Source organism: Centruroides vittatus, unplaced genomic scaffold, assembly GCF_030686945.1.
Source record: "Centruroides vittatus isolate TY-2023 unplaced genomic scaffold, ASM3068694v2 contig_1168, whole genome shotgun sequence".
Classification (NCBI taxonomy): Eukaryota; Metazoa; Arthropoda; class Arachnida; order Scorpiones; family Buthidae; genus Centruroides; species Centruroides vittatus.
Window position 1 is genome coordinate 505871 of NW_027120749.1, and position 114706 is coordinate 620576.

Consider the following 114706-nt stretch of genomic DNA (forward strand, 5'->3'; position numbering starts at 1 on the left):
TTTAAACAAAGATGGAAAATATGAAAATAACTTACAAAGGTACAATCTGCGACAGAGTTTACACCGATATTTTGGGCCTGTCGCGATCGCGTAATATTGTTCTTTTATTTTTATATATGACGTCATCTATTAAGGAATTTGGTATTGAAAAGTTATAATTTCTGTTGGTGAATTGTAATGTTGTATTAATTGTAACTGTAGTAAGATATTATTTCTAACTGAAGTCTTGTAATATACATTGGCTTGATAATATGTTAATAAGTCACACATAATTAATCAAACGTCTTGTATAAATGATTTACTGTTCATGCGCAGTTCTTTTGCGCGAGTTACTTTGTAATATGGTTTCGTTTTTTAGTTCACCTTTTTTTTTCTTCGTCTTTTGTATGCATTGATAAAGGTGTATATCAGTGGCGTGGGTGTCAGCCTCCCCATTATTTAGGTATTTTTACGAGATATTATTATTTATTGTAAAATTTTGCCGCCCCCTAAAAGTGCCGCTCGGGGCGGGCCGCTCCTGCCGCCCCCACTACGCTACGCCACTGGTGTATATGGTCAAGTTTTTGTATTTATAAAGTATTCTAACAAAAATCTTAGGAGTTTTTCAATTGTCTTCTGTCTTAGATATCCGGTTACTCCAATTGTGATCCAGACTGAATTATTAATTAGTATGATTGAAAAGTCCTAGTGCCTTTAAGACGCAAACAGAAATCATAAATTGCAATTTTTTTACCATTTATAATTTATGCTTTTAGCAGGAATAAAAGATGTTGGTTCCGGATTTTCGCCTAATTGATAGAAACATGTGATTTTTCCGGATTTTTTCCTCTCCTATGTCTGTCATCTAAATAGTGCCCGCCAGTGGCCAAGCGGTCTTCGTACTTTGAATACTGGGAGTTCGGTCGTGGATTCGCGCCTCGCTCGGACGGGCTGGCCACGTGGAGTTTTCCGGGTTTTCTCCACGTCTGTAACGCCTAAATAGGGGCCAGTTTCCCTTAAAAGACCTCTCGGAAGGCATCTCCCCTAGGCAGATCGCTCAAGTGACGCGTTACCATAACTTAATTAGCAAAACAAACAAACAAACTGCCACCTAATTAGTCAGATATTTTTTTTATAGAAAGTCTTCGCGGGAGGCATCTTCTCTTGACAGATTTTTCATTACTTTATTCCATTAAAGAAACGAACAATAAAAGATGGAATAATCCATTCAAGGGTCTTTCCTTCATATGAGTACCAAAAGAGCCTTTTTTATATCCATTGAGGGTACGCCGGATGACCGAACAAGGAAGCAGTATATTGTTCTGGGGAAACCGGAATCTAATTAGGATAGATCGGAAAACATCATGAATTTTTCGGCGTGGTCCTTCCGGTTATGTTAGATCGTGTTCCTCCGGCCGCTTCATTGTGGGCCTGACCGAACGAATTTGTCGGCATATGTTATAGAATAATCTTACAATTTTTTCTCTTCCTAAATTGAAATTATTATTTTCTTAGTGACGTTTTTCTTTAAAAAATTATTAAAAAATTAAAAATATTTATTAAAATACAGTATTACACATTATGGAGGGAATGAAATATATTTGGCTAATTTTGTTGTAATCTGGCATCTCTAATAATAAGACTATCTGTGTTTTTATCAGGTGTGACATCACAAACAAAATGGCTTCTTTCTCATATGAGAAGATGCTAGTTGGTTATGGATAATATCTATCTGACTAAATGGTGGAGTGCAGTAAAATGCCTCCCGATGATAAGAAAAGGATGCTGAAGAGCATAAAAGAGACGATTCATTCGGGCCATTTTATGGTGTCCGAGATTGACGATAATGAGGTGACAGAAGAAATTCACTCTCCTTCCGTAGTTCACGAATCAGATTGTGATCAAGAAGCTTCCAATGACTTTCAATTTAAAGATATACCAAAAGAAACAAAGAAGGAAATATACACTTTCGGGCCAAGAAGTTCCCATTCTATTTCCATTGAAGTCTCCTTAACTCAGCTGTTCCAGTGCATGTCGCTAGCTTACAGGTCTGTTGAAAATTTATGTAAACATTTCTAATATATAAACATTTTCTTTACACAAACATTTCAAAAATATTCTTACTAAACGGTCATTTTAATTAGTTATTTAATGTTATTTTGTGGGTACAAATAAATTGCGTCACTAAAAAGTGTACAGATATAATATTTTAATCGTCATTTAAAGTGCCACAGTTAATAATAAACAAATCAAATATTCCAGATTATATAAAAATTATAATCAATTATTTTTCTTTGCATTAATTTGGCAGTTTTAATTTAATAATCTGTTTGTTTACTTATATTAGAATTAATAGGAATTTGAAGATTATTTTTATTTTGAAATTAAATACCAGCTACTTGCAAAAGAATTTAATATTAAAGATAAAAATGAAAGATTATAGCCATATATTATTGTGATAGTCTTGTGTTACAGATTTAATCTGAATAAGTTGTTAATTACGTGCTATTAAAAAATTTATTATGTATTGTTAAGATACATCTAAGCTTGATGATGTGGAAATTTCATTAAATTTATTCTTAAATGCATATTTACATATTTATTCTTAAATGCATATTTACATATTTATTCTTAAAATGTACATATTTATTCTAAATTTATATTTTTTTATGGAATTAATTATAAAAATTTTATAAATTCAAAAAATACAGAAAATGAAGGATTTAAAATTTTATTTTACTATCATTGTCTTTTTACTAGTAAGAAGTGAACAAATAAATATAAAATATAATTATTTTGGTTGTATACATTATACATATTTTTATATGCATAATAAATATTTAAATACTTAATACGTTCACTCATTTTTGATGCAAATTACTATACGAAATTAAGGTTATATTTAGTTATTAAATTGCAATTCTGTATAATTATTATTATTTTTTTTAATAAATTATTCAAAAGTTACATTATAAATGTTTGAAAATTGTGCAAAAGATTTGTTGTTTAGCTTTAGAAAGTTTCAATTTATTCAATATAAATCTGTAAACTATAGCTTAAGGGGTGTCCATAAATGATATCCCCCCAGTGGGAGGTTATGACAGATCCAATAAAATCAGACAAGGGGAGGGGAGGATTGAACTTCAATGGACGTCTGTTTTATTTCGTTAAATTTTATACATGCATTAATGCATGGTTTATGCATTTTATTATTCATAAAGTGATAGATTTTGAGGGCGGTTTAGTTTTGTTGGATGTTCGAAGAGGGGAGGGGGTTATGAAAACTTGGGTAAACTGGGTCAAGAGGAGGAGGGGGAATAAAAATTTCCAGAAAAATGAAGATGTAGTTTATGAATTAATGTTTTATTAACTATATCTTAATTTTTAATAATAAATTTTTTAACTCTTAGATATACACAATATTAAAATTGATGTAATACAGGGTGAAGCAGAAAGGACAGACATTTTTTAAAAAATCATAACATCTGTAATTATTACTACAAAAGATATTTGTTGGAAGATGTGAGTTCATATTGAAATAGCATTTTACAGAATCAAGTGTGAAAACAACATTTCCTATATGGTGTCCGTTATCAGTGATGCATTTCTGGAGCGATTTTGGTGACTTCCACGCAAATAGCTTCCTTCAGTTCTTGCAAAGAATGGGCTTATGCTTGTATACATCTGCCTTGAGGTGTCCCACAAGAAATAATTGCACATGGATAGGTTGGGCAAACGAGGAGGCCAACAAATGTCACCCGACCTGGAAATGAGACAACCAGGGAAGGGATGACAAATAACGTCAATTGATGCTCTAGCTGTATGGGCCATTGTCTCATTGTGTGATGAGAATACATTTCCATTGTATGCAAGGATGTGGGAACGTATTCCTATCAGATGTACACGACTGAGCGATCCCCTTTGCGTACGACTGTTTCCTCAGTCGTATGCAAACACACCATATTCTACTGTCCATGGCTCCGTGTCTTCAACTGAAAAAACAAAGCTAAGAAAGACCTCACTACTTTTATGCTACCTGTCACTCCACCTGGTGGTGAGTTGTAGCCATTTCAAAAACGTCTGTCCTTTCTGCCCCACCCTGTAGATGCATTTTTTTTTGTAGTTTTTAAGACAAATAAGTTTTACTGATTATCATAATTCAAAATGTTAGTTTTTAGTTAGAAACATTTAATAATAATCTGTAACAGGGGTGGGCAAGCAAGAATTCAGTGGGAGCCAAAATGTAGGTTTTGCAAAATACATGGGAGCCGCAGTTCTGTACTGTCATGGCAGGTAGTATGGTAAGGCACGCGATTTTATTATATAATATAAATATAATATAAAACAAATCTTGAATTTTTTTAATAAACATATTTTCACAAAATTATAAATATAAAATTGTAAAAATAATAGTAAAAAACAGAAATTAACACTTTCAGCAAGAGCCGCTTGTAACTCAAAAAGAGCCGCATTTGTCATGTCTGATCTATAATATAGCTAATCCTGTGTAAAATCAGAATCATATACTGCTGAATTTTATTTTGCATTTTGCAAGTTTTTATTTTGAATATGTTTTAGTATTGTTTTTTAAATACTTAAACTATATTAGATAAATCTCACACAGTTATGTTCATTTTTATAGTAAAATCACTTCTGCATTCACTAAAAAAGAAGTGTTATTAGTAGCCTTAATTTAATTAATCCAGTGTATTTGATCCATGATTCCATGAGTGTATTTGAATGCAAGAATTGTGAACTATTTGGTTCTAAAGTGTTCTTGAGAATTAGTGCTAGGTATGTAAATACTGAGTTCTCAGATGCAATCTTTATGAGTTCATGCCAGTGAACAAGCTAATTTGAGTACTGAGAACTAGTGTCTTCCTTTTCTATTGGAAATTTTAATTGCTTTACAGTAATACAGAGACTATGTCTGACTTCTCAAGGAGTTTTAATACCCTAATTAAGTTGTTAACTGTAATTATCAACAATGTTAGGTAACTTGTTCTTGAATACTTAGGTTGGTTAGTTACTAATTAATTCTGTAAGAAAAATTGGTAGTGCTGTGTTATGTTATTCTTGTTATCAACAAATTACATTTATTGCTTGTTCTCAAGAACTAGTTTTGTGGTAACTCATTTATTTCTTAAGAGTTCTTGATTTTGCCCCTGGTTAATTCCAACAAAGACTAATATTAACAGAGACTTTAGATCCATTTGTTTTGTATTCTTATGACCTATTCAAAGTGTACACAAATTATGTAATCAGTGCAGAAATTTATCACGTGCAAATGAACAGAACAGTCTGTCTACTCAACTTGCACATGCATAATGAGGTTAAATTTTTTAAAATTATTCCAATTTAAAAAATAAAACACCTTATAGCACACAAATAAAATTACATCAAAATATATCATTATAAATATAAAAGTTTGATCCATCACTAATTTCATTGACCATTTGGTCAACATATTTTTGATGTCTTGCAGTTTTATCATTTCACTGCATGAAAATACCATGTGCATGTGTGGCCCATGTCCATATGTGTCTGAGTTGTTGTCTGGTGAATACCTAAGTATAGTTAACTTTATCTTTGTTCAACTGTTCTCAACCAACAAGGTTATAGCTCAGAGCACTTGGGATAAAGAATAGATGACAGTTAAATTAGACTAAGTAGCTATCAATGAAATAGACTGAATGTAAAGAAGAAATATTTGTAAATGTGCAAGTTGGAGAAATGGCATCCTGTGTGCAACAAGCAGTAGGATCAACAAGTTGAGTGAGAATAACTATAGAAGTTAAAAGTTTAATATAAAGATGATATTAATACAGTTCAAGTATCAAGGTACCACTGTATTTGGTTTGTCATTTTTATGAATGGTTACTTATCTGTGTTGAAAAAAGGTTAATAACACTTAGCTAAAAATATTTAAATAAACTTTACTAAATATGAAGATTAAGCTATAAAAACAAAACACAGTGACAGTCTTAAAGGCTAAAGTCTGAAAGCGATGACGACACTGGTTGACAGGAAAGCTAGAACAAGGAAGAAAAAAGTTGCACTATCAGTTTTCATTAAACCCGACCAAAAAAAAATTTTTTTTTAATTTCAATATTTTAAAATCTGTGGGCAAATTTGAGATAACATGCATGCTTACTTGAATAAAGGAATATCAGAAAAAGGAGTTTGCACTTAAAAGTTGTGAAATTCTGTACAGAGGATTTCTCAGATTCTTAAACTGTGTTAGAGCAAAACTGAAAACCATGTTGTACAGGGGATTACCCCAGTTTTCAAGCCATGTTGTAGAAGTTCTGTGTTGTATGAGGGATACCTGTATTTTATCAAGTAGTATTTTTGTATGTGGAAGAAGAAAGAATTTCATTGTAATTTTATTAGAAATTCAATATGTTTGAATTGTTCATGTTTGCTAATGATTTTAAGAAATTCTGACCAACTTAAAATCAGAATCTTGACATAAAATTAAAATTTATTTTAATTTTAAATAAGTTCCATTCTCATTTCTATTTCTTGCATTACTCAAAGTATAATCATGAATTATAAAAGAAATAAAAATCCTGTTGACAAAAGCATTGCTTATTTTTACTGAACAGTTTGTCTTTTTAGTAAAAGTAAGCAATACACAACTGCATAAAACAGACATGAAATTAAACGTTTTTGTGTAAAATATGATAAAAATTGTAGAAGTCCCTAACAAGTGGCATTATTTTATTTCTTAAAAATTAGATTTTAAATAATCTTAAAAAATGATAACTAAACTTCAAGCCTGGAGAGTAAATTTAGTCTCAGAATCAAAACTGAAGAAGTGATAGCTTTACTACTATGTCAATAATTAGTCACTGTTGAGTACCTGATACATTCATTTAGTGCACTGGTTCTTAAACTTATTTCAACCACCACCCACTTTGAGATTAAAAAAATTCCTAGTGCCCCCATATTTTTTAACTTGCCTTTTTACATTACCATCTGTTGCATATCTTAAAAACAGTTACAAATATGTTTAAACATGCATTATTATATGGATAGGATAGATAGGGTGTGATCCATATCCTATTTCTGAGATCAAAGAATGTTTCAATGAGAGGAAATAAAACTCATACTTAATCATATTTAGAAGTATTTTTATTAACATTAAAAGAAGGCTTTGAATTTAAAACTTATCTAATGTGAAGGATGAATCTGATGCATTTTGACGAGTTTGTTAATATCAGGCACGAATTCACTTAAAATCAGCTGTAAGTTGCCGCGTTCAGTAACTTGCAGCCGATTTCTGTTTTTAGTTAGCAACGTTGCTACAGCACTAAATCCACATTCACACAAATACAATGATGGGAATGCTATCAGAAATTGTTGAACAACTGACCATAACTCAGGGTACAGTTGGGAGATTTGCTTCTGCAGCCAAAATTCTTGGCAGCCATTCTTGAATTTAATTTTTAGTTCTTTGTTTGTTGTCACTTCTATAAGTTGTTCTAACTGGGATGATCCTGCTGTGTTGACATTTGAAAAAGGATCCAACACCCAGTCTGGTATGTCCATGTTTAAAACGTCCTAGAATCGTTCCTTAAAATCATTGTGGAGGTTCTCCAAATGCTTGACAGTAAATGAGCAAGTCATCGTTACTGGAGGATACTGCTGATAAATTGCAGAAGTTATTAAATTTATGTCTGCCAATATTCCTTTTGTAGAGTAGCAGTTTAGCTACGAAAGCAGCAACAATATTTTTTGTTTTAATTAAGTTTAAGTCGTTGCCTTGAAACTGGAGATTCACATCATTAAACAATTTAATTTCATTTTTAGCATATTTATGCAATAATATTACTATAATAAGTTCATTCATGCTATAATAATAAGTCAATGTATTAGAAACATTCAGGTTGTGACCTTCAATAAAAAATAAAAAATATATAAAATTTCAGCATTTTATATATATTCTGTCAGATTTTTATAGATAGACTTTGTCTGTCATTGCCTCTCTAGATTTCTTTAATGCCCCCTAATTTTCTTTGAGCCTTCTACTGCCCCCCTGAAAGCATCCAGTACCCACAAGGGAGTGTTATCACCCACTTTGAGAAACGCTGATTTAGTGCAAACAAGTATTGATATTCTCCATATTTCATCTTTGACACAAATTTCTTTAGAACTTTCGTAGGCCTATAATTTCTTTTTTTTTAAATACTTTATATTTATTGTCATCTGAATTAAAAATACATTTATTATGAATATAATTGTAATAAGATTCCATTGATATATTTTATAAATTTTTAGTAAATTATAAATTTTCATTTTTATAAGACTAATTGCAGTTGGTTTTACATACTGTAACCACATTAACCAACTTTTCACAAAAAGTTTATTATTATTTAAGCTGAAATATTCGTTTCATTAAAAATAAACTTTATAAGAATTTTTGGGTCAGCAAACTTTGGTTCTTTACTTCCTGTAAAATTGATTGAACTCAGTTAACTTCCTTAGATATATTTACATAGGAGTACAAAAACAAAACAGGTATAGTCTTTGTTTCATATTATCAGTCAATAATGCTGATTTACATAATTTTATCAATTTCTAGTAATCTGGTTCCTATTTCTGTAGGAAAGACAAGTTTTGTTGATTAATTGTAATCAGTGCTAACTCAAGCAGGTATGATGCATAGATCACTCATATCCCAAGGCACTGAAATCATACAAGGATTTGCAACTTTTATATCAAAATATGGGCTTTATTCACAGCAGTACAGTTAAATTTGTTTTAACTACTATTATGGGGATCACCATTGCTTCACTGGCAAGGTACGCCAACTGCATGTACTGATAATCCTTGATACATGTGGTTAATTTGTTTTACGAGTATATCACATATGCTTATATTGAAACTATACAAATCAAAGTTACAAATAAATGAGAAATGAATTAATTTATGAATTAGGTTATTAAGAAGTCATCTGAAATAATAATTTTCACATCTTTTCACACAAAAATCACAAATATTTTAAAAATCAAGCAAAATATTTATCAAGCATCACTTGTATAGTTGCTGCTTTCTTTTTTCTTCTTAGAGTTTTCTGTAAAAACTAAAGAATTAAAGCAAAATGTTTACAGAAATTATACTAAATGTGAAAATAGAAATTAAACTATCTAAATAAGATCACTGCACTAGAATACTAAAGTTTACTTTTCCCTACTAATTAATTGTGTACAGGATTGGGAAAAAGGGATTGGTTTAGTATTGCTAGCTCTGAGCTCTTTAGAGCTGGCAATGTTGAACTTCCCTCAGAACAGACCCACATTAACTGAAACCCACACTGATCAAAACTGTGTATATTAAGGGTTATTTGCCTGCATAAGCTTATGTCTATATGTATGGACAGAATTAGCCATGATTAAGAACATAGATGACAGGGATGAAGTGAGAAGAAACAATAGTGATTAACGTAGTTTCAAAACTTCCAACATATTTACATAATATACAAAAGATATTTATATAATATAGAGAAAACTTGATTAATAACTACATTATATAGATTGTTTCATTAACTGGTATCTTATATGTAGTAATCTGCTGAGTTTAGTAAGATGATGATAACTTGAAAAACCAAAATAATTTTGTAATTTTCTAAAAAAACTTGCAGGATCTTGTTTTAAATTTGTGCCAGATATTTGTTGTTTGCTTTTAATCAAAAATTTTTTTCTTAAAGGTAACAATTCTTCAGGCTTTTTTTTTCCCAGAAGATGCAAATTATTGTTCACACATACACAAAGTTTAACTACAGCAAGCTCTGATTATAACATCTTGATATATGACTGAAAGTTTGACAATATTAAATAGTTTTAAAATTAAATAACTCACTAACAATTAAAATCAAGGAGTCTAGAGAATTTTTTGGTTAAACATTTTTCAGAATAATTATGGTCTGAAGATAGAACATAATGAATGGTTTTGAAAATTTTAACCAAACACAAAACTTTCCTGTGTTTGATTTGGATTACTAGTGAGTTATTTAATTTTAAACTATTAATAGATGTGTATATTCTTTTAGTAGGAATAATGAATATGCATAAAAAGAAGATAATTACAATAACTGAATTAATGTGATTGTCTTCCAGTAGTTTAGGAGTATAGAAGTTGTTTTATAAAAAGTTATATATAAGTATATATAATGAAATTTTAAAATATATTTGTAATAAAGTTGATGTACTAAAATAATTATAAGGAAAACTATTTAATGTTGAGCATCAAACACAAGACCATGTTATTTATTAAACACTTGGCACTTTTCCACTTCTATTAGTTGAGTCCATACTATTGCACTCGTTCGGGCATTTCGCCCGCATTCAGTATGGACTCAACTAATAGAAGTGGAAAAGTGCCAAGTGTTTAATAAATAACATGGTCTTGTGTTTGATGCTCAACATATAAGAAAACACGGTTTCAAGAATACCTAAATTATAAAACTATTTAAGGTAAAACTTGATAACTTTCATATCTGAGAGAACTTAAATATATTGCTTCCATGGTAGCATTTAGCTTTTGCAATGCTTTAATTTACATAAAGCATTTTAATAACTAATAGAGTTTATTTTACATTGCTTTCCAGTTCCTTATCACTCTTGAATGAAGTTAAGAAAGATCAGTTGGGTGTTTTACAAGGAATTATTCTCTCATTATACTGTTTGTCAATTCTATTAACTTTAAATTAATAAGGCAACAGTTAACTTTAAACTTGTTTTATGAACAAAATAGCACAAAAATTATAGCTGTTTAATATAATTTTGTCTTGATTGTTGAAAAATATTTTTTCTTGATTTTTAGGAAAGTTGCAGAATTGCAACACATGGCCTTAATGATTTTTTTTGATCATGTTTGCTATCTTGTATTCTCATCAGGTTTTAAATTCAGAACATTTACCACATAAATGTATAAAGACTAGATTGCATAAATGGACTGATACAAATTGAAGAAAAATAGAATAATCACTAAATTATATACCTACTGTTTTTATTCCTTAAAATAAAATAAAGATTCTTTCTCAAATATTTGTTTTTGTGCTTTATATATTTATGATATTGTACTTATTCATGTTCGTTGTGCAAGAAAAACATTAGAAGAGACAAATTTTGTATATTTTTCATATTTTATAAAAAAAATAAGTTAAATTTCTATTAGTATTCTATCATTAAAAAAATTTACTGGGCCAAGTACAATTTCCATTCCCAAAGGCTATGCTCTAACAGTTTCCATTATTTTAGTAATCTTGAAACTGTGTCGGTAATTATTTTTGTCCCTTGAACGTTGTAGTACAAACACTCGATCACTAGGCAATTTTCATCATTAACTAAATCAAATAAACTTAATTATGAAAATTGCCTAGTGTTCAAGTTTTTGTACTACAGTGTTTCCATTATGTTTATATGGTTTAAGTGTTGATTCAAAGTAATACACAACAGACTTTAATGTGTATTGTGTGTTTCATTTGTGAAACACATTGCCTGGGTGAATTGCTGAGCTTATTAAGTGGCACTTAATGTGTTAAGTAGAAATTTGGATATGTAAAACATTTTAAATGTAGAAATATGTTCAAATTTACTGTATTTGCTAAAATACATCCTGTGGATTGCCACTTAATATGTTTGTAAACAAATATTTGTGCACGCAGATGATTTAGGATGTTTTGCATAATCCATTGTCTTATTTTTCAGTAACTTTTCTTCTTGTATTTTCCATTGTAAATATTTTTATATTTTGTAGTGTAACACATTTCTAGTTATCATCACACTTTCTTTAAGTAACAATAATAAGTAATACTATACTTGGTGCAGTGCTATAACTATCTATGAGTGGGCTTCTTTGTAACATTTTCAAAATAGACTCTCATTGGATGTTCTGTAATTTTTTCCACAACAGCCTGATACATTTAAAATTATAAAATTATAAGTAGTTTAGAATAATTGTAAATTTTTCTTTTATCATTATACAGTATAATTTGAAAATCTGGTGCAAACTCTTTAAAAATACAGGGTTACTTTATGTAGGTCTTTATTATAATCTTATGTTTTCATTTAAAATTTTATTTTGTTTAATAAAAAGAAATGTCCATTTTTTGGGTTTTGGGATTAGATGTCATCTCAAATGCAAGTGTTGTCATTATTAGCAAAGTGATAGGAACAAATCTGTCTGGGCCAGACATGCCAGATTGCTCAGGTGCTATTGCTTTTTGCTACAACACTGTCAGATTGAACTGATAGATTTTTCTGTAGAAGGAAAAGGTTATTCCTAAAGTATGCTTTGCTTATGCTTTCTTCCTCCCAACAACACACATATCTCTACCCAGGGAGATTTAGAAATGAGAAAAGTTGAAATAACTAGATATTGAAACTGAAATTTTTATCAAAAAAACTAGGTGACCATGGCCATAATCATTGCAACCATTCTCTGTTTTTGGGCCTGATCACTGATCACTTTTTTGGGAGACCAGAGCACTTTTCCCTTCCTATTGCATGTTTAGTAAGATTTTGTGCCATCTTTTTGTATTAATAAATAAAACAGTGTACTAAGAAAGAATTGTTTTATCAAAAGCAGAGAAAGGTGTAATTTTAGATGCTATTTGTAAATGTAAATCTGACGCTATTTGTAATGACCATCAAGAATATGCCTATTTAACCATGAGCACCTGAAACAGGCTCTTATTTCAGAAATATAAATAAAAAAGGAACTTATAAATTTAATGTTTTGTCTCTAGTTAACATCCATTCTCCTTTTTTTAAATTTTATCTTTTGTTCTTTGTTATTTTAACTTGTTTGGTGTGAAAGTATATGTTGGTCTTAAGCCTTTCAGGCAAACTACTTATTAATTGCAAGTATCTTTCATATGCCAAATGTCAAATTTCAACTTTTCTCCTTGTGTTGTATATTCATGTGAATGGTTTTACCTGTTTATAAAGGGCACTGAGATTTACATGACAATAGTTACATGATAAACTTCTGATTTTATTGAAAAGTAGCACATAGCAACTTCTGGTCTTCCCTTGCCACACTAATTTTTATAGGCTAAAAGTAAAAATTTTTTAAATTAATTATTTCATTTGAGAATATTTGAGCATAGGCTGACCATAATTTTTTTGATACCAAAATGGGATGGAGAAAGCTACAGCTAATAAATACAAGCCTTCTCTTATTAAAATTTTATCAAGAAATATAGACCTATATGGACATTACTAACAATTTGTTAGCACATTATTAGTGACAAAACAAAATGTGATTTTTTTTTTATTACAATAATATGAAAATTTAATAGTTAGGTAGGTAGTTAATGTAGAAGGTTTCCTAGAGTCAAACCAAGAATATTTTTCAGATAAATTAATTTTCTTTAAGTTTTGATCACTTGCAATTTTATCATAAAATGTAACTCATTATAAATGGTAGTTTTGCTTTATAATTAGCATTGCTTTCATGGTTTCAATATTTAATTTTGACTTTTCTTTTGACCACAGGGAATTCACAAGTGAAAATATTTTTTATACAGAAGTTGTAGTTCCTGAAAAACAAAGGAATAATTTTATTATTTAAAATCTTAGAATTCAATATCATTTTTGTACATTTCATTAAATACTTTGACTTATTTGTGAGATACATTGATTTTTTTTCTGTTCAACTTGATCTTTGTTCAATTTCTTTAAGTGTTTTTTATTATTGCTTTTATTAGCTCCTTTGATTGAACTGTCAAATTTCATTGGTTTCTGTTCATATATGTTTCGTAAATTTTCTGAAACTATTCTGTTAGCTGTATTTCATGGCATTTCTTCCTCAGTAGTATCTATTTAAATTTATTAATATTATTAATGTAGAATAAACATTTTCTAACAAATCATGAGTTCAGAATACAACATACAAATGTGTTTAATATACAAATTAGAGAAGTAAATTTGATCTTCAAAAAAGGGACAAAAGTGAAAATTTTACTAAAATAGCAGGATTGCTAGAACAGAACAAAACAAAAAAGAAAAAAATACTGTCTTGTTCAAAACATTGTGTGTTCAGCCTACATACAAACCTCTCATAATGAGAAGGATTTCATATTAAATCATTAAAAAGGAATATACAAATTATTAGAAAACAATTTTTGTATTAAAAAATAATAATTAAATGTAACTACAGGTACTCCTCACTTTACAACCGAGTTCTGTTCCAACGACTACACCATTAAGCGAATTGGTCAATAAGTGAGGAGCTTGCACCGGGAATATAGGATCATCGTAAAATTATACAAATTATGCAACAAACTTCAAATTTATTCATCAAAAGACTATTATAGTATGCTATTAGCCTATTATAGTACGCTTGGTGCACATGTTACCATTTGCCACTGACCGGCACTTAAGCTGAGAAATGGGATTCCCCGAATTGCAGGTTGAAACTCGATTAGTTGTAAGTGCGAGTGGTTGTTAAGTAGATAGGTTGTAAAGTGAGGAGTACCTGTATTGCAAAAATATAATGCTTATGAAATGAGTAAGTTAGACAGCTGCTCAGTTGAGGAAACCAAATGCTTTTAATATTGAAATGTCTCGATTCTTTAAGAGTTATTATCAGCAGATTGAACTTTACAGGCTTGAATACAAATTGTTCCAATTCCAATTTGTAAAAGGTTGCATAAGAGTCCAATTGCACAAGATTGTACAATGGTAGATATGTCACTGCTTGGTATTTCTGTACAATTGTTCATGAAGCTGTCAACTGTGAATTTTAAATTATCAAAGTGTCTTATTCTAGTTTTTAGAGTAACCTGTTTTGCTGCCAACAAAGGCTTTTGTTTGAATTTTGAATATCCACTATGCAGTTTATATTCACTGTAAACTTTTAATTTGAGTAGCTTGAATAACAAAAATAGTTATTATATAATAAATTAGTTTAACTAGAAATTCAAATATACAATCTTTAAACTTACCATATTGAATAATTCATTATTTATATATTGTATTGAAATTATGCCATGAATTCAAAAACTACTCTATTTGGAGTAAACAAATTCATTCACCCTAAATAAACTCATTTTTGAATTCCTGGAATAATTTTATTATTGCAATTGTTCTACATGATAATGACAAAAATTTCTAAAAAAGAAGGAAAATTAGGCCTGTGGGACAAAAAAATTATTTTTATTGGTTATGGTTAATGTGTTAACCTTTCAGCAGTGGGAGAGTCAGGTATGGTTCTACCCCTTAGTAGTGGAGAATATACCCGAAAAATTTTTAAAGTATTTTTTCACGCAATTTTTCTCATTTCCGTTTTAGAAAAAGTATTTGTAAACAGTTATGTCTAGTAAAGAAAAGTCTTTTTTTATTGTTACATAATTCATTTTTTATGTGAATTTTTTTTTGCGGTAGTTTTTGGCTAGATTCTGGTGATACCCCCAAAAGAATTTAACGTATATATACGTCCCTCACCACTGCCACACGATCGCCCTCGACGTATATATACGTCCCTCACTGCTGAGTGGTTAAAATGCAAATAACATTCTGAATGGAATCATTCTTCATGTAATTTGCAAAACAGAAAAATTTACAGAAAAGGATATCACTGCCAACAGAGTATTTGTTCATCTTTTCTCTTTTTTTTCTACAGATTCATCCTCTGTGTGAACTAAGCCTAAAATTAAGACATTAAAATTATTTTTATTTAATTTTGTTTTTAGTTTATTTTCATATTTATTATTATTATTATTATGTTGGGTTAAGTGAGATATACTCGGTTAACACCGGTGGCTGTGTACTATGCCGGACCAAAGTCAAGGCATAGTAACCAAAACAGAAATTAAAGAAGTGTATCAGTGTGTGTGTCTGTATTCAGGAACTTTCTCACAATATGACATGTATTCAATATAGTGGCCTTCTGTAGTGTGATGTATGTGTTTCTATTCAATTCTAATGTGCCCAGGCTTTTGTGTAGTGTGTGTGGTATGACACCTGTAGAGGAGAGAACAACAGGTACAATAAGCACCCTATCCATCCTCCACAGATGCCTTATTTCCTGGGCGAGTTCTGTGTACTTGCTAATTTTTTCAGTGCATGCGTTTTGTATATTGTGAGTGTTTGGAATGGATATGTCTATAATGTATGTGATTTTATTGTGTTTGTCAATGAGTGTGATGTCTGGTCTGTTGTGGTATATTGTTTTATCTGTGATTATAGCTCTGTCGTAGTACATTTTGTGCGTGTTGTTTTCCAATACTGTCTGTGGAATGTATTTGTAGTATGGTTCGTGGATGTCTACTAATTTGTGTTTCTTTGCAAGCTCTTGGTGTATTATATTTGCTACTTGATTATGTCTGTGTAAATAATCTGTCTGTGCCAAGAGCTTGCAACCAGAAGTGATGTGTTGTATAGTTTCTGGCATGATGTGACATTTTCTGCACATGTCATTCGTGAGTGTTGCATCTTTGAGTATGTGTTTTCTGTAGTTTTTAGTATTTATGACCTGATCCTGTATGGCAATCATGAATCCTTCTGTCTCCCCAAAGAGGCATCCCCGAGCTAACCAGCTGTTTGACGCAGTTTTGTCAACAAAATCCTGGGCCAGATCATAAGGATGCCTGCCATGGAGTGCCTTTTGAGCCCACGATTGCTTAATGGTGTCTATGCTTTTTATATGTTGTGTTGTGTCCATATGATGTGAGTGTAAGTTTAATGGTGTGTTATTTGAGTCTGCTAGAGTTAGTGCTTTATGTAATTGTGATGTTTCTTGTTTTTTGTAGAAAAACTCTCGCAGTGACTGTATTTGTTTGTAGTGAAGGTTAACTATGTCAATCAGGCCACGTCCGCCATCTTTACGTGGAAGGGTTAATCTTTCTGTGGCGGATTTAGGATGATGTTGTTTATGCTTAGTAAGTGTTGTTCTTGTTTTCCTTTGGAGTTGCTCAAGATCTGTGTGAGTCCAATGTATAACTCCAAAAGAATATGTGAGTACTGGGATGACATATGTGTTTATTGCTTTAACTGTGTGTTTTGCATTTAACTGTGTTCTGAGAATAGCATTTAACCTACTTTGGTATTCTTTAATTAATCTTTGCTTTATTTGTGTATGTTCTGTTAGTTTGGCCTGTTGGAATCCTAAATACTTGTAGAACTCGCCTTCTTCCATGGATTCAATAACGTCTCCATTTCCAAGTGCAAAATCTTCTTTCTTCAGGATTCCTTTTTCTATGTGAACAGTTTTGCATTTATCTAGGCCAAATTCCATTTGTATGTCCTTGGTGTATGAATGTGTGATTTGTAGGAGTTGATGAAGTTGTTTTTGTGTGGATGCATAAAGTTTTATGTCATCCATGTACATAAGATGTGACAGTGTAAACTGTGTTGTTTTTTTGTGTCTGATATTGTAACCATATTGCGTGTTGTTTAACATGTTGGATAATGGGTTCAGGGCTAAGCAGAACCAGAGAGGACTCAAGGAGTCTCATTGAAAAATTCCTCGCCTAATAAAAATTTCGTTTGTTTGTATGGAAGTGTTATGGGCCCTGAGATGTAGTGTTGTTCTCCAGTGCTGCATAGTGTTTTGAAAGAATGCAATGAGTGATGGATGTATTTTGTACATGTGTAGGATATGTAGCAGCCAACTGTGTGGAACACTGTCGAATGCTTTTCTGTAGTCTATATATGCCATGTGTATGTTTCTGTGTTGTCTGTGTGCTTGCCGTAGAATGACTGAATCTATGAGTAACTGTTCTTTGCATCCCCTGTGGTTTCTACGACAACCTTTTTGTTGTTCTGTTAGAATGTCGTGTTCTTCAACATGTTTGTATATTTTGTTTGCAATACAGGATGTCAGTAATTTGTAGAGTGTTGGAAGACATGTAATTGGTCTATATTGTGTGGGGTCTGTGGTATTGTTGTTTTTAGGTTTCATGTAGGTGATGCCCTGAGTAAGAAAATTTGGCATGTCTTGTGGATTGATGATGATGTGTGTTAGATGTTTAGCTAGTTCCTGGTGCAGTGATGTAAACTTTTTGTACCAGAAATTGTGAATGTTGTCTACACCAGGTGTCTTCCAGTTGTGTGTTCTGTTAACAGTGTATTGGAAATCATGTATGTTTATTTCAACACAGGGCATAGTTGGTATGTTGTGCAAGTTTCTGTTCTCCTCCTCGATCCAGCCTGCTTCAGCATTGTGCGTGACAGCACTGGACCAAAGAGAAGACCAATATGTTGTGAGTTGTTCTTCTGTTGGTGTGCCACTGTGCTGTGTATCAGTGTTTGCTTTGTTATTAATTTGTCTGTAAAAGAGTTTTTCATTGTTTGTAAATAATTTATTTTGTTGTTTTCGTAGTGTACATGTTTTGTATCGTTTGAGTCTACGTGCTTTGGCAGCAAGTTTTTGTTTTAGTGTATCAATGTATTCTGTAATGCGTGTGTTGTGATGTTCATGTTTTGTGTGTGTTTTTATTTTCTTGAAAATGTTTTTGAGCTGTATCCTTAATTTGGGTGTTATGTTGTTTTTAGTGTATTGTGTCAGCCTGCCTAATTGCTGTCTAATGTCATTTCTATTCTTCTCTGCCAGGCAGGCTTGTGATAGAATTGTGTTTTCTGTGTATTTGTCTGTGATTGTACTTTCAGTCCATGGTGTGTCACTACTGTGACTGCCCCAGCATAAACTAATGTATGAATGTCTGCGAGTGTAGAAATTGAATGAATGTAGTGTGGTAGTAAGTGAGTGTTTACATAATTTAGTGTTTTTCCTACTTCCTTCGACGTGTTGATTTTTGGTATTCGTGGTCTTTGTGTGGGATCTGTGCCTGTATATTTAGTGAGTGTTTCCTGAAATATAAGTGAGAGCGTATTAACTAAATCCATGTCTATGTTATCAGTGATGGATGAGGAAGTGTCTGTAGTATCATTAGTGGTAATTGTTGTATGTGTGTTATTATCAATGCTTGTTGCTGGATTATCCTGACAGGTTACATGATCTTCATTAATGTTAGATGTTTCTGTCTGTTGATGTATTTGATCAGCAACCTGTTGTTTGATAAGTTCAAGTGTTGTTTTTGGAATAAGGTTGTTGTGTATAATTGTTCTTTTTTGATCAACAACCCTTTGTTCGGTGACAGTGAGGTGAGGATACTGTTGTGTGAATCTATGGTGTAGTTGTTGTCTGTATGCTGTCATGTTTGTTTCGAGTTTTGTGATGGTGTAATAAGTACGGATGATAAACTCATTCATTTCTACCGTTCATTTCATCCGTGGCGTGGTTTTCCAGCCTTTGTGGTCTGTGGATGCATTGCCACAGAAACACCAAGGCTGGGTTGGTTCCTCACATCTGTTGAGGGCATTGCAGTAGCCATGCTTGGGCCGGTGCTGCTTTCGCCACCGGTAACCAGGGGAGACTGTGGCTTATTTTTCGAACGTGAGCCTCTGCCTAACCCACGAACGCAGACCTTGTTAACCCGGGCGACGTCCGAGCCGGTATCACACTTTGATCTAGTTATCACCATAATAAATATCTTCACAGAATGTGGGTGTGGTCACTCTTAGCTTCATTTCTCCCCATAGACCTTACTGGCATGGGTGTACCTACCAGGAGCTTGTGCTCCAGCCTGCATTGCCCTATGGATCAGTAAAATTACTGGGCTTTCCCACCACGACCAGGTGGTGACCATGGGAGAGTTATTATTATTATTATTATTATTATATATTTTATTAATATTACTTGATAAATAAACTAGAAATGAATAAATGTGATAAAAAGTTATTCTTCGGCAGCCAATGTATTTAAAGGCAAGACATACTTTATGTGATAAAGACTTGACGGATTGTACAGGTCAGACCATCTAATAGGAATCTGAAATTTATTTCATTTATCCACTTACTATTAGAAAATGTTATGTGAAGATTTACATTACTATAGTCTTTTAACTTAAATTGGTAACAAAACAAACACTGATACACAGCACAGTGGCACACCAACAGAAGAACAACTCACAACCTATTGGTCTTCTCTTTGGTCCAGTGCTGTCACACACAATGCTGATGCAGGCTGGATCGAGGCAGAGAACAGAAACTTGCACAACATACCAACTATGCGCTGTGCTGAAATAAACATACGTGACATCCACTATGCTATTAACAGAACGTACAACTGGAAGACACTTGGTGTAGACAATTTCACAATTTCTGGTACAAAAAGTTCACATCACTGCACCAGGAACTAGCTAAACACCTAACACACATCATCATCAATCCACAAGACATGCCAAAATTTCTTACTCAAGGCCCTACATGAAACCTAAAACACAATACCACTGACCCCACACAATACAGACCAATTACATGTCTTCCAACACTCTACAAATTATTGACATCCTGTATTGCAAACAAAATATACAAACATATTGAAGAACACGACATTCTAACGGAACAACAAAAAGGTTACCGTAGAAATCACAGGGGATGCAAAGAACAGTTACTCATAGATTCAGTCATTCTACGGCAAGCACACAGACAACACAGAAACATACACATGGCATATATAGACTACAGAAAAGCATTCGACAGTGTTCCACACAGTTGGCTGCTACATATTCTACACATGTACAAAATACATCCATCATTCATTGCATTCTTCCAAAACACTATGCAGCACTGGAGAACAACACTACATCTCAGGGTTCATAACACCTCTATACAAACAAACCAATATTTATTAGGTTAGGAATTTTTCAAGGAGATTCCGTGAGTCCTCTCTGGTTCTGCCTAGCCTTGAACCCATTATACATGTTAAACAACACTCAGTATGGCTACAATATCAGACATGAAAAAACAACATAGTTTGCACTATCACATCTCATGTACATGGATGACATAAAACCTTATGCATCCACACAAAAACAGCTTCATCAACTTTTACAAATTACACATTTATACACCAAGGACATACAAATGGAGTTTGGCCTAGACAAATGCAAAACACTTCACATAGAAAAAGGAGTCCTGAAGAAAGAAGATTTTGCACTTGGAAATGGAGATGTTATTGAATTCATGGAAAAGGGCAAGTTCTACAAGTATTTAACATACTAACAGAGCATATATAAATAAAGCAAAGATTAATTAAAGAATATCAAAGTAGGTTAAATGCTATTCTCACACAGACCTTGAGCAACTCTAAAGGAAAACAAGGACAACACTTACTAAGCATAAACAACATTATCCTAAATCTGCCATAGAAATATTAACCCTTCCATGTAAAGATGGTGGACGTGGCCTGATTGACATAGTTAACCTTCACTATAAACAAATACAGTCACTATGAGAGTTTTTCTATAAAAAAACAAGAAACATCACAATTACATAAAGCACTAACTCTAGCAGACTTAAATAACACACCATTAAACTTACACTCACATCATACGGACACAACACAACATATAAAAAGCATAGACACCATTAAGCAATCGTGGGCTCGAAAGGCACTCCATGGCAGGCATCCTTATGATCTGGCCTAGGATTTTGTTGACAAAACTGTGTCAAACTACTGGATAGCTCGGGGATGCCTCTTTGGGGAGACGGAAGGATTCATGATTGCCATACAGGATCAGGTCATAAATACTAAAAACTACAGAAAACACATACTCAAAGATGCAACACTCACAAATGACACATGCAGAAAATGTCACATCATGCCAGAAACTATACAACACATCACCTCTGGTTGCAAGCTCTTGGCACAGACAGATTATCTACACAGACATAATCAAGTAGCAAATATAATACACCAAGAGCTTGCAAAGAAACACAAATTATTAGACATCCACGAGCCATACTACAAATACATTCCACAGACAGTATTGGAAAACAACACGCACAAAATGTACTACGACAGAGCCATAATCACAGATAAAACAATTTACCACAACAGACCAGACATCACACTCATTGACAAACACAATAAAATCACATACATTATAGACATTCGTTTCAAACACTCACAATACACAAAACACATTCACTGAAAAAGTCAGCAAGTATACAGAACTCACCCAGGAAATAAGGCATCTGTGGAGGATGGATAGGGTGCTTATTGTACCTGTTGTTCTCTCCTCCACAGGTGTCATACCACACACACTACACAAAAGCCTGGGAACATTACAATTGAATAGAAATACATACATTACACTACAGAAGGTTACTACATTGAATATACTGTCATAATGACATATATGACATATGTCATATATGTCATTATTGTTAGGAAATTCCTAAATACAGACACACACTGACACACTTAATTTTTGTTTTGTTTTGGTTGCTGTGCTTTGACTCTGGTCTGGCATAGTACATAGCCACCTGTGTCAACTGAGTATAACCCCTAAACCCAACATAATAATAATAATAATATTGCTAAAATAAGTTTGGAAAAATAAATAGAAAAATAGAATGGAAGAATAGAATAGAATAAATAAATTTTAAATAGAAAAATATATTAAAATGGATAATTTTTGTAGTATATTTGATGTTTGAAGGGTTCCCTAGTGTTGAGATAACTTTCAGGTGGCAATGTAGTCAGAATGGTTATTAGTGGGAAAGATAGTCCTACCAGATAGAAATAAGAACTTAAGCACTAAATAAAGTAATTGACATTAATGATTTTGCTAACAGAGTTTTATATAAACCTTTAATATTGGATATTGAAAGTCTATATAAAACTTTGTATAAAATCAATTGCTTAGCTCTTATTCACTGTAGAGAATTATCATATGCCAAAATTACTAGTCAGCTTCTAAATAATTCTCTAAACAGCCATTATAGAAAAGAAGAATTACTAGAAATGTATTGGCTTTCAAGATAAAAATTTAAGTAGGAATGTGGATATTGAGGTGGGACAACGAGGTCAGACCTCTGTCTAATTTTGGCTAACAAGTCGGAGGGACTTGCCTACATGTCAGAGAAGGCTTATTTGTCGGTAGGGATCCCGTAGGGACGGGACTACTTTTCATCCGGTCGAGTGTAGGAGGGAAGGTGGAGTCGTGGTAAGGCGATAAGCGAATATTCGAGCAAACAAGACACCATATAACAGGATAACAACGATTTAATGGAAAACAAAATATACGTTACAAAAATCCGACAAAAAAGGTGGACCTATAAAAAGCTATAAATCCCTACCACGCGAGGAGAGAGAGAGAGAGCTCACAGAAATAGATTTCATGCCTCTTGGACAATCAGTATTTCAAATATGCTGTTGGTCACGATGATCAAATATTCCTTAAAAGGGAAGGGTCAGTGGCACTTGAGGCACAAAAATCAAATATATTCCGTAGGCACAAAGGGTAAGATTGCGACTCGATCTAAATCGATGATTGACTCTTCTGGAGGGGGGGAAGGAAGTATCTTATATAGCTTTTTGCTGGGAAAGTTGGTCACGTGAATGTGCTTAGGCCATAGGTGTTCCCGGCATTGGAAACAATACGGCGAATTCGGGCACTAACTATAAACTTAAGTTGCAAGATGATCTGTACTCAGCGTAAGAACAATGGATAGTTGACAGTTATGCGACCGGTCCGTTTTAGGCAGGATGTTTATAATAGGAAAAATTTCAATTCAAAATAGGGAACAATTATTATAATTTTACATTCAGGGGGATTTCCAGATCTCACAGGAATGATTAATATTGTCAATTAATTCTTGAGTTGATGTACAAAACTCAAGAGACAACTAAAGGTGAGACATATATATATGTAATTTCCTTAAAAATCATGATGACAAATAAATGTGTTCTGCATGTAAAGGCTTTTTCAGATTTTTGTAAATATATTTAGGAAGTTTAGACAAAGGAAAAGTTGTTGGATAAGCTCAAAATTGCAGTTAAAATTGATAACTTGCATTTCTTTTAAATTGACTAAGACACATCTGACTTGTTGGTTATTCATAAGAAACAATAGTTTGGATTGATGAGAGTGCATTACAGTTATTTAATTGAATAAATAAAATAGCATTTTAAAGTTAACACTAGGGTGTAAGAATACAGGTGATACCATTCTCCATTCAAGGACATTAGCGAAATTGAGCTTACCAAGTATCCACCAGATGTTGCGACGATGTAGAAGTCCAATTTTTACCATTGATTACTACTAGCAACAATTACTAATTGAACTATAATTTGTGTTAATACCAATAAAATTGGTATAATTTACATATAACAATCTAAAAGTAATAGAATAAGTATATAATTTTAAAAAAATCTTCATTAAACTGACATGTTTTTACTCTAAAAAGGTTTAAAATATAACTTACTTTTAATAGCCAAAGTAATATAAGCTCATAAAACATTGAAAGCTTTTTAATTTTGTCCCTGTAAAAGTTTTGTGATGTATTATAACCTCTTAATTACAGACATTGATTGGAAGTGATGAGTTTGTCTTTATTTCAATGTTTTTAATGTTTCTCAATATTATAAATCATTACATACTAGGCAATAAGAATAAATGTCTTTTATTCCTGCTGAAAATATTAAAATGCTCATTTTATGTAGTTAAAATGGTCGTAAAATGTAAATAAAGGTGTCCATTATTTAGAAGTGTCTTTTATGAATGGTTTTATTCTGTATGCACTTGACAACAGTTTTGGGTTTGGCATATAAGTTTTTCTGCAAAAGTTTTAGTATATATATACATATACATACACACACACACACACTAAACTTAATAATATATATATACTAAAACTTAATAAAGCTGTTTATTGGTATTGTGTATATATATATACAATATCAATAAACAGCTTTATTCAGAAAGAAATTTGGAATATTTTCATTTCTCTTTTGAAATGCCTTACAATTTCATGTTATGTATCTGGCAAATTACCTTAACCTTAGAAGTACTGTACAAAATATTTTACATTTCATTTTTATATGCTTTACATGAAAACATGATTTTTTTTAATGTGACAGTGCTTCTGAAATGTCATTCATGATGTCATCACTAAGCATGCTGACTGATAATTGTGGTTAAATTTGATTAAGTAGTGAAAAAAGAAAAGTATTTGGATATGTGAATCTGCTTTTTGTTTTGAGATTAGTCAACTGTGCCACATGTTCATAACTTTCATCTTTGGTGAATGCCTTATACAAACTTCACAACCTGTAAAATTTTAAAATATTTTTATAACAAAGCCAATGACATAATATGCTATGTATTCTAATACATAATACATCTGCAGATGCATAATCATGATCAATTATCCCATTACACTCCTAAATACTTCTCTCAATATGTCCATCCAATTTCTTTTTTAATTTTTTCAAGTGGGTAAAACATTCTCTTTGGATTTCTTTTCAATGTTTTTTTTTCTTTTTACTTCTTTATAATGAACTCTCAGTTTCTCATCAAATAGAATTTGGCAAATACCAGATCTTGGTGGTTTTAATAGGGAATGGAAGGATGACAATATATACAGTAGACCCCCTATAACATGGGTTCATATGAAATGGATTCGTATAACACGGCAGAAAAATTGTGATTGTGTTCGTATAACATGCTAAAAGAGGCTCATATAACATGGTAAAAGAATGAGACAGATTGTCATTGGTGACTTGTGTCTCGACAAGATTGGTTGAATCTGGACCAATAGTGGACGAGCAGCGGATTTACTTGAGAGCTACCAGCATATCAAGGACACTGATTGGATGACCGCCGTCCAGCAGCACGCACATATACGGACAGTTTAGGCGGGAAAGTTGTGTTTTCTTGTGAGGAAAAAAAAAACAAATTTATTATTCAATGGCCATAAAAATTGTTGTCATGTAGTGCCTTAAGCCTGATTTCTAAAGAAAGTTATTTTAAATATAACAAGTATGTTAATCGCTTTGGGTGCTGTGAACGGCTCACGTATTTGTAAAGTCTAAGTCAGTGGTCCCCAACCCCCGGTCCGCGGACTGGTATCGGTCCATGGATCAAATGGTACTGGGCCGCCCAAGGAACATTAAATTATTTCCATTTTATTTACTGTGGTGTATTTTGGGTTTGTGCGACTTTCAATGGACGAGAGGTTAACTGGGGCTGAGAGACGTCACCTAAAACCGTGAGTTAAAATGTTACACCAAAAATGAATATAAAATTATTTAACTGTATTTTATTTTGAAGGCATGTTTAAATACAATTAAATTAAAATTATTAAATCAAAACAATCTAAAATATAAACAATCAATGTCCCCCCCTCAGCAGGCCGTGGAAAAATTATCAAACGTTGACCTGTCCACGGCGATAAAAAGGTTGGGGACCACTGGTCTAAGTGACTCGTACAACACGGATTCATATAACATGGAACGTATCTACCATGTTATGGGGGGGTCTACTGTATATAGTTCAATACATAGTTAATATAATATATATATTATTATACAGTTGCAAAAATGTTGGAAAAGCAGGATATTTATTTTGATATCCAGCTCTTCTAATTGTTCCAAAAAACTACTGTAATGAAAAGTATTTGGTTATAATTTTTATACACAGCTGTAGAAAAAATGCAGCAATTAGAAGTATGTTTTAGGTTATGGGTTGGTTAAATAGTTTATAAACTATAATAAAGGTAGTTAAAAGACATTTTCTAAGTGCTGGGTTTAGAAGGGTATGATGGACAATTTGGAAAAAACTGGGCACTGCATTCTTAGTTTGTGAAGGAGTTTTATAAGGAATGCTGATGATTTCTTTTCCATCTTTATATACTCTCCACAAATGAAGAATTCGATTCAGAGCAAAATTCTTTTCACTAACATTGTAGTGTTCAGTCAGTTCTTGATCAGCACACGGTATTGCTGATCAAGAACTGACTCATTTTTCATTTTTCATTTTTATTTTTCATTTCATTTCTAAAACAATTCCATTTTTCATTTTTAAAACAATTCCAAATCTTTTGGTGTCTTAATACATTTACTATTTCTTTCTTTGGATAATAATTGCCTTTGCAATTATGCACACATCATTTAAAAGACATGATTTTATAATAATTTCTTACAAATACTGTCGAACGAGGTGATAGTAAATGGTAAACAACGATACAAAATGGACTTCCCGATAAGATGGCACATGGTGGCAAACATCTGAAGTATGACCATTTTTGACAAGTTTTTGACACACAAACAATAGCAATGGTATCATCTATATTTTTACACCATGGTTAACACTTTATTCTACTAGTTTTTGACTATACAATAAAATGTGTTTAATAGCACTTAATATTTTATTGTACGTTGATTATATACTGACTCTAAATCAAATATTTTTAATTAAAGTTATTTTACGATTGTTCAGTGTTGTTAAAAATAACTTTAAAAAGAACATTTTATAAAGTATTGTTTACATAATTTAATAATTATATAAAACATATATTAGTAATGATCAAAATTTTTTGTGAATTCATACTTTTAAATCTGAATAATTATCAGATTATTACTGTTATATAAAGTTGTAAATGTCTGGAAACTTTATTTGATCATTAATCTTTACAATTGACGAGTAAATATACTAGTAAAAACAAGCATTTTGACTTTTTGATTGATTTGAAATTAATATGTTAATGAAATTTAATCATTTTTTCTAAATTTAAAATGGATATCAAATTTTAATATCCTGTATCTGAACTTTGTTATGTTGTAATAATATTTTGTTTATGATTTTTTTTCATATTTTCTGTATAATTTTAAAAATTAACATCATATAAAAATATTACTAAACTAATTTATATATACAGTATATATGAAAGAATTTACAAATGTAAATTACTGTAATATTTTAGTTTCTATTAATAATTTAATAATTTCAATTTTTTTTAAACATTGAACTTTGTATATTCATTATCAGCAACAGTATAAAATATGATTAATATATTGGCACAATCATTACAATCTCACTTCTGTGTTTTATATTGATAAAATAGTGATATTGAACATTAATTGATATTAATGTTTCTTACGTTTTTGCTGTGTTTGCCAAATTTAATTTTCCTTTTTCAGATCAAGAGTTAAATAAAACAAATATTAGATTTTCAGCTAAATTCATTAAAAGTAAATTTATAAATCAATAAAATAATTTAGACAATATGAATTATATATATGTACAATCTCTAGAAAAAAGTAAACACGATGAACATGATATAAGAAAATAAAACTGTTTAGTTTGAGCTCATTTTACAAGAAAACAAAAATGTACTGCTGAAACAAAAATATATGTTTTATTCATTAGGTTATTAACTGTTTATTACTTTAATTTCAAATGAGTAAACCAAATGATTTTCCCACATAAAGCAGTATTGGAAAAAAGTTTTTGAACATACAGGAAATTGCAGAAAAGTATTTGAACACTATTCTAAATTTATACATTTGAACATTCTAATTTGAATGGAAGAAACCATTAGCTTTAAGTGGTGTATTTGTATCATTATCTAAGTAAACTGATATTTTACCTAGCCAAAAATTCGACTGTAGAAGACTGGAAAAAGGTTATTTTTTCAGATGAGTCGTATACGCATTGGATGTTGTGATGATGCAAGAAAATTCATTTGGAGAGGTGCAGATGATAAATTTAAAGAAAACTGCCTGAATAGGAACATTAAGTTTCCAACATGTTTAATGATTTGGGGCTACTGGATCTGGAAATACATGTATATGTATTCTTAATGAGGACCTAACAGCAGAAGTGATGTTGATGTTTTTCAGGTTGATAATGCCACATGCCATCCTGACAAACTAATTAAAGAATTTTAGAAATATTAGGATGTTAAAACATTAACCAGGCCAGCAAATAGCCCAGATTTAAACTCTATTGGAAATTTATGGGTAAAGTTGAAAATGCTGGTTGATGAAAGAGCACTAACTAATAAAGATGAACTTAAAGAAGCCATTAAAATTAACTGGAGTAAAATAACTTCAGAAACCTTCAATGAAATAATTTTGACAATACCACGATGCATAAAAGCTGTAGTAAGATCAAGAGGAGGACAAACCAAGTAGTAAACTCTATTATTTTGTATGCAATTCTTTAATTATTATTGTCATTCAAATACTTTTTTCAAACTTCCTGTATGTTAAAAAACTTTTTTCCAATGCTGCTTTATGTAAAAATTTTTTTTTGGAAAATGGTTTGGTTTATTCATTTGAAATTAAAGTGATAAACATTTAATAACCCAAATTTTAAAAGCAATGGGATCGGTTGCAGTAATTCTTAAAAAATATAAATCTAAAAATAAAATAACCTTAGAAAAATTAGCAAGTAATGTAATACTTGTTCTATCTGATTTTGAGAGATTTTAAGGCAAAATAAACAAATAACAATCAAATTTTAAGCATTTATTTTTACGTTTTTATCCATGCGCATTTTGCCTTTCACTGGCCTCATCAAATCAGATATTTTATTTTTAGATTTATATTTTTTAAGAACTTAATAACCCAATGAATAAAACATGTATTGTTGTTTTGAGCATTACATTTTTATTTTTCTTGTAAAATGAGCTCAAACTAAACAGTTTTATTTTCTTATATCATGTTCAAATACTTTTTACCAGGGACTGTAATGTATGTGTGTTATTACAATTAAAATACAGTCTCTCCTTGACTTACAATGCATTTTGCAACTGGAGAAACCATAAGATATAACATAAGATCATATTTTTATTGTATTACTTATTTCAGAATTTCTTTCTTAATATAACAATTTTTATTTTCATGTTCAAATTTCAAATTATTTTCTTATATTGAATACTAGCAGACCCGGCCATGCGTTGCTGTGGCTCAAAATGTATCTATTATAAATGTATAACGCCTTCCCCGTGGGGGGAATTTCAAAAAATCCCTTCTTATTGTACATTCTCTTGACGTACCCTATTAAAACGCAATCAAACACGCATCTAAAATAGTATAATAAAAGTCGGATTCTTCACAGTAAGCCTTAATCTTGTCCCTTTCCCCGCTGAGAAATATCGAAAAATCCCTTTTTAGTGTATATTCTGTTGACGTAACCTATTAAAACGCAATTAAAAACGCAAAAAACCGCATGCAAAATAGTATAAATAGAAGCCGAGTTCTTCACAGTAAGCCTTAATCTTGTCCCTTTCCCCGCTGAGGAATATCGAAAAATCCCTTTTTAGTGTATATTCTGTTGACGTAACCTATTAAAACGCAATTAAAAACGCAAAAAACCGCATGCAAAATAGTATAAATAGAAGCCGAGTTCTTCACAGTAAGCCTTAATCTTGTCCCTTTCCCCGCTGAGAAATATCGAAAAATCCCTTTTTAGTGTATATTCTGTTGACGTAACCTATTAAAACGCAATTAAAAACGCAAAAAACCGCATGCAAAATAGTATAAATAGAAGCCGAGTTCTTCACAGTAAGCCTTAATCTTGTCCCTTTCCCCGCTGAGGAATATCGAAAAATCCCTTTTTAGTGTATATTCTGTTGACGTAACCTATTAAAACGCAATTAAAAACGCAAAAAACCGCATGCAAAATAGTATAAATAGAAGCCGAGTTCTTCACAGTAAGCCTTAATCTTGTCCCTTTCCCCGCTGAGAAATATTGAAAAATCCCTTTTTAGTGTATATTCTGTTGACGTAACCTATTAAAACGCAATTAAAAACGCAAAAAAACCGCATGCAAAATAGTATAAATAGAAGCCGAGTTCTTCACAGTAAGCCTTAATCCTGTCCCTCTTCCCCTAGTGGGGGAATTTCGACATGTATATTATATAAAAACATGTGCGTATTCGAATGCAACGTGGTGTCAAAATTTCAAAGGAATCGGTAGGAACAAACAAACGTTATATTTTATTTATATAGATAGATAGAAAATGATCTGCTTTAGTTTATTCTCACAGAAAAGCATAATGCCTCACAGAAAAGCAAACTTAAGTCGTCGGAAGTTAGCGCCATCTGTTGGACATGAAAGGCTTAATCCATATATAAATATATTTTTGAAAGGGGGGAAATGGTGGTCTTCACATATGCCACAAACCTTCGCGGGAGTGTATTAAACAACTTCCCGAAGTTTCATGGCAATCGGATAAATGGTGTGGTAATGCTTGAAGGACAGACACACACACAGACACACACACAGACACACACACACACAGACAGACATACATTCGTTTTTATATATATAGATAATAATAATATATTTTATCAGAATTACCAATGATTTTTGTATATTTTTGTCTTTTATATTCAATAATGCTTTAACATAACTATTATTACGTTGTGTGTAATAATTTTAATTATTTTTAAAAGTTATATTCTGAAAAACACATCATAAGTCAAAAATAAAAATAAAAAATAAATAAAATAGACTGTATGCAAGGTTATACAGTATGTAATGTTGCATATTATACAGTACATAACATGAGTTAGGGTTCGCCCAAATTCATGAGCGATTGCTGTAAACTGCCATGCTTAGATATTATCGTAAGTTTCTTATCGAGACACAGTGAGGCATTTTACAGACTTAATGGGTATATTGTAAAACACAAGAAGATATTTGTTGGTATATATAAAAAAGTTTCAAGAAAGATCATTGTTTATTTGTTTGTTAAGTTTGGTAATGCAACACTTGGGTGATCTGCCTAGGTGGGATAGGATGTTACCAGGAGGTCTTCATAAGGGTAAATGACCACTGTTTGGGCATTACGAACGTGGAGAAAACCCGGAAAACTCTACTTGGCCAGCTTGTCCTGGTGAGGCATGAACCCACGACTGAACTTCCAGTGTTCAGGGAACAGAATCACTTGGCCACTAGTGGGCCCAGAAAGATCATTAATGCATCATTAGAGTAGCTAGAGTTCACATTCTAACTGTTTTTTTGCACTTTTGCTTCACTGGCATCAACCATCATATGTGCAAAATATTGTATGTTGAAACATTGTAAGTTAAGGAGCATCTGTATCTATAGGATAAAATACTCTTAAATTTTCATAAAATTTATAAATTTAAATCTATTCTTTATCTAGGAATCAGAAATATTTGTTAATGAAATGTTTTTAGATGTACAGCATTTCTTCACTGTGAGTGGTCCTAAAATACAAAAATATACATAAAGAATTACATTATAGTTGACAAATAGTAATATTAAGAATTTTTAAAAGCAAAATATATAAGTATAGGCTATTTGTTTATTTTAAACTGATATAGGTTTCTAAGTTAATTGAAACTTTTAAATAAATAACGACTAACCCGTTACAAAGCTACACATCCACAAGAGCCAAATTATCGGGCCAGAGTTGGCTATAATAAATAAATAATTAATAAGACAATTTGGCACTAGAGCTCGGCGTTAGGCGCCATCTCTTACTAAACTTAATAATTATAATTAAATTAAATAAATAATTTTAATAATTTGGAACTGGAGGAAAAGAAATCGGCCCGAAGCGGGACTCGAACCCGCAACTTCTGCTATCCGTGCAGACACATTACCAGTTACGCTACCCGGACCTTGGTTCGAGTCCCGCTTCGGGCTGATTTCTTTTCCTCCAGTTCCAAATTATTAAAATTATTTATTTAATTTAATTATAATTATTAAGTTTAGTAAGAGATGGCGCCTAACGCCGAGCTCTAGTGCCAAATTGTCTTATTAATTATTTATTTATTATAGCCAACTCTGGCCCGATAATTCGGCTCTTGTGGATGTGAAACTTTTAAATGTCGAAGTACAGTGATACCTCAGTTTTTGTTGATAAGCTGTTGGAAAACAATCAGCGAAATCTGAAACCAACAAAAACCAAGTCAATTATTTCTATATGAATCAATGTAAATTCAATTAATTCATTCTAGATGCTCCAAAATAAATACCAAAAACACATTTTATGAAGAATGAATATAGTGTTTAATACTAAAAACAATAAGAAATTAATATAAAATGAATATAAAAGCGGTGGATTTCAGCAATCTTAATGTTACACTCATATTTTTCAATGATTTCCTTTTTCAATTCGATCATGTTCCAGAGCCAGCAGCCCTTCTTCTTCGAAGGGCTGCTGGCTCTGGAAACTTTCTTTGCTCTTATGATGGATCAAAAAGGAAAGGAAAGCAATTGAATTATTTGGCTAGAGGCGCAGGGTAATAATGCTCACACAACGAGAAACAACACCACTCTGAGCAGAAAAATGCTTGGATCGCCCTTTGTTTTTGCAAAATTAGCAGTGAGGTCATGTGGGCATGCTGACAAAATCCAAGGCAACTGACAAAAACAGACAAATTTTTCACAGAAAAAATCGACGATAACTGAAGTTAACGAAAACCAAGGTATTACTGTATATGACTATTCTAAAGCAGTTTAAGGTTAATAAAAGGAAAATTTTGTTTGTGGCACTGGGTCTGGGTATGTTTATATATAGATATGTAATGTTGTTGAATTTTGTCTTCTTTTCTCTAAAATTTTTTTTGGAAAATTTATCTTTGTTTTTATTTATATTCTTTCCTATGAATCTGTTCGATTGCATTTTATAGAAAAAATTTGTGAAAATCCATAAGTTTCTTTTAAATGGCCATAAATGTTCATTTTAGCCAAATGAATCTGTGACATCACTACTTACAGACCAATCTGTCACTGAAAACAATAACATATTTAATTTCACATTCAGTTATTTCTGTTTTGAAAATAGTAAATTAATAAAACAATCTAATTATTAAGAACATATAATCTAAAAAATGAGATACAACTGGCTAAAATTGGCTAAACAGTTATTACCATTTAATCAGCTACTGTCCTTTCACCCAAATACCAGTAATTCATTTTATTACCTTTAATATAAAATGTGACGATGCATGAATACTTTAAAAATATTTTTAAAATCTTATTTTACATCTAATTTCAATGTTTCCTCGAAATACAGTCAAACCTGTTTTTATGTGCGATTTTTATTTGTGCGATTTTTTTTAATGCGAATTTTTAATTTGTGCGGTATAGTTGGCGACTAGTCTCGTGCGATTCATCATGTCTTACGTTGACTTATTATAGCTAAATAAACTTATTATAGCATAAATGCACTTATTATAGTAATATTATTGCATGAATATGCGAAAAATGAAATAATTTACTTTTTAAGTCAACAAAACACCACCTGGACAAAAATATGTAAAACAGACGATAGACCAGACGATGCAGTCAAGTGCTGACATCTGTTGTCAATAAATTCTATTTCGTATGGTTTTGAGTTATTTTCTATGTGAGACTTTTTTTATGCGGTCCCTGTTGACCGCATAAAAAAAATATTTTTTAATTGTGTTGCGAAAACTATTATTTACAGCCGTTCGTGAAGTTTTGTGAGATTTTTTTTATGCGTTTTTTTTAATGCGGTCCCTATCCCCCGCATAAAAACAGGTTTGACTGTATATCACATTAAATTGTTTTGCTACAGATTGTTTTATTAAGAATCTCTTTCTTTCATCAATTGAGCACATTTTTTAAATCTTTACAAATGTTTTTGAAAAATTAAATAAAAATTTTAAAAAATTTAATTATAAGAGGATCAAAAGAAAAAGATGATATTTGTTGACATTGTGACAGAAGCTTAAATGGAACATTTCTGGGTGCATTAGTTAGTATTAAAAAAAAATTATAAACTCATGGATATGAACAATCATTAAGCAAGTTATCTAAAAACAACTGGCAAATTGTTTTATTTTATTCTTTAAATTGATTTACAGTATATTGAAAAGAATTATTTATGCTTTGCAATAATTTTGGAATAGTCTAGGTTTAAAATAATTTTATTTTGATGAACAGTGTTTTCTTAACAGATCTTCCAATCTCTGACTATTGTTGGCTTGATACCAAATTCTAGTGCAGTTTTCTTTAATGAGTCACTGTTGTTTGTTCTTTACAATACCATTATTTTTTTTTCTTCAAGCTTCATTTTTTTTATATGTATGCACACACACACATACAACACAAGTACTGTACATGTACGTGTACACACACATCAAATATATATATATATATATACTGTATATCATTACGAGAATTGATTTCCACTTTTCAATCAAGGTATTTATTGAATAAATGTTTACATTTGGAGAATTTTCATAATACATTGCTTATAAATTAATATAAAATAATTTATAATATATATGTACTGTACAGTACATATAATAAAATTAACTTATATACAGTAACTGGAATTTTTTTAGCTATTAAAATATGCCTGATCAAATTCTGAGATATTGAAATTTAAAATTGATAGGATATTTTCAGACATTCATTGAAGACAGAGAAATGTCAGTTATTTTTTATGTCACTAAAAATAAGAGAATATTTTTATTGCATTATTTATTTTAGAATTGTCTTGCTTAATATAACAATTTTTATTTTCATGTTATTCAAATTTCAAATTATTTTCTTATATTGAATATAATAATAATATATTTTTATCAGAATTACCAGAATTACCAGTGATTTTTGTATATTTTTGTCTTTTATATTCAATAATGCTTTAACATAACTATTATTACATTGTATGTAATAATTTTAATTATTTTAAAAAAATAATTTCAGTGGAAAATTGACTTCCCCAAGATGGAAAACTTTCAAAGGATTAAAATTGCGACTTAAAGATAAAATTCGTCTGAATAATATTATTTGGAGAGCCTGGCACATACAATGTAAGCTATTTTTCTAATCTTATTATTTTAAATTATTTTCCATTGTTAGTTTTTAATTTTACATTTATTAAAAATAACAAATATAGCAATTGTGATATATATTCTAAAAATTCCCAAAAAATTTTAACTGTTTTACATTTTAAAAACTTGTTTGACACATTCAGTTCATTTTAGTAAAGAAATGGAATCAATAGATGACTGCTTTTTCAGATTTAAAAATATCACTAAATATTAAACATTATATAAAATTTTATATACCATTATTTCCTTTGTATAACTTGTACCCTGCATCTCAGAAGTTGCTGTTGCAAGAATGTCACTTAGATAGAGAAATATTTTGCAGCAGAAAATAAAAGTAGCTTTTATTATTGATAATTGTATTGCTTACATACAAGTAGAAAATTGAAAAGCTACTGAATTAATTTCACTACTTCAAATGTAATGGAACTACTTCAATCACTTGATCAAGGAGTTATTTGAAATTTTAAACTTAATTATTATAAAAACTTCTTGTAAAAGATCTTTTAAAATCAATTGAACGAAATAAGAAATTTGATGTTTCCCATTTTGGATGCTACAAAATTACATACAAAAAAGTTGTAATTTTGTTTCAACTTCAACTATTGAAAATTATTCTTTCAAGCAAGCAGGATTTTTAGTTGAGAAAACAATAGAAAAGCACTTAGTTTGTTTCAATGAGACTGAATTTTAAGATTGGGATTCTGATGTCTTATCAAGTTTGTGAAAAGAACTGTTTGATAAATACCCTATTCCTAATGAAAGTACAGTACATACATAGACATTGATGTTGAAATATTGAAATATATTCACAAGCTATATAGAAGAATTAATAACTCAGGTTAGATGAGAAATACATAGGTTTACAGTAAAGATGGTGATGTAGTTCCTCCATCTAATAAAGTACAAGTCTAGAAGCATTGCAGACTTGCTTCCTTTTAAGAAACTTGTTTCCATTCTGAAAACAACAGATGATGATTTTAGATCATTAACAGCTTTAGAATATAAAATTAATTCTATTAATAGAAGCTTTCAAATGAAAATTGAACAATCTTTTCCATAATTCTTAAAATAGGATAAGCTGTGTTTATTAGAATTAAAATTTAAATAATAAATGTCTATTATTTGCAGTAATAAGAATATAATTTTATTCAAATGCATACAATAAAGGTACTGTATGTATGGAACATCAGCTACGTGGTATATAGGCTTTGGTTTAGAGGTCACTCTGTTTAATTGGTCAATATTTTTCACTCTTCTAAATGACCACTTATCAATGTTTTACTGTATTTTCAATTGTATACAAATGTTACTTAAATTAATATAAAGTGGATTTCTATAAAAAAATGAAAAAAGTAATAATGAGTTATTTTTAGTTTGTTTTATTTGCAAAATGTTGGAAAGTAATGATGTGAAACATTATACAGTCAAGTTAGGAGTATCATTTTAAATGTATTTATTTTAGTCATCAAAATTACTATTTAATATTATAATTATTGAGCCACTTGTTCTTAATTGTCAATTAAATTGACTAACCACTCATCAAAAATGACTTTGAAAAAGTCATCTTTCATTGGACAGACTATAAACATAACAACAACAATAATAATATATGCTAAGAAATTGAAAAAATGAAATATGGATAATATTTTTAGTAAATTTGATGTTTAGAAAGTTATATCTGGAATGAAAATGAGTTTGAAATGGCAATGTAACCAATGTGACTATTGACAGGAATGATTGCTCTACCAGATTGTAAATAAGCAGTAAATATTGACATTAATGTAATCATTGATAATTTTACTAAAAAATTTGAAATATGTTGTACAATGTCCAATGAAATGGGTTTGAACATTAATTGCCTAGCTTTTATTTACTCTAAAGAATTAATATGCACTAAAATTGTCAGTGGGTTTCTAAATAGTTCTCTGACAGTTGTTATATATATATATATATATATATATAGAAATGGAAAATTACCAGAAATTTATCTGTTTTCAAAATCAAACTTTCAAATTATGTTCAATAGTGTCGATTAAATCATGAGTTAATGTACAAAAAAGAAAGAACTAAAGTGAGGCATACGTGTACCTGTTTTTTATGGTTTCCAGAAAAAATTTAATGGCAGATGCAAATGTACTGTATGTAAAGGATTTTAAAGATGCTCTTAATAAAATGAAAAGAAAAGTTGTTGGGTAAGCTTGTATATAATTTAAAATGAAACAAAATAGTAATGAGTGTGTAAATAGTAGTAGCATGAGCTAGTGTAATGAATAGTGATGTAATCACCACAATATTACTGGTATAAAATTAAACAAAATAAGCAATTACCCACAAACCAGCAATTAATTTGCTTTTAAACAAACATTTTCATCCATTTTCAACGGTTATCATCAATGAACGTTCTGAGCTTGTATATAATTTAGAATTAACTTTCATGTCCACTTTCAAATTGATTTTAAAACATAATGACCTATGGGTTGTTCTCTGGATATTTTGGTAATTTTTAAAAGATATTTTTATTTTTAATAGCACACACAATTTTTGAATATACATGTTCAGTTAGATAAAATATTGGGTTATCTTTTGAAAATAAAAATAAAAGTTCAAATTATAAACTTCTATTTATGGAAGTATGTATTTGTGTGGTACAGTGAAATATATAAATCTTACAAGTCAGAACTCTCCACAGTGTAAGAAAAAGAAGGAAAACTTTATATTAGTTCAAAGAAAGAACACCAAGCTGTGGATAGTGCACACAAACATAATGTATCAGTTACTTTAAAATGCATTGTTACATCTTTCTAGGTTTACATATATCTCATTGTACTACACAAATACATATTTCCATAAATGGAAGTTTATAATTTGTATTTGCATTTTAATTTTGAATACATAGCAAGTTCTAATTTAACATTGCTTCATTATAACACTGTTGAGGGAAGATACTAAATACATTTGTAATCATTTACAAATGTATCAATTTTATCAAAAAAATACAATGAATCTTACAAATTTGATTATGCATCACCAAAACTCTGTTACTGGACCCTGAACTGGAACTTAGAAACTTTTTGTTGATCACTCGATTCTTAGCACCACCTCATTTGAATCTAAGCTTCACCTTGTCTGAGTCATCTCTTTGTCTCCTTTTTATGCAACAGGTGTAATTATGTTAAAATGTATCTGCTGACTTGCCCTATTTACATACTTACACAGTAACATTTTATTTGTTTTAGTAGTCGGTTTTTTTACTCATGCCATCTCCTTCACAATTTTATAATATGTTTTTTTTAATGTCCTGTAACAATTTGGGGGTTGGAGATCATTCTTATAACTTCCTGTGGAAGTTTCCCATCCCTGAGATGTCGTTTTGAGATGATGATGTCATTTTTTTTTGTCCATAGTCATCATAAGGTGAGTTTTAACTTTTAAAATTTTGTCTTGGGAGGTGCAGTAGTCTATCCTTAATGAAATAAAATGCCCCAAAATAAATGGAATGATGAACTAAAAATAATACCCAAACAAAATAGAATAGTTTAGAATCGACTCCTTACAATTGTTGAATTTTTTTTATAAACAGTAAAATTGATTCTATGAGATGGAAAATAAATGCAAGAAGTTGCAAACACATTCTAATTAAAATACTAGATAGGTGACATCCAGAAACTCAAGACGATGTTTATTGATGTAGTTAGCCTGGCCGAGCAGTTTGAGCAGTAATATGTGACAAATGAAAGATTATAAGTGATTTATTGTTGAGAAAAGAAAAAAATATGATGAAAAATATGGATAAAAAAGAAAAATGTAATAAAGAAATTAAACTAAACTAAAGTGAAGTAAATGAAACTAAAAATTAAGAAATAAAAGAATAATAAAATAAAATCAGTTTGCATTTAGCCAGGAAGTCTTGGATAAATTGGAGTCGCTTGTTAAAAGCTGCTGCGTTTAAGATTTTGTCCGGTCTGGAATGAGGGAACTGCATCTGAAGCATAATGTCAGTGAGTTGCTTGACATGACTAAAAAACATATATTTGAAATAGTTACATAAAAGTTGAAAATTTCGGATGGGATGAGAGGAAGGAGTTGAGCTGGTCCAATCCAAAGCAGGGTCAGTAGCTCTCATTCAGGTCTGCCTCAGATGGGTCCTGGTGTGATAAGTCCCACTATGTTGACCCCCTCTGGAAAAACCAAACCACCAAAGCAAAAGACAAAATTACTTTGTCTCCACCAACCATTAGGCCTACACAACATTAGTGTATGTAGTTTTAACATATTTTTGGAAAATCCCTAAAATATATCAAAATTGCTAAATTTCTTTTCTGCTACTGTCCCAATTAAACAATTAAATTATGTATTAGTTTATTAGTTTGGTTTCTATTCTTTGAGATTTGGCCCAAAAAAGCAATTGCTCCAATTAACCAGTGGCCCAATTAAATGGAATTGACTGTATTATAGTACTAAAATGAAATCAAAAAGCCCACACCTTAAAAAAAAAATGACAAAGTTCATATTGTTCCAGAAGCTTCCTGTTGTTATAGCAAGGCAATTGAACATCTAGGTAATGTGCTGCCATCTAGTGGAGATAAGGGACATAAAATCTGTTTTTTTTTTTCTTAGAACTTGGATAACTTTTTGTAGTTCAACCAAAATTCACCAAACTCTGGAAAAATATCAAGCAACTGTGTAGCTTTATATTCCAAAAAACAGCACCCAAAAACATCAAAATACTTTTTATTACTAAGCATCAAAGAGGCAAAAGTCAATACTTTCATTTTTTGAATAATGCTTTTTTGAGAGTTAATTATATTTTCCTAAACATAATTTATGCACACACCAAGGTTCTACTGAGAATTTTGACACCAAAGGAATTTTTTTTTTTTTAATTTGGACAAAAAAGTGAAAATTTTACTCCAGTAGCCATGGCTATGCACAGGCAAATATTAACTAAATTTAAATCTTGTTTATATCAATTAGTCCATGGCAAAATGATTTTGTTATATATCATTTTATTTCACATTGCAATTTCCAAGAACTTATTAACAAAGTCAAGTGAGAATTTGCTTTATTATTTGACAGTGAAATTACTCCATCCAAAGGGAATTATCATATTAGTATGTGTTTATAGTTCAGTGTTTATTATAATACTGGTGTAATTTAGTAATAAATAATAATAAATACATGTAAACACCAAAAACCAGCAAAAAATGAATATATTAGAACAAAAACAAATGCTTTCTTCTGTTTTAAATGGTCATCTTTAGATTAGAAAAACATAGATATAAATGAATATGTATTCTAAAAATACAACAGCATACAAATTTAAAAGATGAAATCATTGTGAAATGCACACATATTAGGTTGAGTGACCAGAAGGTGATCTTTCCATATACCAAGTATATGTTGAACTGTGAAAGCTCTTTCTAGCAAAAGGGTGTTAGCAAGCATTGTAGTTTCAACATTCAGTATGGATGGATAGAGCAAATTTACATTAATCTTGTAAAACTGAAAAGTCTTTGCTGGAATCAAATCCAATCTGTTAACAATACTTGTTTTAGCTTGTAACATTGAAGAGAACAAAATTGGAGTTGGGAACAATTGTAGTGAGCTATGTAGCCAAGGTCTTCTCCAAAAAATGGTACATTGGGTAGGTATGTTTGTTGAACAAAGGATATAGAGGCCATTCAGGCTTATTAATTTTTACTTCGAAAAAGAGCCGTGGGCAAGACACATTTGTTGATGGATGAAGAAGTCCAGACAGTGTAGACAACAGACCAGTCGTATGATGACTTTTTGAATTAATCTTAGCACCACTGGAGTGGGGTCAATATTTAATAGACTAGAACCAGATTGCTGCAAAAACTGCATTGCTCTAGAATTGTAGTCATCATTTTTACAGAGGACAAGTCACTTGATTTTGTCAAAAACTAGCAGCCTCAGGTTTTCATTGCAAAGGAATGAAAACCTGAAAAGTAAGAAATGCCAGCAGTTTAGATTACTGTATTATTTGCAGATAAGAATTAACATTTAATATTTAAAGCACTGTTTTAAGACTATAAAAATTACATATTATCAGCTAATGTTGAGCCTGAAAACTTGAAAAGACAGCTTGTAAGTGCATGTTTACCTAAAGATAATGATACTTATAATCAAAACTCTGATTTTGGTAAATACAATTTTATAAGTGCATTTTAACTTATATGTTTTTGGGTATGCCAATTTTTATTAAGATTAGACAACTGATAACAATATCTGTGATATTACTGTATGACTGAAAATTTTAATTTTTTTATATATTTTTTAGTTATTTCTAAAAGGAAGCCTTCTGTATGCCAATTTGCATCTCCGTTGGATTCAGATGTTCATAATAAATCAGAGGTAATTTTTTAAAATTAAATTTGTATTAAAATGAGATGTAATAAATATTATCTATTGCTTTATTATAAATTGTCTATGTGGACTTAACATATTAATAGGACTTTATATACTTTTATATATTAATAGGACTTAATGTATTAAGTCCACATAGACAATTTATAATAAAGTACAATTAAGGACTGTAAGGCAACTAAATTTACTATCTATTGCTATTTGTAATGCAACTGCATTGAAAATAGCAATAGATAGTATAAATCAGGCTTGACAAATTTGAATCACAAAGGTTTCATTAAAATTTAAAATGAAGCCAAAGATTTTTATAAATATAAGTATCTATATTTGGCCAAAATTAAAGGTATTATTTTTACTAACTATTTGAAATAAAGAAATAGATCAAAAATATATTGTACACTATTAAAAAAAACTGTTATTTGTAAACAAAACTGCTTTATATATATATATTATATAATGAGCTCATAGAATGTAATGTAATGTCTTCTGATCTTCAGACAGTTTTTTTCACATTGTTTTATTCATACATATAAGGTGTGTCTACTAACAAAGAGAGGGTCAGATGTTCAGGTCACAGATTTGAATGAAACATAACCCTAAACACACAGCTCCTTGTTCAAATAATATGACCCATTTCTGAAGAGTTTTCAAATAATTGAGTGTTTAGTTTATAAGTCTGGAAGTTCTGTGATTTCTCAGAACAACGAAAGCCAAATGATAAGATGCTAGGCTCTGTAGCTACACAATATGGGTTTGGTTCTTCACAATTGTAAATTTTTTATGTATAACATAATTATTTTATTATTTTACCATATCATTAGCATTATTATTAGTATTGTTATTTCTTATGTTTAAATCTTATAAAACAAGAGATTAAAAATCATGATGTCATAGCAAAAAAAGAAGTCTCTGCAGATTTATCTCTTTTATATAGTTAAATAAAATTTTTATTTTTTCACATTTATTTTCAGATGTTTTTGCTCATGGTTACATCATACTATGTCAACACAAGCAAATTAAGGTTAATGCAGATGAACAAAAAAGACAAGTCTGATATGAAAATAGAGTAGAATAGTCACAGTGTTTTTTTAAAAAATTTATTTATAACACTGTTCTCTTTATTCATCAAGTTTTAAAAAATGTATTTTTGTAGAAGTTTGAACATTTTTACTTCTATTAAAAATTAATAAAAATCCCTAAATGAGTGACATAAAAAAAGAAGTCAAATCAGACTAATTTACTTAGCTTTTTTTAAAAACAAAAAAGTGGCCAAAAAGTGATGATAATTCAAAAACAACAGGATCTCCAATTTCAAACTGAAACATCAAAGCTGTTGTCAATAACCTTCTTTAAGATAGAACAAGATTATTTATATAAGGAAGATCCACTCAGCAGTTTTTATTGATCACCTGGAAAAAATTCTGAGAACACCATGTTACATATTGAAATGTTAAGTTTCAGAACATTCATACAACCATCAATGACATATGACATTGAACAATATTTAGATTCAAAAAAGATATTTAAAAAGACTAAACAAATTCTAAATTCATGTTTTAAATAAAATGACCCATAAATATAAAACAACAAAGAGTGAATGATTAAACATTTTTCTAACTAGTTAAAACGATATCATAATTATAAATGAATAAAATTGAAGTAGGGTGAACCTAGTTAATGCAGCTTTGTGATGAGAATTCCCATTGGTAAAAATCATTTTATTTATTTATTTTATATTTTTTACTTTTCATATTTAAAATTTTATTTACAATGAATTAAATTTTAACTTTTTTCACTTATTTTTCAAACATTTATTTGTTATATTTTCAACACATTGTTTATTTTTATTTATTTTTGTTAATTTTATTGTCTGTGACTCAAGATCTCTTAATTTCATTCATTCTGTAATTTTTTTATTTAGTGTATTATTCTTGTTTTTGATATTTTAATAGAAGCTTTACACAAATATTTTAACATGATTTTCCATATACAGGATGATTCAAATTCTCCCTATCAGAACAGTCTGCAAAGAGACCCAGTGAGCAAAATACTATCATATTTAGTGTATACACTTTCCAGATCATGGAAAGAATTTTGAATTTTGTCAATAAAAAAAAATATTTCAAATACTCACTAATAGTGGAAATTTGATGCTATAAGCAAGAAGAGATTATAGCAGAGTGAAGTGGATAGATGTATGATTGAGAATTGAACTAAACTCAATGACATACAAAGTTCATAAATGGATTCTTTAGCATTCATACATTAATACAATATATAAAATTGGTTAGATATTTCAAACAGCTGATAGAGACTTCAGACCAACTATCAAGAATTATCTATCAATTCAATGACCAATGTGTTTGCTGTTAGCAGGATTAAAAGCTGATATTACAGAACCCCATTTTCCCTATTGATGGGTATTTGAATTAATTTTATTGCTAAGATTTCTTTGCAATTTGGAAAGTAAACACATCAAGTATGACAGCATTCTGTATACTGGCCTTTCTGCAGATTTCTCTAAATAGGAATACTTTATTTTGATTCACCCTATATGGTATTGTTTTCTTTTTTAATTTGCATATAGAATTTTATAAATTGATTCATGTTAAGATTTTAATTTCTAATTATTATTGAGTGAAGTCTATTTACTTTGAAAGGTAATGGTTGTAGAAGAAAATCTGTGGAAATCAAAAGTATCTTCTATTGCTGCTGAATATAAAAAGAGAAGAATGTACTTCAAGGATCGCTTCAGATCAAAACAACGAAAATCCAGTCCTGAAAATAATTGTGTAAGTATATTTTTATACTAATATTTATAAATATGATATTGAAAGTAAACATGTAAAAGATTTGGTAAACAGTATTCATTTACAGTTTGTGTTATGTTTCTATTCATTGTATAATTGCTTCAGGAGAGAATTAGAATTACTTTTAAAAAAGAAATGTTATTCATCCATTCAGTACACACTAAGATTTATCATGATAATTAAAGTTTTAAATCAAATATAATTTTTCAAATGATGCAGTTATTATTTTATAATTATTAAATAATAATTAATTTCTTCAAACAATAAAACTTTGGAATTATTTGAATGAATACATCAGGTATTTAAAATAGTTCATGAAGTATTTTTGAGATAAAATTAAATATATTCATAAACAGTGAACACTCTTTTGTTTTTTTCCAATGAGAAACAAGTTTTTAAATCTCTCTCTTATAAAATTCTTTGTTGTCAGAAGCAAAAACATAGCCTAAAGGTAAGCCTTTATGGAAAATTCTATAAAATTTTGCAACCAAGACTGGGAAGCCTTTAGGTCATCTGTATCATATAAAGCCTTGTATTATCTTGTATTTTCTCCAAATACTATGCATATCTTGCAAGCTACTTTTGAATCTTTATGCCAAATTTATATTCATAAAGTAAACATGTTCAAGTAAAAGTAATTGGAGATGTTGTTTTCTGACACTTTTCATTCTTTTATTGAATCTAACCACACTTGATAGATATCAATTGATGCAGTATTGTGATTTTGAATCACATCAATAGCTAAGTGCTATCTACAAAAGATTTCACACAGTTACTGTAAGAATACTAAACAGAAATTTAATAAGAATGGGCAAAATCATAAAAATATTGCTGAACATAATTTAATTGAATGCATGATATTCTAGATGTTAGGATGAATCCTAGCTGTTATCCTTATATATTGCTAGATCCTAAAATTGTCATTTTATCATAAACTTTTTGAACAAAATGAAAAAAAAAATAAACAGTTCATTCTTTATGATAGAAATAACTTTTTGTTGTTTGATCAATAATTTATAAAAATTAATTTATATTTATCATTTTTGTGTTAGAATTATTAATCATTTTAAAATTTTAAAGACAATTATACTAATAGTATAATATTTCAATAGATGGCAATGGATTGGGATTCAAAATGGTCAACTTGGTCAAATAGTAACCTCTCTTCAGGTTCAGTAGGATTAGATGAAGATATAGTAGACTTCAGTGACACCTTATTTAGTTCTCTGTTTTCTTCTCAATCTTTGGATTTTCCTTATCACAAAGAAATAGGTAATATATATTGTGAATTTTTAATAATTATTTTAAGTACATTAAGTGAAGTTTTAACTGTAAATAGTATTAAAAACCAACAATTTCTTAATTAAAAATAAAACTATTTAGTGTATAATGAATTTATTTCAATGTAAAAGTGAATTTATTTTGGCATTAGTTTTTCATCTTTATTGATTTCTATGATTTTGTGCACAAAGATTTATTTATAGTTAAGAAATATGATTTGTATTTGAGAAAAATAGAAACATAGAACATATATATTAAAAATCTTCTTGCCTGTATTATCTAATTACGAAAAACTTCTTAGTTACTTATGACTAATAAATGGGCTTATTACACACCCAGCCTATTTAATTAACTTTAATTATCCCAAAATAAATTTGGTCTTACTGGCTCGTATCACTTGGATGACAATTGGGTCACCCAAGTGATACAAGCCAGTAAGAAATGCATTTTGGGATAAATTAATTAAATACGAAGGCTATTTTTTAAATAAAGTCCATTTTTTAATAAGAAGAAAAATACTGTAAATATCATTTGCATATGGTTATATAACTCTGAATATCTTCTATTTGAAAGTTAAGACAATGACGAAAATATATACATTTTCAAGTCTATTTTTTATCCATTTTCCACCACCATTGATATCATTTTAACCATGTGAATTTTTTTTAATTATTATTTGTTTTTTTGTGAAGCTTTTCTTCGTGTTATTTTAACTGTCACTTCTGTGGCTGGTGGACAATGGATAAAAAATAGACTTGAAAATGTATATATTTTCTTCATTGTCTTAACTTTCAAATCATTAAAATATATTTTTTCCATATTCTACATACTTTTATCTACTTTTCTACATAATTCCCATTTTTGTTTAAACATTTATCATGCCACTCAACAATTTTTTCAATTCCGACTTTAAAGAAATCTGCTGCTTGTGAAAAAGCCCAATCCATGACTGCAATTTTCACTTCTTCATTGTCAATGAACTGTTGACCACCAAAAAAACTCCTTTAAGTATCGAAACAAGTGAAAATCACTGGTTGCAAGATCTGGACTTAATGTGGATGATCCAGTTGTTCCTATCCAAAAGAACTGATTAGACCTTGTGTTTGTGCAGAAACGTGGCCTTGCATTGTCATGGAGCAGTAATGGAGCATAATTCAGTTTTTCTGAAACAATGGTATACAAAACTGATCTTGAAACCTGTGGAAATTCAATTGATAACATTGAAATTGTGAATTGTCTGTCCTGTTGAATTTTGTTACCCACATCACAAACCAAATCTTCATAAGAAGGTTGGCCAGGGCATGGCTCATCATGCACATTAACCTGCCTGTCCTTGAATATTCTCACCCACTTTGGAACTTTACTGTCACTCATAGAATTATCACCGTAAACTTCACAAATCTGATGGTGAATTTCTGCTGCTGCCAAGTTTCTTGCACTCAAGAATCAAATAACAGATCGTATCTCACAGTCGGCGGGTGACTCAATTTTCTTAAACATTATAAACTTTTACAGCTCAGCACACAGATAGACAATACGGCTGCAAATGGTGTCTAAACACGTGCAAAGTATGCTCGAAGCAGATGCACATACGGACTGCCTTGATCACATGTCATTCTCACTCTCATTTACAAACAGACCTTATTTAAAAAATAACCCTCATAGTTGGTTTAAATTTAAATTATTAAATACCTTAAATTTATTATAAAATTTTAGCATAACTATTTATGTTCTGTCATAATTACCAAGTATAAATTTTATATCTGAAGTGTTAAAGGATTATTTAAATTATACTTTTATTCTATATAATTATTCTAATTATAAATACCAATTATTTATATTTTTTGAAGCTAAAGTTGGAATATCTGCTGACTTCATTCAACCTGGATTGGCACAGCTTCAACCTTCCATTGATGATTTTATGGATACCTTTGAATCTTTCCAAGGTAAATTAATTTTAATTGAAATTTGTGAAGTAAATAAATCATATGTCTAAAATAACATGTTTATTATATTTTATTTGCAAAGTATAGATATAGAGTGAATGTTTTGTTAATTTTGTATTGTGTATTTATTTATTCTGAATTAAATAATAATTAATTTTAAATTCAATATACCCTGGGATCATCTCATAAACTGTTAGAAATAAAATTATTTGTTTTTTTCTGGAAACTCTTTTCTACTTTCTCTAATGTTTGGTGCTGACATGCAATTTTTAGTCAACCAACTGTTTAGTTGCACGAGTAACACACATAGACTCCTATGGGACTGTGTTCACATGCAGCAGTTCTGCTAGCCAATTATTTAGTTTGTATCATAGCTCAAATTAGATGATTGTGCAACTACAATCTGAACTGTGTGTTTAAACATGTTCGCACTCACTTCCATCTAAATAGGCAGACAATTCAGTTAAGTTTTAGTGTTTGTTATAGTAGTGTTTGAGATGTCTTCACAAGGAGGTAAGAAGAAGCAAATTTATAATAATCAATATATTGGGTTGTTCGGAAAGTAATTTCGTTTTTTTATTACTAGAGGAATTAGATGTATTTTTACCAGCCAATTTTATTTTAAACCACATTTTCATTATATACTTCGACAGCTGACATTTTAAGGCTTATTTGTAAAAAATTTTGTTTGATTCTGTACAATTGTTTTTTTTCGGTGACCCATCAAATATGAAAAATCCAAAGCATCATTTTCGGCATATTTTGCTTTTTTATAACTAAAAAATCAAAATGCTGTTCAAACAAGAAAAATATCGTGGTACATGTTTGGAGAAGATGTGTTGAGAGAAAGACAGTGCCAAAACTGATTTACAAAATTGTGTTCTGGCAATTTTAATATCAAAGATACACCACATTCTGGATGGCCATTTGAAGCCAATGAAAACAAAATAAAGGTACTGATTGAAGCAATCTACCATATAACAACACGTGAAATCACTACGAGATTAAATCTGTTAAATTGAACCGTTTATTATTACTTAAAACAAGTTGGTTTCATTTCAAAGCTCGATATATGGGTTCCACATGTTATTAACGAGAGATGCTCTCTATGGTTGGATTTTAAAGACATTTTTTTTTTTTTGAGCTTTTACCAGACAATTTAACAATTGATTCAAAAGTGTACTGCCATTGAGTAAACAAATTGAATAATATCATCAAACAGAAAAGGCCAGAATTGATCAACAAACAAAGTGTAGTGTTTTACCATGATAATGCCAAATTTCACACAAGTTTGGTAACTCATCAGAAACTGTTATAGTTTAGATGGGATGTGTTATCACACCAACCATATTCGCCAGATCAGGCACACTCAGATTATTACTTGTTCCGGTCTATACAATTTTTTTTTACCTGTAAGACATTTACTTGAAATGACAATGTCAAAAATCACTTGAATCAGTTTTTTGTAAACAACGATTAAACTTTTTATGAATGTGAAATCATGCTACTACCAGAAACAATGACAATAGGTATTTGACCAAAATGGTCAATATATAATTCAATAAAATATTTATTATAAGAATATTGCATTTATTTTTCTGTGGAAAAAACGAAATTACTTTCTGAACGACCCAATATATTTTTTTCTTTCTTAACTTCTGGCAGCATTTAGCTTATAAAGAAAGGTCTGTCACCACGAATGTGTATAGTCTGGAACACAAGAAATAAATGGTGGTCCCTTTTGGGCAAACTTTGTCTTCAATTTTATTAATAATAATAATCTCCATTGGACAAAAAAATGTACATATAATTTTTTATTAAATTATGTTGTAAGATAGTTTATTAATAAGTCATGTTTGAAAATTCATACAGTATATTTCTATCAACTGAGGATGGAGAGCATCATTATTTAATAATGTACATTGCATATTTTCACCCTTGTTTTATTTTTATTCTCCAAATCTCTAGAGTGCACATACAAGCCATCTCTTCAAAATCCACAATGAGACTGAGTTAAAACATACAGTAGTTCAGTTGCATATGTGCACACATTGTGGTTGGTGAATGCTTGGTTGCATGTAATGATGATCAACTGATCAATCAGTTGCTCAACTAAAAATTGCATTTTAGCACAGCCTAATTTTCCATGGAATTCTGTTCTAAGATTCTGTTAGTCAACTATAAAAAAAGCAATGATGATGATAATGTACAGTTCACAATGTCACACAAGTCTGTTTATTACTGTGTATGTATGTATGTACAAGTATGTTGTAATCAGTTATTGTGCATATGTATTCTAATACAATACAACAATACTGTTAACATGTACTTCAGTTTAAACAAACATTTAAAATTTTAATTCATCAATTAATGCTATTTTATTAATATAAAGATTTTCTCTGTATTTGAAGGAACTACTGAGAAATGTAATGCTGAATAGTAAAACACTGCAAAAAGCTTAAAAATTGCATTAATGCCAACTTTTAAAATTTTTCAGAGTGTTTTATTATTTAAAGGAATCGGGATTCATAGGGAAATATTGTGTACTCAGGTGACCTTGGCTATTCTTGACCAGATACCTTGTCTTGACCTGCTGTTCCTTTAGATAGTATTCTTCATGTAGCAAACTATGTTTATTTTCTCCTGTGTTTTTCCATCAGTGTTCGTTTTACAATTTATAGTCTTTGATTTTTTTTGTACAAATAGACATTTAAGATTTTCTAAAGTATCATTTAATTGTCATTTATTTTCTGGCAGAAAATAAACATAAAACAGTAAATCTACATCATTGGAAAATCTGTCTGAATAACAGTTATATTGACTGTAGATAAAAATAATATATAAACTGTAAAGTAAATAGATAATCCACAATCAACAAAGAATTGAAAGTATGCAAAAATAAAATATTAGAGCTGTTTTTATGTACTATAGAACCTGGTTCAGCAGACAGTTTTGAGACTGGACACTGTCTGCTTAATTCAGGTATCCTTTAAAAAACTGTAATATATTTTACAATATCCAGCAAGTTTTTAAATAATTGATACAATTTTGTTATATAAATAAAAATGTGTAATAAGAACAGTAATCAGAAATAGCCAAAGAATTGATAAAATTATAGGGATAGTTTTACGGATATTAATACTTAACATATTTTGACATTAAAATTCTTATGTACCAATTTGTACGAAATTTAATTAGAAATTAATTTAGAGGAATATAGAACAAAAGATCTGGAATGGATTGATACTCAAAACTACAGCTACTGCAAATTAGACAGGTAGCATTACCAATTATACTGTCTTGGCATTTCAAGCAGGAGTTTTGGCAAGTTTCCTAAAACATACCAATTTGATTCATTTGTTTCTGTTATTTTTTTTCTTCTTCAAAATTCTCCAAGTTTCTTAATGCCTCTTATTATGCAAAGTTTAAATGCCAGTATCAAATTATCAATGTTTGGTGCAAAGAGTATGAGAATGCTATCTAAAACAAACTGGGAAAATTTCATTTAACAAGTTTAAGGATACAAAGAAATTATGTGAAACAATGGTACCAAATATAAACATATATTTTAGCTGACATTTACAGAAAACATATAATTTATTGTTCTATATTTGCTTAACAGAGATTTTGGAAAATAGGATAGGGAGGAAATTTTTGTCTGTTGTTCACAGAAGGTAACATCTGATTAATCAAAGTAAAAATACATTGGCGAGGTTGAGGCTGAAGTTTTAAATGCAAAAACGTGTATGTCGGATGTTCAGCGCCGCTTTCCTGTAAGCCTAGAAGTTTGACAATGGTGTTTGGAAAGTCAGTGGAATCATGCTCGACATTCCAAATGCCATTGTCAAACTTCTAGGCTTACAGGAAAGCAGCTCTGAACATCCAACGTACACGTTTTTGCATTTAAAATTTCAGCCTCTACCTCGCTATTAATAGTCCTATAGTCCAGTGTTCTGCAAACTATTCTCAAGCACAGTACACTTAGGTACTTTCCAGAATTCCATGGCACACTACAAGTAAAAATATACAAAAAATATAGAAATTACAAAGTACGGTACATATCGAAAAAATTTTGATTTACTGTTTTTTAGTTGTGATAATATAAAATATTTGAAATTAGTTTATAATTGATTTTCTTATTTCTTAACAACCTGGAAACCACTCTGTACAAAATTTAATGCAGTCCTAGCATGAAAAGCATATGATTCGAGTCTTGACTCCGCAATCATAGGTCCACATGACAGAGACATCATCTTCACAAAAAATTGTCATTTCACGAAAATTGAGATGGCAACTTGACATTCAACTCGCCAAATTTACATGTGAAGTATGACTGCATAGATATAAAAGTTTGAAGCTTGTTAGAATTTCTCCTGTCACATATGTGAATAGCAATAAACATATAACAGGAAAATCATTGTCCCTTTTGAATCAACATGTATTTTTCATATTCATGTTCTCACCATATCACTATGCTTTTTCTCCCCTTGGAGGCATTGTGCCTTGGATTCACTTAGCATCATATCACAGCACACTAGTTGCAGAGCTATATAATGTGCCAGAACCAGATATTTTGTCCATTAGGTACAGATGTCCACTAAACCCAGGTTTAACTGAAATAATATATATTGTATTAGTATAAAGTATTTTAAACATAAGCACATATTTTTATATAAAATGTGTGCCTGTATTTGTATTTTAATTTTTATAAATATAATTATTAATAATTATATAATTAATTATAAATATAAATATAATGAAAACTAATTATTTGATAGAATTTTTAACTCCAAAACTACCAACATTGCTTGAGGAAGGTTCTGAACAAAATGTTCTTGATTCAATATCAATGAATCAACAGGTAATTAAAACTTGTATTAATTTAAAATTTTTAAAATATTTTTTATTTTAATTGATTTATATATTATTACATATACTGAACACAAATTTATCTATAATGTAAGATTCGCCGACTTGAAAGGGGGGATACAATTAATCCCGCGTCACTGACACCAGTGTAAGATTCGGACTGGTGTAGACTGGGCTTAAATATCCCACGTCAGGATGAGCTTAAGGGAACCCGTGTATATGGGCAGTTGCGAAGGAGGCAAATGATGACAAGTGTTTACATGCGGAAAACCGTTTATTTGGTCGAATACATGCTTACATCGGTTAGGTTGATCCAAATCTCGGCGATCTTCAGAACGTGAGAGTTCGGTGGGTCGCTTTATCCAGTCTCGGGTGGACGAGAAGGGCTGTTGGACGATGTTGACGGGCGGTGGCACACTTAAAGGTCCGAGGGACGACACAGCACACACTGGTTTAATCCTCAAGAGGCACGTCGGTCATTCCGAAAAACTCTGTCTTTTGACCTTGAAGTTTCAGTTTTTATACGTTTTTCCGTGTCCTGTCCACCTTGCGGATTGGTCCCTCGTCCCTTTCTTCGCTTCCCGATTGGCCTCCCCTTTGTTTCCAAGCGCAAAACGAGACCATGTCGGGTCACGGGAAAGGTCCGATTCGAGGTGTCTATTTGACACCCTTTGTCGACTATGCTCCAAGATTGTTGATAGAACCACAACACCTGCACTCATAATTTAATCCGTTGTTTGCAATTGATGTCATTTTGGAATTCTAACGATCACGCGATATTTTTCTATCTCTCCAATTTTTCCCTTTTTCTGAAATTGTTTTCCTATGTTTAATTTTTTCTTTGAATACTTGTGTCAACCTTATACCTCTTTATGAGTGCGTGTGTCAGAGTTCTACCTTTGGATTAAACATTAACAGGTCGTTTAACACGCGTTGACATCATCCCGAGACTCGTTGTTTACATTTTTCGAGACGTTGTTTTGATTAAGAGTTTTTCTTTCTCTCTCTCTCACATAATTTATTGTTATTTTTTTTCACAACAGAATTCTGCATTTTTGCGATTTTGAACCTCGTCTGGGTCCTCACAATAATAATAATAATAATAACAGAACTCGCCCAGGAAATAAGGCATCTGTGGAGGATGGATAGGGTGCTTATTGTACCTGTTGTTCTCTCCTCTACAGGTGTCATACCACACACACTACACAAAAGCCTAGGCACATTAGAATTGAATAGAAACACATATATCACTCTACAGAAGGCCACTATATTGAATACATGTCATATTGTGAGAAAATTCCTGAATACAGACACACACACTGATACACTTCTTTAATTTCTGTTTTGGTTACTATGCCTTGACTTTGGTCCGGCATAGTACACAGCCACCGGTGTTAACCGAGTATATCTAACTTAACCCAACATAATAATAATAATAATAATAATATACAGCCTAATATAAAGCTTTGTTATTTATCACTTTATGATACTAAAATAGTAAAAGTTTACTGGAAAATATGTTAGGAAAGTGAGAGAAAACCTGGAAAAGTCAGTGAATTTAAGAGTTGAGTAAGAAGAGGAACCTTGTTTAAGCATTTCAAATATCAATTCACCTTTTAAATACTTCAACTATTTTTTGTGATAAATATTTTTATGTATTCCGAATAATTTTGATGTTTTGAGACTTATGAAATGTTTTCAAGTATCTCTATACAAAAAAAATGTAGCATTTGAATTTCTAAGTACAATCTAGTACTTAGTATTTTCAAATACAATACAGTCTCAGTAATGTAGCCATTTACTAGTTTGACATGTTCAATAATAGTAAACTTTTGGGTTTTTGGGTACTACTAACATTATTGCATAATTGTACATGCTTCCCACTAATTTAAATTCCTGTTCTAATTAAATTTGAACATCTTTCTACTAAATAAATGTGATATTCTTTGGCTGCTCAAATAAGATACAGTATCTTGGACCCAATATTAAAGATTGTTAGGTTTATCTTTGGCTGCTCAAATAAGATACAGTATCTTAAAACAAAATACTGTATAAATATAAAAATCAGTCCCCTGAAATTTTCCAACAAAAATACTATACCTCTCACTAAACTTTTCACTGTCATTCCAATTTCCTGCTAAATTTAGTTGGAATTCACTAACTTGGCAACATTGATTACTAGCGACAGGATGTTTGAATGTTTTGATCAGTAGGCAGTGGTGGATTTAGCACTTGAAAGGCCTCAGGTACAATTCAATTTTGAGGTTCCTCTAAATATTTTCACTACCCCTACACCCTACAGTATGCGTTCTATGTGCACATTTTTCTATTCTGGTAGGCACTATACCGGTAATCCAAAAAAGTGTGACATAGGGAAATAACATTGAAAATTAACCAATATAAAATTACAACTGCCTGGCTGTATTTAAAGAGTTACTGACATTCAGATTGTATTAATTGTGAAAATTGAAACTTATTAGTACAAGAATTATTAAGTTTCAATAGGTGAAAACAAAAAAAAATCTAGTAATCCATGGATATAAAAAATAATTTATTTTTAAATTTATTATTGATTTGTTATTCATTTGTAAATTTAATTTAGGGAATACTGCTAAATTATTAATTATTTTTATTATGAAAAAAACAATAATTAAATAAAATAACTTTTATTTTGAGAGCTAAATTTTGAGGCCCCAGATGCACCTGTGCAGAAATCCATTGTTAGTAGTCCAACTCATTTATATGTCATTAGATTTATTTTTCCAGAATCTGACAATCATCTTAATCCAACACTGTTCTGGTCCCATGTATGTCATACAAACAACACAGAAACATATTAATTATAAATACCAATTATTTATATTTTTAAAGCAAAAGTTGGAGTATCTGCTGACTTTATTCAACCTGGATTGGCACAGTTGAAGCTGTGCCAATCCATGTTGAATTAGATTACTGAGATTGTACTGGACTGTGATTAACATTAGATACTTGATATTTGGAAAAAAATATTTCAAATACAAATACAAATGCCTGGCATTTTTTTTGAAATACTTTTTTGTGTTAAGTATTTGTATAAATTCATAATATAGATTATTTGATTCACATACCATATGTATTAATGAACATTATTCATTGCAGCAGAAATTCAAATAAGGGAATTCAGATGGCAGGATATAACTGTACACAAAAAAATAAAATATTTTCAAGTATTAAAGTTTTTAATTTTCTTTTAATTTTTGTAAATCTTGCTTTTGCAGAAAGTTTGCTGGTTACATAACAGACTAGTAATTGTCTAAATTTATTCCAATTTCATTATTTAAATAGAATAAATAGTATCAAACAAACAGCTGGTTTCTTTATTGAGCTACTTAAGGCTAATTAAATATTAAGTAATTTAGTTGGAGATAGGTACTTAAAAGCTGCCATTTCATAATTAAATTTAATAATAGAAATAAAATATTTAAACTTATAATATTCTGGAAGAAATAATAATTGTAAACAGTAATTTTTTTTATTTTATAACTGCTTATGCTTTATTTACTGGATTAAAAGGAATTATTACATTATACTGAATTCATATTTATTATTTCTTAAAATAACTCATAAAATGAAAAAGCTGTTTGTTACTGTAATTGAACATATTTAATAATAATTTTATATTTCTAGGTTCCAACCTTTGGAAATGTGTCACAGCCAAAACAGTTTGATATTGCCAATATATCAGAAAGTGTTACTTCTTGTGAGCCATCATATGCAATTGATGAACAGTCCTTCCAAGTTCACCAACAAAATACCTCACCAAGTATGATAGGTAATGTTAATAATATTCATTCTCAGACTGTAGTGCAAGAGATGAATCCATTGTCACTTGATGTTACTACTAGACAATCAGCCCTTCAAAATTCTTCCTTGGTGTCATCCGATAATATTACTTCAATGTCCAGAACACTAAGAACAGAGAGAAATGATTCTTCTTTAACTTCTTTTAAAACTCTAAATGTGCCACTTAATTCAGAAAAGCGTGGAATAGATCAGCCAGTATCAGATTTTAATTGTGCAATGAATATTGCATCACAGAGTACTAAGCAATCATCATTTCATGTTACTGGACAATTACAATCTCATTTGCCTTCACAAGTGCCTATGGCTCTTTCTTCTCAAGCAAGAACTGCACAACAAGAAAGATTTATTAATAGTAGATCTTCAAAAAATCCTCCACAAATTTCACCTTCATCTATTCAATATAATTCTGGTAATATTAATTTAACCTATCAAACCCCAGTTCATACTGCTAATGCAATTCCTTCACAAATACCACTTACTACTCAAAGTCACATCAATTTGAGTGCTGTTAATTCATCAACAATGACTGCAGTGAAATCAGAATCAATGTTACGTAAAATGAATAGTACTGGTGGATTGGTGATATCATCTAAACCAGATACAAATGAGTTATCAAATGAGTTGGCTCAAATTCGGAGACATTCCTATACAGGATTAAGTGTGGATGAAATTTTATCTAGGAAAAATATTCTTCAGAATAGGACTAATTTATCCAATTTAACAAATATACCAAAAATGGCATCCGGAGAGAAGTTTGTGATTCCAGAAACACCTGTAAGTAAATATTATTTAACATTTTTGTAATTAAAATCAGAAAACATTTAAAAATCATAATACATTTTTTGAAAAAAAATTGTTTCATGATTAAAAATAATAATCATTCTATTAGAAAAATTTTGTAACCCTCTTAATTTTTATATTGGTTTCCAAGATTACTTTTAATATTAAAAAAGTTATTAAAGATACACAATAAATTTTATCTTATTTGATACTTAAATTTTTCTGAATAACAAAAAGAATTTTGACTTTATTTACGTTTTGCTAGTTATTTTTTATTTTTTACTTTCTTACATATTAATCTAAATAATCTTTTTGATAAAGCTAAAATTTTGTTTAAACATTTTTAGATTGTAAAACCTATTCCACTTTTAACTTCTAAATTGTGAATTAAAACTTCTCAAGTTAATATCTGAATGTTTACAAACTAAAAATATCTTAATTAGGTTTCGTTAACAGAAAGCTTTAAGTTAAAAATACTTTCCATATCCTTTTTTTTTTTTTTTTTTTTTTTTTAATTTTTAATTCCAAGTTACTTTTAATTAATACACTTGTTACTTGTATTCAAAGTCAATTATTATAATATAATAAATATCAAGAATATCCCATTGGTCTTTGTTTCCTGAACACTGGGAGTTTCGTCATGGATTTGTGCCTTGCTTAGACAGGCTGGCCACGTGGAGTTTTCTGGATTTTCTCCATGTTTGTAATGCCTAAATAGGGTCCCATTTCTCTTAAAAAGATCTCCCAGAAGGCATCTCCTCTAGGCAGATCACCCAAGTGTTGCGTTGCCATAACTTAAAAACAGAACAAAACAAACAGTCAAGAATATATATTTTTAATATTGGATATACTAATTGATATTATTTAAAGTTAAAATCCTAAATGTAAAATGCTTGTGTTTATTCTGATTTCTAAAATTGTTCTTAAGTTATAAATGTGAAATCTTATTGATTTAATTAAAATTGTTTATTTTCAGATGGAATTGATGATAAAGTTAATTTTCTAACAAAGTTATCATGAGTTTCATCCAAATTTATTCTGTGCTATTATATATATGTACTAGTAAGATTTATATATGATTTATAAAAAGGTACCTTAAGTTGGATTTTCGTGTTTTGAACGCAATTTATTCTACAGACTAAGAGAAGTATTTATTTAAAAAGAAATACAGCTTGATTGGTTAGAAAATTTAGTTCGTAAAATCATAACTTTGAGAAAAATTACTTTAAGAATTTTTCTCCAAATTTGCATTAAAAAATAATTACAGTAGAAACTTTATTATCCATCAGGGATCAGGACTGAAGCCATGATGGTTATGAGAATAAATAGATAATAGAATTCTCTCTACTAGTACAGAAGAATTAATTTACAATCCACAATTAATGCACAATTCTATATGTACAGTACTGTACAATTAACTGACTTTTTATTACTGCATTTATTTTATTACTCATATACTGCACCATACATGTATGGTGCAGAATATGATATATGATGATTTATGTAAGCCCTATTTCTAACATACAGTACGGAAATAGGGTTTACATAAAATAAATACTGTACTGTATTTTTGTATGATAGTAATAATTAATAATGAAAAAGGAAAAAAATACGGTAACTCTACTCCGAAAAACGGAATTTAGCACTCTGGTGGTTAAAAGAAACTGATAGTTAAGAGTGATGGATAATGGAGTTTTATTGTATAAAATTATGTTCAAATAAAATAAAGAAATTTGGTTACTTTATTAATTTATTTGACACCTAATAAATGGAAACTTAAAAATCAATAATTTTGACCTTGATTGAATTTTTTGCACTACAGCAAAATTTACTTTTCCAACTGGTACGTATTCATAGATTACATCACATACATATAAAAAAAAAAGCTGGCAAGGACTCTTGCATGACTTTCTTGGCACTCATAATTTACAAAGTTGTGTGGTATCATCTGTTATAAGATTTTATTAAAGATAATTTTTATATTATTAATTATTATAAAAGGAAAAAGGTATATGTTTGAGGATAGAAGTGAGTTTTTAAAGAAATTGTAAATGTTAAAAACAGGTAAAACTTTCATTAAGTCTCATCCTACCCAAGATACACAGTATGACTCTATCTCTCTACCTCCTTGACCTTTAACTATTAAAATTTAATAGCACCAATGCCCCATATATAGAAATAATCTTGGCAAATTTTTAAATTTTTGGTTCATTCAGTCCTGAGATATAATGCAAAATAGATGCCAGTATACACACACAATTTTGTAAGGTTTTTTTTTTTACATTTTTTGGTTCCTGGAAGTTTTTGCATTTCTTGAGGTTTTGACAACTTCAAGAAATGCAAAAATACCAGGGGAGTCAAAATGTGACTGATCACCATAATTTTCTTATGTTATTATCTATAATAGCTGGGAAAGTAATTATTAATATAATAAATAACTTTAATATAAAATGATATTAAAATTATTTTGTAAATAAGATTTTATGGTAGTTTTCAAACTTTAGCACTTACAGCAAGTTATCAAGTTAATCTATTCTAATGCCATTATCTAACAATTTTTATAAACTGGTGTGCGTAAAGTTTTTAACCTCTTGATGTATTAATTAATTAGAACTCTATATAAAAATCAATAAAAATACTTAAAACTGAAAAAAAAACGAAAGAAATGTGTTAATTTTGAAGAAAAAGCTTCAAAGTACAATTTCCTTTTTCTCGCCTTAGCGCGAAATCTGACACCGATGAGTCATTGTTTACACAGCTGGATGACCTTGAGAACAGCTGGTGTCCTCTTTCGCGGGACATTCTCATGAAACTCTCAGGAGGAGAAGGGTAAAAAGTAGGGTGAATACTAGATGGCGGTATATTTCTAAATATTTTTTTAAAATTACGATTTTAATTGAAATTTCCGACCCCCCCGACTTAATTAAACGTATATATAATAAAATCTATTAATTAAAAAAATTAAAAACTATTGGATGTTGTTTTTGACAACAGAAAATAGCTTTAAATAACTTTACCGAAGTAAAATCGGCGCTCTAGAACTTTAGAAGGATGAATGAAGTTTTATAAAAAAATCCCATAAAAAAACAATTGAGCGTTAATCGTGCGTCATTAAAGGTTAATTAAAATCGCAATAAAATTTTTTCGCGCGGGTAAAAATTTTTCAAAAAATTTGGAGACTTAGAAAACATTCCAAAGATGCAAAAAAAAAAAAAAAAAATTTTTCCGGGCCAAAAGTACCGTTTTGTTTGTAACGCTATGAAACTTGCCCGAGTTAACTCGGGTCCGGACGGCAAGTGGTTAACTACATCTTGATACCATTTAACATCATCTTCCAATGTTTCTTACTGAGGAGATTGAAAGATGTGTAAATCTTTCACTCCTACCCCTCAAAATAAAGTTTCTTATGAAAATTCTTTTAAGAAATAAAGTTGATTTTAATGTTTTATTAGTTGAAAACTTTCTGCATCACAAATCAATGTATGGACCGTTCATTATGAAAATGGTGTAAATGTATTTCTCATAGTCTGATAATACTAGGTAAGCTAAGGAATAAAATTGAGGGACTTTGTAATTAGATGAGCAATGTAATATGAAAATCTAAGAGTTTGTGAAGAATTTTGTACCTAATTTTGTATAAAATATCAATGTAGATGGCAGAATTTAAAACTACATCATCATAAAACAGATGAGGGAGACTGCCAAGGTTTGAAAACATTACACTAACACCTTTATATAAAAATACTAGATCCACGTATAGTAAAACCTGTCTATGGCAACCACCCATGGTTCCTCCAAAAAGTGGTCTTTTAGACAGGTGGTCATCCAATACAGGTGGTGCTATAATACCATATTTCCGTACGTTTTTTACACACTTTTTAGCTATTTCTACTAAGCAAAACTTGAGGTGAGCAAAAATAAGCAAATTTTTTCAATGATAGAGCTATATTGGTATTGTATTTTATTCTTATTGGCTAACTCGATTTACAGGAATCCTTGTGATTTTATAAGACAGATTTTAACCTTGTGATTATAAGACAGACCAATATTTTAAAGATTAATACAATACTTGCATTTTCTTGATTATAATGCACACTTTCTTTTTTCCAATTTAATTAATTCAACTTGGTTCTTTTCGTTCACTCCACAGTTACAGTATTACGTCATCGATATAGAAATGTGTCGTATCTCTCCATCACTTTGGTTTTGGTTTTTGTTAGTTTAATCTTATTTTAACTTTAAAAATACTATATATTTTTAAATATTTAATATTTTTTAAAGTACAATAAGAAAAATTATTAATTAATAATAAAACGATTTTATTATTTTTTCTCATAATATGATTTCATTACATTCCACAAATGTCATTGGACAATTGTGGAATCAAAAAAAGGAAGGTTGCCTGTAAAACTGATTTTTGCATTAATGCGTTTATTGTTTTTTAAATATTTTGCATGCGAAAATTACTTGGATATTATTTTTCTAAAAATATTGTGGAAATAAGGTAGGTTGATACAGAAACTATTTATTGCATATGTACTGTATATGAACTTCAAAAAATAAATAAATAAATAAATAAATAAAATAAATTTTATCAAACGATGAGATCAGCCAATTAATTGTATTGTGTACAATATTTTATACCCCTAAGGAAAATACTGTAGATTTACGGTAAAATAAATTTCATTTTCTCACAGTTAAACTTCACCACTAATTGTCTTTGTGATAAACCATTTTCACTTTCTCTGATAACTTTAACACGATCTTTTAATGACAGCACTTTGCATTTCTTTCGTTTTTTGGACAATTTTGAACAAACCGAAATGAATTCCCTTTGTTGCTAGACTAATTAACACCTGCATTAACCTCTAATTTCAAGGGTGGGAGAAGTGTCCTAGGTAGGTTCGAACAAGAGTTTAGACCAAATATATTCACAGAAGTGGTTGCTTATTACAGTTGTATGTTTTTTCGGACCAAAAATCTATTCCTGCGATCGTGTTACTCAGGTGGTTGTTTAATACGGGTAACTTATACTAAGACTCTATGTATAAACTATTCCATGCCAGAAATTTTTGTCCATTTTGACAGGTGCCTGTTGAATGCAGGTGGTTGCCTAAGCAGTTTTCACAGTACATCTGAAAAATATGAGAATATAATGCAGTTATTGCTTTCATACCTTCTGTGTATCATGAATATTTCAAAACACTTCCATTTAACAAATCTGAGAGATAGAATCTAATATTTTATAGGTAATCTAACGTAAAGATAGAATCTAACTTATAAACATGATGTAATTTAATAACTAAAAAATAAATACAGTAGAACCTTGGATTATCAAAGCTCTGATTAACTGAGGTTCTGCATTATCTGAGGTGAATCAAAAAGTGAACACACTGTTTTTCTTATCCTGTAATTCATAAAAGAAACTTTAAAATGATAATATGTATTACAGAATGATTTTTTTCTGTTATTTTTTATCATTTAACTTCAACTTAAGACAAATCCTTCATATTAAAATGTAACTAATGTACAGTAACTACAATAATACACATCTCTTTTATTAAAACTATTGTATATGTCAGCTATATAATAAGTTATGTAGAAAATGTTGTTCTGAGATATGATTAAATTCACTAAGATATTAAAAAAGGCTTAAAACAATACTTTATGAATCTTTTACATTCATAATTTTAATCGAAATGGCCACGGCTGTCTGTTTTATTTGAGTTATTGGCTGTTCGAAATTACATTGGTCTACATTACCTTGGAATGCTACTTTATTGAGATTAAACAATAGTATTTTGTTTATAAAATGAAATAAATATAAACAACATTGGACTATTTTCAAAATATTCAAGTAAAATTTAAATAATTAAAATTTAATCATTGAATGATTTAATAGTTATGAAAAGGGCTCAAGTTCATTTATGGCCCAAAAAACCAACATTTGGCATATAAATTCTCATAAAATCATTTTAAAAATGAATTTATATGTATTTATTTAAATTCATAAAAATGTGGGCAAACTTAGTCAACTTTATCAGTATTTTTGAATCGACTGAAATGCAAACCCTTAAACATCTTGACACAAGGAAAAATGGACTTTTACCATTTTTATAATAAATGGTCTCTATAATTATTTTATATTTTTATTAATAGTAATTTTATTAATTTATTTTCAATATATTATTACATAAAAGAAATAAATTACTTTAAAATATACTTATTTTGGAATAAATTTCTTGCATTTATGACATTTATGACAATACTTTATTTAAAATAATGTTCTGATTGTATAAATTTTTGTCACTTTGCATAATGTAAAATTAAAGTCAACATATTAAAATTAGTATAAAGAATACATAAGAGAAACTATTCTAGCCAGTGAAATAATTATATAATAATTTTTGGATCTTTTTCTGTCATATGGTCCAGATATTGAATTCTCTGAGCTTCTAGGCCTCTGTGCAGTAATAAATAAAATAAATTTGAAATTAATCAATAGTGTTAATAATTTTTTTTGCATATTTTGTGAAATAATATTTGGAGCTCAGCAATATTTTAATGTGTAAAGTGTATTTTTTTCAATATATTTCATAATAAACAATAATAAAATAATTTAAATTGTAAAAATATATAAGTAATTCTAGATTATCTACAATCTCAATTAAATATTTCATCAGCCTAAGTAAATAGATTTAGTCCATCTTTAAAAAGTTATGAAACTTAGTGTTACTTAAGAACAGAATATAATAATAATGTTTTTGAGTCAGTAATTGTATTCCAGTATAGTTACAGCTGAGAAGATAAATTTTTAATTTAATAGATCATAACCCTTTAAATCATTGTGCACCTTAACATAATCAATTGGAATTGGGCATTCCATGTTCAATAACAACTTTTACTTTTCATAAATTATCTCTTAATTTTCACATTTATTTCGATATCTTGAGAATTTCTTTTAAATTGTCATATTCAATAAAATACAATAAATTTTGATTTTTGTAGCAAAATCAGTGTTATGCAAGATACAGTCATTAAGTAATTGCAAAAGTGATATAATCTTCAAATGAAACCATCTGAGTTCATAATTACACACAAATGAATGCAATGACATCTGGTCAGTATCTGTAAACTTACTATGGTGTCATCAGATGATGTAGCTGTTTACTAACAAATATCCAAATGGCTGCCTCAGTTGAGTGTTTTACAAAGGTTGAATTGTATGCTGTAGTGAGATTTTTACAGATTTCTATCTGCAAAAATCTCACTATAGCTTGAAGCATATTGATATTCATCAAATGTACTGGATGCACCACTTTACTCCATAAAGCAAACAAAGCTCAATGGAATAGTACCGTTGGGGTTCCCTAAGATCCAAGAATTTTAGTCTGCACACAGCTTTCTGCAGGAAAGGTTTAGCTCAGTATTTTGGGACAGAAAAGGATAATTCTTAAATAATACATGACTAAGGGTCAAACAGTAAACAACAACAAGTTCTGTGACCTCCTCCAAAATAACTAAGACCAGCTATCTGCAGGAAATTTTTGTATGTGCTTCTTGCAAGAAAATGCTAGATCTCATACAACAAATGATATTAGGATGTTGTTTCAAGATGCAGAGTTTTGGGTCTTCCAAATTCTCCATACTCCTGTGACTTCAATCTCTTTGAGGCACCGAAAGACACTCTGCAGGACTCCCATTTCCATTCTGACAAGGAGGTTTAGTCTGCAATGCATGAGTGACTCAATGGGCATCCAGAACACTTTTTTGCTTATGGCATTCATGCATTGTATCCCATTGGCACCTGGCATAAATGTACTGTCATCAAATGGGATTACTTTGAGACTTAGACAAATATGCTACACCTTTACTTTGTTACAGGTGTTCCAGAGCACTTTTGTACTTACTTAATGATAGACACTTGTACGTGATTTTAATTGCGATTTACATCATATATTACACTACAAACTTTAAATGATTTAACTAATTTTCAATACTTTTATGCACAATGTTGAATGTTAAATTTTCAATATGGAAAATATAAACAATTTTTATATGAAGAATCAAATATCTTAAAAAATATATTTACGAATCTCAAATAACTGCAATAATAATCAAAATGTATTATTTTAATAATGCTTGCATTATTTATTTATTACATAAAATAATTCAAATATTATGAAGAAGCTATGCTCAAATATAAACATCTATTAACCTAATTCTTAGATTAATACCAAATGATTGCCATATTACATCAGGCTATAACAATGTTGCTATTTAATATTTAAATGTCAAGTAATTTAGCTTAGAAATAAGCTTCAGACACCATCTCTTGATAAATTTAATAATTATAATTAAATTAATTATTAAATATCAAATATATATTATTAAATATAATTATTAAATATATATATATAGCTCATTTGTCACAGTCTGTTGGATGTCTGTGATATCTTGACGAAACATCCCTTTCAGCTGCTTGACAAAATGCTTCTTTCGGTTTCAACCCTTTGTCACAAAAGTGTGAATTTTTTCTTGTTTCCACGAGTGAAAAGGCAGGCAGATGAAAGGACATTTCGTTGAGTTATCACAGACAATCCAACAGACTGTGACAAATGAGCTAACAAATGTAAGTTGCTGACCTGGTCGAGATTGGGGACTTAAAATCCCACTTCTTGGATATCAGTGTAAGTTTGCTGACTTTTAAGGGGGAAATCATTAATCCCACGTCAGGATGATCTAGGGTCGTTTGCATGTGGGTGTTGTGGAGAAGACAAAGGTAACAAGTATCTTACAGAAAACCCATTTATTTTGACAGGAAATAACTTAAACGATGCACAAAGTTCTTTAAACAATTGAAGGTTCGAATGTTCTAAGTGTCGAGGATGTTTATTCTAATGTCGCTCAAAGGTGGGCCCCAGGATAGCTGCAGATGAGGAGATTCGTTGGTTGGTGTTGGTGTTGGTGGCACAGCTCTCTGTAAGGTGTGAGATAAAGATGTCGGTGGCCAGAAGGGCAGAAAAATTCATCTTTCATGCATTGACAAACAGCGTCTTTTCACTTCGGACTCCACTGAGTGTGTCTTGCCCTATGCCTTGTAATTGGTTCCACATCTCTTTTTCCCACTTCTTGATTGGTCCCTCGTCTGTCCATAAGTGAAAGACAAGACCTGTTTGGGTCACAAGAAGGGTCAGCTATAAAAGATAAATCACTCACTTTTATAGAAGACATGTTTTATTCCCTTTGTTATTAAAACATTTTGGAGCACTTTTAAGTTCATTTTCTAAGTATATTTAATTTAGAATAATTAATTCTATTTTTATTCTGAAGTTTAATGGATTCTTCTTCCATATTAATATTAGTTTAAGAGAGAAACATGACTGATAACAACAGAATGTTTCTTTCTATTTAAATTTGTTTGAATACACAAAGAAATATAGTAATTAAAGTAGCTTTTGAGTTATTTGTAGATATTTATGACAAAATAACACTATGCCAAAGTTTTTTGAAAGAATACTTTTAATATTTGTAATTACAAAAAATATATCTTCACTCATTAGATGAAAACAATTGATATTGTTTAACTTTTTAAGCTCTGAAAATATCTCTTTCTGTGTACCTGGAGATGGATGAGATTGTTTTTATCCCTCAAGCTATGACAAGAATTTCTATAGCAAAATCAGTCAAACAACTTTTTTTTGGGCCAATTTTATCTTGAATGGATTAAGGCAATTTTGGCTAATTTTACGTTTAAAGAGTTAAACATAGTTTTTGCTTGTTTTTCTGATGTAAATAGATAATGCTGATGTAAATAGATAACAGGTACTGCTCACTTTAAGACCTATCTGCTTAACGACCACTTGTACTTACAACCAATCGATTTTCGACCTGCATTCGGGGAATCCTCTTACTCAGCTTGAGTGTCTATCGGTGACAAATGGTGACATGTGGACTGTGCATATAACCTCGTTTTTTTACATATTTGTAACCCCAAAATAGTACAGATGTTGACAAAAAGAAAAAGTATGGCATTATCTGGAGAAATTGTTAAGAAACGAAGGAAAGCTATCAACCTTGAAATGAAAATAAAAATCATACAAGACCACAAAGCTGGTAAAATGGTTAAAGAAATAGCATGTGACTTGAAATTGGCACATTCAACAATTTCAACAATTTTAAAGGATAAAGTTAGAGTGAAAAAGGCAGTGAAATCATTGACAGGATTTAAAGCCATAATAACAAGGCAGCGAAAAGGTCTTATTCGTGAGATGAAATTATTGGCAATCTGGTTTGACAACCAGATGCAAAATAATATGCCAATAAGCTTTTTAATAATTCAAGCTAAGTCATGCATATCTTTGAGACTTTGAAGGCATGTGAAGGTGAAAAATCAACAGAATCATTTACAGCAAGCCATGGATGGTTTCAACGAATTTAAGCGGAGATTCAACCTGCATAATTGGAGAATCAGCAGTGAGGTGGCAAGCATGGATGTAGAAGCAGCAGAAAAATTTGTTGACAAATTCGATGGAATAATTAAAAAAAGGCAGCTACTGCTCACAACAGATATTTAATGTGGATGAAACCAGGCTTTGGTGGAAAAAAATGACTGAAAGGTCCTATATGCACAAAGAAGCTAAAGCAATGCCCAGTTTCAAGGCTTTTAAAGACAGGATCACGTTGTTGGGAGGGAATGCTGCTAGGTTCAAGTTAAAGCTTTTCCTGATCTATTGATCCAAAAACTCACATGCATTAAAGAATATTAGTAAAAACAGTCTGCCCATTTACTGTTGTGCAAATAGAAAGGCATGGATGATGCAACCTTTATTTGAAGATTGGTTTTTGAACTTCATACCCTCAATCCAGTATTATTGTTTGAAAATGGGAGTTCCTTTTAAAATTATTCTCCTGCTTGATAATACTCCAGGCCACCCCAGCATCTTGATGATCTACACCTAGACGTAAAGATAGTGTATCTTCCTAAAAACACAACTGCTGTCCTACAGTAAATGGATCAGGGTGCTATAGCTATGTTCAAAGTGTTTTATTTGTGCATGACTTTTTCCCAAGCTGTAGCAGCAACAGAAAATGATGTAGTAACCTTTTGTGATTTTTGGAAATCATACAGTATTTTAGATTGCATTAAAAACATTAAATTGGCTTGGGATGAAGTGACAGATAAGTGTGTGCAAGGCATATGGAAAAAATACATAAAAGTTTCGCAATCAATATCAAATCATTTGACAAGCTTAAACAAACTGATGTAATTCAAACAATTGCGGGCCTTGCTGATGTGCTTAATTTACATGTTGAAGTGGAAGAAATTGCTGAATTAGTGGATTATGTCGATGGAAAGCTAACAAATGAGGATTTAATAGAATTAGAACAAGCGATGCAGCATTTCAAAGAGGAAGAAGAGGAAAGAACTGAAGAAGTGAAAAAGAAATCCACAGTACATGGTTAGCTGGTGTGTTCTCCAAAATTAATGCAGCTATGTTAGAACTTGAGGCTATGGATCCAAATACTGAACATTTTAATGAAATTGAACATGGGATGAGTGAACTTTTAAAGTGCTATAGAGAAATTTATCAAGAAAAAAAGATTACAAAGCAAATCATACTTAAGAGTTTCTTTTCGACTGTTACATCCAGGACCTCCGCCCTTGAATTACAACTTCTATTTCATCATCATCATCCCTTACCAGGATCCTCTACAGCTCCAGATAACGAAATAAATAAATGATAAAAAGGCATGCATATGTATATATTATGAATAAATTTGAAGTTTGTTGCATAATTTTTATAATTTTACAACAATCCTATATTCCCGGTTCAAGTGCCTCGCTTATCGACCAATTCACTTAACGACGTAGTCGTTGGAATGAAACTCGGTTGTAAAGTGAGGAGTAGCTGTACTTTAGATGAATAAAATAATATATACAGTATATATTTTTAAATTTCTGATGAATAAGTTATAAAAATTGTATAAATATTAAAAAAAGTACATTTTGTATTAAAATATATTTTTTAATGATTTGTTTATCAATAATAATAATAATAATAATATGCTACTGTAAAAAATTTCAGCATTTTTGTAATGAGGTGTGACTGCATGATCTGATGACATTGTTTTAGGAAATTGATCTGGAAAAGATTAGCAAAGGACAAAACTAATTAATAATATCAATTTCTGAACAATAAACATGCAAATTAACTTGACTTTTATATTCTATAAATGTAGATAGTAAATTAATCTTCTGCCGTCATGATTGTCTCCTCATAATGAAAATGAAGACATTTGAATACTGTCACAAGAGAAAGTTGGAAAGAAATGAATGCAGCATTCTTTCAGAAGCTGATTGTGATCATGCCATAACATATTGAAACTATGATTGCAAAAGAGAACCAACACAATTTTATTCTGAAAATGTACAATCTAACTTCTATCAGTTATTTTTGTTTATGAGTTGTAGTTAAAGCAGTGTTCCTTTAAGTTTTCAATATATTTTATATATGTTTTGTTTTGTCACTTATATATATATTATCTAATATTCTTTGTTTATATATATATATGTATCATTTCTCTGAATATTTATACATACAACTTCACTTCAGTAAGTTTTTACTTGAATACATGCATTTCATATGCATATTAAAAGAAATATTCTGAAATTATACAAATTGTTAGAATTGGTTTAACTGAAGATAGAATAAGGAATTTGAAAATGTTTTTGATTTAATACAATATAAAATTTAATATAAACTAGTGTTTTACTAATATTACTAATATATGGTGTTGGTCATATTGTATTCTATAATTTTTGTTTATTCATTTAAATTACTTTTTAATTTAAAATTTATTTTTGTGTACTAGTACTTTTTTATATATTAACAGGACTTATTATACTGGAAACTATGGATGCAGATATTTAGTCTTACAGATCAGAAATAATGTTTTTCATTTAGTTTACCTGATGAACTAAATAAAAAACATTATTTCTGATCTGTAATAAGTCCTGTTAATATATAAAAAAGTACTAGTATACAAAAATAAATTTTAAATTACGATAGAAAGGACAAAAAGACATAATAATTAATTATTTTTTAATTATTTACCTTATGCTAGATAAAGCAAAGAGTGAGATCAAGAAGTGTTTCGTCTCCACAAGCTGGCACTCTAAGTACAAATTCCTTACAACCCTCCTCATCAGTTTCTCTGAATAATGTTAGCACAAGTCCACCTCCAATATCACAACAGACTCAAACTGGAGAAAGTCTTTCTTTTGCCTCAAAGAATTCTTTTGTGTCAAATACAATATCAAACAGAAATATCTCAGGAATTCTTCCACAAAATGCTGTTTTAGCTCAGTTGCTAATGTCAGGTTTGTTAATTTCTCATTGTTATTTATTTATTATTTTTGTATATATAAATGTTTTTAATTAGAAAATTATTTTATAGGTACAACAATAGCTCCTCGTTTGGATAGACCATTATCATTTACCAATGTAACTACCACAACAACAACCACCACTACACTTTCTTCTACAGTTACTATTATAAACAGTATTCCACCATTAGCTGCAACTACACCCACATTTGTCCTGTCACCTGTTGCTATTGCTACAGTAAGAAACTCATTTTATTTATTTAAAAAAAAAAAATTGATTGTAATTAAAATTACAGTGTAATATTTCATATGTAACATCTTAAAAAACAAGAAATTTAGTTTATAAAGAGTTTATAATATATTTTAATACAGTAGCTTCTTGATTTATGAATGAGATAAATTCTTGAAGTTTATCTTCTGTTAAATACTTTTAATTGTTTAAGAAATCATAATGCACTCGTAAATCAAGAAGTACCTACATAATGAACGTAAATAATAATTGGATATCATTTTTTATTTGTTGTGAAATGGCATTTCCTTTTAACATCAGGAGCCTGACACCAGTTAGAATAAATATTTTAGATCATGTTCTAACTCATGATGACTTTAATTTTTGTCCGAACTTAAAGGATTAAATATATTTATTTATACAAGGAAAAAATAATGATAAGGATTACAAAATAACTTAATTGATTAAGTAATATTAAAATAACACTATATAAGTTCCAAATTTTGATACAATGTTTGTACAACAGCTTAAACTATCCTATCTTAAAGCCTACACTTATTTGCATGAGAGAGTGTACAATTATTCCATTTGTTACCTGGGGATGTAGTGCAAGAACCTTTTCTTTTGATTGAGAAAACTTCATGTCTCATTCTTCCTAGATGGGATTGATGTATCAAATGTAAGGTGGGAACAACAAGGAACTTATTTACATGGTTAAATGGTGCATGGCTAACAACATGAGATTCATGACGAAAAGCTTGGATAAAAGGTGACCTCCATCTTTTATACCAAATTAGTGGACCAATGGGAATTGTCCACAATCTGTTTCTGTCACTTCTAACACTTTCATTTTAGAAGGAACTCTAACTTCCTCTGATTCATAGGAAAAGAGGAAAGATGATGTACATTGATAAATTTCTCTCTTTTTCAAGTGAAATAAAATAATATTTTAAACTAAATTAATTTTTTAAACATTCTAAACATTAAAATGTTCCTTAATATAATCCCGGTTCTCACATTGTCATTATCTTTGTCTTGTGTGATAATTTTTATGTAATATATTGTTATATGTATATGTACTGGTACAAATTTTTAAAGCTATTCAAACATTTATGATTCTGTAAATTAATTTTAAGTTAGAACTCAGATTTTTTTTATTTATTTTCTAAATGCTTTCAAAATTCTTACATTTTTAATCTTTTGAAGACTTATTAAGCTATACTTTTAAGGGAATAGGCAGTAATCTGAATTAGGAATAAAAGAACAATTTAAAAGTTCTCAATTTTTAACAAAATTAAGTTATTTAATTTTTAATCTTGTATGATCTTAGAAGAAATCTGATTGTGATAAAATCATGTAATTGTAGTTTGTTTCATCTTCAATTTCTGTATGATCTTGTCATTAGATGTTAAAAAGTTTTTTGTATGAAAAATGATTGTATTGCTGAAATTAGCACTTTTGGGACGTGGAGTGTTTAAAATTAAGGTAAAAATAGAAATTTTAAGAACTAGAATAGAATCTAATATTTAGATTCTTTTCTAGTTCTTAAAATTTTTAAATAATTGTAATTTTAAAACTGTTTTATAGATAACAATTATGCCATCTCCTCTCATATCATGACAAAATATGGTGGACATTTTGTATCTGTATTCAATAGGGAGAAATCCCAGTTTTTGGTTAACACATACATATATATGTTTCATTCACTATAAAGTTCAACTCTACATATTTGTTATGTAGAGAATGAATATTTTTCAAAAATGTATATGGCATCATAAACAAATAAGATATAAACAGAAAATAAGAAATAGAATAAACAGAGCACCTTGTAACTCCAGCAGTAAATTTAATAAATAAGAATGTTTTCAACTTAATATCATAGGCCTTCTTCAGTGAATTACACAAATTTGAATAAAAAGAACAAACAAAATCATATCTAATGCAATGGTAATAATTTAAAAATTAAAAAGCATTCCAAAGAGAGCACTTGCATAGTAAATTAAAATCAACAAAATAATTAAACAAATAAACAAAATGGTATGAAAGTGCTAAAAATAGAGATTAATATAAACAAAAACAATTAAAATATGACCAAGTCCCAAATTACATGTCATAAATGGACTTTCATGCTGTAGGTAAGGTGTCAGCATACCTATGATTGATACAAAATAGTTTCTGGTTGGCTTTAAAATTATAAGAGTTCTAGGAACTTAATAATATTAGGGATTATAGCAGGTCCAATGATCCTGGCCTCTTCCCATTTTATCCTTTTAATTTATATTAATTTTTGGAAAAAATTCAAGGGCTGAAGAAGTTTTCCATTAATGACAGGTTCCATTATAGACAGGTTTGACTGTAGTTTTCTAATTTTTTGAATTATTTTTTTATTCTTTTTTTAGTAAGCTTTACAGATACCCACAGACATGCATGTGTGCTATGGTGTATATGTAAACTTTAAATGCTCATAGCTTCTGATAAGTGCATGTTTTGGAAAGAATGTTTCAGATATAAGTTTGTTTTTGATATGTAATCATAATTAGAAATGAAAAATGGGGGTTTCCATATAAGAAAATGAAGTTGATTCTGTTTTCTCCAATTGTAGTGCCATCTATGATGAAGTCAATATCACCATCTTGAGATCTCTTGAAGTCTAAAATATTAGTTTTAATGAATTTTTGGTAAGATGTGTAGTTTTTTGAGTTATTCCAGTATATTGATTAAAATGGTCCACCCTGTATTTCTTGATACATGTATACTTGTAGATTAGAACTATACTATATTCTATTATATCTTGTAAATCGTTTATATTTTTCATACTTTGAAAATAAACAAAAATTATAGAAAATGAAATGTACAGTACGTACATAAAAATAATTATAGACAGACTTATAATCTCTGCCATAGCATTTAATTAAATTATGTAATTTATTTAAAGGTAATGAAACTATTTTATTTATATTTGTTTTTATTTATTTCAGGTTGCAAGTGTACCAACATTACAAAGAAATTTATTTGTTGATACTGCAACTAATCAAATAGTTGGATGCCAAACTTCTACACAAGGTTTTACATATTATTTTTTATATTTAAAGAAAAAAATATATTTGTAATTTATTATTTTTGTTTTATAATAATTTTAATTATTAACGTTGTTATTATTTATTTATTAATAGACTGTTTTCATGTTTATTATTTTATGATACCAATAAAATAGTTGTTTCTTCATGAAGAATTTGATAGACAAACTATGATTAGGAAAAATTAGTGGGTCAGAACAAGATTTTGTTTCTGCACTTATATGCTGCATTAAATGCAAATTTTTAAAATAAAAAACACTAATTTTCCTATATCATGAGAAATTACTTGAATAAAAATGTACAAGAATGCTATATATTTTTGATATGATCATTCCAAACCTTGATATTTTGACAATCAGCCATAAAGATTCCTATCAAAAATTTAGTTCTACAAATGTAGGATTGAATTTTTGTAAAGTATCTTAATCTCAAACTGTATTAAATAAAATGACCGTTGACTAAAAACTTATTATTTTACATTTTAAGAGTTTATTTAAGTGATGTTGGTTTTTATTTATTTCATCTTTATGCTTATATGCTTAAATATGATATAATTCTGGTCATTTTGTACTATATCTGTATACTTACACATATAGAAATTAATAACAAGAATTATATCACATGTACAAAGATTCTGTTTTTCATATTGTGATATTCTGCCCCCCCTATTTATTGTTGTTTCACTATCGTTCTCCCCTCTACACCAGTAAATCGTAAGGAAAAAGGGAGATAGTTTACAGCGACAAACGAGTCGATGAATATTACGCGGTTTTGAGTAATCGTGCAGGTGTCTGCATACACATGCCACGTGCAGCAAAGGAAGGTGGAAAAAGGTCGTGCATTGATGTCCTTTTTGCGTCCGTTATTGCGTAGTTGAAGCTATCAGAGATCAAATTTATCGCTTTTGTCTATGACATTTGACCCGAAGAGAGAATTTCGGCCGTTGATTATAGACTGTCTGTCAATTAACACGATGTTAATGTAAACAACCGAGAGTCAGTCGGCGAAATTAAGAAATTATTGTCAAACCTTACAATAATTAATAGGAAAGAACTGTCAAATTTGCAGGAATTTATGTCATAATATTTCACCTTCAAGACACCAACGTCAACAATTCGACCAAAGAATACGTCCGTAACAATCCATGACGGCTGGATATGGACCCGGCACAGCTGACAGGTGTCCATATTAATCTTCAACTATTTGACAGTTCTTGCCCCTCGAAATTAATATAAAAAGGGCGCGCACCCGATTGCCCGGGCAGCGTCCAAGCAACTGACAAGAACTGGTCATCTCCATCAACTCCGTCCAACCAACGCACCTAAACGAAGACAAGCAACGAGGTAAATTTAGCTTTAGTTACCTAAGACCTCTCTCTCCCCCCCTCAATTGACTGTGAATTAGCTTTATATAGTCGGAAATCAAAAGGGGATTAATTCTCTTGAATGTCGCAAACGCCGACGCCCCTCTTCCAGTGTTTTGCCTTGTACTCATTTATGTAACCACTTAGTTAATGTTGTTATTAAATTTATTTGATTAATTTGGCGAGAGTGATTACTCGTGTGTCGTGATGCCTCATCGACTTATCTGCGACCTCCCACTCAATTTTTGCCCTCCTAAACTGCCATCCACTGACCACGTGAGCAGGACTCACCTCCCCGTTGTCAGATAACGGGTTAAGCCTTGATTCTTAACCCCCGATTCTCACAATATTTTCATAAAAAAATAATTAAATTGAACAGAAATAAACAGTGATAGAAATCTTAAACTTATTAATAATTCATTTATAGTCTAAAGCTATTAATATATAAAAATTATAATTTTTATTTTGTAACTTACATATTATTAATTTTACTCATGTCTAATTATTTATAAAATAATGAAATATAAGTTGATTTTATATAAACTTGAACAAATTTTATTATAATTATACTTATGTAAATTAACATATTTAGGATGTTTACTTATGGATTATATTTTGCATTTATAATTTCCTTATAATACATCAGTATATTTATTATTATTTAATCTAATTTCAAATTAAACTAAATTGTAGTAAACAAAAACAGTTTGAATAATACACAAAATAAAATGTAACAGTTATTAAAAGCATTAGATGGTTCATTTATTCACAGGAAAAGGTTTTCCAACCATATTTTATTCATCTTCTGGTCCTACTGTACAAAATCAAATATTCTATAATCCAAGTTATCTATTGTAAGATTTTCATTTTTGTTATAAGATTTAAGATTTTCAGTCTCAAATCTTTTAAACTTCAGAAAGTTAGAACATCATTTTTTAAGAATATAAGATATTTGAATTTTAATTAGAATTTTGTGATGGATGACTTCAACTTACAGAACATTTGATTTTGAATTATAAGTACAGTAGAGTCCCACTAGTCTGAACTAATTGGGATCAAGCCCTGTTCAGATTAGCAGGTTTTCAGATTAGCCAAATAATTGAAATAATGCAGAAGCAAGCAGTAAAACAGGTCTGGTTTATATAGATCCAACACCATCAATGACATCAGCACCCCACCTTTTATTTCATCTGATTTGGTTTCAATAGAGGATGCAAACAGTTAACAAAAACAAGTTTTATTTTGAAATGTCAACCCGCCTTCATTCTTTAGCTTAAAATTATTTTAACTGTAAAAAACGTTTTTAATACACAGTCCAGGATTCCAATCAGTTGACTGATGCTACTGTGTGAGTTAGCACACTTGTGGATGTTCAACGTACTCTTCACTCTACATTATTTTAGTTTGTTTTAGTCTGCTGCTACAAACACACAACATGTACATTGAAAGATAAGCTGGATGTTTTGAAAAAGTTGGACAAGGGTGAAAGGGCAACAAAATTGGCAGTAGAGTTTGGTTAACAAGGCCACAATAACCAACTGGAAAAAAAACCGCATAAAGATCGAGTAGTTGTGTGCCTCTGCTTCAGAAAAATCAAGTAAAAATTAACAAACAGCAAGGCCCTCAACGTTTGACAAGTTTGATGAAGCCTTTTTCGTGTGGTTCACTGTGGAAAGAGAAAGGGGACACCTCTAAGTGGACCTCTTGTTAGAAAAAATTTCCTCTATGCTGAATGAAACATGTTCAGATTAGTGGTGTTCAGACTAGCAGGACTCTACTGTATTGAAATCAGTGTTCACAGTTTTGAAAATTTTTTTGAAGAAAAATTTTTAATCATTTGGAATGTAGTTCCAAATGAGAAAAGAATTATTAGAGATATTAAACCAATGAAGTTTGATATATGATATGGAAGGAATATTAATGCATTAATATTATTTTTATTTGTCTTTAATTTACATTTATGGTTTCATATTGTTTGGATTTTACTTAATTATTTACTTTTATAAGGTAAAGTCAGTAGTAAGTTAAAATGATTAAAATGTAAGAAATTATCTTCTATGATAATCTGAACAAAATCTGTGAAATTAAAAATGAAATATCATATTGAAAACTAAATTATATTAATACATTTGAAATATAATATAAAAAAATAAAATACGAATTATACATTCTAACGATTTAATATTTTAGATGGTATCCCAGCCAGCATTTCACCAGTTTTATTAAATTCTTCTATTGATGGAAGTGTAAGTAATTTTTCTTTCATTATTTTTTATTTACATTTCATAAAATTTGCTTTATATTTGTAATCTAATTATCAGCTGATTTGAATAAAAACATAATTATCTAAGCATGATTTATAATTATCAGTTTTTTAATAATATAAAATTACATTAATTGATATAAAAATTATAATTTAAATAATAATAATTAATATTAAATCATAATATTAACTGGAGTATAATTTTGAATACAAATTAATACTGTATATTGAAATAAGTAATATTTTATTTATTTTATAGTCCTTACAGTGTTGTAGCTGTGCATTTCACACTTGAATTATGATTGTTTGGAGAAGATTACAATTTTGGTTTTGATTTTCATTTAAGGAATTAGAAATTGAATAAAATTTCCTTTCTAAAACAGTTTTAAATAGAACAGTTTATCATTCTCAAATTAGCTAATAAGTTGCAAAAATCATTAAAATCTATTAGATTACAATTAATGATTAATGATTAGACAAATTGAATTACTGATGTTTGTTGTCAGATAGAGAATAAAATTAAAATCTGATAATTTCAACCATTTTTGATAATTAATCATGATTAAATTGTTATTATCTATCTATCAGTTTTCAAAACATTTCTTCTCATATTTATAACTCTTTCTTGTCCGTTTGCTACGTCTCCTCTGTTTACGTTTATTTTGTAAAATGGCCAAGGGCAATATAGGTCAGTCAAGGTCACTAGGCGATATTATTTTAAAAATTCACCAAAAATCAAATTATCATTATATTCCAGTGGCTTGCCGTGATGATAGATTTGATGATAGAGAAGCTGTGTTTCTGTAAGAAGCTGACTTACAGGGTCAATCAATTAATTGCGCGTCAGGGCCCATTTGTATTCATTTGTTCGATAAGCCAGTAAAAACTGCATACTTCTTTAAATGTATTTTTAGTAGATTATCTGACGTACTTAATAAATAACAGAAGTAATTATTTAATAAAAAGTAATAAACATTACAGATGGATACTAGTCCAATCTTCTCTGCTTGCCATGTCCAATCACCAGGAACGACTATTTCCATTGCAGAGACAACCTTTCTTTAGAGGCTATGCCTCTGCACAAATATTCAAAACAGCTTAAAATGTCCACAGGTGACAATCCCAACACAATTAAAAATATAATTTTTTTTTTGTAGAAATGGGCTGGCAGAATTACAATTTAATAAAAAGTAATAAACATTACAGATGGATACTAGTAATAAAGTTAAACTTTAAACTTTATTACTTTGTAATGTTTATTACTTTTTATTAAATTGTAATTCTGCCAGCCCATTTCTACAAAAAAAAAGAAGTAATTATATTGAACTTTCTTATTAGATTTAATAAATTCCCTATGCCCTCTAGATGCCAATTCTTGCTTTGAGAAAAAACATATAACATCTATTAATTTAGATATATCTATTAATCGTAATTATCTTGTTATAATTTTCATTATTTATTTTATATTGTCTACCAATGTTAAATTCTATTCCGTTTTGATTTCCAAATTGCTTCAATTTTACGAAAGAATCGTCATTCGTCATAAATTTTATCGTCAAAATGTCGAAATTTTTTTGTTGACGTATTTATATTTAATTTAGGCATTGGTCTTTCTCTTTTAATAATGTTTTCTTTTTCATTATATGGTCTTGAGCCAAAACTTTTTTAAAATAAATTTTTGAATCACTAGCCACGATATAAGGGCTAAAATTAAAATTATAAAAAAAACTTACTTGGTAAAACAAAATGTGTGATGAATATACATACTTAGTACAAAAAATTCTTCAATTGTATGAATATACTTTTAAAGAAACTTATAATTAAATATAACTTTGTGAAGAAACGTACATAAAAATAACAAAATATTCTTTACTTTTTAAATCTTATAACAATCCACTTAGTGAAATAGCTCCCTACGAGTGGCTAATGAATGGAATCAGAGACATCCTGGTAGGTGTGCGGTGCGTGCATGCATGCAGGTTGCCAAATCCCGAGGGTGCCAATACCGGTCAATGTCAAATGCCTCTTTTGTCGCATCACTAGTATATCTCAAAGGACGCTGCAGGGCTGTTGTAAATTTTAAACGTTTCTCACCATAGCTGTAAAAATCTAAATATGTTAAACTTAATAGTCATTTGTTTTGTAACTAATTCGTTTTAATACCAAGTGTACACGGAAATCAGTTCCCCACTGTACTGAGCTAGTGATTGGTTTGGTTAAGCTTTTGTTTAAGTAAAATTCTGACTCTTTCGGCAGGGTTTTATTTATGTCCCCATTCCCTAATCTCTTAATTATTTAACTACTTCTTAGTAGAAATAAGTCAAAACCAGTTACTTTGTACTTGAATATCTGTAGTCTTGGGAAAACATTGGAAAGACAAATTTTTATGACAACGGATATATAAATCGTAAATTTAAGGAAAATAAATTCTAGCGCTTTTTTTTTGTACCTTGTACGTCTCATTCATTAAATTTGGTTGTAAATAATGCTGCCAAAGTAACAGTTAATTTTTTAACATTATACAAGAATTGTACATGTTTTTTCTGCATTCCCTTACAGATGGGACATACTATAATCGTAATATCACCGGTTTAACATTGAAATCTGTAAGTAATATAAGATGGGAGAGCAGAATAAACGCAGAATAAATATATCAAATATTTTAATGGATTTTTTTTAAACTCCTGTCAACCATACAGAACTATCATAAAAACATGCCAGTAAACTCCTATCGGTTGGGCTAAGTTATAAATCTAGTCTAGGGTGGGCAACCTTTTTTATAACATGGGCCAGAATAAATTTTACGTTATTTCCGCAGGCCGTAGTAGTTAATTGACGCCTTCTTGTGACTTGTAATTTTTTTACTCTGCAAATATGAAATAAATAAATAAAAAGTTAATTACTGCATTTATTTCTCTTATTGTTTTCAAAAATTACAAAGAATTGGAAAAATAACTATTAATTAGTTATTTTTCCAATTTAATAATCTATTAAAGATCTCGCAGGCTGGATAGAAACTTTTCGCGAGCCATAGCTGGCTTGTGCTCTGTAAACCGCATGTGCCAATGCCTATATAATCTGACTGATTGGAAACTGACCTGGTTTCGACATTCCTTCCACCACTGAATTATTCGAATATACAATAGCAATCTTATCGTTTTTTCACATGTAGTATAGAAATTTGTAAAAGATACATAATGCAGTTATAATAAAATATTAATTTTAATTAATTCAAAGTACATTAAAATATGAAAATTTATATTTTATAAAATACAAGGGAAGGTCATTGGAAGGTGGAAGCAGCACTTCCATTGCTTCCAATGACGGCATGCCACTCTTATATTCATATGCAAAAAATCACGTACATTTAGTAATATCTTTAGTTTTAAATATGATATTTTTCAATACATTTTATTAGAAAAATTTATAAGAAAAAAAATTATATATATCAGAACTGACATTTAAACTTGATAATTTGTGACTTTTTGTCAAAATTAACATTGCCTAGTTACCTAGTTTTTTGCTGGCACTGAGCCAGAAAGGCATAGAATATTGTTTTGTACAATTTAACATAACACTTATGCATGTACGTTTATTCGTTGTGAAATTATCACACATTATATCAAACATTTGTTTGAAATCAAAACTTTATTCTGCTATCAACTAATATAATGAACTAATATACTTTATTCACTTCATATCGAATGAGATTATATATTTTTGTAATAAACATATGATTACCAGTAGCAATACATGTAACATTTGCTGATATTTTCGATTAAAATAAAAAATAAAAAAAATATATAAAATATCAGAACTGAAGGTCACAACTTGAATATTTATAACACGTTGACATATTTTAGCTGAATAAACTTATTATAGCATGAATGAACTTATTATAGTAATATTATTGCATGAATATGTTAAAAATGAAATAAAAAATTGTCAGGAAAAGAAAAATTAAGAAACAAAAGCATTAATTAAAATTTTTTAAGTCAACAAAACACCACCTGGACAAAAATATGTGAAACAGAATAAACAAGACACTGCTGTCAAGTGCTGACATTTGATTTTTAACAGGGTATTGATGAATCGGTACCCTGGACTCAAGGGCATCGCCAAGGGGGGCAGAGGGGGCAGCTGCCCTCCCCTAGAAATTCAAAAAAATTATTTAAATGCTAAGTTTTAATTAAAATAATCTTAGGCTTCTTGTAAGTTAAAAAACATGTTTTTATTAAGATATTTCTTTTCTGGTACATAGTAAATTATTAAAACTTTATGAATCATTTTTATTTTACCTACATATACAATTCATATCCTCTATCAATTTACATCATCTTGCCTTCCCCTGGCCCATTGGCTGGCATCGTCCTTGCCTGGACTATTTGCTTAACAATTAGGGGCACAACAGATTAGTACCCGGTCAAGAAAGAGTTAATTTACATTAGTTTTGATTATTTTAAAAATTTATTTTGTAGCCTCTTTTATAATTTAAAATGGATGAATTATTCAACAATATTTTGTATTTAACCAAATCATATGAATGAATTAAAAATTTAAATAATAATATATGATATTGATAGAATAAATATTCAGTAGCATTTTGCATTGTAATATAATGTAAACATGAAAATACCATTTATTTATAGTAATCATATATAATTACAAAGTTACTAATTTACCTACTAACTATATTTTGTTTAGAAATGTAAAATTCAATAAATGGAATGATGTAGTAATAAAGAACAAAATAAAGCATCATACATACATATTATGTATGCTCTACTTTATTCTTTATTACTACATTCATACATACATTCATACATATTATGTATGTATATATACATTATTTTAGTAGAATACATGATCATGGTGATCTTCATACTATTCTTAAGAACTCTAGATTATATAAAGACTTTATTTTAAAAAACTGCTTTGATATTATGATTTCTTTAACAAAATAATTTAAAATAAATTTTCTTATTTTGATTTTAACAAATTTTTTTTATTCTATTTATAATTATTTTTTCACTTTTTTTACCATGTTTGCTAAATCTTAAATAGCATTATAACGTTTGTTTTTGATTGTTATTTATAATTTTTTACTTTGATTTACAGAAACAGTAGGAAGAGATTGTTCTTGCCTTTCTAGGCATTACCTTTTAAAACCTTCATGAAATAAATAAATAAATTCTATATAATCTCTACTATTAATGTAAATAAATGAGAAAATACTTCATTAAAATAAAATCTTTTTTAGATTGTATTACTATTAGTAATGTTTATTATTTTTAATTTAAAGGATAAATACAAATGGAAATCTATAAAAGATTTTTTTTATATCAACTGAGAAGAAATAATAATTATTTCTAGAAAAATTTCTAATTAAGAATGCTTTAATGAAAAAGTATTGATAATTTTTTCATGTTAACTTTTAGGGATCTCCAAATAAACCTTTCAGGCCAAAATCAGATGAAGAGCGTGTGCAATATAAGGAACATCGTAGAGTATGCCATATTAATGCAGAGCAGAAGCGAAGGTGTAATATTAAGGTAATTTATATTTAGATATATAATAAATAAATAAATAAATAACCTGATGATAAGCAAATATTAAGTTTATGATGATACAAAAGAAAATGCAGAAAGTCCTCAATATATATTGTTTTGGGTACATATGGATAATTAATTATACATGATCAACTAAGAATGGAATGTATTTTCATTTAAACCATTAGAACAAGAATATACAAGTTTGCTTTTATGTTTTGTTAATAATTTTACAGTGCATTTTCTAATTTTTATTTATCAATTACAATAAATTATACTGTATTACAATTTAGTGTTCAATAAATTAAGTGTTTTTTAATCAAAGAATCAGAAAATCAAAAGCATGTAACTATTTAAATTTTGTAAAAATATAATAGTCATCTCTTTAAAAACTAATATTGAAAATAATGTTTCTGTTTTTAATATTACTTTTTAAAGAGTTGTCTATTTTATTTTTTATGAACTTTAAAGTACAGTGGAATCTCACTTAACGAGCATAATTTGTTCCAGAACCTTACTTGTAATGCGAAACACTCATTAAGCAAAACAATTTTTCCCATAGAATGGTTATATGATAATGTGTTCCATGCCGAAAAAAGTCCTCAAATATCGTATTTACTTGCATATAACATGAGGTTTTTTCATTTTTCACTGCTTCAAAAACATGTCGTTCTATACATGCAAGTGAAGGATCCTTTGCATTTTTGCAATAATTTTTGTGAACCATGTGTACTTCATGCCGTCTGCTATAATGACAGTCGAGGTCAAGGTAAATGTCGCTTTTAAAAAGATGATCCGAAAATAGCTGGTCACTTAGCAATGATTATAAATGTAGTTATTTCATATTTGTTAAATTAGTATTTTTAATGAATATTTGTATATTCTGAATCATTAAAAATAAACTTTTTCCTGTCACATGCATTATAATCTTTTGGTTTTGCTACTTGGGTATCAGGTGCATGGAAAAGCAATCTTCAAAAGCTGATAGCAGTCATTCAGGAAATACTGCATTTTAAATTCACTCAATGGATCAGCGGACGATGCTTTGTGAGTAAGAGTGAAAAAGAGGAGAATTGTAATGAAGCTTCGGAGGGCAAGTCTGAGTAGACAAAAGGTGATAGCATCAAGAAAACATGGTTGTTTGCCTTAATATATGTATTTGATGATAATTTATTTGTGATGAACGAAGTAAAATTAGAACTGTATTAATAAATCTAATTTTCTTTATTTTGATCTTTAAAGTTGCACCTCGTCCTATATGCAAGGTCATCTTATACACAAGTAAATACGGTATATTTTACATATGACGTTTATTCAAAGAAAATTATACAATATACATTGTTAAGAAACGTGAATCAACATCATCTTTTCTTCTAGCATGGAATGAACCAACCTGGAATGCAATTTCGATTTGCAGAAAACAAAAAAAATTACAGATAATAGCATGACGGAGCATGTGCACAATCCAGGACTTTTCCTCTCCTGGTCACTTGTTATGCAAAACTTTGCATCGTCATTTTTTAAAAATTTGATTTGCTCGTTATGCGAGGTGCCCATTAAGTGAGGTTCCATTGTATTTCTATTCATTTTATTACTTACATATAAATTCAAATTTTTTACTTGATCTGGAACACATCTTTCACGTAAACATTAGTTCAATGGGAAATTGATATCTGATATACATCATTTTGTTACATTTGTACTTTGCATTTAGAAACATAACTACAATGTGTACCAGGGACTCTATTTATTTCTTCCATTGTGTAAGGAACTGAGTCCGAACCTTATTTTTTATTTTATTATTATTTCCGTTTTATTATTTTTTTGTTTGGGGTTTATGTTTATTTAGGACGAAGGTTCCCCACCACTCTCTTGTTAGTAATGAAAAATGAAGAAAAAACAACTCACGGAGAAATAAGCGCCATAGGAAACATCTTGCGCACTTGCGCTGCCCGGCGGAAGTAACAGTCCGCAGAAAAAAAATGGGGGGGAGTCCCCACAATCACTAGTAGAGAAATACTTGATAAACCGTCTTAAACATCCCAGAAAATTATGATAAATATTTTGTAAACGGTTTATAAGCTTTGTCGGAAACTTAAAGCTGCCAGAACAAAGTTAATGTTAGCAACTAAGTATGTAAATAAGAGGAGTAACCCAGCTCAAGTGTGACGTCACCTCACAGTATAAAACCCGTACGTTAACCGAAGAAGGAGAGGTGATTTCCAAACGAGGTGATTTCCAAATCGAGGCGACTGTGAGAGCGAGGTTAATTCGAAAGCGAAGTATTTTCTGATAGAAGTCCAGATTGATAATTGGACGATCCAAGGTGCTAAAGAGGAGTTCGATTGACGATTTGACGATATCGAAAGGATTGAGGAAATAGTTTCTTCGTATAGTGAGGTGACGGATAGACGTTTAATTAGTAAGAGATTTTGTTCATAGTTGCTAAGTATTTGATTTGTCGAATTTCAAAGGGGAATTACTATTAAGTTAAGCTAAGTTTATTGTCGGGTTGACTTGTTGATTTTCGTTAATAAATTTTGTTTGGAATTATTGATATTTGTACGTAGTACGTTCTAGTTGCTAATTAAATATATTTGAACTTTTGATTTGACTTGATATTTATCGTTGTTATTACTAATTTTTCGGTGCACGCTTAAAAGCCCAGGCCTGGCAAACTAATCTCGAATCCGCGTAAAGTACCCGTTAGGTCAACGGAAGTTTTACCGATCGTAATTATAGTCGGTTTCCTAAGATACTAAAAAAAATAGTACTTTACAATTGTATTACAATAATATGATGATCAATGAAAAATGAAATGATATTAACAGATAAACAAATTGATCAATCTAGATGTTATTAGAATATTTGGTATGGGTAAATTTACAATTTACAATTTTTCATTTATCATTGAATGTAATATTTGGTCTGCTGTGATAAATTGTTTTATTCCCATTATTGCTCCTTATCTATTAGAAAACAACACATATAATGTATCAAAATCATATATACATATATACATGTTATTTTCTAATACTATTTACAGTAGATAATGTAGTACAGCACTTGAATGTTTAATAATTTGTATATAAGTTTTTGATGTATTTTGTTTGTTATTTGAATATGTATAAATAAATTGTATGTGATATGCTGTATGTGTTTTGGTTACAATGATATTTTTATCAGCACCATTAGTGTTATAGCTTTTAAAATATATTTATTATAATTTTTGTTTATGACTTAAGTTTAGTTGCATTGGAGCTTTTAAATTTAAACCTATCTTAAGAAATGTTTTGCTATGATTTTGGTCTTTTTAAGTCATTTCAAGATAGATAATAATATTTGAAAGAATTTTGATTATATAACTATGTTTTACATTCATCCCAACAAAACAGTTTGAAGATATATTTAATGGTTGACAATTAGAATAATGTATTATATTCAGTTTTTTGTGATGAATCTATTAATGATTTCCAAATTATAGCTTTGGAGTTGGCATCGAAATGCAATTGTTGGTGCCACTTTTAGAATTCAATTTGACATCAGTTCTAAAATCAGAGAACTTAAGAATGATGTGGTGGTGGTTATTTAGTCAATGACAACTTTTCATTTGTAATTTTGAGCATATGTACAAATATTCTTGAATATTTTGGCAGAATTCTGCTTTCCTAGAACTTTCTGGATGGAGAAAAATGCTCTAATCGAATACTAAAATTTCTTTCTTTATCAATTTTTTCAAAATATTTAATTTTTTATAATAAAGTTGATTCACAGCCTACAATAAGAAACAGCCTAGTCAAATGGGGGAAATCCCATTGAAGAGTTGTGTCCAAACGAAAATATTTTCTCCCGCTAGATGGAGCCACACAACGGACCATAACAACACACACTGATTAAGTTATCCTAGCTACATGCTGTCATATGTTCGTAAAATAAAACAGTAATTCAAACAGGATATAGCAAATTATTGATTTTTTTTAATTAAGATTTTGCCCGGATTTCTGCAGAACAATCTAAAACAATAGACATGTTATCAATAATTATCTAGACGGTTAAATGCGATAATAATTAATGGGCTAGATGTACTGTACCTATTCTGGTCATATTAAAACAATTTTCAACTTTAAAAAATATTTTTATATCCTTACAATTTTTTAAAGCAATGAAACAGTAAAAATAATGCAAAAAACATGTTCTCTTTTACTTTATTACAATAATTTTTATTAATTTTAACATTTTATAAACAAAATTTAAATTTTTTAAAATATACAAAAATCACGAGTTTTCACCAGGCCTGTACAGTTGTGGCCACCCCATGTTTATAGAGGTGCCACTTTTATTATTTGACGTTTTGGGTCTATGATTCTCCCGAATATAAGTGTCGTTCACAGTTCTTATGTAGTTGGAAATGTAGGGTCTGATGAATTTTCTTAGAATTACATTACACAGTATATTTTGGTGTCCATCTTTACCACACATAAACAATGGATTTTTCTCCATCCAAGGAAGAATAATCTTACATAAATTATGCATCACAGCTGGTTGCTGAATTAAAAATGGTAAGCCTGCATGAATAGCCTTCTCCAGTTGCTGCAAAAACCCAATAAACTCTACTTTTGGATATAAGAGCCCGCCTAGATCATTTAAATTTATTATGCCCATGATAGGTGCAGGGGATTTCACTGATGCAAGTATGTCCAAACAGTCGGAACATTCAATTTTCTCTTCGGTGATACGTACTAAGTATCCAGCAATGTATGCCATTGTAGCAGATTGAATGTTTGGCTTTATAATATTGGAAGGTCTAATCTCTAGCTGTTTCAGTTGTGGCTCAATATGCTTAGTAACTTCCTTGATAGTATAGTTCTTATCCATGCATGCCTTTAAAAATAATAAATTATTATTATAATGATTACTTTATTAGGTATATTAAATTAAATTAAATTAGGTCTATTAAAGTAATTTATTAATCAAAATATAATACCTGATTTACAATAATGGACATGTCTTCATTAGGAGACATCCATTCCTCACAATCTAAGCTTTCTGCATTGCTTTCAAGGGATGCACTAATTAGTCCTGTTTTAAGAATTGTATGCAGTCCTTGCATTATGCTGCAGGCGTTTGTCTGGTCATTGAATCCAGACATGGACCGCAGTCCACTAAAAAGGTTCTCTATATCATCTGAATTGAATTTTCTGGTTAATATAAAATCAAAACCATTCTCCAACAAATACCTGATACACAGAACAGTGGATCTGGTTGTGAGACAAGCAGCTTCATAAGTTTGCTTACTGATAAATTGAACATTGGGACTGTCACAGCTATCTTTCCAGGACTGTAAATATCCCAAAAACTCACCATCCAACCAATTGAGCCTTTCATCATTAGCAGAAACAAACTGCATCACTGTTGCATTTCTGGAATGAATGTGGTGTTGAGTATTGCTGATATTGTGAATAGCAAACCATTTTTGCATCATTTCCAAATACTCAATTGTGCCCTCGGCCTCAACAAAGTTCAAGTTCCCAAACCTGTGTCCGTGCTTCTGTAAAAACTTCAGTGCAGCAATTACATTTTGGCTGCATATGTCCACTGCACGCTTAACCTTCATCTTATCAAAATTTGTTGGATAGACATGTTTAAAAGTTAAGCATCTTACTGGTTTAATAACATGATCTCTCTGTAGGTGAAACAAGTTTTGGAGAAATACACCACTAATATGTTTTCCATGATTCACCATTACCCTACTTGGAGAAAGAAGCAATGACCAGAAATTTTTTAATATATGACATGGATCATATGATAGGAATATTGAACGATTATTATCCATTGGATGTGGAATCTTTGGAATTGGAGGGTTAACAGCACTAAGTAATTCAAATAACTTAACATTTTTACTATGGCCATCAGCAACTATCCTGAGTACTTTTAGACCTGCTGTCTCCACTGAATGAATCACATCTAAAGTTAAAGTATAAAGTTCCTGACCTTTTAAATCATTGATAAAAAAATATGCAACAGGAATTCGAAAATTTTTTGATAATCCTGAAAACACAAAACACAGGAGACTATTTGCTGTGACATGTTCAAGTCCAAGTTGTTTTTCCAGGCCATTCATTTTTACTGTTCCCACTACTTCGTCTGCTTGCTTGTTATACTGTTGATTAGGTTTAATGGTCATTTCATCCAAAATAAGTGAACCTAATTTTTCCACTTGTGACAACTTTTTTGCCTCCTGAGTTAATCGTTGCTTAATTAGGGAACCCACACTAACCCCAGAAACAGAGCCTATATATCTTTTCAATGTTGATTTTGATGGTAATGATAAAAGTGGAGTTTTCCTAGCAAATGTATATGCCCTAGAAGACTTTTTGCTCCATAAGACACAGTATTTTACTGTGTTGTCACTCCAACGAGGCTTTTGTTTATTGTAAACAACCAGCTGTTCAAGTATGAAATCTGCTTTGCAGTTACCTAAAAGTACAATATAATTTTATTAGTCACTAACACAAATCTGCCAAAAAAGTTAAACAATCAATAGCAGATTACATAAAACCAATTTTGTGTTATAATGTACTATATTGATATAATAGGATATTAGGAATATTAATATGTTATCACATGAATTATTGTAACATACCTTGGGCACTGTCATTCTCTAAGCTTTCTATATGATATTTTTCAAGCTTTCCAGCTAACAATTTATTTTCTGCTTTCAATCTATGTTGTTCTTCATACAGGCGCTTGATAGTGTAATCTTGTCTCCTGCATTTCTGCTCCAAAGTTTTCAGTCTTCTCTTGTCAGAATTCAGTTTTAACATTGTATAACTTGTCCCTACAGAAACTTCTATACCAGATGCAGAACTAGATGGCCTTATGTCACAGTCTGAAAGTTCACATCTGGCTGTGGAACTAGAGAACCTGCTTTCATAGTCTAAAAAAACAGCTCCGTCCACAGGACTCATTAATGGAACTTGATCATGTACTTGTTGCTCAGATTGAACATGCTTTCGTTTGGTACCAGTACAAACTCCTTTCTTGGGACTAACCTTTTTTACTTCTCTTCTGGCTTCTTTACAAACAATCTGCTTATAGGATGGGTATTCAGGAAAAACGCTTGGGACGGCATTTCAAATCAATATTCTCTTTTTCAATCCTGGTTTATAATCTGATTCTAGAAAGTGCTTACTGCAGACAATTGACCAGTCACTTGGCTTCCAAAGTTTGGAACTGTTTTCATCTGTAAATTTTAAAAAGAGTTAGCTTATACAGTAAATCTATTAGTTATACCATCTATAAATCATTTGTATGCATAAATAGATAAATTGTACAAAAATTTAAAATGCAATTGTATATTGCAATTGCATTTTAAATTGCTAAATCTCATTGAAGTTAGGGGTTGTGCGAAAACCATACTTGTCCTCATTAAGGGGGAGTATATGTATTTAATTTTATTTGTATTTTAAAAAGCTGAAATTAAATGCTTTTCAAATACACCCATGTAGTTTTCAGCAATGTCTTTCTACCGTTTTTGAAATATCCGAGAAATTTGATAAAAGGAAGTAATATATAAATTTTCGAGGGTTGAAATTTTCCATGTGCTTTTTTAGGGAGGTTTTATAAAAGCCACAAAAGATCATAATGGGAAGGGGAAGTAAGATTTGAGAAATATGGGGACATGTGGTTTTTGCACGAACCCTTACAGCATATAATAAAATAATTGCAAAAGTGTAGCATCAATGGCAAGTAGCATAGATGTTATAAAATTATTCGTTTTTCCTACATTATTTAATTATGGAGTATTAAATAAATCTTACCTTTTCTACTGACAGCTTTTATCCATTTTAAACATAAACTCTTTTCTGCTGGATATTCGTGAAAACTTGTTCCATCTTTTTTTGATTTATTTGATGTACAAAACGACACAGAGCAATGAACCATTTTAAATCAAACTTTATAAAAATTTACCAATATCTTGATGTAAAATATTTTCAAAATTTTAATTTTTTAAATATATTATAACCCCGTCTTTACAACAGAATTAGCATTGATCACTTGATCGAATAGTCCGGTCATCAGCGCTCCTAGTGAGGACTATGTGCAAACCGCCTCAGGAATCGACACACGTGTTCAGAGCAAATGACTAGGCTGTTTCTTATTGTAGGCTGTGGTTGATTATATTAATTCTTTATTTTTTCATGTGAATTCCTTCTAATTGTTTTTTGAAAATTTCTAAAGTGAATTCAGCCATGTTTTTGAAGTCAAAAGTGTTTACTCATATCTTAATTGTTTAAATTCTGAATATATATTTTTGACTTCAAAAACAAGGCTTTAACTTTGTTATTAATTTAGATTTATGGAAGAGTGATCAAGTAACTATCTATTGAATATCATTTAAATGAAAAAAAATTGATTAAATATTTAAGCTTTATTTTACAAACCTAACTAAAGCTTACTTCAGTTATTAATCAATTTAATAATGGATTCCTGAACTTTTTTAAAAGCACAAACTAAGATATATATATGTTATATAAAATAAATTCAGAATTAAAAAATCTGAACTATATAATTAATTTACTTGTACTGTATTTGAAAATATAAAATATAAACCCCAAAACTTATATAACATGTTTCTTATTGTAACAGAATGGTTTTGAATCATTACGTCATTTATTGCCATCATTGAGTCAAAATCCAAATGCTAAAGTTAGTAAAGCAGCAATGCTTCAAAAAGGTAGGATAATGAATATGAAATTTAATATTAAATAAGAAATAGAATTAATTGATAAATTACTTGTATCTTTCTTAATCAAAATAATACATTTTTGTGTATTTAGATTCTATATACTGATGTAAAGATTTTATTAAGATATTTTACAACTACCTGTTTCAGCTGCAGAATATATTCGTGCATTAAAAGTAGAACGGCAGCAGCAGCAAGAAGAAGCAGAATTGCTGAGACAGAAGAGAGATAGTTTGAATGAATCAATCAGGTATACTTCTACATTCAAAGAACACCGGGATGAAATCAACATGTACCTGAATCTGTTACCAGTGTTGGTGAAATGATGGAAAATTTCATATCATCTGAAGAAAAACTAGAACTTTCAGCAGTGGGATAGTCAGGTATGGTGCTATCCCAAAGTAGTGGAGAATATACCTGGGAAATTTTTAAAGTATTTTTTTGCATGTTTTTTCTCATTACCATTTTGGAAAAAAGATTTTGTAAACAGTTATGTTTAGTAAAGAAAAGTCTTTTTTAATTGTTACATAATTCATTTTTTATGTGAATTTTTTTCGCGGTAGTTTTTGGCTAGTTTTTGGCAATACCCCCAAAAGAATTTAGTGGATATATACGTCTCTCACCACTGCCACATGATCGCCCTTGGCATATATATACGTCCCTCACTGCTGAGTGGTTAAGGTTCAAAAACATTTACAATATTTTTTCTGTCATTTCGCCAACACCGGTAACAGGTTCAGGTATGTGTCAATCAGGTATTTTTGAATAATAAATATTAAACTCATTTGGTTTTTAATGTGCAAATAATTTGATAATTAGAATATTTAATAGAAATTTGAAACATATTGGAAAAATTTCAGCTGTTTGTTATGCTTCTAATTTTACAATAAATATCACAATTTTACAATAAATTTTACACATAATTTTACAATAAATGTCTCTTCCCGATTATGAAGCAAATAGCGAGGCACAAAAACACCAGTTTAATATGCAAAAGGGCCCCCACAGTGTATAGGTTGATTAGAAATGACAAAGAAAGAATTGGTGTTAAAGAACAGGCGGGAGTATATGCAATTCCCTACAAAAATGACCAGTTGGGAATCGATAGGGATTACGTAGGTGTCACCAATAGAAACCTTGGAGTGAGGATAAAGGAGCATCGGTACGATGTCACAAAAAACAGGTGCACAACAGCGTTATCCAAAATGGCACAAGCAGATGGTTCAGTGGTAGAATGGGAAAATGCCAAAATTCTTGTAAAAGTACACTCGCCAACGCTGTCGTCCATAACTGAGAAATGTGAAATCTACAGAGCGAGTTTGGCTGGCAGATGTTTAAATTATAAGGATGCGACGGTGTTACCGTCATCCTGGAAATACATAGTAAGACGTAACACTCGTGATAATGAGTCTGCCGTCACTCAGTAGGCTTCTGGGTTAATGCAAAACGAATGGTTCCTTAAGATTGACGGCCAGTCACAGTATTTTATTTGTATTTTAATTTCATTTACATTTTTCGTGTTATTTTAATTTTTGTTATTTATTATTTAATTTCATTTACATTTTTCGTGTTATTTTAATTTTTGTTATTTATTATTTTGTACTATGCTTGTTCTATTGGTTTAATTTAAACGTATGTTCTATTTTGGTTTTATTTTGAATGTGTTCGATTTTGTATCGGAATCGAACAGCTTTAACCTGAAGATGGCCCATAAATTGGGCCGAAAACGTTAGTTTTAGCTAATAAATTGTTTGTTCTCAGCGATAAGGTGTATTGTATGTTTCTACAATAAATATCACATTGGCCTGGATATTAGTCAATGTATTTTCCCAGTTTTAAGGAGCAAAAAACTGTTCCCAACCTTTATTGAGCTTTAACTTATATTCCAGTCCAGTTGAAGTTTTCTTTATCATATTAAACAGAATAAGTTTAGTTTTGGTAACTTTTTAGTTTACTCTTAGGAGTCTCTACTAATTGGGCAATTGTAAAAAATTTAGGAAAGGTTGCTGAAAAATTTTTTCTATTGTAAAGTATAAATTTTATTGTAATTATAAGTTTGTATTTAATATTATGATTATATGTGTTTATATAAAAGCTTTATGAAAATGTTTTAGACAGTTATAAAAAAAGTGAAAACAATGGTTTTGTTTTCAATAACCATAAAACTACAAGTACACTTTCCTGAATAGATGTGAATTATGCAAGGAAGCGTACTTCCATTCATGATGTATATGCTGGATATCCTACTACCAGTCACAAAGCAGATTGTCATGATTTTGCCTTGTAGCCTTTATTAATTTTATTTTTGTTGATATTAACAGAAAAGAAGCAATAAGTTACAATTTGTCACTTGTAGGTGCACAATGCATATATTTCTATTTAAAACAATTTTCTGATTGATTAGATATGATTTAAATGCAATTTGTAAAATTTGTCAAGAATGCAATCAAAAATTCATTTATGCTGATTGATTTGTGGATATTTTTAAATACAAATTCAAAAAATTTTTCTTTAACTAAAGTAATTTTGAAAAGAAAGAAGTGTAATTGAATGAGACTAATTTTCATAATCAATTACACAGATAAAAGTGATAAAAATTTCACATATTCTTGTAAAAATTAGAATAATTATAAAATTATGAAATATTGTTAGTGAAAACACAATTATAAAGAACTTTAAAAAAATGTTGTTACCAACAATTTGGATAGAACAGAGGTGATCATGGAAGGCTGAAAACCATGATGGCAATGAAATAGGAAACAGGAATAGTTCTAATGAAGATGAACATGATAAAGTATTGTTTTAATGAGTTTCCAAGTTTTTTAATGCAAATTGCTAATTTTTTGTGTGCAAATAAAATTAATAATAAAAGGTCAATTTATATTTAGATCCTAATTTTTTCAAATGTAAGGATTCCAAAATTGAGAATTGATATATATTTGCAGTTGACCTATATTTGGACCAATATGGTATACTGTATTTATCTTCATCTTTTTTCCTCTGAAGATCATTGCACATGAAATGACAGATTGACAGATTAGTTTATTTAGTATTTTGTTTTTGTTTCATGAATTAGAATTAATTAAATTTTATTTTATAAAATTAAAGATAAACATAAAATATGAATCCATAACAGATAGATACATTATAGCTGTTTGACTTATGAAAATAAAACTAATTTTTAATTCTTTTAATTGATATAGGAAATTCATTGGATATTAAGTAGTTTTAATCATGTTTACAATCAGTTTTCAATTTTTGTCATATCTGTAATAAAGTCTTTTTAATGAACTTTGGAATTCCTTAAAACTTTGAATGAATAAACAGTTTTAAGAAAAAATGTTTTCAGTTTACAGTTCTGCTTATTCTTAAGTTGTTTGACAGGGAAAATATGTAAAGAATCATAGTTCTTATCTCTTATAAGATATGAAAACATTTAATCATTTGTATTTAATAAAACTTTGTTTTAAATTTTAAAAAGTAGTGACTATTTTGCTTACTCTGAATATTTTATATTTATTTCAGTTTGTATCAAAAGCAATTGCCTGCAACAGGTGCTCCTATTCCATGTCAAAAGACAAATAGGATGAGGGAATTATTTGATGATTATGTAAGGACACAGACATTACAGAATTGGAAATTCTGGATTGTATCCTTTCAAAATATGGATAGAAGTAACAAGTAATGTGAACAACAATATTAAAATTCACAAATTTTAATACTGTTTTTAAATTTTTGCTTAAAAAATTTATAAATATTAGTTATAAATATAAATATAAATATTTATAACTAATGTAACTTGAAAATTTATAAATGTTAATTTTATGAATTGTATAAATTTATACAATTTTCAAATTACTTTAATTATGAATATTTTTAAATACAACAATTTAAAATGTTTGAAAAATTGCAGACTTAATATTTAAGAAGAAATTTACCAATTAAAAAGCTTACATTTAATTTTTAACATGTAATGTGAAAATACTCTTAAAATCCCTAATTTTATAATAAATTACATCAAAAGATTTTAAGTTTTCCATACAGTAACTTTTTATGGCCAATATATATTGAATAGAAAAATAAAAGCAATTTATCCCATAAACTATATGAAATTAGATTTTCTTTTTGAATTGATCAAAATAAAATAAAATAAAATTACAATTCTGATTGGTTAATAAATAAATAATAATGATGATGTAATATTGAAAATAATTCTCCCTAGTTTTTTACTTTATGTTTTAAGATGCAAAAAAAAACTGCAAAACCTAACCTAATAATTGTTACATAGAGATTTTTTTTAATAAAAGCCTTAAAAGTTTTGTGAAAATTTGAACTTTTTATTTTCACAGATGTATTATAAATTATAGGACAAGACTTGGTATAATATTGATATACATGTCAGACTGAGTACTACATGATCAATATAGCCAATACAAGAGGGCAGCATCCCTATAGATTTGCATCAAAGAGCAGTCTCATTCTGTTACTTTTTTGTAACAGAATGATACTGTGCTTTAATGAAAATGACATTAACTTTAATCACTTTCATAGCCTTTAATCACTGAAGTAAAATAATTTGAATCAAAAATAGGAAATTAAGCTGTCATCTTTTATTTGTGAAATTAGAGAAGTGCTCCCTATTTGCTTCTGGCACCACCTGTGATTAGATCTGCAGGAAACCATCTGGCATTGCATGATTTTCCACACACGAGTGGTCCTGTATGGGGATTAATGTGGATGGACAGAGTGAGCTGAATTGACAGAGGAGGGAAGTAACAGAGACAGGAAACCCCAGAAATGATGCACTTAATGATTACTTTTATTCTAAAACAAAACTATGTTTATTTAATTAAGAAATAAGAAATATATATGGATTACAAGTATACATGAAAATAATTAAACTCAAGAAAATTGTTTCTAAACCTTACAGATGCATAATAACAACATAGGTACACCATTGATTAATTAGCCTTATCTATGCTATAACTATCTCCGTGCAAGAGAGTGTTTACAATAAATCTCGAGTAGGTATTTACCTCTTTGATGGGCAGGATCTTCTGAAAGAGATCTTCTGACAGTCCTTATGGAAAATGGTCACCATTCTAATGGTGAGAAAACCTTCACAATTTGAGTGACAAATGATCAGATGACTGGCTGGGACAATGACTGAATCGTCCTGCTAACAGGAACTGGGTGATGAACTAGACTACTTCATTGGGTGGTTTGAACTGAATGACTAACTGGGCCACCAACAGGAACTGGAAGACCTCTATGACTTTTGAATGGTCTCTTTATACCTTTTGGTTCATCTCTTTAGTTAGAACATGTCCAAAAAAGGCAGTATTGGATGGAACAACAAATCATCATCTAATTCTAATTTCTCTCTTTACTTCTCTGTATGAGATGTCTTTTCAGTAAGTGTTATCTTTGTTGGGATCTGTTATTTCCTTTCTAAAATTTACTCGTTTGTTAACAGTTTATTTTAACAAAGTAAAAAAAAAAAAAAAAATACCATTCTTCTTATAAAAGTTGAAGTCCAGGGTCTCACATATTGATATTAATAAAAATATTTTATATTATTTAACATTATTATTAAATATTATTTTAGAATAAATAAAATTTTATAGTCTAGAAGAAAAAATTGATCCAGAACAGGACTCAAAGATGATAGCCTAACTGACTAACTTTAGTTCAAATTACTTTGCTTCAATGATAGAATGTAGCCTAATTATAGCTTGCATAAAGTTTGGCTGTTTTGTATTTATTTATTAAGATTCAAGCTTGATTAGTAATATATACACCATTTTAAATTTTATTTAACTTTATTGTATTAAAAGTATAGAAATAAAATTATGCTTATGTTTTAGTTCTATTAATTTTTATTTTAGATATTATGGTGATTAAGTAAAGATAGAAGTTTTTCTAATGTACTAATATGAAAATTTTTAATTATTTTTTATGTTATAAAATCTTTAACCATTTCTTAGTTTAGTTTATTGATGGAGCCATTGCTTGAAGCTTACAATGATACCGTTTCAACTGGTAGTATAAATGAATTATGTGAATCTGTGTTAGAATGGGTAAATCACCATTGTTCACTTATCACATTAAGGCCAGGTAATATTTTAATATATCATAAATTTTTTTAAATTTTATTTCTATTAATAAATATTCAGCATTGAAAAAATTACCCTATACAAAATGCATGAGCCTGCTGGGGCAACAATTAGTAAAAAATGATAGATGTACTGTACATGTAGGTATAAGTTTATTTAATTATCAGGCTATCACAACCAAAGGAAGAGGTTAAATCAAAAAAAAATCATTAATTTCAATAGGAAGTTATATCCTCATTCAATGTTTTAACTTGTTAGGTGCACAGGCACAGTAATTAGAAGGACTTCAAAATTGAACTGACAAAAAAATTATCAAATATACTGTAGTAATATTTTCATTTATATGTACAGTACTGTACATGTGAATTACCTTGTCAAAATTATTTGTAAACAATTGTTTTACCATATTATTACTATTATGTTGGGTTAAGTGAGATATACTCGGTTAACACCGGTGGCTGTGTACTATGCCGGACCAAAGTCAAGGCATAGTAACCAAAACAGAAATTAAAGAAGTGTATCAGTGTGTGTGTCTGTATTCAGGAATTTTCTCACAATATGCCATGTATTCAATATAGTGGCCTTCTGTAGTGTGATGTATGAGTTTCTATTCAATTGTAATGTGCCCACGGTTTTGGTAATGTGTGTGTGGTATGACACCTGTAGAGGAGAGATCAACAGGTACAGTACAATAAGCACCCTATCCATCCTCCACAGATGCCTTATTTCCTGGGTGAGTTCTGTGTACTTGCTAATTTTTTCAGTGCATGTGTTTTGTATATTGTGAGTGTTTGGAATGGATATGTCTATAATGTATGTGACTTTATTGTGTTTGTCAATGAGTGTGATGTCTGGTCTGTTGTGGTAAATTGTTTTATCTGTGATTATGGCTCTGTCGTAGTACATTTTGTGCGTGTTGTTTTCCAATACTGTCTGTGGAATGTATTTGTAGTATGGTTCGTGGATGTCTACTAATTTGTGTTTCTTTGCAAGCTCTTGGTGTATTATATTTGCTACTTGATTATGTCTGTGTAAATAATCTGTCTGTGCCAAGAGCTTGCAGCCAGAGGTGATGTGTTGTATAGTTTCTGGCATAATGTGACATTTTCTGCATGTGTCATTTGTGAGTGTTGCATCTTTGAGTATGTGTTTTCTGTAGTTTTTAGTATTTATGGCGTGATCCTGTATGGCAATTATGAATCCTTCCATCTCCCCAAAGAGGCATCCCCAAGCTAACCAGTAGTTTGACGCAGTTTTGTCAACAAAATCCAGGGCCAGGTTGTAAGGATGCCTGCCATGGAGTGCCTTTCGAGCCCACGATTGCTTAATGGTGTCTATGCTTTTTATATGTTGTGTTGTGTCCGTATGATGTGAGTGTAAGTTTAATGGTGTGTTATTTAAATCTGCTAGAGTCAGTGCTTTATGTAATTGTGATGTTTCTTGTTTTTTGTAGAAAAACTCTCACAGTGACTGTATTTATTTGTAGTGAAGGTTAACTATGTCAATCAGGCCACGTCCGCCATCTTTACGTGGAAGGGTTAATCTTTCTGTGGCGGATTTAGGATGATGTTGTTTATGCTTAGTAAGTGTTGTTCTTGTTTTCCTTTGGAGTTGCTCGAGATCTGTGTGAGTCCAATGTATAACTCCAAAAGAATAAGTAAGTACTGGAATGACATACGTGTTTATTGCTTTAACTGTATGTTTTGCATTTAACTGTGTTCTGAGAATAGCATTTAACTTACTTTGGTATTCTTTAATTAATCTTTGCTTTATTTGTGTATGTTCTGTTAGTTTGGCCTGTTGGAATCCTAAATACTTGTAGAACTCACCTTCTTCCATGGATTCAATAACATTTCCATTTCCAAGTGCAAAATCTTCTTTCTTCAGGATTCCTTTTTCTATGTGAACTGTTTTGCATTTATCTAGGCCAAATTCCATTTGTATGTCCTTGGTGTATGAATGTGTGATTTGTAGGAGTTGATGAAGTTGTTTTTGTGTGGATGCATAAAGTTTTATGTCATCCATGTACATGAGATGTGACAGTGTAAACTGTGTTGTTTTTTCATTCCTGATATTGTAACCATATTGTGTGTTGATAAACATGTTGGATAATGGGTTCAGGGCTAAGCAGAACTACAGAGGACTCAAGGAATCTCCTTGAAAAATTCCTCGTCTAATAAAAATTTGGTTTGTTTGTATGGAAGTGTTACTAACCCTGAGATGTAGTGTTGTTCTCCAGTGCTGCATAGTGTTTTGAAAGAATGCAATGAGTGATGGATGTATTTTGTACATGTGTAGAATATGTAGCAGCCAACTGTGTGGAACACTGTCGAATGCTTTTCTGTAGTCTATATATGCCATGTGTATGTTTCTGTGTTGTTTGTGTGCTTGCCGTAGAATGACCGAATCTATGAGTAACTGTTCTTTGCATCCCTTGTGATTTCTACGGCAACCTTTTTGTTGTTCCGTTAGAATGTCGTGTTCTTCAACATGTTTGTATATTTTGTTTGCAATACAGGATGTCAATAATTTGTAGAGTGTTGGAAGACATGTAATTGGTCTGTATTGTGTGGGGTCTGTGGTATTGTTGTTTTTAGGTTTCATGTAGGTGATGCCCTGAGTAAGAAAATTTGGCATGTTTTGTGGATTGATGATGATGTGTGTTAGGTGTTTAGCTAGTTCCTGGTGCAGTGATGTAAACTTTTTGTACCAGAAATTGTGAATGTTGTCTACACCAGGTGTCTTCCAGTTGTGTGTTCTGTTAACAGTGTATTGAAAATCATGTATGCTTATTTCAGCACAGGACATAGTTGGTATGTTGTGCAAGTTTCTGTTTTCCTCTTCGATGCAGCCTGCTTCAGCATTGTGCGTGACAGCACTGGACCAAAGAGAAGACCAATATGTTGTGAGTTGTTCTTCTGTTGGTGTGCCACTGTGCTGTGTATCAGTGTTTGCTTTGTTATTAATTTGTCTGTAAAAGAATTTTTCATTGTTTGTAAATAGTTTATTTTGTTGTATTCGTAGTGTATGTACATGTTTTGTATCATTTGAGTCTACGTGCTTTGGCAGCAAGTTTTTGTTTTAGTGTATCAATGTATTCTGTAATGCATGTGTTGTGATGTTCATGTTTTGTGTGTGTTTTGATTTTCTTGAAAGTGTTTTTGAGCTGTTTCCTTAATTTGGGTGTTATGTTGTTTTTAGTGTATTGTGTCAGCCTGCCTAATTGCTGTCTAATGTCATTTATTTGTGTTTCTATTCTTCTCTGCCAGGCAGGCTTGTGATAGAATTGTGTTTTTTGTGTATTTGTCTGTGATTGTACTTTCAGTCCATGGTGTGTCACTACTGTGACTGCTCCAGCATAAACTAATGTATGAATGTCTGCGAGTGTAGAAATTGAATGAATGTAGTATGGTAGTAAGTGAGTGTTTACATAATTTAGTGTTTTTCCTACTTCCTTTGACATGTTAATTTTTGGTATTCGTGGTCGTTGTGTGGGATCTGTGCCTGTATATTTAGTGAGTGTTTCCTGAAATATAAGTGAGAGCGTATTAACTAAATACATGTCTATGTTATCAGTGATGGATGAGGAAGTGTGTGTAGTATCATTAGTGGTAATTGTTGTATGTGTGTTATTATCAATGCTTGTTGCTGGATTATCCGCTGGATTGTTGCTGACAGGTTACATGATCTTCATTAATGTTAGATGTTTCTGTCTGTCGATGTATTTGATCAGCAACCTGTTGTTTGTGGAATAAGGTTGTTGTGTATAATTGTTCTTTTTTGATCAACAACTCCAACAACCATCACCTTGTTCGGTGGCAGTGAGATGAGGATACTGTTGTGTGAATCTATAGTGTAGTTGTTGTCTGTAGGTTGTCATGTTTGTTTTGAGTTTTGTGATGGTGTAGTAAGTACGGATGATAAACTCATTCATTTCTAATGTCCATTTCATCCGTTGGCGTGGTTTTCCAGCCTTTGTGGTCTGTGGATGCATTGCCAAGAAACACCAAGGCTGGGTTGGTTCCTCACATGTGTTGAGGGCTTTGCAGTAGCCATGCTTGGGCCGGTGCTGCTATCGCCACCGGTAACTAAGGGAGACTGTGGCCTATTTTTCGAACGTGAGCCTCTGCCTAACCCACGAACGTGGACCTTGTTAACCTGGGCGACGTCTGAGCTGGTATTAGACTTTGATCTAGTTATTACCATAATAAATATCACCACAGAATGTGGGTGTGGTCACTCTTAGCTTCATTGACTCTAGTCTTCTCCCCATAGACCTTACTGGCATGGGTGTCCCTACCAGGAGCTTGTGCTCCAGCCTGCATTGCCTTATGGATCAGTAAAATTACTGGGCTCTTCCACCACGACCAGGTGATGACCACAGGAGAGTCATTATCATCATCCTCAGAAATTAAGGGATCTAAAATAAAACCTTACAAAGGGCAGATGAAAAGCTAGTTACAACACTGCCCCTGTTCTTTATAATAAAAGTTGCAACACCATAGGCATATTGCTATACAGTTCATGAATAATGTTTTGAAGAATTTCACACCAAGTAGTTTACACTTCCTCAGAATTCATTCAGATTCTGGGCAGGCTGGCTATTGAGTTACACTTGTTTTCTGATCAAATCCCTCAAACATGGTATTGGGATAGATGTGAAGAGCTTACTGGCTATGGAAACAGGTCAACACTGTATAGACTATTTAAGATATTGCTAACAATATGCAAGCACTAGGCTGTTGAAAACAGTGTTCTGCATGCCTCTAAGGAAGGCCTCAAATAAAACTGGACAGATAATCTTATCAATGTTTTTGTAATGGATATGAGAAGTAATTGGCTATTACATGAAATTGCCTCCCATATCATTATTCCTGATTGGCAGACAGTAGGCTGATTTCAAATAAAAGGTGACTTGTTCCTCAGGCTAGGTTTATGCCACAATCAGATAAGTCAATCATCTGCACTTATCTAAGCAAAATGACTTTTTGTAAAGGTTGACAAAAAGTATCTTTGCCTCTATCACAGCTGTAATCACAACCACAAATCAAGAGTTTGAAGTTAATCAATTGCCATTCATTTTACTTTTATATACTGAACATTTATTAATTCTAACTGTTTATCTTTTGTTGTGAATACAACCATTTACAATTCAAATTGTGATTTGGATATCCATCAAAGCTGATACCTACTGTCAAATGCTTGCTGCAGTGTTTTGTGGTGCCAAATGGGCTTGTTGAAGAATGAGTGTTAACTCATTTTAACAAACAGCGTCATTGACTGAGTGCCACCTGTAGGAATCTTTAATGAGCCATTGTTGCCAACCATGTCACATTGCAGCACATGCATCCTGATGAACATATTTTGCAATAGGAATTGAATGTTCTGTTTTACAGAGTTCTATAACTCTCTCTCTTTCAAGGTTATTCAGATGCTGATAAATCTGTTTACAAAATACACAATACATTGTTTTTTTTTCTTTCACAAGTAATGTGGAAACATGTAAAAGGTGGTTTCAGATCAAAATTATTGTCAAAATACCAGCAATGTCTTATGTTCTCTCCTTCTAGTTTTACTTTTTACTCCTACTGCTTGCACAAGATGCTGCGAGTTAGAACTGTTTCCAGATATTATCTATGCCATTTGCATGCATCTACACCCAGGTGGGACCAACAGGTTCTTTCTGGGTGGAGCAATTTCAATGTTGATTAGTGTAATTTCTAGCTTCTTTTTTTTCGAAACACAACAATTAAAACTAAATTGAATATAATTGAGTTTAATTGTAAATTAAAACACAAATTATGACTTGTCATTGGCATGATGACACACCTACAGATAATTTTTTTTATATGAATTAATGTTTCTAGCATAGATCATTGTCAGGCTTAATCATAATATAAAAATAATATGATGGCCTATAAAATAAGTTTCAGATTATTAATTAGACTTAAAATAGCCTGATCAAAAATTTTGCAGATTGTTTGGTAACAGACTCTTCAAACCTGTTATTGGTGCATTCTCCTACTTGTACACAACTGCAACCAACTTAAATATCTCCTTACTAATGTTTTTGAACCACAACGACAGTTCTTCCTCAGGTAATTTTTGAATCTAATGCACCAGTAATAGGTTTGAAGAGTTTGTTACTATTCTCTGGTGTTGAGATAACAAAGTATAGATTGTTTGGTAAGCTGAAAACATTAATTCATATAAGAAATTTATTTGTTGGATTAGTGCAAAAAAGCTATTATTATTATTATTTTAATTAACTTATCAAGTGTACCAATCAGCCAAAACATTATGACCACCTCTTGTCAATGCAAGTGCTGTTCTTATAGACACCAGGGACATATAGCAACACATGTTGAGGTCATTAGACAAGTAGATGAGAAATGACTGCACAAGCAGTTGCACAATGTACAAATGGGTAAAGCAGCAAATTCCTCTGACTTCAACAAAGACCAAATTGTGATGATCAGTTGCTTTGATGTTAGCATCTCTGACTCAGCAAAGCTCTTGGACTGTTTGCACTCATCAGCAATAATTATCTAATCAAAGATGGTCCAAACATGGCAAAGCAATGTATCATTGAGTTGGTCACACCACATTGATGAAAGAGGTTGGTGTCTCATCTTGTATGAAGAAAAAATAGGCTACTGTGATACAGATCTTTCACAGTTTCAATAACTGATAACAGCATTAGTGTGTTGGAACACACTGTTCATCAAATATTTCTGAATATGGGTCTATGGAGTCACAGACCTTGTCTTGCTTTTCTGCTAATAATATTCATCATTGACAGCACTTGTAATGGGCATATCAGCATCAAAATTGAACTGTTTAGGAATGGGAAAAGGATGCTTGGTCTGAGTCATGGTTCATAAATCCATTGACAAATTTAATTGTGTATTTAAAGTTTGTGTTAGAGAAATGAGCTTATGATGCATCCCCTCAACCATGTAATTTGTACTGAAGGCTCTTTTGGTGATATTTCAGTTTCAGCTTTCACTCAACACTTACCAAAATCTTATAGAATCTATACATTATCAGATTCAGGCTGTTTTGGCAACAAGAAGATCAACATTTTATTAAGTATGTGGTTGTAATGTTTTGGCTGTTCAGTATATGTATTATATTTTAGTATTTAGCACTAAAGAATTTTTTCTATTCATTTGAATTTTGTTTGTAGATAAAACTTAAATTGTAACAAAACTCTGAAAAATTTTCTAATTCCAAAAAAATTGTGGTTTTACCAGATCAGCTGAATATTAAACTAACTTCATTTAAAAAATTTGAAGTATAGTAATCATGTTATAAAATTTTAAAAAATATATAAATTTAAAAATAGCTTATCCTTCAGCCATTAGATGAACTTTTCAGTCATTATATGACAACATGATGATAAATTTATCTGTCAAAACTCTTAATTAAATGATTTTTTTACCTTCAAATTGCATTATATGCATGTATGAACAATTAATAGCCAGTAGTGTTTGATAGAGTTCAGTTAGATAGGTTTGAGTATCATAATAAAATTTACATAAATTTTAAGTTCAAATAATGTTCTGATTTGATGATTGAATAAATAGTAATTTGTAAGAATTTTTGAAACATTACTAAAAATTCATTAATCCAAAGTGAACAGAATAGATCAGAAGTGAGGAATCTTTAATAAATCATTGTACTCATTAGACAACAGCTAAGTTATATGGAAGTGTTTCTACTTTCAAGTGATGTCATAAATTTAATTGCTTTTTTCATAAAATAGGAACTGCTTATACACTCAGAAATCATCTTGATAAACTTTGTTTAATATAATAATCATTTATTCTGAATGTGTATCCTTTGCTTGTTAGATATTTTTGAAAAATATATAAAATGTAAATTTAATAGATTAATTATTCATCTCTCTTCAATTTATATTCAAATCATTTTGCAGTCTAAACTATTTTTTTAAAAAAATATTTTCAAAAATGAGCCAACAAATTTTATTAAAATATAAGGGCATTTTTTTCAATTTGATTATACTTATCAATAAACATTTTGAAATATTATTAATTTTTTAAAAATAAAATGTTAATTTTATTGGAAATTTTGCAAATTACGTTATTTACAATAGATTGTAAAATATATAAATATATTTTAGGTGTTTTAAATTCTCTGCGTAACCTTGGCACAACCACCAACATTCTCACAGATCCGACACGTTTGCCCGAAGAAGCGACAAGAGCCGTGGCAAAGAAGGAGACCAACCTACACTGATTTATTGCAATATAAAACTTGTGGCATTTGCTTTATACTTTATAAAGAATTTTAACAATGCAATAGGGGAGAGCAGGAATGTTTTGATTTGCTTTATGGTTTATAAGTAATCAGAAATAAACATTTGTAAGCATTTATTTCAAAGAAGAAACTTTAAACTATAAGCACAAGCATGATTTTTGTCTATGCAAATTTATTCCTTAAAGGTATATTTAAATTGAGTAGAAAGGAAAAAGGGAACAAAATATTGTGAATTCTTGAGTTATTTGTTACAGATTATATAGAAATGAGTGAATAAATGATAATCTTCTGAATCATTGTGTGTATAGTAAACATACATACATGTATACAAGAAAGATATCAGCCGTACACGAAGTGTTTATGAGAATTTTTTTCTATCAAAATTTTTAACAAGCATCACCAACTGCTCAGTATAATCAGGATGGACAGCACAGCACAGCACAGCACCTGCACTAAGCAGGAAAAAAGTCAAGCAGCAACAAAAAAGTGCCAGTTTAGCAACAATACCATCCCTTTTATTATTCCATAGAGTCCTCTATCCTGAAAATAAACTCTGGGAGGTTAGTTAGTGAGGAAGGGCCTTTCCTTGTCACCAGAAGGATTCCCTTCAGCCTTCTGTACCGGTTGAGCACCTGCGCCTGTTTCCTTATATAGGAATCTCTTCTTATGACCGCCCTCTACAACTTGGCTATGACTGCAGAGTGTCCGGTGCACTCCTCCCTGCGCTGCACCATGTGGCCCCTGCCATGATGGCAGGGGCCATATGGTGCAGTGCTGCTTCGGCATGGAATCTCTTCTCCAGTCTGGCAATCCCTGGTTCTGCCGCCCTCTTTTCAGTGATCAGCTCCACCACATTTTTGTGCTCTACTATGGGGCCCGCCACATCCACGGCCTCAACACCCACAGTCTTGTACTTGGGCCATTTGCACATCTTCATCAGCAGACAGCTGCTACTCCCTCGCACAGTGCTTGCAGCTGCACCTCCATTGCAGTCACCCAGGCTGCTGCTTCTCTCTACCTACCCGCTCCTAAGCACATCATCTACCATGCACAGCATGTTCTCCGAGTACATCCACCTCAGACAGCCTAGAAACACCTCATTCTCTATGTTGGCCCACCCCAATCCTGACTGTCTGGGCCTCATCGAATTTTATCTCGACAGAGAAGTTTATGAAGCCGAAGATGTTCTCAAGACACCTTTGCCTCTGGTCCTGGCTCAGTGAGTGTCTGCCCATGACTGCTTCCAGGATCCTGACAAATGGACTAGTGAGGAACTGGAGAGAGTCATAGTTACTCCCACTGTTTACGTATGCATGACTGAGTTACCGCTTGACATCCTGTGCACTGGGCAGAATTCACATCACATCCGCATGATGCTGTATTTTGTTAAACAGTCAGATTCCCCATGTAAGCCCAGTTCTTGCATGCAAGAGCCAATGGTTCTCCCAAAGTTACCCATCCATTTTTCTGACTTCCCTGCTGCTTCCAGGATCCCTTGCTTGAGCAGGACCAAGACATGATCCAGCATGTCTTGGTCCTGTTCAAGCAAGAACAATAGGAAGGCAGGCATGAACCTCTGGCATATGGCTGCAAACGGAAGGTGGCTCTGGAGATGGTGGAGCAGAACATACAGGAAGTCATAGTTGCTGCACTGGTAGGAATTGGCCTCAGAAATCAGTCAAACTCCCCACCAGGTCAGCACCGTGGCCACCATGCAAACCAGTGGCCTTGCAAATCCCCCACCTTGCTGCAGCGCACGTATGGCCGCACAGGCTTTGCTAGAGTCAAGCTCAACAGGGTCTTCTTTCCCTGCTGTGCATCCCAAGCCTGTTCCCTTGGCTGTAGGTTTGCAAGACTACTGGCAGGGACATCCTGTCTTACAGGTCCTGCCGCCACCACCCCTTGCTGTACCTGCGTGAGCGTACCAGCAAGTCCCTCAGATTTAATAAACCACATCCACTATCTACTAGACCTATGCACCATACCCATAAGGTCACCTATGTTGATTTTTATTGACATAGTATGATCATGCCAAACACCATGTATGCACCATATAGATAGTTAAAAATGCAGCAGGATGTTTATGGTCACTGTTGCATACCAATGACACAGTATGTCTTCCCTGAGCAGGAGGGGAAAACCTGAAATAAATAAATAAATATATATATATATAATTAAAACCATAAAAACAATATAAATAAAACCATATATAACTATATATATAAAACCTAGCACTAAACCAGTGCGTCCAGACCTACCTAAAACCCTACATATAACAATAAATCATAAAAACCATAAAAATATCCCATAAACCTTGTATAAATCCCTATTAAAACCATATATAATATAAAAATATATATCGCCCCAGTAAAAACCATAAAATAAGGTATAATAGACACCCATGTTAGTATTAAAATACCTCTAGAACATACATCAATATAAAAACAATACATCCCGAATACCATAGACAGGGACAGTGGAAATCTTGTTGCTCCATTCGTGTGCACGCTAATTAGATGACGAGGCATTTGGCTACCTTAAGAGAGTCATAGTTACTCCCACTGTTTACGCGTGCGTGACTGAGTTACCGCTTGACATCCTGTGCACTGGGCAGAATTCACATCACATCTGCATGATGCTGGGATACATCATATCCATATGGAATCTGATATACTTCAGGTACAAAATGACACTTGTGCATCGCCATCTCGCTGTTCGTGGTCTTCACACTCTTTCTCGGCTACCTTGTGTTCCTCTGCGTCTACAAGTGGCTGGTAACTGTAAATTGCACATCGATCATCAACACACTCATAGGAATGTACACCATGCCATTTACCATTGCAGATCCAACTGCACCCTGCCTGCAGAGACCAGACATGCATGCCACAGCCCAGACTCACTGCACATCCAGACCCAGACCATCTACAACCCTGCCACCCAAGTCTATAGCCATTCAGCAGCTCCTGCTCTCTGCTGGGTGTTTGTATCAGAGAGAGCAGATCAGTCACCTCCCTCTACAGTGTACCAGCCACCACATGCACCAGGCTCCCAGCCATGTACAGTCTCTCCCACCCGTCCACGCCCAGTACAAAGCCCTCAGAAGCAGAGCCCTCTGCGAGCACCACCTGCCAAACCCATTATCACCCATGACAGTCCTTTGCAGGCATTGCAGGAGTGGTTTTGGCTCTCTCAATGCCCTGCGCCCAACTATTTCTGGGCAAAAAGCGGCTGTATATGTCAAGGTGCAGAAGGGGCAAAAGTGCATGACCACAACCGGATTCGAACAGATGACCTTCTGGACTGGAATCAGAACTTAATTTCATGTCCATGTAATTGCTTTATATCAAACTTTAAAGAGAACATTTAATATGACTATGATGCAACATTTATTTTTTTCAAAATGCATGGATTATTAGATATGCTCAAAATACAGAATTAAAAAAATTATAAAAGGGTGACAAAAAATATAAATTTCTATAAAACTTGAAAATGGGGAAGATAGAAATTCAAATATTGTTCAATTAAATATATTCAAGTAAATTAAAATATGCAATTCTTTTCTATTGTAGTATATTAAATGATACTGTTTGTGTATCATAATCATTTTTAATTTCTACAAAATATTTTATAGTCCATAATGCGATTTTATGCCAGTATCTTCCACATCTTTTGTCACTCATCATTAAATGCTGCCATTTTTTAAGCAAATATTTGAAGGATACTTGGCTGGTTGTTTTTAGCACTTTCACTTCTGCTCTCCCCTACGTCAGTACTATGAGCCACATGTTATTTGTGTTTATATGTAAGTGTTCTTTTATTCATCTGTGTTAATATAATTATTATGCTGTACAATAATAATAACTGTGCCAATATAGACTATGTACAAAACTGCCAGACAGTCTATACTTTTGAAATAAATAAGCAGATTGTTAAAAAGATTAAAATTATATTTAGAAGATAGAATAAAAAAATTAAATCTTGTTAATTTAAAATGTAATAGTAATAATAAATATCAATGATTTTCAAATAAAATATTTTATGTACTTAACGGCATGTTTTTATTTGAAACATGCAAAATACAAGTTATTTTTTAAAAGTACATTTATATTTGAAATTTCAATGTCCAGGAATTCTCAAATGTTGTATTGCCTCTTTCTTCAAACTACAGCCATTCATTGCATTAAATACTAGAAAAATGTAAAATTTTATTTAGATTAGGTATTTCTTCGGGACTTTAAAATTATAAATTATGTATATTTCTTTTAAGTCGAAAGATATTTATTTACAGAATGGATAAAATCAAACAAATGTGTTGCGTCCCCGGAGTACAAAAAAATTGAGAATTTTGCTGGCGATTTTTGGTTTAGTTTGCAGTAATGATTGAAAAGTACAAATTTCTTTAAATCTCAATTGCTTATGTTAATGTGATTTAGCCATTGCAATAGTCTCAAAAGCAATACATTTTTGTATATTATGATATTCTAATAAAACTGAAAATAATTGTACATTTTCTAAAATGTGGTTTAACTTGTTTCATTGATAAATTTCATATTATTGTTACAGAGTCGTCATTTTTTTTTTTTTAAATATTAAACTGAAGGTTGTAATCGTCTAGTTGTATCCACTCATATTTTTAATTATAGAGAAAACATGTAAAAATAAATGAAATTCAAAATATTTTATTTATAGTTAAAAGTTATGTATATAACAAATGTAACTATAGTCTGTGAAGTTGATTATGTTTTATACAAAATGAAATTTTGATGAAATTCGTGTCACTCTCACAGAATAATGAATTGTACTAAACCAGTTTTTAATGTTTGAGATTGAAACATTTTATTAAAAATTATATTGACTCTTTATATATAGATTATAATTATTAACATTTAAAAGTAATTGTTAGATTTTATTATTTAACTTTTGAGTTATAAGAATTTGTCAATTAAGTACTAACTAATATTTCATTGTGATTTATTGGACAATTTTCTCCTCAGTGTTGTACATTTTCATCAAGAATTCTACTAAACAATAGTTGTAATTACTTTCTCTTCAGAATCACAATAGAATAAGAAAGCGGTTTATTAACAAATTGTATTGAAAGAAATATTTAAAATACTTCCCCATTCTGTTGAAGTAAAATCTATCAAGTCATGTTACATTTTCTTACTTTAAAAAATGACATTATATAGTTTATGTAAGTTGATGTTATCTTGTATAACATTAACTGTAGATTTTAAATATTTTGGATTTTTAAATATTACCAATATATACGATACTGTATGTATAATTGAGATGGGTAATAGATGAATACTCTGCTATTCAAAGACCAAATATGCATTTTAGAATAATTAAGCCATTCTCTTCCTAATTCTACAGCTTAAAATTTATTACTAATTATTAATCACAGAGCTGTTTACAATTTCATTTAAGAAATTCATACTTGAAAATTTTCAATATCAGTGTTAGATTTTCCCAAATTCTATAATTTCTCAAAGTTAAGAGATTATAAAAACAAAAACATGAATTAATAACGAATATATTTTCATAAAATGGCATTAATATACATCTAATATTACTATTTATGTAATGAACAGAATATTCACATATAAAAAGCAATAAATGAGAAATCATTTAATTCATTAATCCAATATCTGTAGGTATTGAATTTTGTCAAAGATTTCTTCTTGTTTAGAATTTTAACCATTTAACTGCATTAAATAATAATTTATATAGTTATAAAGAAAAATTGATTCATCAAATTTCAACAAAGTTGATATTATTTTAAATTTTGATGAAATCTTTATAAAATTCTAATTAAATCAAACTAAAAGAGAGAGGAAAAAACTTGTTTAATTAATGTAGGGTATCATCAAATTGGATATTTACTTCTGAAACAATTTAAGAAATTTTATTGTTTTATGATTATTGTTAAAATTGTTTTATTTTCAAATAAATTTATTTTAAAATATAGCTCAAAAAAGCTTTACTCTTAATATTTTAAATTAAAACAGTTAATTTCTTATATTCAATTTGTATAACACTGTCAAATCTCTGAATAATGGCCACTGTTTGAAACAAAAACATGTCTGTAGTTGGAAAGTAAGCTGAAAATTGTATGGATTATACAAATGGGTTATCTAATGTACAGGGAACTAAAAAAGCACAGGTCAAACTTTTATTGTAGGCTAAAACCAACGTTAAAAATTTTTTTGCCCATTACTGCCAGCAGAGAACAATGTTCCTTTTCTCTAAACTCCTTAAAAAATACTTAAAACATAGTCCTTGGTGTTGAAATTTTTTAATTATCGCTGTTGGCAGAGGACCAGGACTATTCTAACCAATAGTCATGTTAGGCAAATGCATAGAGCCCAAGAAATGGAGAACCCACAGCCTTAGATGATGTAAAAAAGTACTAATACTGTTTTACAAAAATAGGGTTATGTACTACACTGTATCTTGGCAGATTGCTCACATTGTGTTGCTGTAATCAAATAAACCAAACTAATTTTAATGAGCAATTATTTATTGTGATATTGCAATAATGTTTTCAATTCTTTTAGTAGTGATCTTGCTTCTGTACATCATACTTTTCCTGTCTAACTCCTTTCAGAAAAAAATTTTAAATTGAGGTAATGTGACTTCCAGTTTGCATTGGAAGTTTGTATATGGTTCATCTGCTCCTAGATTTCCATATTTGGTCTCAACTTTCATCTATCTAACTGTTTTCACAAGATTCAGGAAGAACAGACAGGCAGTGAGACCACAGTCTGAATTTACAGGTCTACAATTTTTTCAAATTACAGCCCAATAATTTTTCTATAATCATGATACTTACAAAAACATGCTTCCCATGTATAAACTACATGGGTTCCAAAATATAAATACTTAATTATCACATAAAAGCAATTAATCTCACATTTACAAGATTTTTTATTTAAAAAAGTTGTGCAGTCTTTTGGATGTTAAGGTTAGCAACTTTGATCACAAGCTATAACCTACAACACAGATCACTTTTCAAATATTAATAGCAAACCCAATATTAATTAGTAGTCATTAACTGTCTTCTCTTCGAGGAGGTGAACGACAACTCTTGGTCGAATTACTTTGAGCTCTTGCACAACAGTCTCTTCTTCCTATTGGACCAACGGTATGGTGGCAATCAAATAGGAAAATTACATACTATGAGGTTAACTGCAAGCAGAAAATATGTTTTAAGTGGTCTTCGAGGGTGCCGAGTTTAAATATTTGGTCTATTTTTCAAGAAATTTGATTGGTTGGCAGATTACCATTTGATATTTGGCAGTGAATGGTACAGTTTTTTAGAGTTAACATTAGGAAAAATATATTATCTGGAAGAGTTTAAGATATATTTTCAGTTGGTGTCTACTCGAACAATGAAATTATGCCATTTCATACCATTTGGGTATCGTGATAAACGTAAAAATGGTAAGCTTAAATAACCACTCTTTATATGATTTTCATTTTAATGTTTTTTATCATAGTATTTGATTTATGTAACTACAAAGGTTATCTTACATAATGGTTTATCATACAGAGTGACCAATCTCACACATTTTAAAAATTCTTTATTCCTGTACACAATTTCAAGAATTTTTAAAATGTGTTAGATTGGTCACTTGGTGTGATAAACCATTATTTATCACATAATAATCTTTATAGTTATATTATATAGTATTTGATTTATATAATAGGAAGGGTTAAAGTATGAAATAATAATAATCTTTGTTGTTATTTTTTTGCCTGGGCAACGCCAGATCATCTACTAGTTTTATTATAAATTACTTTAATATATTAACACTTTTTATTTGGATTCCTTGTACCATTGCCAAAGTCTTTGCGGCTGTTGGGTTTTTATTGAATTTCATACGAGCACACAGCATGCTTTCTCTTCACCTGTTGCCATATCTAATTGCCATCTTCTAGCAGTGAATGGTGGAACAAATACCATGCTGTGTGATCAAAATGAACTTTGAGAGTTGCTTATCTTATACGATTCCACGTCACTGTAGACAAACCATGAAAGATGTAACAAAAACTTCTAATCGGGGTTTTCATTTAGGTACACCCTGTATTTAAGATGCTCTTTTAAATAAAAATAATTGTGAATGTGTGTGTCAGCATT

At 30.4% G+C, this 114706-nt stretch overlaps 1 protein-coding gene across 1 annotated transcript; it reads left to right on the top strand.

Moving 5' to 3' along the window:
* The first annotated feature begins 1624 nt into the window (after positions 1–1624).
* On the top strand, positions 1625–106980 carry Mondo (MLX interacting protein mondo). The gene is made up of 18 exons (XM_067278020.1): positions 1625–2027; positions 35504–35610; positions 41933–42006; positions 44679–44810; positions 45941–46100; positions 47960–48055; positions 52834–52916; positions 56591–57541; positions 70676–70931; positions 71009–71175; positions 74145–74229; positions 77797–77852; positions 83308–83421; positions 92068–92155; positions 92315–92414; positions 95690–95813; positions 98152–98281; positions 106427–106980. The coding sequence occupies exons 1-18, from the start codon at positions 1720–1722 to the stop codon at positions 106540–106542; spliced, it is 3147 nt and encodes a 1048-aa protein (XP_067134121.1). The 5' UTR covers positions 1625–1719; the 3' UTR covers positions 106543–106980.
* The last annotated feature ends 7726 nt before the right edge of the window (positions 106981–114706 follow it).

Bases quoted from the DNA above. Each gene is read 5' to 3' on its own strand.
- Mondo (XM_067278020.1), top strand. From the start codon at position 1,720: ATGGTGGAGTGCAGTAAAATGCCTCCCGATGATAAGAAAAGGATGCTG. The intron at 44,811-45,940 runs GTAAGTATATTT...ATATTTCAATAG, and splicing joins CCAGTCCTGAAAATAATTGT to ATGGCAATGGATTGGGATTC. The intron at 77,853-83,307 runs GTAAGTAATTTT...GTTAACTTTTAG, and splicing joins ATTCTTCTATTGATGGAAGT to GGATCTCCAAATAAACCTTT.